This window comes from Chelmon rostratus, chromosome 17 (assembly GCF_017976325.1).
Source record: "Chelmon rostratus isolate fCheRos1 chromosome 17, fCheRos1.pri, whole genome shotgun sequence".
Classification (NCBI taxonomy): Eukaryota; Metazoa; Chordata; class Actinopteri; order Chaetodontiformes; family Chaetodontidae; genus Chelmon; species Chelmon rostratus.
The window spans coordinates 24,186,214-24,308,109 of record NC_055674.1 but is presented as its reverse complement, the minus strand read 5'-3'; the positions used below and the strand labels follow the sequence as shown (position 1 = coordinate 24,308,109).

The 121,896-nt window shown below is 41.0% G+C and overlaps 2 protein-coding genes across 4 annotated transcripts; one reads left to right on the top strand and one right to left on the bottom strand.

The window, feature by feature from the left end:
* Positions 1 to 10,072: 10,072 nt before the first annotated feature.
* On the top strand, positions 10,073 to 25,955 carry fbxl16 (F-box and leucine-rich repeat protein 16). The gene is made up of 6 exons (XM_041957922.1): positions 10,073 to 10,780; positions 14,278 to 14,520; positions 15,156 to 15,421; positions 18,092 to 18,176; positions 19,027 to 19,090; positions 25,807 to 25,955. Exons 1-6 carry the CDS (start codon positions 10,073 to 10,075, stop codon positions 25,953 to 25,955), a joined length of 1,515 nt encoding a protein of 504 aa, XP_041813856.1.
* Positions 25,956 to 34,211: 8,256 nt separating this feature from the next.
* Positions 34,212 to 96,654, bottom strand: sept12 (septin 12). 3 transcript variants are annotated; one of them, XM_041956230.1, is made up of 11 exons: positions 96,516 to 96,654; positions 80,553 to 82,100; positions 51,228 to 51,632; positions 49,454 to 49,582; positions 45,118 to 45,199; positions 43,577 to 43,714; positions 43,025 to 43,142; positions 42,683 to 42,778; positions 41,331 to 41,427; positions 39,372 to 39,423; positions 34,212 to 38,348 (listed from the first exon to the last, which is right to left on the bottom strand). In XM_041956230.1, the coding sequence occupies exons 1-11, from the start codon at positions 96,568 to 96,570 to the stop codon at positions 38,183 to 38,185; spliced, it is 2,886 nt and encodes a 961-aa protein (XP_041812164.1). In that variant the 5' UTR covers positions 96,571 to 96,654; the 3' UTR covers positions 34,212 to 38,182. The 3 variants fall into 3 exon arrangements, with proteins under 3 accessions (XP_041812164.1, XP_041812165.1, XP_041812166.1); XM_041956231.1 differs by lacking the exons at positions 80,553 to 82,100; positions 96,516 to 96,654 and adding an exon at positions 61,032 to 61,085; XM_041956232.1 differs by lacking the exons at positions 80,553 to 82,100; positions 96,516 to 96,654 and adding an exon at positions 56,983 to 57,127.
* Positions 96,655 to 121,896: the final 25,242 nt, after the last annotated feature.

Here is a 121,896-nt window from a genome sequence, read left to right as displayed (position 1 = left end):
TTTGTCTTCTTCTTGTTCTTGTTCTCCTTTTTGTTTTATTGGCAGTGGCCAATGAATGTTACAGCTACTTACTGCCACATGCTGAACTGGAGAACAATGTGAACACATCAAACATCCAGTTATGCCTCCTGTCAATGCTACAATCAACCTTTTTTTCTTAGAAAGGTGCAATATACAGTAGTTTTATGGAAAAATATTTAAACAGGAGGACAGTGGGAGAAACGGGTGAAATATGGGAGAATCCCAGGAAAAACGGGAGGCTTGACAGGTCTGTCTGACTGAGCTTAAATTTGATTCAGTTTTGATACTTAGTGATTTTATTATTCATACTTGTTGTCCTAGAGATTCTCTCTTTTGATTTAATCAATCAGTTAAAGGGTTTGCACCCTCAAAAGAACTCACCCTGGACCTTGTTCTGTCACTTGGTATTTGTACAAGTAATTAACTATGTATCAAGTAATTATGGATCTGATCACCAAACCATCAACAGCAGACTGTAATGCTCCTGAGTTTTTAATTCAAATTCTGCAAGTCAGAGTCTTTTCTAGTGCTACTAACTCCAATGACGTAGTTAGTCTGGAATACTTTGCTTGCATCCTGGATTCTATTGCACTTGTTAAACCTAAGAAACACAAACTAAACTCTCACACCATAAGAAGATACTGTTGTAAAGCAGAGTTGTAAATGGAGATCTGATGAACAACTGTCATCTTTTGACAGTTCTAAAAATCTAATGTATGCCTAATCAGGTAGCTGTTAAGGGAGCAAATTTAGCTCCAGACCAGCACTAAGCCACCTGTTTTCTCATTTCCAAAGAAAAAACAGTCTCAATGGTACTTACTACCCTGCATAATTGCTTAACTAAAATCAGAGTGACTGCATCAAAACTACTTAGCTAAACAATAACAAAAAAGGCATATTACTAATTACCTTTTTTATTTTTTTAAAAAGGAAAACTTACAGGCCCTTTGCTTTGCTTAAGAAACTTTTAAGCCTCTTCAAAGCCCTCCTCCCTACTCCAAGCATTTTTTTTGAATAGCTTTTATCTTTACCTGGATCTGGTCTCAGAAAACATCATAATTCTAAGAATTTTCTTAGAATTTAGTCACTCAGAGTAAGATTCTGTGTGAATACGCCCCTGGAGAAGGATTCGGCTTCTCTCAGTGTCTCTGTGAGAATTAGACACTTGCCCGTGTGTCTGTGTAAAAGTGTCCAATTTGTATATAAACTGCATGACAACCAAGAGCATAATTTGGTCAATATCCAGAGACTACTGAATTGTCGTGAGCAATAATTTTGATCAAACAATTGTATAACCTTTGAATCTGTTAATGCAAACGTAGTTATCCCACAGACACACACACTCACACTATGTGGGCATAGCACACACAGATAGACACACATAGACTAGTTACTCATAGAGTACGCTATTAGTAACACTGCTGCCAACAGCAACGTTTCAGACCCTCTATACTAGACCCGCTATATTGTAATTGATGCCGCTGCGTGCTTCTCAGAGTAGCCTGATCTCAGTCAGTGGCTCCTCCGGCAGCAGCACAAGGTCTGTGTCTCCTCCCTCCCGCCATGCACACACAGGCAGGAAGAAGACTGAGTTACAGTGTGTAGTTGTGTCTCAGTTCAGGGGCCACATCCTTTGAAGGACGCGGCCTATAAGGGCGTGGCATTCATATACCGCTGAACTGAGCTTTGTTAGATAAGAGGGTCTGGCCTTACTCTTGTTTATCGCCGACAAACCTTTTATGATGAATATGAGATGGTAATCATCTCACATACTTCTTGCAGCTTGTGTGTTGCAGTAGCTATCCTGTGGTGTTCAGAGTGTGAGGTCAGACTACATTCATGTTTAAATAAGCTATTCAAATTTTTTGTCAAGGTCTGATGATGGACTGATGGAGGCTGGTATCTTTACGGCTTGTCCTGTAACATTTAGATATAGCTTGAAACACTGCATTGCTGGTCTTAAATCTGGTGTCAGTCATGACATTGAATTCAGGCTGGCAGCACTGTAGTCTCCTGGACTGCACAGCGACATAAAAGGTCTTATGCAGAGCATCAGCAGCGCAGTATTCAAGTCCATTTGTTGTTGTTCAAGGAAGTTTCTCAGTGTAGTTTTGTTCTTTTTTATGTGTGTGTTTGCAGATCTCATCTTTTTCTTCTTCTATTTGATTTGACTTGATTTTCTCTCTGTGTAAACTCTGTGCTGTTTTACCCTTTTCTCTTCAGTTTTTCTCTCTTCAGCTGTATCCCAGTCAAGTTGTAATATTCTCAAAATAGCTTAAAAGAAATGTTGACATTACTCATTGTTTTAATTAGCTGCTAGCTTGCTAACGCGTTGCAATAAATTGTAAACAGAAGCTTTTATTGCATCCCTTTTGCTGTGGTTACTCATGTCGATACAGACAGCACGTTCATTTGGAAAAATTCATGGATAGTTTCACTGAAACACTTTGTACAGTAGGAGTCCATGGTCAGGAATTAGTTAACACCCTACAGTCAATCTGAATCGAGTATTCACGCAGACCATGGTATGAAACAGTAATAACAGGTGGGCCTGGTCCCCTGGGCCCCCCCATAACATGATAGGTGAAGTAATGGGAGATAATGTAGATATAACATTATAAGCAAAAAATCAGTTCTGGTTTTGGTTTAACTTCTATTCGATTTGAAGAGGGAAAGGGGACAGCTAGTGGATTTTTGTTTTTTCGAACAAAATATAATTAATTAATTAAAAATATTTTATACTTGTTTATCCTGTTGTCAAACAAGTTAAACACAGCTTTGGATGGAAGGTACAGCTCCCCATGCCACACACTCCATAAACCTTTGACTCATGATTGGCTCTAACCTTACTTTTGAAGAGCAGGTCAAGAGAGTCATGGAGACGGACATACATGGAAGATATTTAAGGGGCACTAAAAAAGAGAGTACATTACACCTGTCCCAGTATCATTGCACTGGTTTCTTCTACATTTTAGAATTGATTATAGAATTGTATTATTTGCTTCTTAAGTGCTAGTTGGACTGGGCCAACAGACTTCTTAAAGGATAACTTTCGTTTTTTACAACCTGGACCTACTACAACCTAGCATTAAATACGACCATTTACTCACCCAGACAACTTTGGTGGCATTTGGAGTCGTTTTGAAGAAATTAGCCCCAGAAGAGCGGCGCGTATATCCGTATAATGCGAGTAATCGGGGCATCCATGCGCAGCCTCTATAAACACATAATCTGCGGCAAAACTTGTTCATATTCCAATATTTTGATATGATATGCTGGTGCTATTCCCCTCTGAGCCCGTGGTGGTATGTTATCAATATCTTGCTTCTCTAGACAACTACCTCTGACGTGGATGATGTCATTACCAATCGCTGCGTGCTGCGAGCAGCCAGCCACAACACGGCTGACTCTGGGACGGTCGGCTACGAATACGCAATAACGAACCATAGCTGTGCCAAACTACAGCTAAACTAGCCGACCGCCGGCTCAGAGGGGAATAGCACCATCATATCATAACAAAATATTGGAATATGAACGAGTTTCGCCGCAGATTATGCGCATATAGAGGCTGCGCATGGATGCCCCGATTACTCGCATTATACGGATATACGCGCCGCTCCTCTGGGGCTAATTTCTTCAAAACGACTCCAAATGCCACCAAAGTTGTCTGGGTGAGTAAATGGTCGTATTTAATGCTACAAATGAGGTCCAGGTTGTAAAAAATGAAAGTTATCCTTTAACATCCTATGAGCCTGAACATGGTTATAGATAATCTAATCACATAGTTCTTGGTGTTCCTCAGTCTAATTTTAAGACGAGACAGGATCAGACTTTTGATGTGCAGGCCCCAAAACTCTGGAATGGACTTCCAGTAGACATTAGATCATTGACAACTTTCACTTTCAAAGAAAAAACATTTTTCTTTTAGAATGGCATTTTTATATTGTGTCATGTTATATATCTGCACATGCGTGTATATGTGCAAATGTGTGCATATGGGTGTGTTATGAGCATGTGTATTGTTTATTGTATTGTTGTAAGGTATTGCTACTATTATTAACATTACTGTTTCCATGTTGTTTTTGTAGTAACCTTTGTCCACAGCGAATCATCTGAACAACGTGAAAATGGCTAAATCTCTTCTTCTTTGTCCTCTTTTCAGTTGGCAAGCAACAAAACTGCGCATCACAGCCAACATCTGGTGAAGGAGTGGGACATACAGCCCGGCTGACCAAATCCTTATTTCATGATCACAACATCGTCTGACAAAATCAGCAGAAATACAGGTTAATTACAACTGTGTTGTATCACTGGCTGTATCAATGTTTAAAATGCATGATTACAGAAAAAGTTGGATGATAGAAAGTGCTCCTCTTCTTGGCTGCTACACGGCTGTCTGTGACAGGACAGCTGCACACAGCTGGTTACTCTGTTCCACCTCCATCAAGTCTGCTTTGAATTCACAATATAGTTGTTCTTATTTACTGTACGTATTCTTATATTTTTGTTGTCAGACAACCGAAGGAGTATGAAACAGCTGCAATGACTGATAAAATCATTATTTCACAAATGCAGGTTAATCACAGCAGGTCTGTTGTGTCTTCAGCTACACTGAACTGAAATGAGCAATCAGAGAGAAAGTTAGAGGTGGCTAAAGGCTCTCTTCTTAACTTCATTGCGACACACTCCTGACCCTCAATGGACAGCTTATGTCATTGTTTTGGAGAAGCTCTGTTTACCTCGAACACACTCTCACTATACACACTATACAAGCTCAGTTTTTGGGAAAGAAGAAAAAAGTAGTTTTAGTCTGAATGGGGGCTGAAATGAAGAGAAAAGGATGCATTTACAAGTTTAGCATGGACAGTGGACATGCTCTAAATCACATAATCCAGCCCTGGTGTTGCTCAATTAACTTACTCATTAGCTTAAGGAGTTGGTGGTTGGATCTAGAAGCGTCCTTGGGCAAGATGCTGAACCCCAAAGTGTTTTTAAACTATGTCAGTTGCGTTAAACACGAACCCGCCCCCCCACCCCCCCCACCCCAAATATATGTGTCTAACTTGCACACAAGCTCTCTTTGGAGACACAAAGGTTGGTTGTGTAGGTGATAAATTCAGCTTTACCAGCAGTTCTGTAAACCAGTAGACATAAGGAAAGTAGAACTGAGTGATTTGTGTTGTTCAGTTTAAAGCATGTGAGGCCTTTAGCTGTGGCTCAGGAGGTAGAGCAGTCGTCCACTGATCAGAAGATTGGTGATCCCATCCTTGGCCTTGGCAGTCTGCGTGTCGAAGTATTCTTGGGCAGGCACTGAACCCCAAATTGCTTCCAATGCTTGTAAGTCATCATTGTGTGGATGGAGAAAAACACTAAATAAATACAGGGTACATAACAGAGGTCTTTCACAATCAAAATATTCCAACAGTATTTAAAAACTTTGTTCGAGGGACACATGTTTTGGTCATCTTTAACCTCAGGCTCTGTGCAATAAACAAAGTGACACTGCTCTTATTTTCAACTCAATTTGTTTCGCCTTACAAGAGGTTCAGCAGGGCAGACTCACTTTTACAGAAGAGACAGGACTGTTTGCTTCAAGATGTACTCAGTTTAATTACAAATGCTACAAGGGTATTCCCATAAATCAATATACTGTCTGTTACGTGTGAGTGAATGTGAATGATCAGAAAATGGTTAAATATGTATGATAGGCCTACATTATGACACATACTGTATCTACAAAAGCCAACCATAATGGAGAATGGAGAATCTAATAAATGCATTAAAAATTAATACATGCATTTCAAAAATGGCACATTTTTGAGTAAATGATGAATGAATGTATGTATATAGCACGATTCTAGTCTGCTGACCACTCAAAGCGCTTCACAACATGAGCCTGCATTGACCCATTCACACATGGCAGCTAGGCCACCTGCTCATTATGAGCATTAACACACTCACACACCGATGCTAGACTGCCGAGGCCAGGGATCAAACCAAATGACTTTGAGAGGCTGATGGCGAGAGAGACAGTTGGTAGGAGAAGGAGAGGGAGCATGTTTGGGTGTGCCTATGATTGACAGATTTGTCCCTTTTCCCTCAATGTGACACACAGAAATACATGTGGCATATTTTACAAAAAGCATTACTATTACTGACATTGCTGTATGGGTAGGCCACCACCCATTTGGTTAGATGCTTCTTATTCTTCTTGTTTTATTGGCTGGTACCATCTGAATGAATGACTCTAGTGTTCTACATACTGTCACCTGCTGTACTGGAGGGACACATAGCAAACACATCAAATAGGCAGTTATGCCTCAACCTTATAGCCAATGTTTTTATTAAGAATATTAAAGGTTGAAAATATGAGAGATACAAGGGAAAATTTTTAAGCAGAAGAACATAAAATGCAGGAGAATCAACAGGAAGACAGAAGGGTTGACTGGTCTGCACTAACATTTTATTATTATTATGTTGTTTGCTAAATTTACAAGAGGGGACAAGTAATAAAAAATTTGTTGTAGACATCGTTTCACAATGTTTCTACTTCACAAGGTTCCACAAAGTCAACAACTCACAAAACTGTTTAATTTTTTTTTTTTTTTTTTAGTCAGTCTAGGGCCGATTTGCTGGCACTTCAAATTACTTGCGCAGGTTTTGCCCTGGAGGAAAGACAGCTGATCTCAGTCAGGATAACGACAATGAGAACACATTAAAAATACCAGGTGTAAGCGCAAAGGCAAAATCAAATGTGTTACCAGATTCACCTCCCATTTTAATTTACCAGGTGTAAGTGGGGTGAAATGCTGGCATTCCTCATGCATTTCTGTTGGATAATGCATCTTTTGGTGCTTTCATGGCACAAAGTGGACATATAATGTCTCTAAAATCTCTAAACAGCCTATATCTATATTAGCTAAAAACAAATATCTGTGTCAGTGTTATGTTGTATATGAATTCCAGCATGTTGTATGGATTGCATTTGCACCTCGGCCTTACAGTGGGAAGTTCTCTCTCAAAGAAGTATCATTGAACACTGTGTGGCTGATGGAAGGCCTGTAAGGACAGAGAACAAATTAGAAGGTGTATAAAAATAAATAAAGCAGGTATAATTTGACACTGGCCAAAAATAAATGTTTTTTTTATGTTGTTATTTTAACAGAAAAAACATGGCGTTAAATAGCAAGTTGTTTGAATTAACACACATTTAAAATCTAATTTTCTTATACTGTGTATTCAGACCACAATTAGTGCTGATTCACTACAGTAAATGAGGTCTGTGGTCAGTAAGAAGACAAAGAGTCTGGGAGTGTTGTTGAAATACATAGCTTCTACTTTATTACATTTTCTGTTGTTGTGTTGTTAATTGTGACAAGAGAGAAGATCACATGACTCGTTTGAGAGACATGCTTATACTACCTATAAGAAGGCACATAAAATAAAAGCTTCCATAATGTAACTCTCTTTACCTTAGAAAAACAATGGAATCAATAAAATTAAAATCAGCGTAAATATAGTTACAATTATGAAAACGCTTTTTCAGCTTAATCAAATTTTACATTAATAAGGACAATTTTATGTTTTTTGTTTTACAATGTAGTCAGTTTAAATTTGTGGACACAAAGGTTTTATTGTGAAGAGCCGGAAGTCCTGTTATTGTTGCCTGTGGTGGATCAGAGGGAGCAGAGCCTCCCTGCCTGACAGAGACGCCACAGCCGCATGACATAACAGACGGAGGAATGGTAAATATAGATTTTGCTGTAGCTGTGCATTCATTACCTTATGATGAACCTCATTTTGCTTTAGCCCAGCCTGTGACATGTGACTGAATATTTTCTTCATCTCTTCCCTGATGGGTTAGTCTGACATTGTGAAACATGACAGCTTTTTTGAAACGTTTCACAGTGCTTGCTGTAGCCAGTCTAGTTGACGACATTGCTGAATTATGTAATGGATGAACCTCGGTGATGCTACAGTGGAGGCAGAGCCAGTCTCCATCTGCTAAGGGACCAACAACAAATGCTTTAAAGTGATAGAACACAAAATGCTGCCAAAAGTGATCATATTGAAAAATGCTCTTGATAACTTACAGACAGCATGCACGCGTAAATGCACATGTAATGGATGTAGCAGGTGTTAGCAGCACAACTGGTTCTGTCAGTGGATTGGGGCAGAGAAATGTTGCTTTGTGTGAAGCCCTAGAGTCAGCGTATTACATAACTGAGCGGTTTGAGCCTGTGAGCTGTCCTCCTGCTGCTGATACAGTGAGATCACAGAGAACAGGCTAGGTGAGGCCATGGGCCACAGCATTCATTTACACCATGATGTGTTTTCACTTGGATACAGCGTCCAGCTCTGTTGAATGCAAAGAACAAAAGAGAGGCAGCCTATTCAAACACGATACTGATGATGGTTACAGCAGTTTTACTCAGCTCAACGTCAGCACAAGAACAAACATCCAAGGGGCAACGTAGTCATGAACAGTGAAAGTGAAACAACTCAACAAAACAACAAAATGAGAAAAAAATCACAAACAATAGTATACAATAGTGTCTTCCTGTCACTTTCCTTTTAATCTGAATGAAGATAAAAGAGGATATCACTTGGGTACAAGGACGTTTTACATTGACTGAAATGTTTTGCTCAGAACACACATGTGGCAACACATCAAATTCACAGCACAACACAAACAAAAATATTAAAAGCATTGACATGCTTTTATACAAGTGAGGGGGCACAGTAAATGAAACGGGGGGCCACTGCCCCCCTGGTGCTCATGGAGCCGACGCTGACTCAGCTGACTGTAAACTGGTTTTTAGTCTAATAACAAATATGCCCCTGCTACTTTTCTTTGTTTTAATTCATAAATGGAATACTGTTTTCAGTGATGTCAAGCCAAAACAAAACAGATCATTTGAAATAGTGGAAAGTTATATATGTCAAACCTTCTATCGTTATACACAATTTTATGTCATTATTTTGATACTGTGCATTTTCTGAAGTATCAGTTGACAAACATGAGGATTTAAGTTCTCTCACAACCTATTATTAATTTGAGGAAATAATCTTAACTGAATGTCCACTTACAAGCTTTTTTGGAGAGCTTAGTTATTAGTGGATGGAGTTTGCTCAGTTGACATGGAGCTGGTATAATTATAGAATTTACCCACTTGACAGGCCACTATGGAAAGTCTACCATGCTCCTTTAAGTTGGATAGCAGCTGTAGTCAGTTTGGATTCACAACAACTGAAATGGATTCCAATTGCAAAAATGTTTTAAATAAAATTAAGAAATCATCAAAGCATCGAGAGAAACTTTCACAGTCCCGAAGCATAATACATTTCTCTACTGCTAATGTCTGCAAAAGCTTGATATTCACCAGCTGGACTTGTATTTAAAATCAGTAGCTCCTAAAGATATCACCAGCTCTAGTTATACCAGTTCCACCAGTTTCACCACAGTCCTGTATGGATATCTGGGGTGAGCAGAACACACATCCAGAGAAGGGTCGGTTGTGCTGTTCACCACTTACCACTCTGCTCATCAATTTCATGGAGGAATGTTGGTCCACATGTTGTTTGGCTCAGCACTGTTATAACCCACAAAGCTCTTTTAAATCCAAGTAGAGATCCCAAACGAACCATGTGTATGCTAGTGTACTGACGCTCGGGGAAATGTGCATAAAATGATCCTCAAATGATTTGGTCACCCACTCAAAGAAAATGCTTTTAAAGTGCCTGAAACTGTGTGTGAGTGTTAAAGTGTGTGCTGTAATATTTGTGTCCAGGCAACTGAAGTTTGTCTTTGACAATACGTACAGTTCTCATCAAATTTCAGTGAAACAGAGGGATTGTGTGCTTACTTACTTACTAGTTATTGGACCAACATTAGTTGTAAGCAAAATGGTTGCTTGTATCAACAATCATGACATAGTTCCAAAGGAGTTTAAATAAGTCTTTAAACACACCCTGCGCCTTTATATATGAGGCTTTGCAAACAAGTTTTCTATAGCACACTATGTGTCTTTTGTCTCTTGCCAGGTTCCCGATGTTGAACATGTCGACCCCTAGTGAGCTGAAGTCTCCCTGCGTGACTCGCAATGGCATGGTCAAGCTGCCCCCCAGCCAGCCCAACGGTCTGGGCAGTGCGAGCATCACCAAGGGGACACCTGCTGCCAAGAACCGCCTGTGCCAGTCCTCCTCAGTACCCTCCATCCTGCCCCCTCCGCCATCATCCCTTCCTTACCACCACCACCACCATCTGGACGGCCCTGGAATGCCCAAATCCGCAGCCTCTCTTTTGGGCTCTGACCTAGAGCCTGGAATGCCTCTGGTGGGCTTGAAGCCATCCCTTCGTCAGCTTCCCCCTCTCACTCTACCCAAACCTATGCTGCTGGAGCGCCAGCTTGTCCTGGATGAGAAGCTACTCAACCGATTGCTCTGGTACTTCACCACAGCTGAAAAATGTGTCTTGGCACAGGTATGCAAGACGTGGCGCAAGGTGCTGTACCAACCCAAGTTCTGGGAGGGTGTGACACCCATCTTGCATGCAAAGGAGTTGTACACCCTGCTGCCCAGTGGGGAGAAGGAGTTTGTCAGTCTGCAGGCCTTCGCCCTACGTGGTTTCCAGTCTTTCTGCTTAGTAGGTGTGTCAGACCTGGACATTTGTGAGTTCATCGACAACTACCCGCTGTCCAAGAAAGGTGTTCGCTCAGTCAGCCTCAAGAGGTCCACTATCACAGATGCTGGTTTGGAGGTGAGTCAGGATGGGTTTGGAAAAGATGGGAATTTATTGGATGAGAATTTTTTCTACTCTTTGAGATTTTACTATTTCCCCCCTGTTCTACATCACATTTGACCTTATTTTAGTAAGAAGTCTTCTGCTGTGTTCATGTCTTAATTTACTGTTGCTACAACCTCAACGCTTCCTCCATGTTTACATGTTGTACTGATCACACTCACACTCCATCAATTCCATTAGTACATTCATTGCTTCCAGTTTGCCTTTTTTGCTTTCAGTGGTAAAGTACTATTACTGGAACTCAGCATGTCCTGCACTGATACTTCTGCTGCATCACTCAGTTCTGTTTGTCACATGCAATCATACATGGTGCAATCACAGTGAAATGCAATACTGGAAATATTACATAGACATTGCAGGAATACAAGAATAATATATAGTAATAAGTAATAAATACAGGAAGTGTTGAGTGTCATTAATCATAGCTAAAAATTTGGAAAAGAGAAGTGACTGGAAATTAGAGAATGAAACAGTTTAAAGAGAAAGTAAGACCAGCAGAGTGGTAAGTATGACATGACTCTGCAGTGATGTGGGTAAATTCACCTTATAAGCCATTGAGGTATAATTAATTTCCCCCCTCCTCAATATTTTGTAATTATTATCCTTATTAGCAACCAGACCCTTATTTGAGACTCATTATTGAATTCTGGCTTTTATCTACAGTACTCCAGGTCAGTGCCATCAGTAGTGGGATAAAAGCTGAAGACGTCATTGGGACACTCAGGAGAGGGCCTGCTAAAACTACAGTTTAATAAGCTACCTTTTCATCTGTTTTTGGTTATGAGTCTGTATAGAAGTGGATATGGGACATTGGGTCACCTCGATCCTAGCTGTTTGTGTTATGGTAATGTCATGACATGAGCATGTTAAACAGGAGTGCAGTCATATTCCATTGCTAGGAAGGACAGAGGAATAATGCTTCCAGAGTGTTTCTCAGATGGCTGTTCATACCTGCTAGGCAAGGGTGCTATTCTGGGATGAGCGGATGGTTGCTATGGAGAAAACTGGAATTGCTGGCTACATATGGCCTTTCCTCTTGTGGGTGCTGATTTGTGCTTTACCATTTTGTTGCACCTCAAAATAGAGAATTCCAAAAGCAAAGGTTTTAGTTTACAGCACATTGTCGGTGCTCTGAGAGTTTGGAGACCCACAGTGTTTAATATAAATGTTTAAAATGAATGAAATAATCCAGATTTAGCTCTGCATTTTGAAATGCGTCATCTTGTTTTTTCACAATAACATAGTTTGTTGTGGCCCATTTTTATTCAATTTCATCAGTTTTTTTTTTTCATGATGCTCTCATTTCTTTGAAAAGTCTTTGTCTGTCCATGGAAAAAAAATAGGCGAGAGATACATTAGACACATGATTGACTGTTACTTTGGTCTGAATGAATGACTGGAACTTGTTTGCATGATAAATGACAGTATAAAAACAGATATTTTGGAAATAGGGGTGAAGGAAAAATCCTAGTGCCTTCAGGTGTTTTGACACTGCTGTCTAGCATGCTCTGATACCATAAGACAAACAAGTGGCATTTGTGCTGCTTTATGTCCAAAGACTCTATATACATTATTGCACCACGTCCTCATACTCATATCCACTGAGTAGGTCCACCGCCAGCAACTCCCAAAATTACATATGTGACCGTTGTCAAAGCAACATTTTTGGCCGTTGGAGAATGATCAAGTACCAGCGACAGGCAAAGGCCTACAGCACCTTCACTGTACTGGACCATCATCAGACCGGACCTTCATAATACTGGACATTCGTCAGCATGTGATTAACGTGGTGAAATGGTCACTGTTTGCTTAGGTTTAGGCACCAAAACTACTTAGTCATGTCATACTCAAAGCTCTGCTCTCACTGTATGTTCTCCAATAGAAACACTAATTTAATGATTTCCAAATTACAGCTTCAATTCCAAAAAGGTTGGAACACTGTGCAAAATGTTAACAAATCAAAATACAATAATTTGCAAAGATTTTCTGGCCTGTATTCAGTTGAATACATTACAAAGACAAGATAGTGAATGTTCAAACTGATAAACTTAATTGTTTTTTGTGAATATACAGTCAATTCTGAATTTGATGCCAGTAAGACATGTATTGGTAACAGGTGATGGAGCGAGGTTCACCACTTTGTGAACAGCTGCATGGGCAAAGAGTCCAACAGTTTAAGAACTTTTCTCAACACACAATTGCAAGGCATTCAGGGCTTTCACCATCTCCAATTCATAATGTAAAAAATTCAGAGGACCCAGAGAAATCGGGGCAAGGCCTAATACCAACATTGAATGCCAGTGATCTTCAGTCCCTCGGGTGGCACTACAGTAAAATGTGACATGATCGTGTAAAGGTATTACTACAACTGGCTCGGGAACACTTTGGAAAACCATTGTTTGTTGCTGCATCTAAAAATGCAAGCTAAGACTGTGAAATGCAAAGGGAAAGACATATAAACAACATCCAGCCACCCATCTCCCCAGGCCAGAGCTCATCTGAGATAGACTGACACATAGTGGAAAAGTGTGCTGTGGCCTGATGAGTCCACATTTCAAACTGTGATTGCATGGGGGTGTGTTAGTGCCAAAGGCATGGGTAGCATGCACATTAATCCTGAAAGGTACATACAGGTTTTGGAGCCACACGTGCTGTTCATCCAGAAGACGGGCCACCTGACTGGCCTGCCTGCAGTCCAGACCCATCTCCCACTGAAAATCTGTGGTGAAGGATTTCACTTTCGAAAGTTTAATAGTTGGTGTCATCAGTTCTCAGTGTGATATAGGTCGATAAGGATTTGCAAATCATTACATCCTGTTTTTAATTACATAATAGATAACTTCACTATTTTTTGAACCAAGGTTGTATTTCCATTGTTTGATTGATGTTAACCTACCATGAACTCAACACTTAGTGTTTTTATTTCATATTTAAGGCTTACCAGAAAAGGGAGGGATTAACACCGACCACATAAACTGAACAAAAGAAACATAACAAAATCTGCAATAAACATTCTTACTGTGAAAAGAAGGATGATTATATAACATTTAATAATACTGATAACGGATAATACATGTCTAATATATTTTTCATAATGTCTCATTTGTTTGATATTGAACACATTTGATCTTTTCAATTAGATAGTGCCTGTAGCTGATGTGTCTATAGCTTATTATCCCCAGTGTGGCATTTAGTAAACCTTCAAAGTAGTTAATTTCACTAGAAATTAGGAATGTATGGGCCGGCCCTTAGTGACAGCCCATGCTTGAGAGCTGGCCAGATTGTATTTGGCAACTGCAATCTTTGTATTCCTTCAAATTGGGGTGTCCTCAAATCCAGAATTCTTGCTGAATGCTTTTCGGATGAGGCAGGTACTGTGTATATTCTCTTTATGTCTCTGTACATTTCACCAGCTCCATCAGTGAGTCAAACTGCTGGCCTTTTTGTTGCAGGTCATGTTGGAACAAATGCAAGGCCTGATGCACCTTGAACTGTCAGGCTGCAATGACTTCACAGAGGCTGGCCTGTGGTCCAGTCTGAATGCCCGGCTAACTTCCCTCAGCGTCAGTGACTGCATCAATGTGGCGGATGACGCCATTGCTGCTATCTCACAGCTCCTTCCCAACCTATCAGAGTTGAGCCTGCAGGCCTACCATGTCACTGACACAGCTATGGCCTATTTCACAGCCAAACAGGTAGGATGTCAAAACAAGAGAAACCAGCTTGGTACTTTACAGTCTACATTCACACACCTTAATTCAATTGTGATTCTCAAATATTCTGTTTTTAACTTGATACTCATTATAACAACATGTTTGTATTACAAAACAAACTAACTAATTAATTTGGTTAAAAATGCAAGCTGCTCTAGTCAGTGCTTTTACGGTATATTAGCAATTAATAAATGACTGATCAATGATAAATGAAATAAATGTGTGTAATGTGATAAGGGGCAACTTCTAGTTACAGTGTCACAGAGAATAAAAATTAATTAATCTGGAGATCAGTTGGTTTGATGCAAGAGTAAGTTTTTAAACTTGTCAGGTGGCAGGTTTAATGAAGATGCTGATGGTGGAAGTTTTCTGATTTCAGTATTGAGTCTGTATCCAAGAAAAGTTTTTAACAAATATATTTTGAGGTTTTACGAAACTAAGGTATGAAAGTAGCTGGTTTCTAAATAAAAGAGAACAACACTGTCTGCAAAGTGATTAAGACACCCTCCCCTCTCCAAAGACTGTACCGTACACTGTTTTGTCCTTCATATAGCTATGTGACTGGTTACATTGTGAACAGTGGTACATGCATATTAACACTTACCTTCCACCCACAGGGCTACACCACCCACACTCTAAGACTTCACTCCTGCTGGGAGATCACCAATCATGGCGTGGTCAACATGGTGCACAGCCTTCCCAACCTGACTGCCCTCAGCCTCTCTGGCTGCTCCAAGATCACTGACGATGGTGTGGAGCTTGTTGCTGAGAACCTGCGTAAGCTCCGCAGCCTGGACTTGTCCTGGTGCCCTCGGATCACTGACATGGCCCTCGAGTACATTGCCTGTGACCTGCATAAACTGGAAGAGCTGGTGCTGGACAGGTCAGTGTGTTTTTAATCCTGTGCTCCTTCGGAAAAGCAGTTTTCAGACTCATATGTGCAGAGGAGGGTAGAGTGCTATGACTGTACTCAAGCCAACAGAAACACAAGTAAAAATAGTTTTCAAAATGATTATTAAGAAGAAGAAGTTCTGGTGAAAATAGTAATTGTGTATCTACATGAGGGGCCAAGTAAGCCATTATTTATTCTGGGCATTCTACACTCGGATTCATACAAATTTCAATAAGCTATTCATCAGCCGTGGAGCTAGTGAATTTGGATATATGACCATCTGTGAGTTTGATCCAGAATGGAAGCTGCTACTGAAACCGAACCAAAAAAAAGTTTAATGTAGCAAGCAGGATAAGATAATAATAAGTTCACTATAAGAAAATGCTACTTTGAAGCAGCGTAACACAACTTAAAGAAGCAGAGTGCATGCATGTGCAAGTTTGAGAGAGACTCTCTGATTCTGGAAGAAATTTCTGTGCTACTGAAAGTCAAGTATACCGAAAAAAGAGATTCACCAGAGCATTCAGGTCATCGGTAGTGATGTGTAGTCCTGGACTGCATGATATAGAGTTTCTAATATTCTTATACCTCTCATTAAAATGAAGTCAGCACACCACCTTCAACAATGATCTCATTGATAATCATGTATTTGAATTTACACATTTCTGACAATGTTTCCAAAAACTGAACATTTTGAGTTTTGTAACGAGAGATGATGTGGTAGAACTGTTGTATTGGACTGCATTAGTTTATACAGATGTACCTAATAATAGGGCTGCTCAGTGTGTGAATGAGACAGCACAGTGTGTATGTATGTGTTTGAAAGTAGCGTTTATATACATAGATATTTATGTATGTGTGAGAGGAAAAAAGCAGAAGAAATCTTGGGCCTCTCACATGCCACTCTTGCATGCTTGCATGACTCTTACACACACACACACACACACACACACACATATATGTACACATGTATAATACATGCACACACATGCATGTATTGGACATAGCACATATTGCTGCCGATGGGAAGTCTAGCAGAGCTCTGTTGGTACTCCTGCTGAGCTCAGTTTAAAACAGTGCAATGCTCATTAATTGTACTTGCAAATGTTGCCTTCTTTAGCAATAAGGCTGCAGGGCGGGAATGGGCTCATATGTGCTGATTATGGCTCATCAGACAATGCCTACTTGCCTAGTTCTGGGTAGGACTCCCCATATGCCCCCAGAGCTGCCTGAATTCAACAAGGTACAAGGAATAGTAATGCCATGAATTTGGTGTCAGACAGCATCCCAAAGGTGCTCTTTTACTTTCCCAAATTGAAATTACAAAGAACTAGACAAAGACAGCAACATAGAACAGACAAGTCATAAAATTACCATTTTTTCAAAGAAATCAGATAAAAAAAACGATTTAGTGTAAAAAACAAATCGTGCAGGAAAAGGTATGAAAGCCGGGCGGTATGGCAAAACATTTTATCCACATCATTTTTCCATATCACTAGATGTCAATATTTTATGATATTAATAGATACAGGTTAGTATTTCTGTGGCTTTTTAGATTTGCTTAAACTTAAAATTCTGTTGTTGTAGATTCAGATCACTGACCAAGTGTTTGAGAGGCAAACAGATAACTTGTTCAAATAGATAGATTGCATAAAAACAAACAGAATGAACCCTGCTGTGTTACATGATGGAAAAATCAGATAACATGCTCCATAGAGGGGTATTTCTCTGAGAGCCTTGCTGCTTGTTTTATTTGAGGGGTCTAATGTTTGTAAGGCCTCCGTCTCTGCATGCTTCATTGGTTCGAGATGTTTCACGTGATGAAGTTTTCGTTGGATTTCCCATCTTGTCAGAGCAGGTTTTTGTCAGAGTTAACAATGTACATTAGAGTGTTTACTGTAGCTACACACAATTGTTTCACGAACTTTTTTTTTTCAGTTTAAGGTTGCTGTGGCAGTTGAGTTTCACTTCCTGTACAGTCTGCCATTTGAACAATGCTCAGTCAGGATTAAGGGGCCTAATGTGTGAAAATATTCCCCCCACCATCAACACCAGATGGCCACGATGGATCAGTGAATTCATGTTGGTTACAAAACATTCTGACCCTATCATATGATGTAGCCCGTCCAATGCAACAACTGAAGTCTGTGCATACAGAGATGCTCTTCTGCACACCACAGCTATAACACTGACTGGTTGTTTGAGTATTTCTCATCCTTCTGTCCATTCTGTCCATTCTTCTCTGAACTAAGCCACTCAGTGAAAGGTTTTCTCAACAAGCTTACCTTCAGAGAACCAACAGTTATGCTATGATCACATATATGTAGGTCACTGGAATCACATTATTTGGTCTGAACACAGATGATCTGAATCTGATGACCATGTCAGAATGCTTTTATCCATTGGGTTGCTGCATTGGCTGATTCATGTGATTCATGCAAGGTTTATAGGTACAGAGTAGATAATAAAATTAGCCGGTGAGTGTACAATGACATTGTCATATATGTTAGCAACCATGCAAGTAGAAATTACAGTACATAAATGGAAGTATTAAACGAGTTGTACGAATGCTTTATTTCCATCAGCGTCTCATTGCACCAGTCAACAAAGAAAAGTCATGATTTCCTCAGGTGTATTGTTGTGTATTGTGTCTACTTTCAGGTGTGTGCGGATCACAGACACTGGTTTGGGCTACTTGTCCACCATGTCATCACTAAGGAGCCTCTATCTGCGCTGGTGCTGTCAGGTAACACAACACACACACACACACACACACACACACACACACACACACACACACACACACACACAAACAATCATGCACACAAAGATGTAATAAAGCATGAGTCGAGTTCACCATTTTGTAAAAGCCCACAGTGGGGTTTCATGATGCACTTTAGATCAGCAGGTGTTCCATTATTATGTACCAAGACGACTCCAGCCGATTCCAGCCAACAAAAGACTGGGAAAGTTATGGAATGTTCTAGACTCGGTCACGTGATTGTATAAAGGATATGACTACATCGGCTCAGGAACTCTTTGGAAACTGCTCTTGGTAAACACAGCTTGCTTTCAAATGACTGCATTCTGTTGTGTTTATGGTTTACACAGTGTCCCAACTTGGGATGGGTTGTATTACCTGTCAATTCTGAAATGTCTTAAAGGTTATACATTTTTGCTCACCACTGTAGTTTCTGACTTTTGGACGTTTTCTATATTCTGGCCAGCTATTGGGATGTATTTATGTCTATGGTATGACAATCCATTAGCGCACTCTAGTAACTTGCTTATGTCCTGTAATGCACCAGTAAAGATCCAGGACTGTGGAGTGGTAATGCAGTATGAACTGCATTATCTCGCTGCAATAATGCAGACTTGATGTTCATTATGAGAGACTATGAGAGAGTCTGCCACTTGATTTTACAACCTGCAAGCATTTGTTTGATTGTTTTGAAGATTATGATTACAAGAAAACAGCCTGAAATTTAATGTGTTAGTGATTTATTGATATAACACATGGTGACAACGTGAATGAATGATACAGAGGTCTTTGATTAGAATACTGTGTGTGTGTGTGTGTGTGTGTGTGATTGCAGGTGCAAGATTTTGGACTGCAGCATTTGTTTGGAATGCGGAGTCTTCGGCTACTGTCTCTTGCAGGTATAAATGATCACTATATCTTTCCCAACAGAAACACACATTCTGTCTGTTTGTGTGTGTGTGTGTGTGTATAAAATCATAAAATCATAAAAAATATGTATATATGTGTATATGTATGTATGTATGTATGTATGTACATACACACACACGTATATGTGTGTGTGTATTTTTTGATTCATCCACACAGACATGCATGCTTTAAATAATAATATTAATTAATAATAATATTTTCCACCCCCTACCCGAACAAGGGTCTGTATCCAATCCCTACTTTCATCTTTTGACTCTACCTCTTTATTTTCTATCCCCTACCCGAACCAGGGTTTGTATTCCCACCCCGCTTTTTCTTGGTGCAGTTGGTGAGAGGCAGGGGTAGATGATGGTAGTGTGGCAATCGGCAGTTACATGTGGCATCTAGGCCTGTGGTAGCATTGTAGCAGCTAACAATAGCTAAAGCGGTGAGAGTATGATAGTATCTTAGCAGTTAGTATTGGTAGCTAGCAATTAACATTAACAGTATAGGTGAATCTAGCGTTATTGTCTTCTTCTGTTCCTCTTAGCAGGTAGCGGTTAGCACATAACATTAGCTAAATGGTAGCATCGGAACTGTATTGTCTTCTTCTGTTCTTCCTAGCGGTTAGCAGTAGCATTAGCAATAGTTAAATGGTAGCATCGGTACTGGCCACTACCTGGAGCATCTCTGGGTCAGTTGAACGTGGCGGTGCTGTTTGGATTGTGTAGGAGCAGTGTGAACTGGCACTAGGGGGGGTGACTCTGGGACGCCGGAGTTCACTGCCTAACCTCCTGGAGGTGTAGTGGGACTAAGTAGGCGAAACACTGTTGAAGGGAGGTTTCCACCTGATGACCCCCAGAGACGTGTTAGGAATCACTGCTCTTTGGCAGGCATAGAGGCAGATTAGAGCTCCAAGGTTCTTCACTGAGAATGAATCCTCTTTTTGAGCACAAGTATCTTGTGTTTAAATTAACTCACAACTAGCTTGGCTAGTGACTGTTGTGAATAGAGCAGCTGACAACATGGGAAAGACCATGTGACTGCTTGGAAAGACAGCTGACAGGAGGGAAAAGACCCCACAGGTGCTGGTATGGGCTAGCAACCCATGGCAGCAGTGGCAAGCCTTAACCTTGCTACAACCAGACTTAGCTACAACCAATATAAGGAAAATACCCCAAGAGTCAGCGAGAGCAGGGGTGGAAGATGACTCACAGGTGGATTGCATGGTAACGAACAGGATAACGGATATGACTATGCCTTGGATACATGACTCAGTGAGGGATGGGGGCACGGACCCATCTCTTAGGGCCAGAGGTAGCAGTACTCAGGTGACAGGGAAGGCAACTAAGGAGAGCAAAAGTTGTGCAGCAGAGGATAAGAAGCTTCAAGTTTGCCCATGTGGCTGGCAGAAAATAACATCAATCCGAGGCCTTAGAGCTCATCAGGGAAGGAGGAAGTGTTTAGCGGTGGAAGGGCAGAGTGGCCGCATCGACCAGTATTTCTTGAGAAGTCAGTCGAATCAGTCGGATGAAGTCCAGCGACAGGTAGAAAACCACAGTTCGCAGGATATCAGTAACACTATCCCTGGAGAGGAGGAGGTACGGAGAGGGGATGCAGTTGGTGTTGAGGGCAACAGGCCAGCCAAGGAGAGAAGCATGGAGCAGAAAGCTAGAGTTAAGTGGCCGAGGGCTAATGATAGCAAAGAGTGGGAGGCAGTTGATAGAGATTTATCAGTCATATTAAGCAGGCTTAGAGGAGATGTAGTGGAGAAATTGGATAAAATTGGAGATGTGATCTACTCCTATGGTCGAGAGAGATTTGGGGTGCTTGTCAAAAGGAAAGGCGAGAGGGTGCAGGTCGGCAAGTCTAGGCGGCAAAGAGAAATAGAGAAGTTAGTAAAGGAAAGGAGGCAGTTAAGAAAGCAGTGGAGGAAGGCGACAGAAGAAGAAAGGGAGGGAATTAAGGTGTTGCAGGAGGAACTGAGAAGCAGGTTAGCAGTACTCAGAAGGGCAGAACACCTTAGGGAGAAGAGAAAGAAGAAGGAACGTGCAAGGTCAGCATTTTTTAGGAACCCCTTTAATTTTGTGAAAGGCTTGTTTAATCAAAAAAAAGGAGGGCAACTTAAGGCAACGAAATCAGAGATTGAACAGTATTTGAAGTCGATGTATTCAGATTCAAAGGAGAATAGGAACATAGGTCTTCCACCTGACATGCCACCATTAGGGGAAGTGGAGCAGGAGATGGATGTGAGCCCACCTAGGTGGAGAGAAGTGGTGGAGGTGGTTAGGCGTGCAAAGGCTTCTTCGGCCCCAGGGCCTAATGGAGTCCCCTACCGTGTCTATAAGAGTGCACCTGGCATCTTAAGGACACTATGGAGATACCTGAGAATAGTTTGGGAGAAACAAAGTATTCCAAGAGCATGGCGCAGGGCAGGAGGTGTCTTCATCCCTAAGGAGAAGGAGTCATCGGACCTTAGCCAGTTTCGGATGATTTCTCTCCTAAATGTTGAGGGAAAGATTTTCTTTAGTATCGTAGCACAGAGGCTGGCTAAATACTTAGAAAGGAATGGTATGATAGATACGACAGTGCAAAAAGCAGGGATACCAGGATTTGCGGGATGCTTAGAGCATACTAGCATGATTTGGCATCAGATTCAGACAGCTAAGAGGGAGAAAAGAGACTTGAATGTTGTATTTTTAGATCTGGCTAATGCGTTTGGGTCAGTGCCACATAACCTTATTTGGAGTTCCTTTGACTACTTTAAAGTGCCGGAGATAGTTGTTAACTTGGTGAAAGCATATTTCCAAGACATCAGACTGTGTGCAAGTATCGCAGAGCTCACAACAGGCTGGCAAAGATTGGAGGTTGGTATTATGGCAGGATGTACAGTGTCCCCGCTAGCTTTCACAATGGCTATGGAGGTAATTATTAGGGCTTCCAAGTGGGTCGTAGGTGGAGAGAGACGGCAGAATGGAATGCGTCTTCCACCAATTAGGGCTTATATGGATGATATGACACTGCTAACTTCAACAGTGCCATGTACAAGGAGGTTGTTAGATAAAGTCAATCAGAATCTCAAGTGGGCTAGTATGAAGATTAAGCCTAGTAAGTCAAGGAGTATTTCAATATACAGAGGGAAAGTAAGTGATAGAAAGTTTGCTATAGATGGTGAGGAAATCCCAACAATTAGGGAGAAATCAGTTAAGAGTCTAGGACGGTGGTACAATGTGGACCTGAATGATGTTGAACAGGTTGTGCAATTTAGAAAGGATGTTGCAGAAGGGCTGGAGAGAATAGATAAATCAGGGCTCCCAGGAAAACTGAGGTTGTGGTGCTTGCAGTTTGGCTTGTATCCTAGGTTAATGTGGCCAATGTCAGTATATGAAGTCCCATTATCTGTAGCAGAGAGAATGGAAAGGCTAGTTAGCTCTTATATTAGAAAATGGTTGGGTGCTCCCAGGTGCTTAAGCAATGTAGCTTTGTATGGGAAAGGAATGCTTCAGCTGCCAGTATCCAGTCTAACAGAGGAGTTTAAATGCACTAAGGTTAGGACAGAACTTTTATTATCTGGGAGTAAGGACATGTTAGTTAGCAATGTGGTTCCGAATCCTTCTGGGGGGAGGAAATGGAACCCAAGGGCAGCAGTGCAGGAGGCAGAGGCAGCTCTTAGGCATGCAGAAATAGTAGGAAATGTTCAATTTGGCCGGGGAGGCTTGGGGCTTGGCCCAGGCAAACCAGTGTGGAATAAAGCAGGTCTAAAGGAGAAAAGAAAGCTTGTAGTGGAACAGGTGCGTAGGCAGGAGGAGTTGTTAAGAGGGGCAAAAGCAGTTGGTCAAGCCAAACAGGGACAATGGTTGAATTGGGAAGGTGTTGAGAAGAGGAAACTTAGTTGGAGGGACCTGTGGAATATGGAGGAAGGCCGTATTAAATTTCTGATAGGGGCGACATACGATGTGTTGCCAACCCCGCAGAACCTAAGTCTCTGGGTACAGGGCGATCAATCGTGCCCACTCTGCTCAGGTACAGCAAGTTTAAAGCACATTTTGTCAGGTTGTAGAATTAGCTTATCACAAGGCCGGTATACATGGCGGCATAATCAGGTGCTGAGAAGCTTAGCCGCAGGCATTGAGGAGAGAAGGAAGCAGGTGAATTCTGGAAGTTCTAGAAAGGAGAGGTTAGATGTGCAGTTTGTTCGAGAGGGGGAGAAAAATAAAGCTGCTAAGTCAGGGAGAAAGCAGGGAGGTGGCTGCCTGGTAGGGGCTGATGATTGGCAAATGCAGGTCGACTTGGGAGGACAGCTAGTTGTGCCCCAGGAAATAGTTTATAGTAATCTGAGGCCAGACATTGTCTTATGGTCCATGAGTAAAAAGACTGTGTATTTTATTGAGTTAACAGTCCCTTGGGAAAATTCAGTGGAGGCAGCTTATGAAAGGAAGAAGACTAAGTATGCAGATTTAAAGACAGAATCTGAGCAGAGGGGATGGAAGACCAGGGTCTGTCCGGTTGAAGTGGGGTGTAGAGGTTTTGTTGCAGGGTCAGCTGTTTCACTGTTGAGGGAGCTGGGAGTGCATGGGCAAAATTTAAGAAAGACAGTGAGGGAGATGTCAGATGAGGCTGCTAGGTCTAGTCAGTGGATATGGATCAGGAGAAATAATAGTAGTTGGGGGGTGAAATAGGGACAGTGGGGGGGCAGGCAGAGGACATGCATGCCTAACCCGGCAAGAGAAGAGGTTAAAGTCTGAACAAGACACCTCTCCTCTGCTCTGCTTTCCCCGCCCCATCTTCTCGCTCTGCCAATAGGAAGAGAACCAGGAAGTTTAGATAAGGTGGGGGTGTGGCCAGCTAGAGTCTCTCTTTGGGACCATGCGGCCTGTTCAGGTGAGTTTGCGTGGTAAGACACAGAGTTGGCTTGTTTTTTGATCTTTTTGGTTGTTTTCCTGTTTTGTCTGCTTCTTGAAGGAAATGTTAGGGTTTGTTTTCCTGCTCTGTTTGCTTTTTGAAGGAAATGGTAGGGTTTGCTGCTTCTTGAAGGAAATGTTAGAAGAGGCTGTTAAATCTAGTCTGTGGTTTAGGCCTCCACCTTCAGCACCTTCTAAATTTTCCACCCCCTACCCGAACAAGGGTCTGTATCCAATCCCTACTTTCATCTTTTGACTCTACCTCTTTATTTTCTATCCCCTACCCGAACCAGGGTTTGTATTCCCACCCCGCTTTTTCTTGGTGCAGTTGGTGAGAGGCAGGGGTAGATGATGGTAGTGTGGCAATCGGCAGTTACATGTGGCATCTAGGCCTGTGGTAGCATTGTAGCAGCTAACAATAGCTAAAGCGGTGAGAGTATGATAGTATCTTAGCATTTAGTATTGGTAGCTAGCAATTAACATTAACAGTATAGGTGAATCTAGCGTTATTGTCTTCTTCTGTTCCTCTTAGCAGGTAGCGGTTAGCACATAACATTAGCTAAATGGTAGCATCGGAACTGTATTGTCTTCTTCTGTTCTTCCTAGCGGTTAGCAGTAGCATTAGCAATAGTTAAATGGTAGCATCGGTACTGGCCACTACCTGGAGCATCTCTGGGTCAGTTGAACGTGGCGGTGCTGTTTGGATTGTGTAGGAGCAGTGTGAACTGGCACTAGGGGGGGTGACTCTGGGACGCCGGAGTTCACTGCCTAACCTCCTGGAGGTGTAGTGGGACTAAGTAGGCGAAACACTGTTGAAGGGAGGTTTCCACCTGATGACCCCCAGAGACGTGTTAGGAATCACTGCTCTTTGGCAGGTATAGAGGCAGATTAGAGCTCCAAGGTTCTTCACTGAGAATGAATCCTCTTTTTGAGCACAAGTATCTTGTGTTTAAATTAACTTAATATTTAAAATAGAAATACCTATGTTGTTCTTGCATGCATTTCTCAATGACTAACACACAGTCGGTAAAAGCAAGAACATATATATGGTGAAGAGAAACCAACCTCACAGCAAAGGTACCATTTTACAGAAAATGTGGCAGCATGCAAACATCTAAAATTAACTAAATTAACTAGGTTTTATGAATCACCAATAAGTCCACTTCTTTTTATTTATTTATTTTGTTGTTGGTCAAATTTACAACATTGTGGCTAGCGGATATACAATTCAACCAACTGAACCCTGAAACAGTGTGATGTTGCTCACCTGTGTGACCTGTTCTGGAGCCCCATAGTGCCATCTAGTGTCTGCCCCACTGGTTTAGAAATACAGGGCCTAAATAACGAAAAGCCACTTGTGACGACTTTGCACAGAAGACATCTTATCATCTTATTGTTAAATTGCGATGGAATTTGGTAAATGAACCCCTTTGATGTTCGTAACACAGGGGTAGGGGAAGAAAGGTGTTTCCTAATTCCACCATCTATATTGTGGATTTTCTGCTTTTGTTCTTCTCATGTGATTGAAAACGAATTGTCTTTAGGTTTAGGCTATTGATGAAACAAAATAGGACATATGATGATGTTGGTAAAATTGTGATAGATATTTTCACAATTCACTGATCTTTTACAGACCAAATATCAATTGATTAGTGGAGAAAACAATGGTAATTGAATTAATCGACTAATTAGTTGTTACTTGTAGCTGAGGCACTGCAGATAAACTTTTTTTGCTAGATTAGTACACCTCTTATTTATTACCCAGCCCACAGCTGAATATTGTCCCACCTGCTGTGTCCCCCCAGGCTGCCCCCTGCTGACCACCACTGGTCTGTCAGGCCTCATCCAGCTACAGGAGCTGGAGGAGCTGGAGCTCACCAACTGCCCCGGAGCCACTGCAGAGCTCTTCAAATACTACTCCCAGCACCTGCCCCACTGCATGGTCATCGAGTAAGACCACTGAACCAACCAACCAACTGATCGCCATACTTCTACCTTCCTCCTCCTTATTCTTCCTCACTCTTTTATCAAATGCGAGCCAGGAGACTGAACTGCTCCTACTGTACCACACCATTCCTCATAACCTGCTCCCCTAACCTGCCCCTCTAACTCGCCCGTCTTCCTCTGCATCCCATTGAGTAGACTGACCCGCAGGTGGACAGAGAGGCAGGAAGGCAGATGATGGTAGATGCCAGACCCAGAAGATGATGGGATGGTGTTTGAGCTTCGTTTAAGACGATACTGGAGTGAAGAGCTTGGTGTGACGTCTTGTCTGACAGCAAGTTTCTTTTTCAGGATCAACAAAAGGCTTTTGTTTACAGAGGAGAGCTTCTCTAAAGACATTGATTTTTTTTTTTTTTTGGAGCTGAATGGATTCTGAAGGGAGTGACATGCTCATTTCCAGATTCAGCGTAGAGGAATTAGGAAAAGGGAAATGAAGGCTTTTGTGTTTGAGCTAATATGATGGAACTCACACATGTGCTCATACACTGTAAACACACTCACACACATTCTGCATATGGTAAGTGAAACACATGTAAGTCCCCCAGACCATGAGTACTGATGTTTCTATTTCCATCATTCTGTGTAATATGACTTCTGTTATTCTTTTTCTCAGAAGATATCAAAGGTTAAGTTCTCTCTTGTTTAGAGAGAGACACCATATGCCAGCTGGAGAAACAGGAATCAGAGAGAATTAAAGATGCAGTTCAGGAAGTGAATGATGGGGATGGAACTTCTTTCTCTCGCTATTTTTCTCCCTTCCTCTGTTTGTGAAGTGTGTGTCATGGACTCACAGGTTCTCATCTTTTTGGGATAACCTTTTTCCATTTCTGTGTCTTAAAAAATGAAAAACAACAGTTTGCAGTGTTGGGAGTTGATTGGCTCATTGTTTTCCATTTTCCCCCTTCTCTTCTTTATTTTTTGGTTATTTAATTTACAGATCTGGAGGATAAGCTGTTGTTAACTGTGAATGTTGTGTTTTAAAAGGGAAGTGTATGGCTGAGGCAGTGCAACATGAACAAGTGGGTCAAATGAAAAGCAGAGTGTGCAGAAAGTACTTGACTTTAATCCTTGAGAGTTTCTGGTGGGATCTTCTCTCAAATGAGGAATCGAGTAGAATCATGAATAGACAATGAGGTGACTGTGGGGCTTAAACTGATGAATAACTTTCAGAATAATAACAGAGGGAGCTTTGCAAGCGATCTTTCTGTTGTCTGTTTTGTCCAAATTGGGCGGAGGCATGTGGTTCTCAAATTAAAATCTTCTCTTCTTTCCATCTTTTAAATGCAATAGAAACACTTTCAATTTGAGCTTATGTGGTCCCGAAGCTACAAATGCATCATGTGACCCCCTTGGCTAAGGTGAGGTTACCTCAAAGGTAAAAATGGAGACCAGGGGATTTCAGTATTTATTATTAGAGCAATTGTTACAGTGTGCTCTACAGGCCAGGGTCAGAAATGAACAGGAGCTCAAGGCCTTTGTAACATGGCAGTTTTTAGTTTGTGGCAATTTTACTAATTTTCCTACAGCGAGAGTCAGAGAAACTTATAAATGGCCTTTTTATGTTTATGCTTAAAATCATGTTAAGTCAAGCCTATCTCAAATGATTGATTGGATCATATGACAGTTAGTCCAAATCCTGAGCCCCTGCAATCAATGGCTGAACTAACTGCACTAAATGCTTCAATGTAAGTGACACAATTTCATTTACATTATAGTGTTCCTAATATTACAGGCTTAAATCCACAAATTGCCTTTTAAAGGCAAACCAGGCTGTGGAAGTTCATAAAAATAATGATAAGCCAAAGAAGCTGCCATTGTTGAGGAGAATGCTTGTGTTGGTTTTTAACCACTTCACATTTTATTTGTTGACTCGTCAGATGGAATATGTTTGATAAAACAACATTTGTCTTGTTGAATGTTTTCACTGTATAGTGAAGAGCATTTTGTAGTAGCCTTTAAGATGTGTTTATTCTCCTTTTGTAGGACGAGTGGGAGGGAAACCTGCATTCTAGGGTTAAAAGCAAGCACTGATGTACTTGACTACCAATTTGTACAGATGTACAGAAACACTTCAGTGCTCCAAACAGCAGTTTCACATGTTTATGACACTGAGACTAATGCAGCATACAATCTCTAATCTAAACAACTGTTTAAATAGGTGCAGTCTGTTGTTGGGGGCACACAGACGTACGTACACCTTAGATTCCCATACACATCCATAAACTGAGCTAAGCTAGGCTAAGCTTTGCATTTAACTTAAGTTTGTACTGCTAAACAGATAGAAAAAGGCATCTGAAAGTGTTTCTGACTATGGGTAAGAAGAAAAAATAGTAAATTTTCCCGTAAAGAAAAGTATTTATTTTACATCGACATAAGTTACTGTTGTCACAAAGGAAAAACAAATAACTTTAAAGCCAGTAGTTGTGTTTCTTTCCCACAATCATCTGATATAGAAAGGAAATGAAGGAGCCAAACAGCGTGACACTGTGCTGCTTTTTGCCTCTTGTATGTCCTCAGATGTGCTGACTGCCAACTGACGGGGTTGATCGGTGTCAGCCAGTATTAGGTTGTGCCAAATGCATTTGCAGCAGCGCATAAAATGTGGCTGGTTACCTCTAGCTGACCACTGACTACACTGAAATGGACGGGGTGTGTACTGTAGGGACATGGCAGACCATGCATGTTTTTAGTTGGTCTGCTTTTTTGTTTTGAGAAGGCTGATTTTAGAGGTTGTTCTGAATCTCTTCGTTGTACATAAGTATATTTATTTATTTATTTATTTATTTATTTATTTGTTGAAATTTGTGTCTTACTTACATGGTTTATTTATTGAAGAGACATTTTTCAAAGGATTTTGTTTTATGAAACTTGCTTCAAGTTTGGGCCTGAATTAGCTCATGCGTTGATCACTGGCTTTGTTTTGTTTTATTTTTTATGGTTTTCTGACAATTCAAACCCCTTACTGAAATCATCTGCCTATTACACATTTAACATCCACTCTTTTTGACACCAGTGACCATTAACATCATTAAGACTGACTTAAAGTTTTTAAATCTTAATAATGTGCAAGAGTATATTTTCCTTTGTGCAAATGTCTATCAACTTTGTATTGCTGTTGGGTCCATCATGAAGAATAAGGGGATAAACAATGGTGACAAGTTATATTTACTGTCACTGTCCTAAATGTGGAAATACAGAGTATGACAAACATACTGTAAAAGCATTTGAAATGTGAGATTGACCTCTGTCATGGCTAAGCAATGTTTACACTGTCTACTAAAATGAAAAAGAGCAAGATCTCTGATTTGATGATACGGAAGAAAAGGATTCTGTGGAAGCTTATTATTGACAAAACTACTGAAAAGAAAAAAGAAAGCCAAAACATTAAAACAAGTTTTCAGCATGATCCACCAAACTACCTTCAGTACTAGCTCTGTGCTAATTTACTCATTTTGTTATTGCTGTAACTGTCCATTCAAGTGGAATACGTGGGAAGAATTGGAATTATCATTAATCGGCTGCATCTAATAAAATTGTTCTAAGGTTTTGGTGGTACATGTAAAGGTAAAAGTGACAGAAAAATGATGACAATTATTTCTTTAAATGTATAATTTTGTTAATAATAAATTATTATTATTATAGTATTATAATATTGTTGTTAATTGTCATTATAATTAATAACTAAATGAAATTGTGTTCATTACAAAACCTCATTTTAAATGACAGTATTGCAGAATTGTCAATAATGAATTGAATGAAGTCGATAATTAGTCCCAGTCCAACTCCATCACCACACACACAGCTCTGTTCCTGCACTCTCAAGCCAGGAGGAACAACTTGATTACTGATCAACATAACTGTGTTTTCTGCTCTTTCTCTAATTTTGCTTTTAATGAGCTTCTGAAGGATTCAAATGTAAGTTTACATATCATGAACTCTGACATGCACAGTCATGCATTTCTCAGCTACAAACAACTAACAACAAACCTTTCTAAGGTACATTTTCTAAGGGAAATAATTCCTATCACTTCTTTTACTGTCTACAGTTTTTGGTCTACATCTGTCACAATTTTGTTACAACCCTTGTACAGCACAACTTTAAGTAAGCAGTAAAATAAATACTGACATTTTACTGATAATGTTAATTTGCCAGAATGTGTGTGCTCTTTTAGTTTCCCTTTGTTTAGCCTACCTGTGCCTGTACTGAACTGACTGAAGATCATCTTTGCACTGATGATGAGCGCTTTTTGTGCTTTGGTACCTACAGATGTTCTAGTCCATTTGAACAAGCGTTATCACACCAACATGTCTTTTTACAACAACGTCCAGAGCCAGATGTGATCTGCAAGTTGCGACTTGTGGTAACCATGGAAAGAAGTGATTGTGTGGAAAGCCGTGCTGTTCACACATTCATTATGTCAGTATGTTTATTAGTCATTATTATTAGTTTTCCTGCACCTCTTAAGCAAATAAAATGTAATGTTGGAAAGTACAGTACATGGTGGACTAAATAACGAACACCACATTAGTTACACATCTACTGACAATATGCATCATTTGACAATATATTTTTAAGCCAAGGTCCACTTACTGTACAAGCTTTTTCTGGAGCTCTCAGTCACATAATCTTGCTAAAGTGGTATCACAAGACCTCAGTATGCAACTAGACACAGTGAACAGGAAGAAGATGGTAAGTGTTTGTATGAAGGCTGACAGAAGCATAAAGACCACAGAACTTCCATTCACAGGCCAAAATCTCACAGCATCAAAGATCAGTGATCAGGACCCTCCTACACAGAGCACAACTGTCACTGAGGAAGAGGAGAGAGAGAGCGGGAAGGGAACTCCAGGCCGACAGAAACAAGATTTCTGAGGTTTGTTAAATAGTTTATTTAGGTTAACAAGTAGGAAAATGTTCTCAAACAGTCAAGGAAAACTTAATCCTTCAGTTTATCACAAACACTCAAATTCAACACATTTGGAGATTCTCAATGATCCAGGGCACCATTGAGATACATTGGGTATGAAGAGTATGGAAAATTGGAACCTAAAAGTAACTAAGGTTAACTAAAGCTAAAGATAAATGTAGTAGAATAAAAAGTGCAATCATTGCCTCTGAGATGCAGTGAAGTATAAAGTTGCATAAAATACAAATACTGAGGTACAAGTTCCTCAATCTGAAATGAAGAAATTAGTACAGTACTTGAGTAAATATACTGACCACACTGACCCCAGACATTTCAACACTTGAGACCCCCTAAAGACAGGATCTCCCTAACAGGAGACATCCAACCCAATCACCAGACAAGAATGTTATAAGAGGACAATTCTACACAACTGGAGAAAACTTTCAGTGACCGTGTTTTCTTTTGCATTCAGTGTCAACATTTCTACAGTATCTCTGCATTTGAAACAAAAGTTACCTTTAAATTTCTTTAACCGCAACATACCTTTAATCTTTCGATTATGGTTGCTGCAGTTAAACTGTGGTTAAGGTGTGGTTAGTGTGAGGCAACTAAAACAAGGTTGGTCAAGGGACGATTGTGTTACAGTTAACAAAAAGGTCACTGTGTTTTTAAGGTAACACAAAGAGAAAGTTGAGTGAGCAATAATTTTTACTAAAACTGCATTATTCAAGATGCCAGAAGGAAATCAGACAGACATGAAATACACATGAAACAAACGTCATGTTTGTGTCCACCTGATGAATATAAATCCAGTATTCACTGTCCTTTTATTTCTGATCTGGAGTCCAGCAGGCTCTTTATTTGCTAGATGCTGGACTATATTCCCAGCTACCATTAACATCTGTTTGGAGCTAGTCAGGTAGAGTTCAATAGGGTTAACAGACCTGTTTGCTGGAGATGGTTGGAAACCATACAGGAACAAAGCAAAGGAACAAAATACCAAACCAGTGATATAAAAGAGGCTAAACTAGTTCTGTTACAATTAATTGGATAATGATTCTCTGAAATTTCAACGATAACCTATGAGCGATGTTTCATGCTTCATGTTTCATATTAGGAGTGGTGGAATGTAGCTCAGTATATTTAATCAGGAACTGTACTTAAGTACAAATTTGAGGTACCAATACTTTACCTGAGTATTTCAAGTAAAATATTGGTACCTCCAAATTTGAATTCTCTCTTTTTTTGTCATTTTCTTTTATTTCTTTTTTTTTTCTTTTTTTACAATTTTCCCCATTTGGTGATTTTGAATTTGAATGCTTCAGAAAAAATGGACTCCTTAAACTAAATAAACAAATAAACATACAAGCAAACAAACAGCAGGAAAATGTCACAAACTGCAAACAAGGCTGTTTTCTGAGCTGATGAAATGTTGAAATTTTAGAGATGCATGGCCCTCACAGGACACAGACACTATAAACACATGATGAACTTACATTGGCATAGGAAGAGGGGGTGCTGAAGGTGCACCCCCAGCTTTTTCTGTATTGCTTAATTATGCTTAGCTGGGAATTAAAAAGCCCAATCTTGCACGTGTAAATTAACAGATTACAGATGTCACACTAAACTGCTCATTTAACTCAAATCACACTTACGTTACATAAAAAAACTCTAACCATTAACATATCCAAGATACTTACGGGTGCATCTCTCAGTATTTTAAACCTTATTTAACCAGTCGTCTTAGCAATTCAGTTGCACACATATGATAAGTAATGTATGTTTAACTAGCGTGCTAACCATTAGCAAGTTAAACTTGCAGTTTAAATCATCACAACAATAAAGTTGACTTAAGTTATTATTATTAATATTATTATTTTTCTAAGAAAGACCACACCAGTAAGATTCAGATTTACAATGCTTTCAACAATATTATGGATGGAGGAGAGCTGAGATGGTGAAGGAGGGATGATAAATGGTCTATGATGGGTGAAGGGTAGAGGGACAAGGGTAGAGGGATGAAGGGGTAAGAGTGAAGAACGGTGAGGAATGAAGGGATGAGGGGGTTACGGGTGAGAGATGGAGGGATGAAAATAGAGGGATGCAAGAGGAAGGGGGTGAAAGATGACGGGATGAAGGGAGTTGGTTGAGTGGTCCATCGACTCCCACCAACAGGCCGCAGTAAGTGAGGCTTCCTGACTGTGTGTCTGATGTGGTCGTTTGCAGCGTGGGGGCTCCACAGGATACTGCTCTCTCATTCCCTCTTCACCCTCTACACATTGGACTTATACAACACAGACAGCTGTCACATCCAGAAGTTCTCCGATGATACAGCCAACGGACGTGTATCACAGGGGAAGGAACTGGAATACAGGGACGTCATCACCAACTTTGTCAACTGGTGTGGACTAAACCACCTGTTTCATACAATCAGTCATCAGCAGTCAAGCATGTTTCACAAAGTGCTAAATCTCACCCCATCTTTGCTTGTGAATGACTGAGAAATTCAAGGATGTCCGTTTCATACCTCACATACCTCAACACTTACTATATATGTTTACATTAGTACACTCATTATACATTTACTATTACCTGCTACCAATTAATTAATTACTAACAGTGTTCCAAACAGGTGTTTATTTGAGCATTAATCTCTCCTCGCTCCACCCCTCCCACCTACTGACAAATGCACAAGATCTGCAGAGAAACACAGAGAGAGACATTCTCTAGTATTACATCCATCCTGTGAATACACTCATTGTGGTGTGACCTCTTCTGTTTTCTGTTTTAAACTTGTGCTTTGTAAAAGCTCATAAGTGGTGCCAATACTGCATCATTAACAGCAAGCTTCCTCCATACCTGGCTCACCTGTGTTGGCCATATGTCTATATGTATGCTGCTTTAATGCATCACGCTGGTGATTTGCAGGTGGGATTGGCTGCAGGTGTTGATTAACATATTTTTTGTTGGTCAGGCAGGTGGTTTGGCTTTCATGATGGGTCTGGTGAATGTATGTGTGTGAGGGCCCGTCATACTAGCCTGCACTGGGGGCCATTATTACTGACTTACGCTACTGGAGGAAGGTCTTTGATAAAACGGTCCAAAGCCAATTCAATATCCACAATTTCAGATCTAAGATGAATATCACTATGATAGAAATAATTTAAAAAGGCTTTTTCTGTTATGTTTAGTACCAGGTTTTAATAGGACTCCAACGCCAAGTTCAGTGGTAGTGTAGTGGGAAAAGGCCATAGGCTGACCTAAAGCACATGCATTACAATGACTTCACACTAGACTGATAATGTGACAAGTATTTAATTGTAAATCAACAGTGTTAACATGTGTAATCATTAATACTTTAAAAAAACAATAATCATACATGAACTGTTAGTACATGCTGAGCATAAGACACAAAGGTTGGAGGCTGACACGGAGGTTCAGGATATGGAGCAGGGCTGAGAGGAAAGAGGACAGTAACACTGAACGTCACACATCCTGTACTTAATCCAAAACTTGGGTTGCATCAGAGGGACTCTGATATTTTGGATGCCACTTACTTTGAAAAAAAGGAAAATGTATTTTCTTTTCTTTAGGAACACAGTAAAAATGCAGCGACAAAATCAGATGAGTTGAGACCAACAATAAACCCAATAACTGTTAAATGTTTTTGAGCACTGCATGGTTCCAGTATTACTCCACAATGTGTATGTTAATGTATTAACATGGAGCTTACTCTCACACAAGATCATGTGTACTTACATAAAGGAGTCTACTCATATTCAGCTTCTCTAAAAATATATTTTAATCTTCATTATTCCACGGAAAGACAGCTGAGCATGCTTTGCCATCTTAACATTAACAACCATTTTAACATTTCATGAGCCGTCATGTAAAATTTAGATCCTACAGCAGTAATCATGCCACATGAGTCTTTTTCACATGTCACAGGAGAAAAAGCACAGGTGTAAAGAGTAAAATGAATGATGAGCGAATTCCAGTTTGCTGCTCAGCTTCAGGGTTCTGGTATTGTGCATGCTGACCCACTGTCACGACAGGGACACTTGAATAGATCGACTTTGATAATGTTATTAATAATGTCCGTGCTTTTCCTACTATGAGAAGTCAAAATGTGTAATTAGTCAGATTGTTGTAATGATGTAACACACATAACGATGAGCCTCATAAAACTGCAAACAAATAATAAACGGTTATGTACGTTAAATCAAACACATCTCAAACAGACTAAAATCTGTTTTCACTTTCAAATGATTTAGATCACAAATGTGGAACCATTTTGGCACAACAAGCCATTTTTATATTGACAACATTGTTGCAAAAGGTGGGGGTGGAGCTAGCTAGTGAAAAGTTTTTGTATGGCCCTTTCTGCAGTTTTTTAAGACAGCCATTATTGACCCATCATTCATTTGTTATTTCAAGAGAACTACACCCAGGCTGAAAATCCTGCTTGTGCTGCCATCTAGCAGTTGCTGTGTTCACACCCTGCACACCCCTGCACACACAGCGCTTCACAGTGCAGCTACAGACACAGTTTGGTGTGATCATAAGTAAAATGTATCACACCAGGCCTGTTCAGAAATGCAACAGAAATGAATTTATGGATCCAATAAGGTCAGTAAAGTGTTGTATCTCCTCTAAACAGTATGGCATGTTGAGCGCCACTTTAATACTTTGATAGTTGAAAGAAACAGAAATACATGTTAATGAGTAATACTTAAGTAGACAGAAGGAAGCTTTACTGTGCTGAGTGAGTGGAGGAATTGGTCTTTTTTGTGGATATAGTCTAACCATCCAACTAAAATCCTTATCAGATGATTTTTGTCATTTGTCAAATGTCATTGAACAACAACTTAACAACAGCTGTGTCACTGCACAATGACACCACTGTTAGGTATGGTTACAGGTGCAAAAGAGCACATCTCTGACCACAGCCAGCAAAAACTGCCCCCCATTTCACACTCCTTCAACTCCAAAAATTTTCTTCCAGAAGGAAAAATGACACTGATTATTCATTATCAAGTCCACTGCAATGTACGGTGCACCATGCCAAAAGTCATTGTGAGTACTGAGGAACGTTTTAACTGGCCGCTGTTGATTGATGTGCCATGCATGCAAGGTGCAGCTGGTCCTGAGGAGATTCCACACCTGTCGTTGCATCATGTTGCTGAGTGTGCTGCAGCAACCCCATCCCCAGGTTGTTAAGATTTATTCTTGTAGTTATTATTTTTACTGTTTGATCACATCCCACTCTCCTGGTCCCCGTCACCCACAATATCCTTTTTTTAAAAAAAAAAAAAAAAACTGTGAGCAGCACAGGCTGTCCAGATGGTTTCTTATACTTTCTACAGTATCTTGTAGTAATTTGCCTGCAGGTTTATTGATCTGTTGTGACAAGAAGGCTTGGACCAGATTCAGACCGCCTCTCTAGCATGAACAAAATAAATTTCAAATCCAGCTTACAACCAACAGTAGCACTTACAAAGGGTATTTTTTTATGAGTGATGACTCTGTGCTGTTGGTCTCCTTTTGCCTTCTTAACTATGCCTTTTTTATACTGTTCTATTGCTTTAAATAAGTGATGAACACGAAAAGTATAAGGTATTGGATAAAAGTCGCTTGTTATCTCATTTATTATTTTCCATCAAACTGAAAAAATAATAAATGGAAACCACTAATTACAAAAATAAAGGTTAGAATTCCTACATTAACTATCCTATTCAAAACCTGCTCTGGATGATTAAAATTTGAAAATGACACAGGATTATGATCTTGCAAAGTCAATGAACACACCTTCAGCATCTGCTTTCATACTGAGCATGTAACTTAGTAACTACTGCTACTAATGACTTAGCCTAGTTGTTTCCCTTGTTGACACAAACATCTGCTCCGTCAGCTCATTTTATCCACTGGGTGGAGTACTGAGCAAGATTTTCAAATAAATACATTCACTAGTGCATTATGTGCTCAACTGATGACTTAATGACTAGATGTATTCTGTCTGTGTCAAGTGATAAATAGAAGTCAATTATTCCAAAACATGTTTGGGTGTAGTTACTCTTCAAAAGAATAAATGTACAAATTAAGCATTTCTCTGTTGTTTTGGCACTTAAATGTGGACTGCAGCATACTGAAAAAGTACTACTTGTGTGTGCTAAAAACAACACACAAAGAGCATCTTCAGTTTTATCGATACACTTGTGGACATGGAGATCTGAATGAAAAAAAAGGGTTGAAACTCAGCAAGGAAAATGGTATAATACAGCATGTCCTCCAAAACCCTACAGTTTAATCATCATTTACAGTAGTTTGTATTTCCTACAGTCAGTTATATCTGCCATTAAATTAGGTCAGAAGTATAAAAGGCAGCCATCTTTTCAAAACTTACCTTAAAACCCTTAAACTAAACCTGCACATCATCCACCTCCCCACAGCATGTTGGCTGACTTGATCCTTAGAACATTTGAGGACAACAGTGCTGTTGGAAACAAATACCGTCAAAATCAACAGGGCAGGACTTTGCACTGCAGCAGGTTCACATTTTATATTAGAGGTTTTTTGAAGAGGGGTTCATTTACCTGCTTTATTTTTGTGTTGCTGCTTGATGTTCATTGTTGTTTCTATGATGAAGTTAATTACTCAAGCAACAGCAACATGTCTCTCCTATGATGGCATTTAAACACATTCGACCTACACGGCATTGCCATACATTTGAGGACACCTGTACAAAGTATGAGAGCGCGGGAACATTCCACTCATGTGACATGCTCCATTGCTCCTACCCAGCCACCATGCATTAGTGAGGTCCAACTCTGATGATGGGTGATAAGGCCTAGACTAACCACATACTTTTGAGCGTATAATGTACATTATATATAGCAGATGCCACGATGCTTCGATAAAAGTGGGAGACTTATGTTTATGCGCGCTGTCATTGCGCCACGTTCTTCTGCCTGCTCTCACCTGCCATGTATACTGTATGTCACCATCCTTCCAGAAAACATATATGAACTCCCATTAAAAAATATATCCATACTTGATGCATTCCTTATGTCTTAATGTAAAAGCTCAAATATATTTTTTTCATTTAAAAACAATCCACTAGTCTGTCCCATAATGCAAAGGAAAAAAAAATCTCCATCTAATTTTTTAAGTAGGGGAAAAAAGCTCTCTTTTTCCCATCTCTCAATCTGATTGGATGAGTAGTATTAGCATTCCTCTGGCATTTACAGGAAGAAGACGGCTGATGGAGGGATCAGAGATGGCTCTCTGATTCACATTTGTCAGCAGTTCCATTGTCCAGCAGCCAGGTGGGCTGGCCCAGTTCACCGAAGTTCATGTTGCTCTCATTGAGCCGTCGTACACGATAGGTCTCATAGTGGATATTGTGTGTCACGTCTTTCAGGTCCTGCAGGTGAGACCTTTGCAGAAAACAAAGACAGAAAGATTCCAAACTGACTATTAATTTTGCTACTCTCTGTCTGATAAATCAGATTCAAACCAGTGTGCAATTCATGAAGCTCCCGCTGGCTAGGCACCCCTTCTTTAGGAAGTGAACCATTATACATTTCTGATATGTCAGTTCCCCAGAAATTGCTGAATCTAGCGATCATAGACCCCCCGATGCTTATACTTTTTACAACATTGATTGTGTGTTGGGTGACCTCAACACCACGCTTGAATGCATTGTGTGCAGAGCTGCATAGAGGTTAAGAATACTAGAAAGGAGCTTCGTTGATTGACAGAAGAAGCCAGCAAAACCATGTCATCTGCAAAAAACAGAGATTCTGTCCCCATCCTGGACATTTTCCACAACTTGGCTGAAGATTCTGTCCATGAACCACAGAAACCAGCCCAAAGGCTGCAGGGAATTGAGAATGTAGACACAGCTCACACTCCGGTTATATAGGCAACATACTTCTGCAGTGCACCCCCCCAAGAAAAATGGTCACATGATTTACACTAGAAAAGGACTGGTTGGTACGATGATTTCAGACAGTCTCTCCTAAACAACATTGATAGTGTTGCACACTCGTTCATGTAAAAAATAAGAAATAGCCGAAAAATGTAAAAAGAGAGCTAGAGAGAGAAGAACAAACGGTGGCTCCTCTCACCTGTACACAGTTGACCCACCATGGCAGTGGAAGTGGGTGTGAATGTTGGATTGTCAGTTGCGGAAAGTTACAGAAGTAGTTGAACACAGCTCCCCCTAATATGATGGCTGAACGGTGCGGGGAATAGGTTTCTGACCTCTGGACAAATGGTTCTGACTAAGTATACTGGCCCCTTAAACGGCTGGTCCACTGTCTGACAACCAGGACAGGATCTACTTTACTCCTCCTCAATCTGAGGTTTGATTAAGGTTATTAGTGTGTGTCCGTTCACACACACATGAACATCACCTCTTTTTGATCAATCAAGTGTGTCAGCACAGTCAAACTCACCTGATGAGGAGATCTCTCAAGCAGGCAAACTCACAATGCCCCACATTTTCAACTGTGGAAAGAAAAAAAGAAAAAAGAAAATCTTTGGCTTTCAAAAACATCTGTTAACATTGATATAAACTGATTTGAATAATAATAGGACCTTGTGTTGGACTAATCAGTGTGCAGATACAATGGAGACTTATATCTATGTTTTATTGATTTCATTATATCAGTGTCCACATGACCCAATTTGGGAAAAATTAAAATGCAGATTGAAATGTTTTCATAAGCAATGCAAGTTATTTATTTGTAGCCCCATATCGTTCTAAGAATCGTAGTACTGGAATACTGTTCCTGTCTTATTGTGCTGTTTTCTTTTTTTTAATTAATTGGATTATTTTTCTTTTTCTTTTAACTAATTGTTATCAATTATTGTTTTTACTGCTACAGCAAGTGATAGTGTTTTCGTTCTGCTTATGTAAATGTCCCATACAGTATAAAAATGACTAAACCGAACTCGTTAATTAATTGTTAAACTGCAACAATAAAATCCAGGTGTAAGTAAGATTCCAACTTTCCAATTATAATAAACACTCTTCAAAAAATAAGTATTTTCATTTGGCAGAATGACGGACGGGTTAATGTAGATGTAGTAGCAGTGTGTGTGTGTGTGTGTGTGTGTGTGTGTGTGTGTGTGTGTTACGGCCCCTGCCGTATTTTGATTGTTTTTCTGTGACAGAGTGAGACCTCTTCTTTTCTGTCCTATCTTTGTGTTTGTGAGCAGGAGCATCCCTTGGAAGACTTGGAGGCTGATGATTGGCTGTACCATCAAGCCTGGCAGTACTTAAACCCATTCTTCCTGCCGGCCTGCGACTGGAGTCCACTTTGTGTCGGCCAAACTCAGCTGTACCTGAAAGCGTCACTGTGTAGTTGCTGAATGTATTGAGTGTAAATCGTTTTGAAATTTGTAGACCATAGAGATTTGGAGTTAGCTTAGTGAGAGTTGGTTTGTTTGTTTGTAATTCGGATTAGATTGTGTAAATATTGTAAGTATTTTTGTTTTCTTTAGAAGCAGTAGGGGTGGTCTGGCATTTTTGTTACTGACTATTTTCTCCTGTTTTACTTAGCCTAGGGAGGTAGGCTTAGTAAATGTTTTTTTGTTTATTTATGTTCCTACCAGGGTTTAGTTACTTTTTGGGGTTTTCAGATAACTTGTTTTGTTTGTTGTTTTGGCCATTAGTCCACCCTGAAGCCAGGCTTCTTTTGATAGTCCATTTGGTTTGTGAATTTATCTGTAAATTATAAAAAGTACGATTTTTGTTGGCAATAAACTGCCTGTTATCTATAGTCATTTCTCCTCCGCCTTTCTTTGTGTTGTGCCTCTGCACCCCTAGACCAGGGGCATAACAGTGTATGTGTGTATTTGTGTGTGTATGTGTGTGTGTGTGTGTGTGTGTGTGTGGGGGGGGGGGGGTACTGTATGATACATACAGTATCATTGGAGGAAAATATCACTTTTGATTAGTTAGAGGCACTGCCACACATAGAAATGTCATTTCTTGTTTGGAATCATCATTGCTACTGAAGCAGGACATTACATGATGGCAGGTAAACATTACAGCTGCCATAGCTGCTGTTTACACAAGGATGAATCTCGCCCCCGTGGCTGTGGAGAAACCAGATGTCTGCTTCAGTAAGAAGAAGTGAGGGTGCTGTCTTGTGAGAAATGGAAGTTAAAGAAATAGTCCAGCACATACAGATGTGTATTCCAGAGGCAGAAAATGAACCCTCTTGTGGAAAAAAAAGTAGTTTCAGGTTGCGCTGGAGCAGCTGCTATAGTTGTTGACCCCTTTGCTGCACCTACTCATCTGCCCTGCCAAGAGTGAGATCACAATCTGTACACAGTGGGAACTGTGATAAGTAAATGATAATACCAGGTGTGAATGAGGTTCCACTGATGTTTAACAGATGCTTTACCTTCAATGATTCCCCACTTTGTTTTACGGCCCAGCACCTTGTTTCCATTCACCTGGTGCTCCTTGTCTGTTCCCACCACAGCAAAGGGAATGTTTTCCTGGGCACACAATATAAGCATGTCTCAGTCAGGCTCGCTGGAGGGTCATTCATTCATTATAACATATGAGATCTACAATGTCAGTATCACTGAATGTTTTCAAGTATTACTTATTTTTTCTATGCTCTCCATCCTTTTTTAATTCTAAGGGATGTATCTTGGTAATATTCCACAACTATATACTTAATCAGGCTGACCCAGATGAAGGTAAATATGTTAATAATAATAGGACGATTTCGAACAATTTATTTCACAATTTTGGCTTTGGTGATATTGGTGTTTCTGACCTGTTGGGAGCTGGAGTCAAAATTTCTGACACTGTAGCCAGCTAGGAGTTTGTAAGATTTTTCCCTTTTTTCTCCAAAAATATCTTGTTCATATTTTGGCTCATTGCAGCCAAAGAGTTTTGTTTTAACTTGGACATGTTTCCAAAATGCATCAGGCTTGTTGAGATGTTCCTTTGCAAATGTCAGACACTGATTTTTGTGGTGAGACCTAAGTAAGGTTTTCTTCTGATGACTCTTCCATAAAGTTCAAATTTTTGCAGGTGTCGGTGCACAGTAGAACAGTGACTGCTTCAGTATCTGCTAAATCCTCCTGAAGGTCTTTTGCATTAAAATGGGAGTTCTGATTTGCCTTTCTAGCAATCCTATGATTTGTCTTCCAGGCCTCAAGTTGACCTCCACTGCTCCTGTTAACTGCAATTTACATTACAAACTAAGGAAACGGCAAACTGACAACATTATTTTTTAGCCTTCTCCTGCTTTGTGGCCATCAATTATTTAAATCCTGGGTCGCTGCTTAGAGGAGGCCATGACTGCTGACTGTTGGGACAAGGACAGAATATTTATAGGTTTGAAATTTGCATCACCTGGCCTTCTTTAACGATGACTGTGATTAACCCATAGCCCTAACCAGCTGATTAAGGTCTGAGACCTTGGTAAAAGTCGTGACACCTCAAACCTCTTGGGGTGCCCAAACTTTTGAATGGTCTCCTTTCCTTTTTTCACTCTAAAATTGTACAAAACAAAAAGACCGGTCTATGAGCTTTAGTGCCTAGAGGATCCTGGGTGTACTAATCCAGCCATGCTTCCCATGAGGAACAGTGCACTCACAAACTCCACAGGAGTCTAAACAAACAACAATTTTTCATTTCATGATGAACTTTCACACAATCTATATAGAGCGTAATGAATAGTAATAGTAGCCAGTGTCAGTTCTTGGTGTGAATAAATGACAGGAGTGGAGACTTTACCCTGATCCTGTCATTGAGGATGCGTTCCTCTGGATCCTCATCATACTCTTTCTGAGGGTAAACACAAATCCCATTGGCTGACAAGTCTTGCCTTATCTGTCAAAGAGTCAGATGAAGTCAGGTTAAACACAGGAATTGACTACTACTTACATTGAATAGAAATGTACATGCATGGTGCCAAGTGGCATGGTGAAAATTTACTGAGAAACCAGATTTTGTTCATGTTGCATAATCTTAACATCGTCTGGAGGAAAAGAAAGTAATTTAACGACAATAAACTTTGTTGTTGTGTTTGTGTGTGTGTGTGTGTGTGTGCGTGTGTGTGTGTGTGTGTTCCATCACCCTCTCTTTGAACTCCTTTCTTTCCTCAATGGTGAGTGTGTCTGCTTTGGCAATAACTGGTACAATGCTCACTATCTTCCCCAGTCTCTTCATGAATTCAACATCGATGGCACGCAACCTGGAAGCAAAGACAATGCAGGTCAGTGGCATAGCCTCTGTATATATAGACACTTCACTTCATTCATTGGTTTTTGGCTTTGGTCTTTTCTTGGGATTCGGTGGCAACAATTTAACATAAAATACATTTTAGTTAACATTTTGGTGCACTGATAAAAGAGAACACCAAGTGATTCCTAACACTTTCCATCACAGTGCATGCATGCCTGTAATTTGGTCTTTGACCATTAGATTCTGTTGTTGACAATAAGAATCTATTTTTGACCATCCTCTTGGATGAATGCATTAAGTGGGTACCATAATCGCCAAAAGCTGAAACCAAAGCAAAACAAATTCACCTCGCTAGCAACTATAAATCCACCTTTGTCTTATTTCTACGTGAAATAACAATCACAGTAGAAGTGTGATGCTGAACAGCAACAAACGAATACTGACCTGTGTCCAGTGGCAGGGAGGAAGTAGATGCAGCAGTGGATCCTGCTGTCAGGTATTCTTCTCTTGCGGTTGACGTGCAGCTCCTCTCTCAGGTATTTCTCATACTGCTCGTTGACGTACTTGACTATTGGCTCCCAGCTGGAGAAGAGCAGCAGAAGTGTCAGTGGGTGACTGGAAATTTCTCTATTTTTCTTATTCATGACCAGAAGAAAACCAAAGATGCTTTAATCTGTTTATCACTAATTTCAGACTTCTCTAATCTGTCTGTGGTCCTGTGGTCTGTGGTCCAACACCATGTGTACAAAAACAAGATGAAGTTTTTAAAAAACAGTAATAGAAATAGAACTTGTTGAATTTTGACTGTATCAGCACCAAAAAGGGTACACGAGTAAGTATTAATCAAAATCTGAAGTGCCATATTGATTGGTGCAAGTGGGTAAGGCCTATAACATATTTACTCATAATTAAAGATGCCTTTAAGAAATCCTGATTAAAGTCACTGGAGTCATCTCAGAGTAGCTCTTGAACATGCACACTAGCTTTCATTCAAATCTGATGAAGGGTGTCAAATGATAGAACTTCATGTGCACAGTTACTGAAATGCTGCAGGCTTTGTGATGAGGAAACAAGTGTGTGATTGGTCTCACTACTTGCTCACTTATGTGAAATCTGAAACCCATCCGTTGTTGCTTCAGCTTTAATTTTGGCCCATTGAGCTGCTTTTTTCTGCTGAGCGCAGAAGGGTTTGAACCTGGAATGCCACTTGCGGTTATATTTCTTTGTATTTGTTGTATCTGCAGAGCAGACAAAACAGCCAATGCCCAGCATCAAATATGATGACTGGTTTGGGTCTCTGGACTACAGAGCAAACAGAACATGTCTCAATCTTTCACAATTCTTGAAAGTGTTTTTGAAAATTAACAAAAAATTAAAGGGTAAATCAAGAGGAAAATCTAAATCTGAAGAGGTTTATAAAGAGAGAGCAGTATTATATACTGCATTTTGATTTTTTGCCTATTATAATGTGTTACGCCAACATACTCAAAAACTAATTAGCTTTACGGAAATTAGACTGTCTGAGTAGCAAGAAGTGAATTTTGCACATAAAAAACCTGCCAGACTCTGCTGTATCTGCATTTGCTGTCAAATTTACTGTGATTACTTGGTGCAGTATAACTACAAAGATCATTAATGTGTCTTCTATAATCTACTAAAGACTTCATTTCTCATTAACCCTGCTGCTTTCTGTCTTGGATTATAAATGAATGAATGATATCAGTTATTAATCAGTTAGTATGTTATGCCTGGTTGGCACTGCATGTTTGGCATCATTGATTCAGTATGATTTTAATGTCTGTGTTGATGTGTCAGTATAGTGCCCAGGAAGACTAGCGACCACTCTGTGGATGCTACTGGGGTTCAATAAAGAATGAGGAATAAAGCTATTTGCAAGTACTATTGTAGCCAGCTCTGAAAAATGCCATCTTCTTCTCTATGTCTATCCATCTGTCTTTTCTTGTCTCCACCCTCCTGTCACTCACCAGTTCTCATTGTTGATCTGGTCTCCAAATCCTGGAGTGTCGATCACTGTCAGCTTCATCTTCACCCCTTTCTCCTCAATCACTAGACAGAGAAGGACAGAGGGACATGGGGTTACATGTGCAGTGGAAAGGCCTCTGCCATGGCTGAATGCTTTTATGGTTACCAGACAATCCAGCAAATCCTCTTTCTGAAGTGTCAAATCTGCAGCCAACATGCAACCACAGTAGAAAAAGAATCTCAAACTGGACTGGAAAAATGCACTTTATGTCAAAACAATGACAAAGCAATATGAGGAAGGGGAAAGTAAAAGGGAATTCAAAATAAAGACTACAGGCTTCCATAAAAAACCCAGACGCTATGCAACACACACATATTTTAAAGAAAGCTGGTGTAAAATGTCTCTTTCATTTAATGATGTGCTAGAGCCCAACATCAATCACATAACAGCTGAGTTGAGTTTGGTAAGCAATAACCACAGTGTGGAACCACAGAGTCATGGTTTAAAATCCATTCTATGATCCCTGTGTGTCAAGTGATTAAAGTTAGCATTAGCTGGCTTCAGGGTAGAGGCTAGTTGAAAATGAGGTTGTGGCTAAAGGGATGCAATAACAACAGTACTAGGCTTAGTTTGGTGTAAAGATGAGGGGTAGGATTGGCCATGGTGGTATTTCTGTGATGATGATGATGATGATTGAGCTGTTACCTGTAATGCGTACACTCACGTGTAGATGTGTGAATGTTTGAGGAGAGTCGAGCAACAGCGTAAAGACTGTCATTTGACTCCGTTCATTCTTGAGTAAGAACACAGGAATCTCCTTTGAGCGGAAGCATGAGAGCAAACATCTGGAACCTGATCATTTAGATTTTCACAAACCTGCAATAAGGTAACACTTTGTGGCTGCTTCGACCAGTCAGCCAGTCAGCCAGTCACCAGTACAGCATCTGGTTTCACTGGTTCACAAACCCTCAACCAGAGAGGAAGAACTAACTACAAAAGCATTTCCTGTAGAAAATACACGAGTGATGAAATGCTGGTTCCATGAGATAACTCATGAACTGTTTATGTCATAATCAACTTATGCAGGCTTTGTTAATAACATCCCAAAGCTCTGGAACACGTTACCTACAGATATCAGGGAAGCCAGCTCACTAGACATTTTTAAAAGAAAGCAAAAAACCTAGATCTGTAATTTAGCTTTTAACTAGCTATGACGTTCCTGACAACAGGCCTGAAACTTTTGCCTCCCATGACTGATCAGTGTGCAGTTGAAACCTTGTGAAACCATTGGCAGGAATCAGTATTGCATCATAAATAATACAAAACTGGGGCTGCACATATAAATTGCTGCATGGTGCTACTAGAAGTCAGAAACTCCACAGGGAACTTTAAGTGATGGACAAACAGACTCAGAGTCTGCCAGTAAAACCTCCTGTCTGTCCACCCTTCTCCCTTCCACTCGGGTTTCCAGTGGAGGTGTGTGACTGAACCAACAGAAGATGCTCCTGTTTTGTTTGTTAAAGCAAATTATTGTACAGAGTTCACAAAGGTCTCAGTATGCTTCAAACTGTTTGGCTTTTTCTCTGTTAAAGTCACGGCTTTTGTCTTACATACATTCATGACAGGAAAATTCTGGCAAGAGTGGGATATTCATGTGATATTTGGCACCTGATGCACATGTGAGAGTACAGCAGTGATGTACAGACGTGTTGTAAATACTAAACAACAAATCTGGGAGTTGAGAGAAGCACTGCCTTGAAATTAGACTAGACTGCCTAAACCTAAACCCTGACCTTACTTTATCTAATACTACCCAGCTAGGCTGGGACAGCTACAGATAACATTTGATAGCCTAGCACGAGCTAACGTTAACTGTCTAAATATAAAGCTCACATTCATAACAAACGTTATCTGGAATTGCACATGATAATTGGTTTGGGCATGCCCTGACGTGACTGTTATTTGACCGTTAATTTTGCTGAAGTTGTCAAGAGAGTTGGTTAGTTAGTTAGCTAGCTACCCAAGATGAAGCTAGCTTGATACCTAACCTGCAGAAACGGGTGATAATTCCACCGGTGTCTTCATCATTTCTTCACTTACTGGCTCTGCTACGAGAACTGCTGCTGGAGGACTTTCAGCAACCCGTTCACTGGACAATAAAGACAGGTCCACCATACCATTTATCACAGTGGCCTTTATTTATTTATTTTTATCAATATAGTCTATCAATATAGAAACATTCTTAAAGTGCATGGGAATGATTGAAACATCTTTTTTTCCAGGGGCACTTGAAGAGATACACTGATTTGCCCCATGTTGGAGAAAGTCAGATTTCCATCTACTCGCATTATACGGATATACGCGCCGCTCCTCTGGGGCTAATTTCTTCAAAACGACTCCAAATGCCACCAAAGTTGTCTGGGTGAGTAAATGGTCGTATGTAATGCTAGAAATGAGGTCCAGGTTGTAAAAAACCTTTAAGGTTAGGGTAAGACGAGGTTTAACTTAGGGTTAGGGTAAGATTAGGTTTAGGTTAAGGTTAGGGTAAGAGCTAAGGTTAGGCAAGTAGTGGTTATAGTTAGGGTAAGTCTCCAGAAAATTAATGTAAGTCTATGCAATGTTCCCCAAAATGCATGTGTTGCTTTAAAAGAAAACCTTAGGGCAAAGACATGAAATGTAATTTATCTTCTGAAGGCACGCACACGCACACTTTGGATGACTGCCTGCTTGGACCTGACACTTTTAATTTGTGGAATGCTCTTTCTCATTTGTCACTCCAAGAATGTGAAGCTGAAGATGTCTGCTAATGCACTCTCACATGTATCTTCTAAAGTGTAACGGCCTGACACATTTAGCCTTTGCACACTCCAGAAAGCATGAAAAAACTGCTCAAGAAAACTCTTTTCTGGTATATATATCCATACATGTTGCTGAAGGGGACAGCATTGCAGTAAAAAGCCCAAATATGGTGATGAAGCAAAGTACAAATTTCTTCAAATCACATCCTCCATGTTCTTTTTACAGTCCAAAAGATTAGTGAGAGTGACAGGATGATATGTTTCTTGCGTCTTTACTATTCTTAAAGGGTGTATAGAGTATGCATACAAACCAATGCAATTAGAGGATGATGAAGGCTAGTTTATTTACCGACATACCTGCATTTGCATTTACCAGCACAATAATCTGATTTTTGTGGAATGTCCCTCTTTTGAGCTGTCGTACCTCCCTCTTCTCTGTGTCAACTGCATAGCCAATGTGAATATCCACTACATTCCATGGCAAGAAAGTGCTGAACAGAACAAATAACACATTGATCTTGCACTTCTTAGAGCATGATCAGAGCCAGAGGGTCGCAATGTGATTAAAATCAAATAAAATCATTCTCTGGGGAGCAGATGTGCATTAGCTGTGATATTTTACACTGTACAGGATAAAGTTGTGACTTCATGGTGAAGATAACTGAAGGGTTAAGTCTATTGTGTTCAGGGAACATGCTCATGAAATCAAGTTGGTGTGATGAGGAAGTGAGGCTCGCCTCCACGTGACAGGACTATCAGAATGAAACTGGATCACAGATCTGCCCCCTGTAAATGTGTGATTCCAAGTGAGCCGAGCTGTGTTACTGACTTCAGTTACTTTGTACAGTGTACGGTTATTATGGTTAATTTGTGAATAAAGACTATTATTTGGTACCATAGTTCCCTTCATGCTTCTCTGTGACACCTCTCACTCAGACTGTCACAGTTATGCAAAACAGAGGGTTGAACCCAACTGCAGGACACCAAGGAGGCAGGTGTAAGAAACAAAAGCAAGCTTTATAAGATAAAGCTGAAACCAGTCCACAAAAACATGCAACAGAACCTGAGGGAGCAGGCTAAGGTAAATCAAGGAACGAGGTGAACAGTGACCTTCAAAATAAAACAGGAAACAGACTAAACAAACCCTCCAAAACCACAAGACAGACCTTTAAAGAAAGTCTCTACATTCACCACCACTGCTTGAGAGAGAGTCTCATCGCCTCTGGCTACCAGCTCGTCTCCTTATAGTGGAAACTTCCCAGAAGCTAGATATCATCAGTTACTCACACCTGAGCAAGTACAGTGTGATGCCTCAGGCCATACTATCTGAGGCCTCACTGCCCAGAAATCCAGGAGAATTTGGGAAGTGAAAAGCAGTAGCACAACTGTGACCCTCCAGCAACTGTAAAATACATAAGAAGCTGAGTAGAAAGTGTGTGTGTGTGTGTGTGTGTGTGTGTGTGTGTGTGTGTGTGTGTGTGTGTGTGTGTGTGTGTGTGTGTATGTGTGTTTGTGTGTGTGGTGGGGGAGGCCACTAACCATGGCTGACTGTGTGCAGTTTGACTGTTTTGGAGATCTTCTCTTCGTAGTTGGGGGTGCAGGACTTCCGGCTGACTTTGGACTTGAACAGAGTGTTGACCAGTGTGGACTTCCCCAAACCACTCTGACCTACAGACACATAAAACCAGTGCTTTTAACCATTTTCTGAAGTGTGTGTAAGATTTTGTGGTATATATTTCTGCCACATCTCCTTATCTGAAGAAGACAGTAAAAGCTCTCAGTCTCTGTCAAGGCTGCTGCTCAATCCAAACATGGCGTTAGTGCTGGACTGGGACCTTTATAACCTCTGATGAAATGACCTTGTGACCAGAGGGTCACCAGTTCAGAAATGACACTGTATGTAGGTATTCTTTGTTAATAGTGTGTGAAGTGTTAAGCAAGAGTGTGTGTACAGGCAAAAAAACACTGACACTGAAAGGCAACACAATCACACATCTATAAAATCTCATTGACCTTATTTGTACTGGTTATTGTAAACACAGAGTAAACAATTAGCAAACTTGAGTTTTGAATGATTATCAAGGGGAAACTTCCTGTTTTCAGTCAAAAAGGAGGGGAAGTGTGTGTCTCACAACCTTCTCAAAACCACTTCCTCCTCACAGAACCGTACTTCCTCTTAAAATAGAAATGCAAAGTAAAACATATCAGTGAGGAAGAGACCAAGCAACCCCCAAACATCTTCATCACACACACACACGTGCACATGCGCACACACACAGAGACACACACAAACCTGTTTCCAACACTTGTGGAGACTTTCCATAGACTTAATTTCCTGAAGACTTATCCCGACCCTATCCCTAACCACTACTTACCTAATCCTAACCATAAACACTATCCTCAGCTTCATCCTCACCCTACTCCTAACCTTAACCACTGACCCAAAATCAGCTGTTTTCCAATAACTGTGACACAAATATATATATTTATCTACCCTATTTTTATTGATGCTGCCTGTAATGCCTAATTTCCCCAGCTGGTGATTAATAAACTTGATCTCATCTTGTCTTATCTTAACACTTCACATTTGCCTTTCATATCATTTAAATACACATAAGATAAATTCATTGCCTAAATATCAATATCCCAAGTATCTCCTAATATATTTGCAGTTGCTTTACTGACATATGACTTATCATGACAGGCTGTCATCTATCATTGTCTTTGCACACCACACCCTACACTACAATCACAACTACACGACACACAAAACAGCATCTACCAGTCTAGCAAAATAGTTTCTACTTTTTTGTCACAGAGTGCTCAAATTGTATACTGAGCTGATGAAACTGTGGGGAAAACCAACAATATATATGCTATCACAAAACACAAGGTAAACAGGGTAGTACCTATCACTGGGAAGCAGTGTGGGCACTTAATACTGGGCCGAGAGTTGAATTCATCCTAATTTACTTTGTGACAATTAGTCAGAACATTTCACGAAGATATTTTCCTCACATGGCTCAGTCCTGTTGGTGACTACTTCCAGGAGTTTTACCTACACCAGAAAGCCACTGGTTTACGTTCTTTTCACCACCCCATGAAAATAAAGTGGCAGAAATAGGAAACATCACACTCATTACATGATCATCTCAAAGTGCATATTCATTAGACTGTAGTATTAGCAAATGATGGTGTAACTTTCATAATGAAGCAGACAGTGTGTAACACTGCTGCAACAACTAAATGCAATAATAATAATAAATAATAATTTGTCACTGTCTATGTGTGTGTTCATGTGTGTGAGACTCACCAACCACCATGATGTTGAACTCAAAGCCGGCCTTCATGGTTTTGCTCCTCATCTGGTCCAGCACTGCCTCGATGCCCACGTAGCCAAACAGGTCAGTGCCCCGGATGAAGCTCACCTGCAGGCCTGGCACAGACTGGCACTCCACCTTCACCTCTGCCTCCAGCTCCATCTCTTTCTTCATCTCTCCTTCTTCCATCCCCTTCTCCTTCCCCTTCTCCTCCATCTCTGTTTGACCCCCCACACAGTTCTCCTCTTTGTCTGTTATGGAATTGTGGGTATCCATGGTGGCTGGTTGTTCTTGACTCTTGCCCTCATCTTCTTGCACTTGTCCCATGATGCCTCTGTCCTTCTCCTGTCTCTCCTCCATTGAGGCGAGTAGGTCCGTCTCCAGCTCTCCAGCAGTTTCTGCAGTTTCAACAATCATTATCAATCATTATTGTATTTTAATTGAAAAGCAAACTTGTCAGTGATGTCTATGCTGAAACTATGTAATGAAATTACCTCAATTTGTACAATGTTTTTGGAGGAGTTTTGTGCTTTGGGTATACTGGGTCTGTGGTTGGTCTGTCCCTAAACTGAAGACACTTTGCCTCTAATCCAAGATGCTTCTGACTGACTGCTGGGAGGTCTCAGGCATCATGTGTCATGGTGTTAATGACTCATGTGACCCTAACGATTGACATGATAGCTGGGCGGGTCAATGATCCCGCAAGAGGATAAATGTCTGAGACTTCCCAACAGAGAGGCGAAATGTCTTCTAGAACCACAAGCAGGTCCAGTTGCCTTGGGAAGCACGTCTGCAAAGTGTAGTTCAGTAGTGATTGAACACAGTTCTCCAAACTGAGACTAGTATTCTGTTCTGGTGGACAGGTTTTCTGTCAATTGTACACACATGCTCATCCACAAGTGACAACAAACTACATAATTCTTTCTCAGAGGCTTAAACAGACAAGCAGAACGTAGCTGGTGTATGTGTAACTGAAGTCTGTCGCTTCTCTGATCTGTGAGAGTGTGTCTGTGACGTCTGGTCTGTGCTGTAAGAGGATTGGATGGTAGTGGCAATCCCCCAGAGAACCTGAGGCTGTGTGTGTGTGTGTGTGTGTGTGTGTGTGTGTGTCTGTGTGTTTGGACTTACAAATGCTGTCAAATACACTGACAATCACCTGAAACCAGTGTAACTGAAGAATGTCTGTGTGTGTTTGTTAATGTGTTTCTGAATGACTCAACAAGCTGTACCATTTTACAAGGCCTTACTCTCATAACACACACAGACGCACACACACACACACACACACACACACACACACACACACACACAGAGGCTATTAGTGTTAGCCCACATAATTTAATGAGCTATAAATATCCAACTGTACAACCGTTTGAGCAGAACTAATCCTCATGAGTCAGGACAGAGAAGGACAGAGTGAGAGGCACACACACTGGGTGTTTTAAGCATCTTTATATTTTGCACTCTACTGAACTCTGCTGAAGCAGGAGGTTACTATTAAAAGAATGTGAAGAAAACACATATTGAAATGTATTTGTTTGCTTGTTTAAAACTTCTTAATTTTTTTTTTTTTTTTTTTTTTTTACCAGGGAGGGGGGTCTAACAAAAATATGATGTTGCATTCTGTAGGATTCGGGGTTTTTGGAGTGTGACTCACACTAGGGATTAGGATATCTAAGCCTCTGCAAAAAATATTTTGGCCGCTGTTTTATTAATGTGTCTCTTGTGAGTCCCCCACATTAATGCAGGTGCAATACTATATCACTGGAGAGCCCCTTTACACGGACGTGTATCACACAATTTCAGATTAACTTGGAGAATTGTAGTAAGAGGACTGACATTTTCAGAGACAGGGCTTTTTCATCAGAGGAATACCTTGATGATAAAGGTATGTGGCATCAACTATAACTTACTGCAGTCTATGCTGTAAATATTAAAAATGCACACAGAAAAGTTATACAGTCGTTGTTGCAGAACTATTCTAGACAAATTCTATGTTTGTACATTTAAATAGAGCATTTTAAATAGTAATATTAATTTCCTCAATCATTTGTGTTTTGGTATATTTTTTATTCAAAGTAAGTAGTCACACTAAATGCCATTACAAACATCATGCCACGTAGCTCAATATGTAGCTATAGAGACAAGTAACAATTCAAATAACCAGGAGACACAGACACTGACTAGAGATGCTTGTGAAAAGCAAACAGTGTGTCCAATCACAGGAGAAAGGCCCCATCAACAATGCATCAAGACCTGACAGTCCACAGCTGGACTCAAACTGGGGTCCTTGCAGCTATGTGATCAGATATCAGGACACATCCCAGCATCCCAAGGCAACTGCCACCATGAACACTGAGGCCTATGGGCCTGGTGGTTTTGCTATAAGCCAACTGGCTTGTATGACATGTTTTCCAAAAGTGGAAGAAAAGGCTGTCTTGGAAAGGGGGAATACGAGATTGTCATTTAAATATGGAGATGTGGTGCACATTTACAAAGAGTCTCTACTCTAAGGCATTCATAGTGCTGCACTTGGATGTAAAGAATAAAAAAAGAGGGCCTGAGAAAGAAGCTTAAACCCTGATTACTTTATCATCTCCACACACCTGGCCAATCACTGCATGACATAGGTGAGAATGTTGGATTGATAGTTTCAGAGTGTCAGAGATGGCAGAATGCAGCCCCCCCGGTCCCAGTATGAGAAAGGTGTGGGGTGAGGAGGTATCCAAAGCCATGAAAACATATGACAAGCACTTCAGATGAAGTACAGCAGTGCCTCAAGTCTTATTCCATGTCTCTCCTCGCTGTTTCGTCTAACATGTGCAATTCCAATTATCCAATTTCCTTACAGGTGTCAAAGACATTTATTATGAATTAAAAGTTTTTCCAGTGATGCACACAGAGCTTTAGTGAAAACAGGAAACTTTAAAAATAAAAATCCCATCTCATGCTAACACTATTTTTTATTATTATGAATCTGAAGACAGCATACTTTTTTCCACGGTTATTGCGGCAATGCAAATTTTTTATATATTTCTTCTACATTTTTTTATATTGTCAAAATTTATGCTTATATTGTCAAAATTTGTGCTTGTGTAATGTAAAATGTGTGCATTTACCAAATGGTGTGAAGGAACAACTGTATGACATTTATTATCACACCACACTGGGGTGAGATCAGTTCATCCAGGGCGTTTGTGATTAATACTGTTAGTTTTATGATTTTACCTGAGAATTATTTAACTTGACCGTTATATTCATGTCTTATCCCCATCAAGAAATTCCTTTGACTCAGATAAAGTATTTCTATTAAAAAGTATGATTTAAAGACTTACTGATATCGCTAAAAAAACCATCAGGAGTGATGAGTAACACAGCAGAGGAGCAGCTGTGTAACTCTGTTCCCCCCATTACATTAGGAGGCGGTAGAGCATTTAACAAAAAAATTAAAGGGATGACAGTTTGGATACTCTTAAGTGGACAGATTTAATGACACAGAACAGCCGAGTACTGAGCCGGTGGAAGCTTGCACTTAAATGTAAACTAAAACTTGAACTAAAGTATGAAGCATGGACCTGCAGCGCATGGCCACAGGTACTGAGGGTCATGGCTTCCGTTAAAGTTGTCTGGAGTCTGGCCTCTCACTGTAGCTCAGTGTGTGTGTGTGTTGATACACGCTACTCTACAACAAATGGACTGTTGTTTTCTGACATTACTACCGCAGTAGCTCAGTTACTGTTGCACATTTATTTCTCGAGTACGGAATAGCTTGCAGTCTTTTTTTAACACAGTATTTGTGTTAGAGTTGTTAGGTTTTTGTGTTTTAGAAACTGCTTTAGTACAACTCTGTGCTTCTGTTTCTGTGGCAATCAAAATAAGCATGAGGGCTCTCAGCTTTGCCCTGTAGTGCTGCTGTGCACCTTTTAAATCTCTGTAGCTCATGACAGAGCTGTCCGAGCTTTTGACTCTGTACGTACGCCGGCTTTGCCTTTTAACAGCGAACCAAACAACGGCGGCATGTTGCCCCAGTGTGCGATTTTAGTTAGCATGCTGGTGTTTCGGAAGCAAAAGAGGCATGACACTGGGTGCAGTGTGTCATGTCAATTTTCGGGCAAGCAGAAGCATGGCTATTCACACCAGAATCTGTGTTTCTATGTTTGATGCAGAACAGTGACGTGGAATAATGGCACAATATTTCTGCTTTTCAGAGGTGTAAAAGGTGCTTGTGAGAGCTACCCAGTAGAGTCCACAGGTTCATTCAAACTCAGCTGTATCACTATGCTGCAGCTCTGCAGTCCAGTATCATTTCTAAGGCAATGCTGTTATAGTTCTTAAAGGCACCAGGGTTTGCCTACTACAGACTTCCTCTTGCATATGAGTAGGAAGTAACTACGCACACAGTTTTCCATTGCACAACGCAAACTGTCATTGTGCTGAATGTCCCATTGACTTAAAAAGCTTACAGTTCTCATAATAGACATCTACAGTTAATGAAGAGGGACAAATAAAAGCGGGAAAAGAAGGCATAGAAAATGACAAGGATTCACAAACATAAAACAATGAAGAACACAGATTCATGGAAGAGTATTGGCTGATAGTACTGTAAATCACATGAGTGTCTCAGAATCATTGTCTTTCATGTAAACACTGTTCAGAATTTTGCAGTGATAACATGCAAGTCACAGAAATACATATGGACAGTGGAAACCAGATAAGTCAACTTATCTCTTATCTTTGGTTTGACACTATTCTCTTCATAGTATATCTAGTTTGATATTAGTTTGTGGTCTCTGCTTTTGTAGAGCTTTTTTTTTTTTTTTTTTTTTGCTGTACTTTCAGTTATGATGCTGTATTGTTGGACTATCACCATCTTCCAGTATTGATCTGAGAAGATGGTGACATTCCAACTAAGCATGACAAGACATCAAGCACCAGCAGTCAGATGATCAAACAGGTTGTAAACAATAACGCTTTTATCCAGATTATGTACACCACTTTATTTGGAGTTCAACCTCATTACACAGGAAAAGAGTAAACCATCTTCAGTAGGTGCAGTGGCTCAGAGTCTAAGCAGAGGGTATGTAAATTCAGATGGATATTTATAAGAATTTTACTGTTCACCTTATTTTTCTATTTTGAATACACTGGGCTAAACAGAAAGTTTCTTTGCAACCCAATTGTTCTCGATCCATGCTTTTACCCATGTCTAACATGAGAGTACACTGAATATCTTTTGGTTTTTAAAGTGTTGGTTGGACAAAACAGTACATCTGATGACATCACTTTAGGAAAATGTGATGGTTACTTTCCCAGTTGTTTTATATATCACATGATCATATGTGCGAATGAATCAATACTGAATGTTGGTTGTTGCAGCCTTCTAACGTGTCATGCTACAAAGACGGGTCTGTGGATAAGTGAGTGAAGCACAGAACTGAAAATGTGCTTGGTAATCCAGAGGGTATGTCGCTTTTTGAGTCTTGAAAGCCACTGAGCACTTTTCAAACAAGTTCACGCAACAGCACTGACTTTAAGGATCTTTGATCCAACAGTTTATAGTAAACCAGTCGAGTCTGGTTTTCCAAAGTACAGAGACTCCCTACTCAAGCCCCCCTGCGCCCCCCGCCAAAAACCACCCTCCTGACCGCCAAAGTGGACCAGTCCTGTCAGCTTTCATTGTTAGCCCAGGAGACTGAGCATACCCCACCGATAACCACGGGGGATCAGAGAAACAAAAAAAATTCCTACCTTCCTTGTGTGACTCCCTGGTTGACAACGAAGGGCTCTCTGAAAATACCAGGATGGAAGAACTGTCTGTGCTTTCTAAACTGCTCTTTCTACAGGAGTTGTCCGCCGCAACAGTGATGGCCGTGCACTCTCTCTCAGTATCTCTCTCCCTCTCCCGGTTCTCCCTCATGTCAGGAAGAGTGTGAGTAGTGGAGAAAGGGTGAGGGACAAAAAAGAGAGAGGGAGAGGGATGTTGGTGGAGGGGGATGTTGGTGGCTAAAAGCAGCTAAAGGATCCATTCACATGCAAATTGCCAAGGAGCCTCAGCTAATCCCTGAGAGGACAAGGACTACGCCTTCCCTCTTCTCCCCCCACTCCCCATCCTCCTCCTCCCCCGTCAGAATCATTTACCCAGCAGTGGCTGAGCTTTCAGTCAGGTCCTGCGTATACCTGGCACTAAGATGCGTCTTGGGTGATCCGATCACAAGCGGACAGCCCCAAGTACGCAAGTTCACACATTACAATGTGTCTCCACATGTACGTCACAACCTGGTTCAAGGCTGGACAAAGATGGCGGGGGGGGGGCACGCAACTTTATTTTACATAACTAAAAAGGAAATTAAGACATACAAAATCAAACAAAACCAAACAGGGTGGGAGCCAGGGGAGACAGCAGCTGGCTGACTGCCACCAGATTGTCTCTTGTAGTCAGACCAGGGGAGCTGCATCTGCCTGATGACCTGACTCCACCCACCAGGCTCCTGGAGGCCTGCTCAAAAGGTCGTCACTCCCCACCAACTCCACCAGAACCAATCGGCAACCAGGGAAATGCTCCTAAGACATTGGTTGTATCATAAACTGCCTACTATACTAGCAGTGCTACTGGTTAAGCCAAAATGTAGCATGTGGTACGCAGTTTGCCAGCAAAAGTAAAATTTGCAGTATGCCAAAAATCCCTGCTGATTCAGCAAAAATCTCCAGTATGCATTGGAGCAGTCTATCTCGCCTGCTGTGGCCCACAATGCAATGTGCTGGAAGAGTCACAACAACCAGCTATAAGATATCTAAGATGAGATATTTAAAATTTTTGTACCAGTTTTTATTATTGAAATTGTGCAGCTATTACCAAGGAAATATACTTAATATGAACAGAATGGACATTCATGGGATCAAAAATACCATTTTATGAAAATGCACCCAGTTTGATTGAAGCAAGAACAACAGAGAAACATTATGCCTCTAAAGCAACAGAAATACTGGCAGGATTTGCCCTTCTAACTAGTTATTGTTAACGTTTCTCCTAACACAACATCTCAGAAACTGGGCAATTTTTAAGCGAGTCTGTGGATTTTCTCCGTGGGTAACGAAGAAATAGCCTTTATTGGTTCCTGATTTTTTGTATTTGCAAAATTTGACATAAATAAAATGTTTTCCTCTTTCATAAACATAGTATTAATGGTGAAATCAGTGCACTTAAACATCTGCTAAATGTTGGTAGGGTAATACTCACAGAGAAGGAGTAGCTGCCAGGCTGGTACAGCAATGGGACAACAAACTGATACGATGTTTATACAAGGAAAGAAACAACTGAATGTGTTAAATATAATGCCAAATTTACAAGAAGGCACAAATGATTAGAACCGTTTCACAAGGTGTATTAACTGGCTCCTCACTCAACAACTCTCCAGGCTGCACAGCTTTTTTTGAGGGAGTCTGGATATTGCAGTTTCTAGTTGAATGGTGAAATCACCTGAAATACTGTGTTCACAAACATCTACTGTTATCTTGGCAGGTAAGAGAACCCAAACATGTAATTTGCATGACAGTGAACCAAATGGAAATGAGTGTGTTTTGTTTGTAGCCTACTTAAGCAGGGGGTGCCATTTGAATAGGCGGTGCTTTCATGTGGCCCAAGCCACATTCATTTACACACTGCTGAAAGAATGTGGCCAGACCCAGACCACCTCTGTAAGTGATCTGAGTGATCAGATCTCAGTCCTCAACACATCTTGGGTGCATTCACACCTGTACTTAGAGCTGTCCATTTGTGATCGGATCAGCCCTGACTCATGTTGATTCCAACAGGGTCTCAGTGTGAGACAGAGATCCAGGAGAAACTGCACTTCCAAGTTGCTCTGTAACTGACCTAGAAAACAATTAACTGAATTCAGCTGTGATTACTTAAAGCAGCTCGTCATTAGACTGCTTTCTCTACCTTTGCTGTTTTATCACTTTCTTCTCTCTCTTTAGCGCTACATTTTCAAAAATCTCTTTTTGAACAACTTACTAAAATCACTCTAATCCTCCAACTATCAAGCTCAGAGTTGATAAATGTGCCACTAAGCTCAGTCTGGGTGAATTTCAGTTAGTAAGTATTTGGGGACCTTTTCCGCCGGGTTTGAGTTCTCGTTCAACATAGAGGTTGTTGTAACTATCTGATCTGATTTGATTTGATCTGGCGGAGATTGCAGATCAGACATGGGTAAAAGCATGGATCGAGAACAATTGGGTTGCAAAGAAACTTTCTGTTTAGCCCAGTGTATTCAAAATAGAAAAATAAGGTGAACAGTAAAATTCTGACCCAAATTCTTATAATCTGCATGCAGCCTGACAAGAAGACCTGAAGGCATACTGCAACCTGTTTTGCATGTTTTTGCAGAACAAATAATTTACATTTTACATTTTATCTACATTTTGATAACACACTAAACGTATAACTGCAATAGTCTCCTTAAAGAAAATGCTAAATTTGAAAATCAACCTACATTATTTATCATAATATACTTATTTCTATATATTTACCTTTTTTAACAATTGCGATTATAATGGAAAACACAATAACCAATTTCATACCAATTTGTTTTTCAAGTTGATATGTAACATGAACCTGCAACAGAACTGTTCGATATGCAAATGTAGCTTCCTGTTCAGTCAACAGCGTTTTCAGCTTCCTGTCTTATGACACATATAACTGTGTGACAGTAGGTTTCACAAAGTTTAATTAATACATTAATACAATTTTATAGGTGTTGCCAAACGCTTTCTCAATGACACATGGTTGATTCTAAGTCACTATGATTTTTAACTTGACGGTCTCAAACTATCACCTTCATTTACAGTAAAGTGATTCATATTCCCAGCTGATCTCACCAGTCCCATAGAAAAGAAACTGATCTGCCATCTGATTACTCAGAATTAGGTGTTAACAGTCACTCAGTCACTCAACCTTTACTGCTCTCTATAACACACACAGTATCTATCCTTAGCTGTTACCGGTATCCTTTTCACAATTTGTCTGACAGACAGTAAGTGCTTTAACATGAGCAGCATATATCCTCCATTACAAAAAGGACAAAGAATTCAAAATCTGATCTTAAGTTCAAGGGCGGTCAAAGGTCACTCTGACCTCACAAAACACATTTTTGGCCATAACTGAAGAGGTCATATGCTAAACATGACAAATGTCTCATTGGATAAGTTATATTAAGTTCTACATGGATTTGGAGTACCACTGACAGCATAGGGAAGTGTGTGGTTTTGATCCTTTAATGGGGTTTGTTGACCATCACCATAATTCTACACAATAACACACTTTCCACCAGGCTGTGTAACTCTGTGACAGTACTGACACACTGGGAGGTGTAATGTTACAAGACCAATGTACCCACTAACAGACAAACACAAAGAACCAGAAAACACAACACAAACAAGTATCATGTTCCAATCACAATACTGGATTAAAGTTGTGGAAAATCCTTTCTATCACACATTCATTACCCTTATTTCAAATAACCATTTCATTTCAGTTCCCAGCATAGTTAAAATATTGTCAATGCACTCTGTGCTAAGATGCCAACGTGCTCACTGCTGACGAGCGTGCAAACTAGTTTTCACATGTTCAGATCTGAAGTGCCAACCCTGAAACACTTTCACCACAGAACAACAAAGTGCCCCACCGCGAGCGTAAAGCATCACATGAAAAGAACCCGCCTCGTGAACACAAAGGACTGTGGTCCAGTCAAAAGCTGATTAAAGGGACAGAAAACAGGAAGGAGAGAGCTGTTCTTTACCTGGTGTGGAGACACAGCAGTCAGCAGTGGCACACAGCTGTCCAACTAGGCAGGATGTCATATCACTGCCTGTGTGTGTGGAGGGGCGTGGAACTGTGCGTGTGTGTGTGTGTGTGTGTGTGTGTGTGTGTGTGTGTGTGTGTGTGTGTGTAAGAGGATGATGCGTTTCCTGGCATGTGGGGGAAACTGTTTCCTGGTTCCTTTACTCACATTTCTGTCAGATCTGCCATTGTGCATCGTGTAAAATGAAAAAAAAACAACAACACATTGTTCATTTTTCAAGTGTAATGGACTTTTTGTCAGCAAACAGATAGTAGCTCAGCACTCTCACTGTCTCTTTGCCTTGCTTTCCTCAGTGTGCTGCCTCTGCTGCAGTGATGAATTTAAACATATATCCAGTGTTCAGTCTGTTGTTCCTTTTTCTTCCTGTAAATGACATAGACCTGACTGGATGACTTTGCTAACTGAACACTAGGAGGTGGCACCATTCCTACATCACCCACATTAAACGATTCTCAGACACATCACATTCCTGTCCCACTCCTTCATCCCACTACAAACTTCCCCTGCATGATCACATGACATTTCCAAAATCCACTGAATATTCTGTTTGGATAATAAGGATAGTTAGCGATATCAATAAGTGTATCAATATCAATAATATTGTTAATTAGAATGAATAATGCCGGGGCACCACCCTGAGATCAGGGACCAATAATCAAACCATGGATGCAATCTCACAAAAGGGCTGTTCACTAAAAAATGGCAATGTTTAAAGTGACATTGTACATTTATCAGGTGAAGGGTTGAATGCGAGCACTGAACCTCAACCAGCTGTTACCATAACACATATGCACAAATAATCACAGACAGTTGCTCTTTAACAAGCAAGCAATGTCATCTTTTATCTTAAAGTGGGCTGATAAAAACTAATCAACCTTGTTTTGGATCTAAAAAAATGTTGAAGGAAAAGGAACTGGTAACTAATATTGTAAAATAATAAGAATTTATTACGATGCAGTTAGCTGACTGTACAACTTTCATTGAGCAGGCTGACATTTTGGGAAATCTCTTTTTTTGCTAAGAATAGATGGTTAGATTGATACCACTCACAGCTAGTTGTGGTGTGTGGTGGCACCCAAGAAATAGTCCAGCACATAGCAAACACACATTGGCACACTAACAAAAAAGTGGCACCATTGTGGCTAAATAACCTCGACAACAAACAGAGAATCAAGACACAAACTATCCATAAATTACTTTTTTTAACACCGAAATATCATAATTATCCTTACGCCTTCTCCTTGACCCTTTTGCAGCATCTTAATACCAATCGTGAGGTGTGTGTGGCTAAACCTGTACCAAATCCTCACAGTTCTGACCTTTGGCCTGAGTTAGTGAAATATGGTCATTACGATTATGTAGCCATTGTCTTCAATGATTGTACAGCCCCAAAAAATCATTCATAAACTATAGTGACTACCAATGAAACTGATTATATTCACAATTAATCATTTATTATATACATCTATGAATATCAAACTACTGTGAAAACATCACAACTTTCAAGCAGTAGTAATCAGCAGATTAATCAGTCATGAAAATAATCTTTAGTTGCAATTCAAACATAGAAGTAGGGCTCGGGGTTTCTGCATAGGAAATATTTTGTAGTGTGATAACGCTGGACACGTTGACACTGTTATGCATATTGTGCATATTTGCAATATTTTGTATCATCACTAATGTAATAGTGTATGAGCTGCATTTTTTTTATACACGGTCGAGGTGGGGCTAATTTCCAAAGCCACCCTAAAAGGCCTCGCTATGCTTCAAATGAAGTGCCTCTCAGGTTGCTTAACAGGAAATTTTCTGACTTCAGAAAAGGAGGGAGAGAGACAATCAGTGTATGCAGATATGACTTTCTGTAATATTGGGCTATCTTCAATACCTGTTCTTTTAATTGCTTTAAATAATTTGAATGATTAACAAAATAGCAGATGAGAGACATTTGCTGTAGTACTGTGTGTCACTTGGTTGCACATCTTTCTGTTTAATGGGATGCAGTAATGTGCGCTGCTCTCTGACAGTCTCTGGCATTAACTCTCCTGGGAAGGGTTTCAGTCACTCTTTCTGTTAATAACATGCTTGCCTTCAGTAATTAATCTGACAACAGAATTTTGTAACATAAAAACATGACACAAATGTGTCATCACGACACAATTCTACTGAAAGCTGATAAATGCTATTATCTAATTATCGCACAGCCCTTACAAAGACACACACACAGACAAACACAGGTTTGCTGACATCCACAGGTCTGTACTGGAATGTGGTGTCTGTGCCTCCTAGCAAGTGTCAACGTGTCATGCAACACAAACGAACAGGGGATGCACTGATTCCTTCTCTCCATCTATCCATCCATACAGTCCTCCCAGGCTTCTGCTGTACATGAACACAACCAGCATACTCCTTTGAAGCACAGAAGCTAAAAATTGTTGTTCGTTTGGTCCAACAAATGCTTCACAACCTAACTTCTAAGTTTTCTGATTGCAATTTCTTTTACCATTTTTGTTTGCAAAATGTTACCATTCTTCCCACTCATTTCATTATTTTCAGCATTGTGTTCGGGTTATCCCCCCAGAGATGATTTCTTGTTGGATGATACATACGGTTTCTGCTACTGATTTCCATTTTCTTGTTGTGGCCTGTTTGGCAGCAAATTTTAGATGACACATGCACACGTCTCCAAGTGATCACCTCCTTTGATGCATATCGCCTGTAGATGGAGCAATGACAACGTGCTGACTGCAGCTCAGTGGTCACGAATCTGACTCATTTGAAATTCTGAACAGTTAAATTCCGATATAAAACCTGAACATTCCTCCTAATGGGCTGGCTCAGGTAAGTGTGGTCCCTTCCACGAAGAAGTTCCCCAGAGAGGATTCCCAGGGAGGATTTAGGATTTCTCTGAAAACCCTGCACTTGTTTTAGCGCTGTGTATTTTGATGAAGAACCCAATTGAGATGCAGATTAAAAACTATTTCATATTTTTCTATATTTTCCTTAAAAAAATGGCTTCAGTGTGAATTGCAGCTTTGAGAGTGGCATAGGCTCTCTGAGTGCTTTGTAGTTTCAAGTCTTGTGCAAGTACTGGCCATTGTTACTGCTGTTTTGTAGTAATAAATAGGTAAAAATAAAGAGATATATGGCAGTAATAAAGGTTGCTATTTTTAAATATACTTGCACCGTGAAGTATGTGTTGCATGTTAGTAAGGGTTTAATTTGCCAAATGTATTTCTCACACCAAGGTTCTCCTGCAGTCAATTACAGTGGAGTGCCTCTGCTAACAGAAAAAATAATGTAGTACTGAGTTTGTGGAAAATGAGCAGCAGTGCTACATCACAGAGTAAAGGTCATATTTTATGAGTAAAGTGGTTGGTTTAATCAATATTGACTACTACATTGATCATGAGACATGGTATGTCAGGATCCATTTGATTTGTCTTCGAAGGTGATTGATTGATCTGTCACAGTGTATGTTTCAGCAGTCAATCAGAGCAACACATCACTACCACACGAAAAAAATTACTACAAATTGTAAAAGCAGCTTAATCTGTCAAAATCAGGTAACGCAGCGGTCAGTTAGTTTGACAGTAACCAGATGGCCACATTTTACCCAATACAGACAGCATCAAGTGGAAGTTAGTTCACAGTTGGATTTTAACAAGCTGAACTGACATTTCAACGTCAGTTTGTCTGTAGTGTTGTGTCAGTGACACTGATCAAAGGTTTAAGACCTGAAAATAACTTCTGGTGTGAACTTGCTATTGAACAACATTCAGTTTACTTCATATGTAGGAAAGTTAGCTATGAAACTAGAGTTATGGATTACAACTGAGAGCCCAGCTTTAAGAGCTACTGTTCCACAGGAGGATGGTGAATTTCACAAGCATTCAGTGCTTCCCCCTAGTGGTGAAAAAGTACACCTGCATGATCGCTCTCTCTGTCCAACACACACACACACACACACACACACACACACACACACACACACACGCGCGCGCGCGCACACGCACAGACACACACACACACAACACACACACACACACAAACAAAGAAAGAGATTGTAGGTGAGATATACTGCAGTGAATGAAAGGTGATGAGTTTGTGGTATTTATCTAAACTTAGTGTAAAATGTCTGTGAAGCAAAACTAAACTATCTCACGCATCAACAATGAAAACATCAACAGATAAGAATCTCCTCTTGGAGGAATGTACAGCCCCAGTCCTTACTCCTTACATGTTCTTGCTATGCTTTAGGAAGAAGATTTGCTAGTCTTCTCTGGCGTAATAGAGCATATCTATGAGAATATGTAAGAAATACATGCATTATGTTATCTGAAGGTCATTGACAAACACATTCAAAATAATGCAGTTGCTGGATGAACATATTCGACTTTAGGGTGCTGTCAGTCAGTCTGTCCATCCAACATGTTGTCCCAATGAAAGGTATCTTGACAGCTGCTGCACTTGGAACAACAGAGTGGTAAAAAATCTGCAACATTTTGCTGCATATATCGAACTGCATTGCACCTGAGCTTATTTAAGAAATATAGTCTACTCTGTAGACACACCCCACAACTGTAGAGTCTGGCCTTTCCTCCAACACCACAGTCACATACATTCTTTTCCATGACAAGGAATTTTGAAAATGTATGACTTGGTTTCCATGAAATTTGCTGTGAAAGTTCATGTTCATGGCTATGAAAAGTCGTGCATACAATTGTACTGAGCTCAAAGTCACAAGGAGGCTGACGCATATGCTAGCATGCTTTGGGTTAATTTGAGGAAAGTCCACTGCAGGGATAAACCAAAGAAGCGTAAAAAAGCTATAAAAAAAAACCCTTTCAGAGCCATAGCCCACACAGACTAGTGAATGTTTAATGACAAAAGACAGATTTTAGTATTCATTTTATTTCACCACCAGACTGCAATCGGTGCTGCTTAGTTCCCTCACCCTTGGAGTAACAAGAAAAGTGGAATTTGATTGGACCATGACAGAAAAACAAGACGCATGAGGATGGTGGTCAGATTCAGGAAACGCAATGAACGACACAGTGTTCACTTGGCTTTGAACAAGTTATTGAACACCTGTTAAACTTTGTGATCACATACACCCTCTCGAAATCACAATGGAGGCATAATGTGTAGTTGATGTGTACAGATCCTTCAAGTAGTACATATAAACTAAGTGCAGGTATCTGATTTTGACCACATAACTGTTGTCACTTAATGCAGGAAATAGCTGATCCAATTCTTGTTGCTCTAATATTGTAAAGCAAGTGGTGCCTCGTTGTGATTTTAGGATTTTAGTGTGTCGCCTTGTCTAAATGTAATGAGGCATTTACTGCATATTCTACACTTTGAAATGTGAGCCGAATAGTAGAGATGTAACAATATGATCAAAATATGCCTCGATGCCATTGTGGCGCTATGAGGCTATCTACTGTGACGCTACATGGTTATCTGTCTTTGTCGAAAATTTTATTGTTTTTGCTTGAACAACAGGGAGCGCAATCACAGTAGTCAAGAAGACAGACTCCCATCATCCTTTGCATGCAAGCCAAACGCTGCTAAAAATAAACCCAATGAGAAAATGATGGACAAAAAAGAGATTAAAGATGCTTCATTGACTTTTAGAACTGATGTGTGGCAGCAATTCAGGTTTCCTGTTTCAAGGAAAATGACAAGGGGAACACACTTAAATACACTACAGGAAACACATCAAATATGAGAAGTTATTTGGTACATTGCCACCCAGAACAGACTGTGAGAGAAGGCTTCAGCCAGACCAAAGGAGACTGATGCATCTATGAATATACAGTCAAAGACTGTGATCCATCTAGAGGAGTCTGGATTTGTTCAGGGGCCTTTATCATCCAGCAACATGAGAGGACTGTACTGCATTATCTATAAGGCTCTCTCTGTGGCCCAGCTGGATCTGTGTCATTGGATGCAGAAAAAGCTTTTGACAGGATACAATGGCCCATCCTGTTCTTCGCGAAGGTTTGGCTTTGTTCCAAATATTTTAAAACGATCAAATTATTATGTAATGGTGGCATATTTTCTGTAAAAACTAATGGTATCTTGTCTGAAACACCTTTTTCTGACACACTCCACACACCAGGGTTGTTCAGTCTCACTGTTGCTCTTTGTTTTAGCGTTGGAACCTCTGACATGTGGCACAGGTAGCAACCAAAAAATAGAGGGCATTAAAATAGCAGGTTTAAATCTGGTTTAGATTATATTTTATTAACATTAAGCACACATATGCAGTCTATTCTATCGGTGCTAAGGCTTATCAATATATGCAGTACTTTTTATGGATTAAAAACAAAGCAAATGTTTGTCATGTCAAATTTATTCTAGCTAATGTTCTAGCTATTGATATTAGCTAATTTAATAGCAAAGTATCTTTGGCTTCTATGTGTTTTTTTTCCCCAAATCCTTCTGCAGAACTCCAATAATCCAATTATTAATTTGTCTTGCAGTATTGTTAAATTAGTCCATAAAAGGCTAAAAATTACAGGATTCTCTCTCCCATTTTGCCAACTTCGGAATAATCACTTCTGATGAAGTACCCTGGCACCTTAAAAGCACTTTATATTCAGTCCATTTTCCAAAGACATAAACCTGAAAACCTCTTGAACCACGATGCAAACTCCTCATGTTCAGTCTGCTATCTGTGTGGACTGCAGCCTATTTAACATTTACCACGAAGAGTTTCTGAAGTCATGAGCCTTAGCTGCTGAGGCGTGAGGGTCAGGGAGTTGGTGTGGCTTTGGAGGAAAGCACAAACACTGCAAACAGACAGAAACACCCAGGACTCTGCTGATACAGAGGAGTATGTACACATGACAAGCACATATACACACTTGGGTATTTTCTCATAGTCAGGAGGAGGTTTATGACCTGCTGATAGGCTGGGAGGAACACAGGCAACCATTTCTCCATCAATCTTTCTGCCTCACTATTATTTTCTGTTTCTCTCTTTGCTCATCCGCTCATTTTCTTTCCTGCTGAAGCATAAACACCATAAAAAACTGGGAGAGTGTGTCTGCATGTACATGCCTGTAGGACCGAGTCTGCTGAAACTGTCCCAGTTCTCAATTGACCATAGTCTGCAGTGTGCTGGATGGGCTGGATAAAGTTGTGTAAACTTGTGTGAGACAAATTTGAAAAAAACAAGAGTGGTCCTGGATTTGGAGGTAGTGATATCCTGACTTTTATATACGTCAAGTTCCAAACACTGTTTTCTGCTCAGGACTGAATGCAAGAGAATGAATGATGAATGAATGCATGAGTGGCAGCTAGTTACAGCAGCTCTGACCGCTTTTCTTTGTTTTAATGTTTTCTTGCGTGTTTCTCGTCTTTTCTCCTTCACTAGTTTCGGTCGATCGTACGGACCTACGGATGTACATCTGGTGAGACTAGTGATTTGCTTTTTACTGTTTTCTGGACTTTTAAAAACAACTTTGGGTGATCCATTCAGCCACGGTTCCATTGTTTACACTGGGGACCAGCTGTGCAACACCAGCCTACTCCCAGCGGTAAGACCGGAGAAGGGGATGCAGAGCTGGAGTAAGTGCCGGGACAAACGATGATATAAAGCATCTATGCCGTCTCTTATTATGGGGAATGTGAGATCTCTCCCTATTAAGGGAGCCCAACCACTTCAGGCCTGTAGCCTTAACTTCCCACCTGATGAAGACTCTGGAGAGGATTATACTCAACCATTTTTGACACCTGGTGGGCAGCGAGCTGGACCCCCTACAGTTCACATATCGACCAGGCATTGGTGTGAAAGACGCTATCTTTTACCTGCTCCATCGCTCTCTTTCCCACCTGGAGAGAACTGGTAGCACAGTGAGGGTCATGTTTTTTCACTTCTCCACCATGATCCAGTTATCACTGCTGAGGGGGGAGCTTTTTTTTCTCCACATTTTTCTTTTATATAGTCACTTGTATAATATGTACATATATATATAGTCAGCTTTTCTTTTGTATTTTGTTTTTTGAATTTCTCTATTTCTGTTGCTATTTTCTTTTCCAACTTCTATTACCTGCTGCTGTAATACCCAAATTTCCCCGGCTGGGGATTAATGAATCTTATCTTATGTTAACTTATCTTATCTTATCGTTAGTATCCCTACATTATACCCTCCCTACCAGATGAAATCCTATGCCTTACACCCTGCCTACACAGGCTCCATCTACACAGGATAAGTTCAAGCCCAGTATTGAGTGTTGGTCACCTGCATAGAAGCAGCACTAAGAACCTCAACACAATCTTTGTAGTTACGAGCATAAAACAGAAGGCAATACACCTGAAGCATAAAAACAGGATTCAGGCTAGTCTGTGTAGACAGCTGCATTAATCAATATAGAAGCATATCTGTTCTGTCAGATAAATGTGAGACAGATAACTGAGAAACGCTGCTGAAACGCCTCCTGTGCAGACAAGCCAGTCCAAATTCCAAACCTTCAGTTTGCAATGCTGCCTTTATGTTATACATTAAACCCAAGTTGAGATCATCAGTGTTATTTTGTCATTCATGACAAAGCTCCTCAAGAATCACAGAAGACTATCAAAGTGTTTGGGCTAGCAGTAGTCTTCATGACTAGTGAAGTAAGTGTACAATGTGTGGCGTGGCCCTTTTCTAACTCCAGGCCATGTTTCTGAAGGGTTAACTCTGCTGTGGGTGTCCTGTAAATGCATCCATACAGTTTGAACTCAGAAGCAACAATTATTATACCAAAGAGGTTGTCTCCCAAACAAGTGTCTGTGCCTCAACACAACACAACACAACACACACACACACACACACACGCACGCACACACGCACACACACACACACACACACACACGCACACACACACACACACACACACACACACACACACACACACACACACGCACACACACACACACACATTAAAGAGAATGAACACACTTACTTCCTAGGACACAGGGGTCTATTAAAGATGAGTCAGACTCTAAAGCTTTGCTTGGAGTGGTACTTGAAGCTTTACAGTTTCCTGTTGATGTGAAGTTAAGTTAAGTACTGTGTGGCCCTGGGCCCACAACAAAACCTTACATCAAAACACACACACACACACACACACACACACACACACACACACACACACACACACACGCACACGTACACACACACACACACACACACAGACAGGGTCCCAATGAGGTAACAAACACACACACACACATACATGCGTGTACACACACACACACACAGAAAACACTCTGCCAAGGTTGCACAATCCCTTGAATTTGTTATGAAGCATCTAGATGTGAACACGCAGCCACAGAAAGCCATGGTGAACAAATGTACAAAGAATGAACTGTGTAAAATTTAAAGTGAGTCAGACCCATGACACTGAGTTATGATCACTTACATATAGGCTTCTGGAGAGCCTATTTTTGGCAAAATACCATAAATTTTGCAGAAATGTTTGGACTTGAATGTGCCATTGATCACCAAACTGATTGCAAGTGCCTCTGGTCAACAGACTGAACTGCAAATGAAGTATGCCATCATTTGTAGGAATACAAATACAATATATTTTTGTAATAATAACAATAATAATGACCATAATTATGTGAAATTCCTCTACAGAGAAGCTCCATTTTATCTTCATTCATTAATAATTTGGAATTGGTAGTTTATGCATCACATATGTTGTATTTCATGCTACCTTGTAGAGAAATGTCACATTTGCACATGTCCAGCACCATTGTGGTGGTCACGCTCATAAACACTGCAGCAGCAGCTGCTGATGTTACCTTTCTGGGTATTAAAGTTTATATTTCAATGTATTATCAAAACCTGTTTGCTACTACTCGCAGCCACTGGTGTGTAATAAGTGCTGATTTAAGAGGGGAACATTCCTACCCCAAAAAAGGTACTGGGTCAAACAGGTTTCAGATACAATTTATGATGTTATAAAAGCAATTAGTCATGGCCGGACAGGTTGTTGATATTCCCTATAGCCCATTATGTGGGTGTCACTGATTGAATTACACCGGGGAAGATAAAAATCATCAGGTTTTCCACTCTATACTAAATCACACTCACAGCGGCTATGAAGGGGTGAAGATGGTTATGACAGAGTCAAGTATACTTGCCAACTGCTAACAGAACATTACTACCCTTTGGCACAAGAGGAAGGAATTTAATAACTGTCTTTCTCAGAATTTATTTCATTCTTTCACAAAATCTTGCCTTCCTCCCCGTTTCTCCTCCTCTGCTCTGTCTATCTTTCTTCTTCACCCTTGCTCTCTCTTCTCCCTTCCACTTTACCGCTCTGCCTGTCTTACATTAGATTAGAAGTTATTGCTGGCCCGTGATGCCAAGGACCACATTACAAGGACAAATGCACATCATGGGAATTCTCTAGAGTGAATCTCATTTAGGAATCCCACCTTGATACTATCATGAAACTTGGGCACCATTCGATATGTATTGTGATTCTTGAATATTGCATTAATTAATATTGGATATATACACCAAAGCAGGAGTAGTAATAGTTTTGAAGCATGACATACTGTGTAAATGAATTATTAATCACATTAACATTGACACAGCAGACACACTTACTGCTCTCTGTCAGATTATAGTCAGTCCAGTTCTCTGATGTACTGACTGACTGCACTGTTAACTCATCTGCAAACATTAGCAGCTAGCTCTGTTTGAAAGTCTAACTCCTGCTGTAGCCTCAGCTATTACACTGCTTTGAAAAAGTCATGTGGAGGCATGGCTGCAGTCGGACAACAGAGCACCAGCAGACCTGGGGCCAGCTGACCATCTGCCTCAAAATGGAGTGTGCATGAATGTATAAAATGATTATTGAAAAAAGTAGCGCAAATGTACAGTAAAAATAATTACTTTTCTCTAAAAACCCAGTTAAGTAAAGGTAAAAAGTAAGCTGCATTAAAACTAAGCCTATTACAATGTACGATAAAAATTGACTTCAGAACATGTGATGGAGTAAACGCACCTCTTTATTACCCATGTCTGATGACAGCTGATGACACTAAAACATAGAATGACTCCATATAGTTACTCCTGTCAGTGCTCAGAGAGAATCAGCCAATCAAAACCAAGGAATTAGGCCCAAATTTCCCCCATTGATAACTTTTGTTCATTAAGTGACTCATCTGACCAAATGATCCTTTTCCAAAAGTCTCATTCCATCACGTCACGTCCTCATGTGATTGCTTGTTTGGTCTGAAACCAGTTGGACAGTCAATCACATCACAGACTTTGAAAAAAAGAAAAAGAGAAATGAAAACAGCTGGAATGAAATAAAACTATAATTACCACCCTGCAGTTATATGCTTCCACCATCTCATCAAGTTGCAGTTTGCATTCATGTCTGTTAAGGATGTAGTGAAGGCTTGGAAGGACTTTTTATTTATTTTATTTTTTTGTATTATTTATTTATTATTATTTTTTTGACAAATTTAAAGTCATTGTATTGACATGTATGATTCCAGTGAATAATTTCCAGTGAGATATGCTGTCTGCACTTAGAGTACAGAGGACTGATAGAGAGCTTCATCACATGGTGATGACTTTTTTAAATTGACACTGCATCATATACAGTGACCACGTAATATGAATAAACATTCTATGCAAATAAGAAATAGACTCTGTCATGTTTTATATGGATATTTGGTGAAACTTGAAACCAGTCAGCCCTCATAACCCTGACCTGGCCACTCTTAAGTGTGCACTCAGTAGGTGTGAGGAGCACACAGGATTGTTTCCACAGCTCTTGCTTTTCATTGCACAAGCCAAAGGGCAGCCGTGTCAGGACAACTAAACAGACTGGAAACAAATCCAAGCCAAGCCCAGCTGCAGGTGCTTCTTCACCTAACACACACACACACACGCACGCACGCACACACGCACGCACGCACGCACGCACACAGAGTGACTGGTCTGTGCCTGCCGAACAGAAATCCCCTCTTCCTTTACACATGGCTGCAATGAGTGAATGAGACACATCGATGACAAGGGCTGTATTTTTTTGACCCTTCAGAACATTCCCTGCTGAAAGGCTGGAGCGGGACATGTACTAACCAGCCTCTAACCACTCTAACCACCAAACAGTAACACAGATCCCGCAACAGTTTTGCAATATAGCACTCTAAAAACAGGAGAGGAAGGCGGACAAGGGAGAAGGATTTCCTCTGGACTCACTGCTGACTCTCCCCCACCACTCCGTCAGTCCCCTCCTCCCTCTCCTCTTCCAATAATGTTCACCCTGAACGGTGCGCTGTTGTCGCTCAGTTTTAATACTTCTTGTAAACACTATCACTGCTTTGAAGAGAGGGATGGGAACATTCAAATGCAACAGTGTGACACATTTACCAAAGCTGGTTAGGATATCCCAAACAGCTACAAATGCGATGTCATGAACAGCGGCACCTTTCCATAATCATACGGTCATTTACACTCCTATCATGCTTGTAAAACTCGTATTGTGTTGTCAGTGAGATACGCAGTGAATTGAAATGATGCAAAAGGCAACAGGCCAGACATGAACTGTCTTTCTAATTGTTCCAACTCATCAACTAGACTGGTTAAAGTGTCTTGGTGAATTACATACAGAGAACGTCACCATTCAGCAAAATGTGACAGAAAAGCATTTCTTAAAGGGGATCGATTATGCTCCCCCTTGTTTTCTGTCATATTCTATATATATAATATAACAATGTTGGACGTTCATGTTAAACGAGGGCAAAGTTTCAAATAACGAGGTAAAGGACTGTATGTAAAAGTAATCCCAGTGAGCACAAAGCTTCCAACTGCTCTGAATACTCGGTTTACAATGTTTTTTCTACTTTTACAACCAGCTGTCGTTAACTCGTTGTCAGCTCATTTATTGGTCATCTGCTCCAGGCACAGCACACCTACACGGCACAGGGATACGCCCACCAACCCGCTGAGTGTATTTATTCATACCAATGTCATCTACAGCATTTTATGGTGAAAATATTTTCTATTTTCCCTCTGATGTCCACCAGCTGCTCTGCCTGAACTCTGAGATTTACAGTGTTCTGATGGACAGATAGTTTTACTTCCTGCAAAAGTAAAGGCCATCAAATACAACAAGAGGATGAAGCACTGCTAACATCACTGGGCTCTGTCGCTCGGTAAGCTTCTGGAAATTAGCCAAACAGGAGTTAAAACTGCTTGTTTCAGACAGAGGATGATGCAAAGTGTTTTAAAAATGTATTCTTTCTAGTGGCCAGCAGGGGGTGATTGCACTGGTTCCAAAAATAATTCTTATGTGCTTTGAGAAAATGATGCTACTCCTTCCTTGATTCATTACATCAGTAAATATATTCCTAAAGAAACCACTGGTTTCAAGTATTCAATACAGCATTGTTCATTTTTGGAATTATGGTCCCATTTAGAGTAAAATAAACAATAAAGCAGGGTATGCTATAGAGCATGGCTGTATAAAATAAACAAGGACGTTTCTCAACTGTGAATCACACAAAGCTACTCTAGTGGAGTACCACAATAAAAATAGCTTGAAAAATAGACATGGAAATGAGGATAACAGGTCCCTTTTAATGAGTTTTCATCATCTTTCTAAAAAGCCGTGTTTCCCTGGACAAACCAGCCATCAGTGTACCCATATGCCAATGTTACAGCATGTACTTGGATATGAACAGATAATACCCTCTGGACAAATGTGAACAGCATTAGAGTTTGTGCAGTTTTAACAGTTTACCTGTCACTCATCTGCCTCAAACTCACACCACTTCTTCACAGAGTCAGTGTACTCAGTCAAATATGAACAAAAAGACGCATACATCATACACATGCTGCAGCAATTTCTGAAGCATATTCTCTGTAGTGATAGCTGTGTCAGCGTGCTCTGTCTGTTTTTCATTGTGCTTCATTCATTGTGTGTCAGTCACTGTGTTCTCCTCGTGCTTTTGGATTTTTGCTTGGTGTTCCTGGACCTCGCCTGTTTTTGGATTTTTGATTTGCGTGTTCTCCCAGTTGGATTTGTTTGCCTGTTGCACTTCCGTGTCTGGTTTTGACTCTTTCCTGCCTCACCCCGTAAGCCTTTGTACCTTTTGGCCTGTGCATTAAAATCACTGACCTGCTCCAGCCATGCCTCAAGCATCTGCAATTGGATCCTTCCTCTTATCTCTTCAAACAAATACAGTTATTTTTGAGAAACCACCACATGCAGAAACTAATGCATAACAGCTCTGCATTACAGCCCTTGTCAGTATCCAACATCTCACTCTGTGCCTTCATTTGTTTCATTTTTTGTTTATTTCTCAAAAATTGGAGCACATCATTTCTTCTAACAGAAAAACTGTGTGTATTGTTACTCCATCGTGACACGTGCGCACACACTCACCATCCAACGTGACTCATCACCAAAGCAGTGTTTTCAAGATGTTCTACTCTCTAAAGGCCTCTAATCCACCATCTGTTGACTTATGGTGCTTTGATTCACTCTAAGTCTTACCTTCACATCTCACTGCTTCACATGACACATTCCCCCTGCTTTCTCACACCTTTCAACCACGAGCCTCACTCAGTCTCCTTTGAAGACCCTTTTACAGTCAGGTCATTTTCAAGTCTATTCATGTTTGTCTTTCAGCCCACCTTTGTCAGTGTCTTCTTTACTGTCTACCCCGGTTTGTGTGTTCATATTAAAAACAAAACAGCCAGGGTGAGCAAATCTTATCTGGTGCAGGAAACACATTTCAGGGCCTTGACCCAAACAACTGGACAGGAAATGGGCTTCTAATCTGAGCTGATGGGAAGGACAGCCTAGCTGAAACACCAACAAACAGCAGCAGAGAGGAGGCTCCCTCGTGAAAAACTCTGATTGGCTGTTTCTTACATTTATTTGTATGTGCCCTATAACCTGGCCTACAGACAAGGCCACAAAACTGTACATGACAAACACTTAACTTTCCTTCTGCTGCATAGAAAGTTGGTGCATCAAAAGGTGGATTCTGAAAAAAAACGTCCATAAGCACTAAGATGTTCTTGATCTTTGTCCTGCCATCCACTGACTTATGGTGGGTGCCCTGTGACCTCTTCCACGACCCTTGACCTCTTGAGCTGCTGTGGCTGGTGTTCACAGACTGATGTTGTCTGTTTCTGGTGTTCATTCAGTCCCTTGTCCAGGGTCCTCACTGTTTCACTGATGTAGACTCTTGCCAAAGACTGCAAGTAAGAGATCACTGAACTTTTTAAGATCTCTGCTGCTACACCCTAAAGGCAGGGCTCCCAAAAGAACAACACCGGAGTGTTGTATGACATCATCATGTCATTACATGTGACAGCTGTGAATAAAACATCTGAGAAGAAGCAAGGAGTCTGGATGGTTGGAGAAAGAGCATTCACATCCATGGCAAAGACCATCCTTGAATAGATCTGAACAGATCATTTTCCCCACACATAACACAACTTGTGAAGTGATGGAAATTCCACAATTGGTTGTATGATGACAACTAAGCCTAAGCCAACTCCATCTGCTGATGAAGACCACGAGATGCAGGTGAAATAGGATTATTTTGTTAAACTACTATTTCTGAGGTCATGAATGAAATTTCAGTTTCAAGGAAGTACTGCACAATGTTGCCTTGGAGACAGTCAGTTAGGTCTGCACTACACCAGATTTTTCACCTAAATGTTTTACATTTTACTGAATCTACTGCATGAAAAAAAATCCAGCTTAGTTGCAAGCATTTCCTGGAGATTGAAATATATAGACTGCAATCATTAATATACAGACGACAATTACTTAATCACATTGATACTGAAGAAAATGTCTGAAAAATAATGATTATGAGACCAGAGATTATGAGACTATTTGTAAATTATTTCCAAATACATTTATTGAGGTTTATTCTTGATGTCTTGACAAAGCCAATTCCAACATATTGTGTATGTGACATCTTTGCATTCTGGTTTGACTAAGTCATGAATCTGAGGAGAAGGGGTGTCGTTTCTCTTCTCTTCTTTCTGACAAATAATAATATAATATCAGTCTATAGGTGCTTTCTATTCACCTAATCATGTTTCCTCTCATCCACACTAATCTGCCTTGTGAGCCTGGAATTGATCAAGGTCCACCATCATTAAGGATATTCTAATTTCTTTAATGCATCTAGGAGCAGACGAGGTGGGAGAAGAAAGCAGCCTTCAATGAAGACGAGGACAGAGGAACCCTCAGGGGAGACAAGTGGTGAGAAAAAAGGAGGCTTCCAGAGGGGGTTGGAGTGAGGAGCTTTTTACTGTACGGCAACAGCCCTTCAAACAAATCTTTTTAAATAGTCAGCTGATCTGATGGGACATTAAAGAAAGAACTGTTCTTCAAGCATTCGCAAAATGGAGTGCACTCTCCTGTTTGTGACAGAGAGCAACTACAGTGAGGGGAGTAAAACAGCTCGCTGGCGTAGACATCTGCAGAGGAATTTATTCCCTAAATCACTGTCATTAAAGCTTGAATCAGAAAGAGAGAGGGATTGGGGTGGGGAGTCTAGGCAAGCCTGGACATGATAGCTAAAGAGAGAGGGGTCTTTGGCCACTACATATTTATCATGGTGGCTGTTGGAGAGTCATGTCTATAGAATAACTGCTCACTTGACATAGAGATGCAGCAGAAAGAATGAGGGACAGACACAGGAATGCAGTGGTGATGAAGCAAAGAGGCGTGGAAAATTGAAGGAGAGATAAGAATGCTTTCTCAAGGTGGGGGAGATGTGGAGAGAGATATGAACAGGGATTAATCTATTGGGTGAGAGGAACACAGAGAACAATACAGAGCTGTATGCAGTACATAACAATATACAGTACTGACTGCATTAGAATATGGGCTGGATTCCTACAGTTTGGTTACTGGCTGATAAGAACCCATTTCTGTACTTCAGAACACTTATTCTTTTTCGTTCACACTTTCTCTGTGCTGCTTTCTTCTGTCTGTCTTTTCCTGTGTATGTATTTTAAGAGCAGAGGAAGGGAGTAGAGGAAAATGCCCGGGGCCCCTTCTTGTTTTCATGCTTTTTATGGGAAACAAATGATCTGAGTAAAGCACTGGATAGAGCAAAACAATCATTTCACTGTGAACACCCATTATTGCACATTAGCCTGTTATTTGCAAGGTGAAAACAGAGACAGCAGCAACAATTGCATGTGCCCTCATGAAACTGGTGACTAAAGCTACACTCTGAACAGAGAGGAGTGTCCCATCCTCCACCTACAGGTTCAATGAATAAATTGTGTCGCAAGTAAATTTTATCACTTGCAGGAGTTTGTCCCTGTGCCGTTCCCAAGCTGATCTTGCCAACAACAGCTGCACAAATTCACCTCCCCCATCAGACACTGACATTAAGATGTGTAGCATATTGGTCCGAATATTAAATATTAAATATAGTACCTTAAATTGTGGAGCATTTGCAACAGCAGTGGCTCTTTTCGAATTAAGTGAAGACGTGTTCCTGAATGGCAGAGCGATTTAGGACAATGCAGTATAGGTTGTTTACATATCCCTTTTCCTCAATCCTTTTAATGTTGCGAGTTGTTTTCATGTCTGCAGCATACCGCTAACTCTTGCAGATGGCAGTTAAAAGGACTAAGGAGAAATCTTGCTCATAATTCACACAAGGTATCATGTGGCTAGGAAAGAGGTGGCTATCGGGGCATTTCTTTGAGTTCTGTCTTTCCTCCCCCCTAGTGGTCAAAGATCACTAAACTACATCCTTCAAAATCTGAAAATATGAAATAGTTATTTCCATTTGCCACTTCAAGTGCTACATGCTAATTGATTTTGACATGCCCCCCCAACAAACCTATATGCATTTGACATGGTTATTGCCCAGATATAAACAAATATGTCCTGAAAAAGTCAACTTCTCTTAGGGGTCAGCATGTTAACAAGGGTTTTTGCAGGGAACAAACTACATATCATACAAAATGCACAGTCACTCGTATAGTTTATCTCTCTTGTGTGAGCCTTCAGGAGAATCAGAGTTAAGATCTGAATGTGAACAAATCTAAAGTACAGTTGGATCCTTCTCTTATATCTCTTTCATCTCAAAGGAACTGAGGTAATTCTCTGATGAGATTGGAGGAGACAAGGGGAAAATCCCCACAGGCGCCTTAAAACAGATGCCTCCTGTTTGTTAAACAGCTCAGGTGAGTTTTTGCACTGGACGTGGTTCTCACATAAACACCCAGGCGTCTCATCAGATTAAATCCAAGAGGGACTAGGACAAAGCAGCCATTTATTCATCTAACTGACATGTCCTAGACTCGCAAATAGTTTGTATGGATGAAATTAAGGCACTATATGTTTTAAATGCATTAAATAACAGGCATTTGGGGGAAAAATTTGGGGTGCAGTATCTTGGCCGAGGACACAGCAAAATGTGGCCAGGACGAGCTGGGGACTGTCTAAGAATACTCTTAGGGCAGCTATGGCTCAGGTAGCCATAGCTGCCCTCATTTTGCACTGGATTTAATATGAAAATTGAATGAAAAAAGTGCAACTTTTGTGAGCTTAAACTCCAGTTTCATCAGAATTACGCATTATACACTTTGCATTATAAAAAATAACCTATTACACTTAATGACATAAATTCTTAATCATAAACCAACAAGCTATAGTTTAGTTTGTGCACTGAGTCTATCTTTCTGGACATATAATGATGTGTAATGATTACCCTCTGACATCTCTCCCATCACTGCCAAGTAGAAATTGTCCAAAAAACAGGTATGCTAAAGAACAGTGCCAGATTTTGATTTTCAAATATCTTGGTTTTCAAGATTGATATAGTGCTATTTATTTAACATGTTTTCTGTAAATATGATGCAGAGACACAAAAAAGTTGACCTTGTTATTAGAGGAGGAGCCAGAAGCCATCTGGTAGGAAATGGACAAAAAGTAGCTTTAAATCCTCTTACAAATGACAAACTTTAAACATAAAGATACACAACCTGAGCATATGTATGCATTAATAAATGTCCGTTCTGCATGAGGAGGAGAAGTGAAAATAGACAACCTGCTGATGTGTTGGTGTAAGCCAAAAAGACCATTTAAAAACAGAAAAAAGTGTGTGGGTTATGTATTACTGTGTGTGTGTATGGTTGTGTATGTAAATCTAGACACCATTGAGGACTTAGGCAAAAGGAGGATGCTAGCCATAGTAACATTAGTGTAAATACAATAAATATTGGAGAATCACCGCAGAGATGATGGTCGGCGTCTACCATCCTCTGCCCTACATAGTCATCTTTTTGTGGTCTCTTTGTCGTGGTCTTGTCATGTCAGACACACACACACACACACAAACAAACACACATGCCTTTTGTCTCATGTGCCACATGCAATGATTTATGGTTAAGAAAGACTGTTTTTAGCACTTAAAAATCACTCAAATCATCTTACCTTCCTGTTTCTTCATCCCCTGGTTCCATCTGGGCGTGGTCTCAGTAGGACACCCAAATGTAGATGACAAGCCACCATTGCTTTGGACTGTAGGGGGCTGGGTCTCTATTGTTGGGACGGTGTCAACATGTTGGGAGAAGGAAGCAATCCTCTGTAAGATTGAGCCTACGCTATCCCTGGCATCACCTATGCTATCCTCCAAAGACCGGATGCCTCTGGCACTGGAGGGGCTGCAAGGGCTAGGCAGATTGGAGACCACCTGGACAACTTGGGGCTCTGAGGGAATCTCAAACTGGGGACTCTGGGCTGTAGAAATCGCCATTGGGGAGTAACTCATCTCTGAGACAGGGATGGAGCCCTGTGAGGGAGTTGGAGAACATGGGGAGAAAGGCAAAAAGGGGTGGTGGTGGGGAGGGGTGTCAGAGGAACTGTCCAGGCTGCTGAGAGAGACTGAAGGGCTGGCTGAGGTGGATGGTGGGCTATACCGGTGTTGGTAGTCTCCTGTGCTCCTTGGAGGAGGCTTGGGGGGGTTGGGGCTCATGGATCGTCCTGAAGCCTTGATGAGAGAAGTGGTTGAGGTGCTGTTTACTAAGCTGTCTAGGTCCAAGGGAAACTTGTTGAGACGTGGAGTCTCTTTGGCCTTGGGCTGAGGAGCCTTGAGAATGTGGGGCCCTTGCTGCTGGGAGTGGTTTTTGGGCCCACAGTAGCCATCCTCCCCAAAGGAATTGGCATTATGAAGACGACCATTCCAGTTGGGATTAGCATTTGCATACCTCAGCCCTGGAGACATCCTGGCTCCACCTCCACCCCTTTGCAAACTCATCATTCCCCCACCTCCATCACGAATTTGGAGGTCTAGGCAGGGCATGGAGCCGTGGTTCATGCCCCCAGACTCTGGAAAACCCATCATTCCTGGCCCCTGGTCCATCTCAGAGTGGAAAACACTCCCATGGGAAGAGAACTTCTTTAGGTTGGGGTTTGTTTCCATGTTGGCACCTCCCTCTAGGTGCTGTTGTGGGAACTGGGGCTGGGTTCGATTGTAGTCCCCTTGAGGTGAAGAGCTGGGATATGACCCTAGTTTAGTAACAGTGAGGGCACCCCCACCACCTCCAGAGTACTCCAGGCTGGATGTGGAGCTGTGAAGGCTATCGTTGTCACTGCCTGGCCCAGTCAACATGGAGTAACCTTTGGGGTTTAACCTACTCTGGAAGGATGCAGCTCTGGTCACGGAGGAGCCATTGTTGTGGATGGCCGGCTTGTTCATGGTTCCTCGGTTGAAGGACAGGCTGCTGACTACAGCACGAGACTTGAGCACTGGGCTGGGATTGGAACTCAGGCTGATGCGGGAGTGATGAGCTGTAGAACTCATGCTGTTGTTGTTGAAGGTTAGTGAAGGGGACTGGCCACCTCCTCCCTGCCCCTCGCTGATTTTGTTGTGGTTGAGGAAGATATGGGGCGAGGAAGGAGAAATGGGGATGGAGACGGGGGAAGCTGTGGAGAAGGATGGTATGTCGTCCTCATCTTCAATGTCAAAGGATCTCTTCAGTGCTGCAAATGGAGAGAAATATTATATGAGCCATTGTTAAGACGTCCCAATTCATAACACCTAGCATAAATGTTCTGTCAGACGGACAAGTGATGGGCATACAAAATGCCCCACCATCTACCCCATATGACATTAACATATACCCTAATGGACTGCAGCTAGTTTTTCCTGCTCCCACTGAATATACAGCATGTTACCTCTCACATTACATGAACAGTCCTTTCTTTAAATCTGGTCTTGAGGAAGATAGTGGTCAAACTGACATGTTCCACCCTGTGAGTGGACATGGTCTGTATAATGTGATGGATGTTTACAGTGAACAACTTGTGTAAGTCTCTTCTTCTCTGCCAAATAATTTTATTGTACCTGGGGGTTTGGTAACAACCTGTCTGATCATCTGACTGATCATGTCCCGGGATCTCGGCATTCATTTGTACAGTATAGCGTCATTATGACTGAAAGAATTGAAGGCTAGAGCTAATTAAACATTAGATGAAATCAACTGTTACTTTCATTTGATTGTTTTTGCTACTGCAAGGGTTGCGGATTGTGAGATTGTGAGTCTGGTCAACCAATATTCATGTAAGCTCATTTCAAAAATATCTACAATCACACAGAAAATTAAATGAAAACATAAAATCACACTGAGATAACTGTTGGTCTGGTCTGGTTAACAGTTGCAACAGTTATGGAAGTAAAGCTAGGAATAACACGTGTGACACAGTGTGGTTAATGCTGTGTGTGTGGACATATACACTCTGCAGTATGTGAATGTGCCCTTGTCTCTGCTCAGGAGATCATATTCCAGAATGATTTTAGACACTTGTCTTTGTATGGAAACAGTGTCTCCATGCTCTGTTGAACACACACACACACACACACACACACACACACACACACACACACACACACACATACACACATTTTCTTCAAGCTGCACACACAAAGGGTGAATTGAGGTCAAAGCTGGAGTCAGGGCATTCAGTGGGGTTTTGCGTTACAAAAACCTGGGACTGCAACGTGACACACCATAAGGAGTGAGTGGGTGGGTCACAGGAGGAGGGGCATATAATTACAGTTCCACAGGGAAAGCTGAGATCTCATCCCGAGTCGTCCACACAACTGCTACTTGCATCATTTCATGAAATTTACATCTCAATATCTCTCTGATACCAATCATAGACTGTATAAAAGAAGCAGATGAAGGCATTGTGACACCACCCCGTTGTCGGTGGATCATCTGAAAGTCTCAATTTTGGCATTTGTGCCATCACCAGTGATCATATGAACATATTTGGACAAAAGGGTGCAGCTAAGTCATCAGCTAATGCTAGCGCCAGCTAGCTAGCTTGGTTAGCAAGGTGCAACTGTAATTTGCATTCACTGTAATATTAATTATGATGCTAACTTTGACTTGCAAAAAAACAGACATAAAACAAAATCAACTTACCAAAAAAAAAAAAAAAAAAAGAACGGGTGGCTTAGAGTGGCTTTTAGTACAACGAACAGTGAACAAGACATTTTTAGGCAAACAAAATGTTACAATTAACTTCCATGAGGGTCAAAGTTCAAAAAGGAAAACACAAACAACACCCAAAAACAAGTTCATTGCGATTTAAATGTACATAGCACCATATGATATGCATTGGTATGCCTCTATCCTGTCTGACATGTCGCCGGGTCGAGACTTGTCACTGACATGGTAGCTACCCCTAAAGTTTACCCTGATTTATCATCTATTTTACTCATAGTCATAATTTGCAGACATAAAGTCATGAGGAAAATGTTTACTGAGTTAATAAATGAAATGATAAGAAGGGTCATTTTCTCATAGACTTCTATACATTCTGACATCTCTTTGCAACCAGCGGAGTCATCCCCAACTGGCCCTTAGAGAGAAAGCAGGTTTGTCTGCATTTGCTTTTCATTTTTTGTTTTTCAGACCCAGAGGTTAGATTAACTTCTTTTATACAATTCATCACGATTTGCAAAGCATTGTAATGTAAAACTGTTTTCAGATATTTGGTTTTATTATCATATCATCTTTTACATGCTTATTATATTCATCACATAACACTTAGAATACTAATTCCAGTTTTTTCAGGCCAAATTTCTCAAGCACAAATTAGGGCTGCAAAACCAAATTTAAATCACAACAATTTCACTAAATTGTGAGATCACAATTATTTATCTCCATTGTTTATCCGACTGTGGGACACTACAATGGGCAGTATTACAGCTGGCCTACAACCTGTTTAACTGTCTGTGTTTTATACCTTGTTGGACATATTTTTAGTGATGTTGCTGCATTACAAGGACTCCACTTTACTTGATGAGTACAATGTTATGTTACCAAGAGAAGTGAAGGCCAGAACTACAAAGATTAGACATTAAGATAAAAGCTTTCCTTTGCATACTTCCTTAAAAGTGAAAAGTTCTTCAACACATACACAGCAGGGTATTTATACTTGTTTAGATGAGGCTAGAGATAGTGTAACCATCGAAGCAGCTCAACTTGCAGGACTCCTCTCATGTAATTAAGACTCAACGACAGTCTTTATGTGTTGTATGACCAGTGACCTCTTCGTGACACACACACACACACACACACACACACACACACACACACACACACACACACACACACACACACACACACCATTATTCACTGAGGCTAAGTGCGATCACTAATGCTGGTCACACGATGCTTCTGGAGTGTCTCTGCTTACAGAGGTGCATCCCTTCCTGTTTGTTAATATTACAGATTAGTGAATGGATTCGATAAACTTCACTGTTTAGAAATGAGTGAAAGTTAAGTTATGAACAGAGAAAACAGAAACACAGGACGGGCTCATTTTCCATCATAAACAACCAAAATGGTATATCATTTGATAGTTAAATGGCATAAACTAGTTGATCACTTTTCATATACAGTATATTATCATATAGATGCAGGGCATGTTGAATTTAATAGTTAGTAGTTTAACAATACCAAAAAAAGCCAGAGCAGCTAGAATTTTCACAATAAGAAGGTCTCAAATGACAAGTGATGTGAAAGGAGTCGCTCATGGTGAAGAACCTATGGAGAATTATTAGCTGAACCTGCAGCTCCTCTTCGCAGAGTTTTAGCTCATTGTTTAGTTGTCTGGCCTGCAACTTAGTGTTTTTGCTCACTTTCACCACTCGCTCAGTGTGGTGAAACTGTACACTACAAAACAGAAGACAGACACAGTGAGATACAAGCTGTTTACAGAGACTAGCTGGTGACATGACTCTGTTGTCAGCCTGAAAGAATTAGTGCTGTCAAAATGTATATTATACTGAATTTATCAAGTGAGATACTATAATACAGGAATTCTGTCTGTAGACTGTATTACAGTAAACGGACTCTCATAAAATTTGGTAGCTGCTGTTTGCTCTGGGGCTCAATTTAAAACACTGTTCATGAATGTGTGATCTGGCACAATATAAATAAAAATGAATTGAATTGAAGTTAAGATGGGCATTTGCTGGCAAACCGTCTGCTCAAACCTGTCAATGAACAACACCTTGTTGAGAGAGTTGTTATACGCTGGCCATCACAGCAGTTTAAAATAGTCACCAACAACACACCCATAAACTGATTAACTGGTAATTTGTGCTAAGTGGCTGTACAATTTCCAGTAGTGCTGAAACAGAGACCAATAATTTAGGTTATTGGTTTCTGTTTTATATCATGCACTTTCTTTTTTTTTTTTGGATTGTTGGTTGGATTGAAACCTTGGCTTCTGGGAAACTGTTATGGCCATTTTTTGACAGTTGATGGACTAATGTACAAATTAATTATTATAAAAAACAACTTGTGTGAGGTGTGTGTACCTGAGCAGCTACTGGCTAACTGCCTTGTAGGCTCCAGGGAGGCCGGGGAGGGGTAGACAATGTGTGTGTGTGTAAAAGAGAGAGAAAGAGAGAGAGAGGGGGAGACAGAGAGAGAACCTGAACTGTGTGGACTCGGCTGGGTTCGTTGAGTCTACAAGTGTGAACCTGCCCTCAATACAAAAGATAAGGAGTCCTGGTATCAGGTAATTGCCGGCACCCTGTCAAATGCTGGGGAAATAATTACGGTGGCAGTGGTGCAACCCGTCTCCACTCTGTTCTGTGTGTCTGCGTCTACGTGTGTGTGTGTGTGTGTGTGTGTGTGTGTGTGTTGTCTACGTTTGGCTCCACTCCCTCCATTCTCACTGTTGTGCAGACCCTAATCCTCTCTTCTTACACAACATCTCCTCAGTCTGATAAAGAGAGATGCTTAAACTCTTCCTCTCTCTCGCTCTCACACACACACACACACACACACTCACACACACAAACAATGTGTGTCACTGCATGTAATGGTAGCTTGCTTCCTGTATAAACAGCCATTGCATGTAGCCATTCTCCTACTTTGTGTTGCATGCTGCATTTGTGCATTTGTTTGTGCAAAGCTAAGCTGGTTAAACATCAACATAAAGCACAATATAATTTCTAGGTTTATGATCAAGGAAACAATCAATTAAACTGCTGCATAATAATACATAACATGGTATATAACAATGGTTCTATGCAGATATGCAGAGATCCCTTTCCTGTGGTATGCCTTTCCATTATATGTATGCAATCTCCTAACACTGGTAAAGACATTAACAGTGAAGAGCACTGACTTTTAATACTAACCATTTCTGCACTCTGATGTATTAAAATGTAGATTGGAAGAGAGAGTAAAGTTCAGGCCATGACATCATCAGTGCATAGTGACCAGTCTACAGCTTACAAAGCCCTTTTCTCACATGGAATATGCAACTTTGCTGGCTTCATCTGTTCAAGTGATGCCTTTTTGCCATTCAGACAAAGGTCTCTGTTCAGACCTGTGTCTGAACAGCAGTGGCTTAAAAACCTATGTCATAGCTCTTTGAAGCCCTACTTAATGACCTTCATGAGCACAAGGGACTTTTTGCCTCTCACAGTGAACGTTGAAATAAATCTCCTCATTAATTTTATTATCAAAATACCAGTTACTGAGGTAATTGATAAAACAGTGTTCTTTGCTTCCCCACATTTCCTCTATAGAATTTGATATAGCCGCCTGAGCAGCTGGACGAACACACAGAACCTGAGAAGGACAACATGGAACAACGGGCCTTCGGTTCAACTGGCCAGGTTGCTGGTGACATTCCCTGCAAGAGGAAATTACTGATGTGTGTATGCGCACGTGTGTGTGTGCATGCCTATGTTCATGTTACTCTGTCTTTATGAACACCAAATGCTCTTACTAAATTTGAGAAGATAAGGGATAGTTTGACACAAATACATATGGGATAATAAAACTACAAGCAATTGCTTTTGCATCCTACTTTACATGATACTAAAACACAGCAGTGATTATTCTATGTTACAGTGACAACACAAAACTCTCATATATATATTATTTTAAGATTATTTTTCTTTGCGCCCAACAACTCTTGTATATGAAGAGTATTTTCTACCACATTATGAACAGATGTGATCATGTTATAACATTTTGCAAGTGATCACAGTACATGCAAGATAATCGATGCTGAAATTGACTGAACAAGTTATTTGAGGTGATAAATCATCAGATTTACAGTCATTTTTTTTAAAAAGGACTAAGACATCAAAGGTTTTTGTAAAAAACTGAAACTGTTCCTTTACTATCCATATTCTTGTTAAGATAAATTAGCATCTATAGACCATTAATTTGATTGATAGCATACAAGGGGTGTAACGACACCAAATACTCAAACAATACCTCAATATAAAGGAAAATTAGTTGAAAAAACGGCATTTATTAGTAAATGATTGCATACAGCATTTTCTACTCATATAATATTTGTTTTTAACTTAAACTGCTTTGGTTCATAAAACTAGAACTAACTAGAGCTAAGCACGTGGCATGAATTGTCTTTGGCAACGAATGAGTGAGCTATGTACAAATTCAAAGCAAAATCAATGCAGTAGCAGTCTTTTTATAAAATAATCAAACAGCTGTTCCACCAGGTGACCACATCCTGAACAGTTTATGTACTGGCAGGTTTAACACTCTGTTTGGTGGTCAGCCCAGCTGTGGCAGAACGCTGCTACACACCTCATTTGACCAAGCAGGTGACTGGAGTGACTTGGGTTCAAACCTGCTTGTGAAGCAAATGTGTGCAAAACACTTTATGTGTGAGGACAATCTGGCCTCTGTCACCACTACATTTATATTTCCTGCACTGTCTGTGGCGACAGCAATGCGGTGATGATCAGGAAAAAAACATTCATTTCCCGTTCCCCTCTCATAACATGACTGTGACTGTGATAGCTCTGAGTAGCTTGTGAAGTCCACCCAGCTGTGGTTATTGAGATGCTGCTTCTTTGAGGCTCTGTGTCACTTTGGTTTTTACCTCTTGGTACAGAGTTGCTTTCACTGCGTGACTTGTGTGGCCTTGATTGAATTGTCCACTTTTGGCTCCAGCTTGTTTACGAACATCTGAAAAGCCAGCCTCTAGTCTTTTTCTTCAGCTTTTGGACTGTTATGCGGAAGCAGGGCTCTGAATGCTTCATTCGGGCTCCTTTGGCCCGGCTGAAGCTTTGTTGTTGTTGTAACAGGTAGGATTAGGACCCAAATGCAGTCTCATCAGAACACAGAGATAGTCTTTACCAGCTTTAATAGCAGACTTTGCAAACACAGAGAAGCAGCCACCCAGTTCAAAGTTCAGAATAAAGGACACTGTGACAGTTGTGATTTGAGCTTTTCTGTGTGGTGACGTGCCAAATGGCTTCTCATGTTTGATGTGTTTCCAGTACTGTAGTTGACTGTCCTTTAGTTGTTGAACATTGTACAATAGGGGCTAAAATCAAAGAAAATTCTTAGAATGAAGACCGTTAACACCAGATCCTGATAAAAGTTACTCACAAAGCGTCTTAGCCTTTAAGTGAGCTCCTAAGGTGAAAATAGTTAGGAGTAGGGAGAAGGACTTTGTAGAGGCTTGACAGTTTAGTGAAGTTTAGTCAAAGCAACAACCTTCAACTGTGAGCAGCTCTTTTCAAAACTGACTCTTGCAAGGACTTAGTTCTGCTCAAGACTGACTGACCCAAACCTGGAAAACCAGCTGCGAGTATCATCATCACCATCCCCTCTCCTCTCTCCTCCACCACCACCGAGGCCTGCGTCATCATTTTCACCACCAGCAGCTTCCTCAGAACTGAAGGGAAGCTGTGCATCTGTTAGTCCTTCTCCCAATCCTCATCTTGGAGAACTGAGTGGAATTCCAGATGGCCTCTGGAAAACCCCAAAAAGGTACTCCTGGCTGGTTTTCCAGTTAGGTTCTTCTTGTATTGTTTCCCATGTAGAGAGTTTAGGGCTCATGCATCATCAGAGCTAATGTTTAAAGTTAAAGGCTGAAAGAACTCTTTTTTCCACTTTAAAAAACATTTTCACTGAGCACCAAAGAAGCGTCTCACACCCCTGGAGAGCTCATTTAATTCAACTTGCTTTTAAGAAGGACCTGACAAAGAAATACAAGACAGAGTGGAAAGACAGTTTTCTGAAGAGATTCCATTCATCTGGGAAACGCTGGTTGCAGCTTTGTTAGGTCCAGCCTGAGCAACCAGAGTGTAGTAAGTAGGCCACAGTAATATTAGTCTTATCATTTTTGTGCAGGTTGTTTTTCTGAATTGTCCTGTCACCGATGTCACAATAAAAATATTGTGTCTTTTTAGTGTGTGTTTGAGTGTATGTTGAGTAAAAGATATGTGAGAGAGTAGGCTAAAATGTCTCCTAAGCTGTAAACTGTCACAGTCCTGCTTGTTTGATGCGTCGTGCTGTCCATGGTGCTGATGCAACCATCACAATGTCGCTGTTTTGGTGACTTTGTTTTGTACTAATAACTGTCTGAGGCCTCGGACTGTTTGTGTGTAAATTAACATACTTATCCATTCTTGTAAATAACAGGTTGCACTGTCGGGTCACAATTATTTCATATCAATTGAAATGAAGTGTCATAATTAAAATAGATCTTTTTAACGTATAAAACTACAAAGACAATCAGTTGTTTCATTTTTAGTAATGTGATTTAGAATGAAGTTGTCACGTCTTCTCTCTACTGGGGTGGGGGCTGAAATCTCAACCATCTCAAACCTAAGCAAATAAAAGCCAAAATAACTGCATGGCTAGATACTATCTTACTATCTTAGCTTCTTAGGAGGAAGCTGTTTTTCTTTTTTGTGAACTGACAAAAGTGATGCACTTGCATCAGCCAATCAGAATGAAATTCTTTTTGAGATCAGTGAGGGAGAACATTGTAGTATATGGAAAACATGGCTGGGGGGACGAATAGATGACACACTAAGGGGCACATTCTCTCTGTCCTTCACAACATAAACCCTCCATTGAGTTGATTTTTTTGAACCAGTAGGCACTGGGAGGATGGGAGGCTGTCATGTGGACACACTGCCAGTAGATTCTGAGTCTGGGCATGTCCACGTCTAACCCCTCCCCCCACTGCACATTCCATCCAGGTAGAATGCTCTGACAGAGAAGACAGCATGTGCAGTGAACACACACACACACACACACACACACACACACACACACACACACACACACACACAAATGAACAAAGACATTAAAACAACTTCCACTTACTAAAAGCACATCTGGAAGACACATTCCAAGCAGCCATTTGCAATGTTGTAACACTGAAAATAACACAGTGCCCGAGGGCTCATAAACATGGACACACACACACACACACACACACACACACACACACACAGTCATGTTTCCATTATCTTTGGAGACTTTTGTAGACAAGTCTTCATCCTAGAATTGAATGATTTCCCTGATGTGGACTTAAAAGATGAGACCCCACAATTTGACTGCGTAAACTGATTTATGTTCCCATGTTATCAGAACACATCCACACACATGCACACACATTCACAGAGATGTCTGGCTACTATTTGCCTCAAAAGCACCTGTTACCTGAAAACTATTAAAAAGAAGCTGGAGTCTATTAAAGGGACAGTGTGTCCAAAGTTTGACTGCCTGTGTGTCGTGCCTGTTTAGAGAAGGGAAGAACAACACAGCAGTTACAGGCAGATGTATTACTCATCACAATTACCCCCAGTGGTATCCAGACTTTTAATGTGAAACTCCACCTCCACACCAATATAGTGAACATGAATTCCATTTTCTTTGTTGTGCACAAAGCAGCAAAAGTCAGTTACAACAACAACTCATCCTACTGTCAGCCTATTAACACAAAAGATACTGAAAGTAGCATTAACATTACCTCCATATCCCCAGTCTTTGATGTTAGGTTAACATTGGCATTATTTTTAAATGTCAGCACGCCTCTAACATCTAACAGATGTTTTCATGGTTGGCTCCACCTGTGTCTTTGCAGCTACTTGTCTATTTTTCACTGGGATTGTAGATGAATTTCATCCACAAATATTTTTTACCTTCCAAGAACCCGTAGCACTAGCTAATTTGCTGAACAGAAGATGCTGCGCATTTGTGCAGCAGGTTAAGCAGCTATATCAACTTCTAAAGGAAAGATGTTTTGAGGACACCGTGTCACCTGTTAGCACCATAACTGGTGTGCAAATATTCAACTCAATCACATTTTCAAATTTGCCACCAATCACCTAGCAGCTATTTTTCTTAAGTACCAGCAAATGGGTATACTAGGTGAATATTTGAAATCATACATGTCTGCAATAGTATGATGTGGTACAGGTGTGGTCAGAGGAAATTACAAACTTAGATCATGATACTGAACTTGAACTGTTTTTTTCTGATACATTCAGTTCATTTGAGATGACTGCCTTCAGACTAGAGTCTGCATACTTTCCCTGCAGTAATGGTTTTGTCTCCGCTCTCTTATTGGTTCATTAGAACTGATCCAGTGTGTCTTAGGGGCCTGACAACTCCAGACACGTCTGACTACAAGGCTCTCTGCTCTGATGTTTTGCCAAATCCTAATCCATCATAGAAGAATGGCTTGGCAGCAAGCCACATCTAGTGCTACCTGTGTGTGTGCGTGTGTTTGTGTGTCTGTCTGTCTGTCTGTCTGTCTGTCTCTGATCATGGGCTCAGGACAGAGAGGGATTTAGGTGGAAAAACTAGTTTATGAGATCAGGGGAAAGTGTGTGTGTAACTTGGAAGTGTTCATTACAATCTTATAGCTGTGCTTCATTTTGTAGAAAACTCTGATGACTACCACTGGATAGAAAACACACACTGGCTGGTGTTTCCTGGGCTGTTGTGCTCCACTGCGTTAATGCAGGCTGGAATGTCAAAGGGGGACATCTACTTTGTTTTTGATATAGTACCACTTGTTATGAGCAAAGACAATGTGTGTGTGTGTATGTGTGTGTGTGTGTGTGTGTGTGTGTGTGTGTGTGTGTGGTCACTGGGTCAGTAAGTCATGGGACCCTCTCTGATCCTCTGATCTTTGCAGGGATCGCACCCTGTTGGAGAGCAGTACCAGGATGTGACAGGGCTGGGAGGGGCAGCTCTTAGCCCCTCTGACCTCCTCTAATCTCCCATGTCACCCAAAGGCCCTACCATCCTGCTGTCTCTCCCTCCAATCAAGTGTGCACCTTCCTTTGCCTTCACTGTGCTGATTCACACAAGTGACTGAAATGTTTATCCTCACCTCTAAAGATGGAATCACAAATTGACTTCAGACTATGAAAGAATGAACCTTTACCTTCCCAAATACCATAAATGTTATTTTCAGAAGACGTTTGACAACTCAGAAATGCCATCATTTGCTGGCGGGAATGTTCTAGGACTTTTTTTTTTTCAGAATTATGTCCACAGGTTTTGAACATTCATTGCTCATTTATTTCATACACATACCATACAGGCAGAAGAAGTCATGCTGTGTATAAGGGTAATACTTGTCTGCTGTCTCCTCAAATCTATTGGAAGTTTTGAATGCCAGCATTATTAAATCATTCACTTTTATACTGTGGAACAAATCTTCCTCTCTGTCCTCAGTGTGAAGATTCATTGCCTTTAGATCAATGATGGATAACTGGTGACCAAATTGCACAATTGCTTCCCCTCCGGCCCGGAGAATATTACTGAATTCAGAAAAAAGACATCTAATATTTCTGACCAGTGGAAGAGGTCCAGTCCATCCCAAGGGTAATCAATGATTCGCTAAGTTCACGCATTCTGTAGGAATGGATTATTGTCCAACCCCATCCTCTCCACTCCATGGATCTACCATCAAACCGCCCGACTCCCAGGCTGACCATTCCCTGAAGCCGACAGCGGTGCACTGGCAAAACTACGGGAGGTAACTCCAGAGTTATCGGAGAATCATTAAGCTTGTTTTTTTAAACGCAAGTCACTTGTTGTTTGTTAGTTTTCGTATTGAGCACTGACTACCACCTTGGCGAGGGTCTGAGAGCATTGTCTAGTTATTTCCCAGTATCTAGCTAGAATTACAGATTTTTCATGTTTTTAGGAGTCTGTAAGGCTAATGAAATAACATTAATTTTGTAAGAAAGTGAAAGTATTTCATAACAATAGGCTAATTAAGCCTAAACAAATTTAGTTTTGTTGTATTCAAAAATCTGACCCTGCTTAGAAAATTCTAGCCGTTGGACAAGCATAGTTGAGGACCCCGATTTAGAAAGTAGCTCTTATCAATCTTCAAGCAGAAGATTAGGCACCATCTTTCACCAAGCATTCCACAGCAGGTTGCCCACAATTGCTCCCTGTTTTCTAATCAAATTTAGATCCATCACATCTGATGATCACCACTGGAGCTCTAGCCCCCAACCAAGCTGCTGGGGGAACCGGGTTTACTGCCTCCAACACAGGATCATTTTTTAAGAGAGGATAACTCTGGGAGATAATCACCATGCCAGACACAGATAAGCACAGAGCCTCTGTGATTGTTAAGCATGGAGTGACCTGTGTCTATGGGACAGAAGATCAAAAAACTGTCAGGTGGTTTGAAGTGTTAATAGGCAACAGTTGTGCAAAAGAAGCTACAGTACAGTTTCCAGTCTGTGGCCAAAGGCTACACTAATTTGTTCAGAGGCACAGATCAACACTTGTCTAAACAGAAGAATGTAGAAAAAAACGTAAGAATGAAAGGAGAGAGGGCAGCTTTTGTTTAAGTGTCCCTGCAGGGTCCTGGGACATGATGGATCGCTGAGAGAAAGAACAAAGTCTATTTATTCTGACATTCTCTCCCACTCTCACTGTTCTCACACTGAAGATACTCAGTTATTAAAAGGCCCTCTTCATTTGTTATTTTTTAATACTTTTTTCACAATCTTTGCCTGATTTACAGTGTTTCAAGAGGTCTACAAAAAACATCACCGACAGCAGCTGTATCCTGTGATGGATTATACTGAAATTCCAAAGAGGTGATGACTGAGACACAGGCGACAGGAAGCTTGCTCCAGAACAGTGCCGGCTAGCAGAAGGACACTGGAAGTTGTGAAATGTTCACACACTGTATCACAAAATGTATCACTTGACAATCTGATCATTTGTCATGTGTGTCATGTATTTTCCATGTCCACATGTAACATAAGACCAGCCTTTTAAGGTACAGCAGTCACTTTGGAGAGGATTTCTGGTATTTCTGGGCAACTACAGTGTCAGAAAAGTGTTGTTTCTGGATTGCAATATATTATGACGTAGAGGTGTTTCTAATATTTTTGCTTAATGCATATGTTAACGAGATGGAGTAGACAAATTACTACTTACAATAACAAATATGACAATGAGTAGAGGGCCAAAACTAAATTAGACATTTTTAGTGCACTAAGATGTGGTGCTGGAAAATGTGGGCTGAGTTAATCCACTGGGTCTCCACTTCCTACGATAGTGTGACTGGAGTCAGCATCACAGAGAGGAAAACAGAAGTTACTGGGTGTAACTCCAGTTCTATGAGAATGTGCGTAGCCCTCTACCTGCATGTTATCGCAGCCACAGTAGAGCACATTTTTTTTTAATATGCTAAAATATTTAATATGGTGATAGCGCTGAGGTGATGAAACCAGTATACCACCCACCCCTACCAGAATGCAACGACAGGCCTATCTTTTGTACAAATGTCCAGTTCACTTCATATCTCATTATCTTTAATAACCATACTGAAAGTATCCTTATCACAAATGTTTTTAATATATGATTGACTGATGGTTGGAGGATTTTTTTTTAACACTACAATGCTGATGCTGGTACTGGCTTCAAAAATCCAGTATCAGCCACTTCAAATGACACAGTAATGGGCCTCATTGATTGGAACCAATAGGAAAGTCTTTTTGACTCTCTTTTGTTTAAGTAAGTCTTTTTGACTCTCTTTTGTTTAAGTAATATTTGCTACACTCATTCCTTTAAACATGAAACTGCATACAGTTTTCCCCTGTTTGGGGTTATATTGACGTTGCCGGGGGTTTTTTGAAGCACAACCAGTTCATTCACAGAGCTGAATATCCTGCCTCTAAAAGCTACTATTGTCTGCTGATATGACACACACACACACACACACACACACACACACACACACACACACACACACAACACACACGCAGGAGGCCCAGTGTGCACACACATAAAGCTTGTCAAGGCTTTGCTTACACTCTGTTATTAGTGCTCCTCTCTTACCTGTCCAGGCTGTTTTACATCGGACTCCAGTAATTATACTGTGAGTCTCACTCAAAGGCACATACAATCAAACATTTTCAAGTGATTCCAATATTTCCTTGCTATTGAAATAAAATCAAATGCTCATGCAGCATGGAATTAGGGAAGTTAAAAACAAGGTGAGAATATCTTAAACCACTTCACCTGTACCATAGTTTACATGATGTGTGATAAGTTGCCTAATAATGATGTTCAATCCAGTATTGTAGCTACACACTGACTGGTAACAAACTTATGACTGGTGGAGGGTTGCCACGATCACCACGATATTGATTCTAGATACATCTAGCCACTGTTTTTGGTTTAAATCAATTATTCTACAAATGCAGTCTATAAAATATCAGGAAATAGTGGGAAAGGTCTTTTTCCAGAGCCAAGGTCACGTCTTCACATTGCTTTATCCCCAAACCACTACAGTTTACCTACCATATAAGACTAAGAATATTCACAATCCAATTTCTTACTATTTACTTTTGATCAACTAATCTATTAACAATCGTTTATGTTCTGGCATTTCTATTGGCTGTGTGGGTGTTTGCTCCTGGAATATTTTAGTTTGCAGGCTAGTTGCTGCACAGAAAGAAAAGCCATTTCAGGCCACTGTTTTGAGCCCTGATGCACACACCACTTCTCTTTCTTCGGAGGTAAAAGGTCTGCAGCTGCAGCCACACACCCGCTTCAGCAGTAAAGTAATCCAATATTACAGTCCACATACCTTCAAAGTCTGATAAAATCCCTTCAAGGTGGTCATTGACGGAGAGTTCCGACATTGTGCGTGCAGAAGGCTCCAGGTCAGATAAGAAGAAAAGTTAGCTCTGCGAAAAGCGCGTATTTCCTGGACAGAAGAACTACACGCGTCCCCTCTGCGGTGGTCTGGGCGGCTGCGAGCCGTGCCGTGCGCGTCCTCACTGTCCGAGCGAGCTCCAGCAGCCCTGCCCCCCCCGCTCCAATACCGGCACGGCAGCCTGGACCCGAGGGGACGGGGGCGGAGGACGGCTGGAGGGCGGAGCTGAATGCAACACCTGGAAAAAAAAAAACCCTCAGTCGAATTTCTCTTTTCTTTTGCTTTCTTTACTCCCCCCACCTCCCCTCTGGCTAAAGGCGTCACATGGCAGAGACTGTTCTGTCTGTTCAGAGCATCACCTGGCTGGAGCACAGCAGCCCAAATAAACCACCACTGCACTCTGATTATAAACCAGTTTCTGAAGAAGAGATACTCACACAATTCAGCGCACACACATCGACGAACAGAGAGCTATTAAGTATAAATAATCAGAAGTGGAAAGGCAGGAACAGAAGATGGAGAAGGCAAAAATTCAGCCTCAAGCTCAGTTTAAAACTTTGAGGGTTTCCACACTGATCAATCTTTTTCACTGTAAAACATCATACAGGAATTTAGTGAAAGTAACTCATCTAGCATCATTAATTCCATGTAAACATATACTGCCAAAGTTTTGTTCATTTCAAAATTATATAAGAAAAACATTTATTATTTTCAGACACATTTCAGAATGTAGAAAGTTCCTCTGACTCGTAAACAGAGTCTGGAGCGGTAGCTTCCATCTGTTGTTAAGTGCACATATAATCTGTCTGATTCTTTGACCTGATTTTCTAAAGAGAAATGATTAGCAGAGACTTTCCAGCAGAGAACAGATGGGAAGAAGAAAGCTTCCATGTGACACAACAGTTATATTGATATCTTTTTTTATTAAACTTTTTCTCTCAAGTTCAATAAATTTAACTCAGGTGGTTTCTTGTTATGGCAAATTGTTTGAATTTAGTTGGGTAAACTGACAATTATGCAGCAATATAATTATGTTTTTATGTTGACCAATATCCAATATGGATATTATGAATTTGTACATTATTTTAAGTGTCTGTGTCATCATCAAGTGAAACTTTGTGCAGATTGGATTTAAATTATCTGTGCATCTTCATATTCCACAGATGTTGAACTTTTGCCATTTTGGACTGCAGGTGGAAATGAGTTGTGGAATTAAAAGTATAGTGCTTTTAAGCTCTTTTCAGAGGTAACTGATTTATGATATGATACAACTGAAATGATAATGATAGTATGGTGCACTGGCAAAAGTGTGTTTCTTCCCCTGAGAAGAGCCAAACTGGAAAACCATCCAGGTGTAGTGTCTACGTAGTGCCTCTGGTCATCTGGAATGACACTGCTTAATTCTCCAAGATGAGGGTTGGGTGAAGGGCTGCGAACAGATGCACTGCTAATTTGTTCTGAGGAAGCTGCCGGTGACAAAAACAGTGAGCCAGGCCCCAATATTTGTGGTGGCGGGGAGGGAAGAGGAGATGGCGTGGTGGTGGTTGCTCTTTTCCCGACTGTGAGTGCTAGCTTTCATGTCTGGAATCTACAAAACTGCTAATCGTAGTTAATTCCTGCTGAGTGACCATCCTCATTGCACAAGCTTTTTTGTCGGCAGACCACTTCATCATGCCCATTTCCACACAGAAATATGGTTGCTTAAACCAAGCTGATAGGTGCTGGCTGAAGTGGAGCATCACTATGACTTTATAAAAAAAAATATTCAAAACATGTAAAACATCAACATCACTCCTACTGTTACACACAACTCAAATCCAGTGCAGCAGATCACCAGCAGAGGGGGCACTTGGACCATAGTAATTATTTTAATCCAACAAAAACTCTATTAATAAATAGACACACACACACATATATACTTTTTTTCCCGGGACAGCCAAATTCCTGGCCCCCAAGGGCCTGCCCATAATGCTGGGTCTGCACACACACACACACACACACACACCAGCCTCTGTGCAGATCATGAAAAGCCACAGTGACATTAATCCTCCCTGGTTCAGAGCCACAGGGCTAATGAGGGCCCTTCAACCCGAGTCCTAACAAGAGCATGCGTTGGTTTGAGTGTGTGATAGACAAAAAACAGGAAAAAAAAAACTTCAAAACTGAATAGAATTTTTAAAATTTCAAAAACATAAGGAGTACCTTTCCTGGAATTATTCAGGAATCAAATTTATTTTTGCATATGTATTACGGAGTGCAGGTAAACATGGCTTTGTCTCAATGTGAGTGTATGTGCACACATGTGCATGTGTGTTTTGCAGTAGCCATGGGAATCTAGTCACATGGGTTTGGCTCTTCTCTATGTCTCTCTCTCCCTCTCTCTCCCTGCAGCTACTTAATTGGCGCGTTTCCTGTGATTTACTGTATAATTCCAGACGATGCATCTGTGTGAATATGCATGTGTGAGTGTTGCTACACGTGTGTGTGTGTGTGTGTGTGTGTGTGTGTGTGTGTTTGCTCATGCTTCAATCTTTTTGCACAATGCTTGACATTTACTGTGAATTGCCAAGGCCAATAATGAATTAACAAAAAAGTTAATAAACACAAATCAACATGAAAACAGCAGCAGCAAGAGACAGACCAGATAACAAAAACAACACAAAAAATAAAGTCTCAGAATTGAGATCTATAAAAAAGCATAATATAAAAATGTTTTTAGAAGCCACTTGAAGCAGTCCAAAGATTCAGCAAATCTGATAGATGGTGGAAGATGATTCTACCAACAGCAAAGGCATGATCGACTTTTGTTTTGCAGTTGGAATCGGGGTGGATAAAAGGCTGAGATTAGAGGATGGGGTGGTTCGAGAAGTAGGATATGGGACCAGAAGATCAGAAATGTAACTTGGGACAAGGTCATGCAGAGTCTTACAATTACTCAACAGGATCTTGTTGTTTACTTATTTTGAATTATACATGAAGCCAAGGGAGGGAAACAAAAACAAGGCTAGTTCTAGTTGATAGACTAGCAGCTGCTAGTGATCAGAGATGATACCAAGATTCCAAGCAGTAGAGCTGATATTTGAGTGAAATGGACCAATAAACTGATCAAACCTAAGAGGAAAAGTTATCAGGACCAATTAAAAGAATTTCTGTTTTGTCAGGGTTTCGGTGGAGGAACTTAAGAGACATTCATTCATTGGTGGCAGCTAAGCAGGCATGAAGGGAGGACAGTTGATTAAGGTTTTTGGGTTTAGCTGGAATAGATTTGTGTAACATCAGCCTAACAGCTATATGAACCATCTTGAGAGCAGATGAAGAACTTACCCAGTGGAGCTAAATAATGCCTCTGGGAAAATAAAGTTAATAGTCAGCAGCTCAGTCATTGGTGAGTAGAAACTCTTCCTTCTTGTGGACCTCTTTTGTGATTTAAGCTGATTAGACAGCTGGATTCCGACATAAACATCTTACCTGGAGAACCTTTACAGTGCATTAACAGCTGCCCTGGAGCCTTGTAAAAGATAATAATAAATTCCGAACCTCACACACACTGCACACATGCTGTATACGTCTTGGATGCCTTGGATGAATGTATTCAAACCACCTTTGTGATATTGGGCTATAACAAACTTTAACTTGACTTAACTTGACTTGACTTGTCTTGATCTTGTAAACCTACTCTCTACATTTGACTACACATTTGCATTACGGTCTGTGCAATCACTATATCCGCTCTCCCCCAAGCTTGTGGTGTGCATGTCCACCCTTGTGTGCATACCAGTCCAGTCAAGTACATTGTAGTGCTGGGAAGAGGCCCTCCACATGGGGATAAACCTCTGGAAGACTGGAATTTAACATTTGTTAAACTAAATGTCTCATATGACTGTCAGAAAGCCTCAGAATGGAATGGAAGCATTTTAAAGAAATACTATTCATCAATAATAAAGGATATATAGTATATATGTGTGTGTGTGTGTGTGTGTGCTCTAGTTAGACTTCAGTCATAAATTTGATGACTTTTAAATTAAATTGATGCTACAGTCCCAAGTTTACAGCGAGACTGCATAACTTTTGCTGAATAGTGGTGACCGCAGCTACCAGAGGTATTAATGACAAGACGCTGGCACATTCCATTCTGTTGATATCGGACTGGTGAAGGGTACCATGTTGTTATGGAGGGAAACACTATATAAAGGGGAACAGACTTCAACACAAGTAAGGTAAAAAAAGACCATACTTTTTATTTTACTGTTGTGCATAGGGCTCATGTGAGTAACCCACCAAAAGCCCACTGACTGATTGACGAGCAACAGAGAAGGTTAGTGTCATGTTCTGTGAGAATTTTGTACAGTAATCCCTCGCTATATCGCGCTTCACTTATCGCGGCTTCGCTGCTTCGCGGATTTTTTTTACAGTGTTTTTTTTTACAGCGCTTTTTTTTTACAGTGCATTGTGCTCTGAATCCTATTTGGCTCAGTGGCTTCACTGTTTAGAAGTGAAAAGTTGATATTTTTATGACAGTTTTCGTTTCTGCACATTCTGCCAAATTTGTTTGCAATTTTTCTCCTTGACAAAACCCACAATGTCGAAGAAGCGTTCTGCGCCGACAAAGGGGCCTCCAGACGCACCGAAGAGGCCGAGGAAGATGCTCACTATTACAGAAAAAGTTAAACTTTTGGACATGCTGAAGGACGGTAAAAGCTATGCGGCTGTCGGGCGTCATTACGGAATACAGTATATCTACTTAGCGGATTTCACTTATCGCGGGTTATTTTTGGAACGTAACCCCCGCGATAAACGAGGGATTACTGTATGTATATTTAGTGTTTTCTTCCCCCGGGTGCCCCTGGTGGTCATTGAGGAGTAATTCAATTTTCCTTTTTTCTTTTTTTTTTTTGCTTCCCGTACTTCCGGTGTACTTCCTTGCTATTGTTTTTATTGGTTGTTGTACTCGTATGACACAGCCAGGTCATAGTTCGGAGATTGCAGAGATCAGGAAATGTTTAAGTTAAGTATGTTACATGTGGCAGGCTTGCAGCTCCAGCTCCCTGAAGGGAGCTTTGGAGGAAAACAATTCATGCTATTTTGGATGACCAGAACAACAGGTCCAGGGCCAGGTCCATCCTTGCCTGGTCCGTCTTTGACCTCTTCCATATTAGAGGGTCAGACTCGCCATACACTCTCCGCAAGAGCAACAGGGTTTATGGCGGAGTCACTAGATGGAACAACAAGCGTGGTGCTCCCCACACGTATCGAGTGCAATCACATGCTAGATGACCTGTCAGAGATTCCAACTCCAATGGCTGCACAGCACCACCCTCCAGTCTAAGTCCATTGTTCACAGAATACGACACCTAGATCCACCATGTGCTTGAGACTGGACATCCACCTCTCTTCACTCCATGCCCCAATCATCTCCAAGTCAAGGTTCAGTACCAAAGTACAGCACCATGCCTCTCTTCTTGACCCTGCACATGACCCCCTCAGTCAACAATGATTACAGCCTTGGCAGCACAATCTGCCAAAGATGATGACAAAGTAGGCCTCTCCATTGAAGATAGGCTTTTCCTCCGGCTCATGGATAAAGAAATGCTTTTGGACGACACCAACAGCTGGGTGACACCCCTTCCATTTCAATCCCCTCAGCGACAACTCCCAAACAATTGGGTGCCTGCAGCCTAACTAACTAGCATGACATGGCTTACAGGACCACCATTTCTGTCCGTTCCTGAAGGACTGCCCACTTCATCTCTGGTGCGAGCCATAACATCCTTGACGCACATCATTCAGTCCCAGAAAAGTGCAGCTATAGTAAAGCATGAGGTCTGCATAGGCTGGAACCATTGCAAAATGGACTACATACATCAATTATCAAATGAAGTATCCTCCACAAATGTGTTGTGTGAAAGAAACTTTGTGTGAAAACTGCTGAACAGAAGATGGCAGACCTACCTTCCGAGTGTCTGAGTACCAAGTCGCTCTTTACCTACTTGGGACTCGACGTGTTCGGCCCTTGGGCTGTCACCACAAAATGAACCCTTGGGGGTCAGGCTAACAGCAAAAGGTGGGCTGTACTCTTCAAGTGCATGAGCCACATGCCATGTATATAGAACAGATCAAGACTGTTGTTACTCTGACTTTCTCTTGAAGCTTGTTAGCTATCTGTCAATTTGTGTAAAGACACACACATTGGGGATAGAATAGTTAGTGACTTAGCTACAATGTCAATATATGTCCCGCTAATGCTACAGTCTACATCATCTTCACAACCAAAGGCCTCATAAATGGATAACAACTTTTGACAATATGAATGATTATGATTCATTATGACAAAAATAATCCTGGGTATGATAGGCAAAATAGTATAACTTTTGTAACCTAGTTGTGAGGGACCAAGCAGGCAAGCATAAGGAGACATAGGTAGATTGCCAAATAAATTTGATTTATTTACAATAAAGTCAATACATAAAATTTTGGGCCCATAAAAGAGGTCAACTGAACAGAACTTAACTGTATGGAACTGAACAGACCAAACTAACATAATAAAGACAAAAATAGACCTAACTGACCAAACTAACACAAGAATAGACCTAACGAACTGCACACAAAGGGGAGCATATATAGTGGCTGATCAGACCATTGTGAAACGAAGGGGATAACAAGAAACAAACATTACCAACTAGACTACGAATAAAACACAACAGGACAACTTGTCTGTCAGTAAGGCTAAGGCTATTTTGATAATTAATCTAAACAAAAACACCAAAGGCTCTGCTATATTTTAAAGAAACAAAGAAAATCCTAAACTAAACATTCGAAATGGCACACGGATGCTGCAGGCACTTGGTGTGGCCCAATTGGCCACTTCCTGCATTTAGCTCTGCTCCAGCAGTCACACCTTTTGCTCAGGTCTGGCCAGATGTCCCTCCAGCAGCAGCGAGACCCTCAACACTGGTAACTCAAAAAAATAAAATAAAATAAAATAAACCTTTGGAACTTAAGACAAACTAAATAGATGAACTGCAATGTGACTGTACAGTAGCGAACTAAATGTGTGCGCTACAAATAGAAACTAATGTACTGTCAACTTATGCTAAATAAATATGTATGTGTTGTATGAAACCAAAAGGTATGTGTAATCCTTAATGTATTTGCTGTATATATGTCGGCATATGCAATGTGGATGTCATGAGGTCAAAAAGGTAAACTAAATGAATAATTAAATGGAAAGAAAACTAAGGTGAGAGTAGGATGGTTACTGACATTTATACCAGCTGTGTTGCAGCAGTTGCAGCCATCACGCTAGTGAATATGCTTCAGCTAAATACCTGACTCAACTAATAACTAACTAAATTAACTAAAATGTGAGTTTACTTTTCAAAAGTCACCCTCCTAACATTAGGATACTGAATCCTGCCAACAACAGGAATATATAAGCCACACACAAAACTGTCACTTCAGCATGGCACAAGGCTTAGCAGTAACCAATGTTTGAAGTAACATTACTCGTTATTTAGAACAAGGCTCTCATAAATACTCAATTCTGATTGGTCAGTCAGAATGAATAGATGTCTATGTCATCCTGTCAGTGTTTCTTTCTCCATAGGAACCTGCTAACTATACATTATCCCTTATGTAACAGAAGCCATCTACATCCCAACCCAGCTGTTACTTAACATATTTCCATTGTCCTTTTGCTGGATCTTCTTTTACTTGTTTTACATATTTGTCCATGTCTTTTTTGGCTAGCTAAACCTCTTCATATCACTTCCAATTCCTATTCTTTACCACTTTTTCTGCTAAATAACAAAATCCTGTACAAGGTGCTGCCATATTGTTTTTATTGTGAAATGTGCTTGTTTGACTGTACTTGTTTGATTGAACAGTGGGTAATCTCAAACTAACAGGCAGATTTTCATATGTGAGTTCATATGTACACTATGTGTGCACCTGTGTTGAATGCCATGTGCCGTCATTTGGGTCATTTGTGTATTCACAGTTCAGCCAGTCAGGATATCTGGGCTTGTTTTGTTTGTGTGTGCTACCAGGTGTTTTGTGCTTTGCCTTCTTCTCAGGTGGCGGTTAGAGGTGATAACACCACATACCTGTCCCTACAGTCTCTCCAGGCTGAACCCACAGGCAGCTGAGGGCAGAGGTCAAAGGTCACCTCATGTCCAACTAACCTGATGTAAACTGATGGACAGTGGAGGTTAAGTATCTACTTCTGGGTTAAATTGAGAATTAGTTGTGGATTGCATATGGTTAAAGGTCAGGAAATGAATGTAGTCCACTGTATGTGTGTCTACTCTGAGTTGTAAACCAACATTTACCACAGGAAAGCAGCCACAAGCAGCACCAGTAGAATTTTTATGAACAATTTTACAGACTGTGCTATTCATTTGTCACGGCAGTAAAGATCATTTTATAAGACTATAAAACAGAGCCAAATCACTGTAGCTTTAGGGGTCTGTAAAAAGAGGCCTTTCTTGCGCAAATATTGAGTTCTGTTACATTAAAATGCCAATTTTTGAAGAGCAAAAATGTTTAGAGACAAGGGGCTTCAGCTGATGGTTAGGTGGCCCACATCATCTACTGTTTCCAAGGCCAATAAAGAACCTTCAAGCCACAAAAATAATAAATTAACATTTAAAAAGTAAGAAAATGTGGTCTATTAAAATCATCATTCAGTTGTGAATGATGGAGTGAAAAAAAGACTTCAGTATGGTCTGAATATGTGATCTTTGCAAGTGTTAAGTAGTATTTAGATGTCTTTCCTCTACATCTGTAAAACTTCTAATAGAGTTACACAGATAATTGTAATTGTGGGGAGTGTATGCTCCTGTCTTCCTTCTCCAGGTTAGTTACACAGTAGTGAGCAAAGAGTAAAGCAGTGCTGCCCTCCAGTGGACAGCAGCACACTCACTTATCTCCTGTATATGTTAAATGATTGCAAGGGTTATGGGAGGTCTGCCTGACTTCCTTTTCACTCTTGACCTGTTTGGAATAATATCCCATGTTAATGGAGATCTGCTGTAGGAAAAAAAAAACAGGAAACATGCAAGAACATTCTGATGTGACTGCATACTATCACTGTACATAAGTAGAACGCTTATATGTGCTGAATTCTCAACTTGTCCACAGTCACTAGATTATGAACAAGTTACATCCACATGAAAAATAAATTAATTAGTATATAAATAAATTCACATAACTTTACTGCACAAATTTTGAAAAACGAAGTGTATTGTTTGTCCTACCCACCATCTACGTATAAAGGTGCTTTAAAGTTTCTGCCAAGGTGAAATTAAGGCTTTAAAACAGCAGTCAAAAAAGTTACATGAATTCCTATTAATTTTGAGGGGTTCACGAATAAATATAGAATAAGAACAGCAATTTCTATTGAAACTTTGAAAATCTCCTCAAATTTTTGGCACTATTTTTTTATGGCAAAATTTTTTATAGTTATTTTGTGGCAATATATTTTTATATTCTTTATAATTCTTTGTACAAAATGTTCTTATATATATAGTCAACTTTTATTTTGTTTTTTCTACTCTGTTGTTATTTTTCCATCCGATTATTGCCTGGTGCCTGGAACACTCAAATTTCCCTGGCTGGGTAAGCTAACCCTAACCCTATATGTGGGAAATGTAACCATGGCTGTAACAAAATGAACTGCAGACCAGGTCAAATTGTATTGGCCTGCATGCTGGAAAGGCAGTCTCGCCTTGGAGTGACCTTCAATGCAGTCAGGTCCTTAATCCACATCTTCATTGATGATGGAGCTGGAAGTACTGGTTATGTTCAGGTGGATGGTGCAACACAGCCAATATGCTTCCTCCTACCTTCTGTTTTTAGACTCGCCGGTTCTTTCTATTCCCTCAAAGGTCAGCACTGTCAGGATGGTTTGCAATGGACCCTATCGATTTTTCTGGCTGAAATGACGACTGTTGATGTCTTAAATATGTATAAATATATAGGCTACATGCATTATAATGCTAAAACATTGATGCTAAAGCTGCATGTGTGGCAGAAAAAAAAGTAATTAAATAGTGTGTTTCCATAATTGTAATAATAATAATGCAAATAAATACATGATGCAATAGCAATTTACTTAAAATAATAATAATATAAGAATACAGTAGTATGACAATAATACCATTGTCATTATAATCATTAGATACATATTAATAACCATTCTGATAGTTAACATTACATTTATACAGAAATGAGGAGTGAGGCCAGACCAAAATCAAACAAAGTATCTCATACGGGACTTAGTTGAATGACATGTATGAAACTGACACAAATGATTTCAGTATTTGAACTCCTCCTGACCCATCACAAGAGAAACAAAACATAGACCAGAGGAGATGGGCAGCAAAGAGATGACATAGCACGCATTATGAACCGTCTTCTCAAAAAACAAAAACAGATATTTATTATGTTATCATTCTTTCTATACTGATCAAGAGTCCTTCTTTTGAGACCATTTTGATGATATTCAGTTTTTCCACTTTATTGGTCATTCGTCCTTCAGAGGAGTCCAGATAAGCAGAGAGCAGAAGGATACAGCATGCACTGTGAAGCCTCTCATTTAAAAAAGGGAAATATACTTTTTTTTATACTATTTCATGCTGTAATCACAGTTCAGATATTGATGAATACTCCATTTGTTGGGTTGACAAGGTTTGTAACTGTTAGTCACCTCATCTGTCTTTATCCATCTCCAGACGTCCCCCTCATCCACTGCAGCAGGACCATCAAAGACAGTTTACTGTCCTGAATGATCAGTGTTACACAGGACATTTACAGGATGTTTAAAAAAAAAAAACTGATTCCACACTAAACATTTCAACCAGGGTGTTGGTTTTGGTGTGTTATGTAAAACAAGGCATTAGGATATCCACAGTAACTGCACATGACAAGAAAAGGGTTCATGACACAAGTAATTTAAAATGCCATGATAGCAGTAAGGTAAAGCATACTTTTATTTATATGACACTGTTTCAGGGAAATACAGGATCAGATGAATAATAATCTCTTTGCATCAGTGCAATGTGTGAATGATTCAGTGGGTATGAACAGCAGGAGTCTGGCATCATCACAAACGTATTTAATCTTACAGAATTCAGTATTGTGGTTGGTTTCAGGGAAATGTATCTGTTTCAAAAGAGATGTGATATAGGACAAGTTCTCTGAACCCCCACATTTCAAAACTTTAAGATTTTCCAGTTTTTTTCTTTTTTTCTTCAACAAGTATGAAAATGCCAAAATAAAACACCTTTTCTAAAGAGCTCCATCTGGTGGAGTTTTGAAGCAACTGAGAAACAGCTCACTCACTGCAAATGCTCCAAAGCACATTTGCACCAGTTTTTTTACTCAAAGCATATGTTTAATAACTAATGATTTAATTTCTTTCAATAAATCTGGGCACATACAATTTCAATCCTCTACTGGAGAAAGAGACAGTAACTCTTTCATCATGGTAACGGTAAAGGTTTTTTGTCATTATACCATCAGATTGCACAATGAAATGCAATTATTGCTCCATCCATACGACACATGCAGCTCTGGCTCAGGAGATGGCTGCAGCTCTAGTTTAGGAGATGGCTACAGCACAGGAACTAGACACAGCTGCAGCTCTGGCTTGGGAGATCGCTGCAGCACAGGAATTAGACACAGCTACAGCTTTGGCTTAGGAGATGGGTGAACCACTGGCTCAGGTGATGATGAGTGCAGCTCAGGTTTAGGAGATGGTTGCAGGTCTTGGTCATGGCATGGCTTCAGCAAAGGAACTTGAAAAAGCTGCAGCTCTGGTGTAGGAGATAGCTGTAGCACAGGAACTGGAAAAGTTACAGCTCTGGCTTTAGAGATAGCTGCAACACTGGCTGAGAAGATGGCTGCAAGCCTGGCTCAGGAGGGCACTACAACACAGGCATGAGTGTTGACCAGACCACTGTCGGGGGATCAGGAGCAGGTGTTGGCTGGGCTGCCGTCTAGGAACCAAGGACAGATGGTGGCTAGCCAGCCATTGGAGGCAGCTGCAGCTCTGGTTAAAGAAAGAGATCGCTTCAGCACAAGAACTGGAGAGAGCTACAGCTCTGGCTTAGGAGATGGCTGCAGCTCTGGTTTAGGAAATCGCAACAGCTCTGGCTAAGGAGGTGGCTGCCACATGGGAACTGGAGACAACTGCAGCTCTGGTTTAGGAGATTGCTTCAGCACATGAACTGGAGACAGCTGTAGCTCTGGCTCAAAGGATGGCCGCAGCAAAGGAACTGAAGACAGCTGTAGCTCTGGTTTAGGAGATAGTGGCACTTCTGGGTCAGGAGATGGCTGCAGTACATGAACTTGAGACAGCTACAGCTCTGATGTAGTAGATTGCTGAACCTCTGGTGTCAAAGACGGCCTCATCCCTGGCTCAGGGGATTGCTGCAGCACAGGAGCAGGAGACAGCTGCAGCAATGGCACAGGAGACATCTGCAGTTCTGTCTTAGTCGATTGCTTTAGCTCGGGCTCAGGAGATGGCTGCAGCACTGGCTCAGGAGATGGCTGCAGCTGTGGCTCAGTAGATGTCTGCAGCTTGGCTTATGAGATGGCTGCAGCTCTGGCTCCGGGGATGGCTACAGCTCTTGCAAAGGAGATGGCTGCAGCTCTGGCTCAGGAGATGGCTGCAGCTCTGGCTCAGAGGATGGCTGTAGCTCTGGCTCAGGAGCTGGCTGCACCTCTGGCTTAGGAGATGGCTATAGTTCTGGTTTCAGAGATGGCTGCAGCTCTGGCTGAGAGGATGGCTGCAATTCTGGCAAAAGAGATGACTGCAGCTCTGGCTGTAACTCCGGCACAGGAGATGGCTGCAGCTCTGACTCTGGAGATGGCTGCAGCTCTGGCTCAGGAGATGGCTACAGCACAGGAGCCGGAGACAGCTGCAGCAATGGCACAGGAGACATCTACAGCTCTGTCTTAGTCGAATGCTTTAGCTCGGGCTCAGGAGATGGCTGCGGCACTGGCTCAGAGGATGGCTGCAGCTCTGGCTCAGGAGATGGCTGCCGTTCTGGCTCAACAGATCGCTGTAGCACAGGAACTGCACAGCTGCAGCTCTGGCACAGGAGACATCTGCAGCTCTGTCTTAGTCAATTGCTTAAGCTCGGGCTCAGGAGATGGCTGCAGCTTGGCTCAGAAGATGGCTGCAGCACTGGCTCAGAGGATGGCTGTAGCTGTGGCTCAGTAGATGTCAGCAGCTTGGCTTATGAGATGGCTGCAGCTCTGGCTCCGGGGATGGCTACAGCTCTGGCAAAGGAGATGGCGGCAGCTCTGGCTTAGGACATTGCTGCAGAACAGGAACTGATAGCTGCAGCTCTGACTCAGGAGATAGCTGCAGTTCTGGCTCAGGTGATCACTGCAGCACAGGAACTGGTAACAGCTGCAGCTCTGGCACAAGAGACATCTGCAGCTCTGTCTTAGTAGACTGCTTTAGCTTGGGCTCAGGAGATGGCTGCAGCACTGGCTCAGGAGATGTCTGCAGCTCTGGCTCAGGAGATTGCTGCAGCACAGGAACTGATGGCTGCAGCTCTGGCTCTGGAGATGGCTGCAGCACAGGAGCAGGAGACAGCTGCAGCTCTGGCACAGGAGACATCTGCAGCTCCTTCTTAGTAGATTGCTTTAGCTCGGGCTCAGGAAATGGCTGCAGCACAGGAACTGGTAACAGCTGCAGCTCTGGGCCAGACGATGGCTCAAGCTCTGTCACAGGAGATGGCTGCAGTTCTGGCTCAGGAGATGGCTGCAGTTCTGGTTGAAGAGATGACTGCAGCTCTGGCTCCGGAGATGGCTGCAGCTCTGGCTTAGGAGATGGCTGCAGTTCTGGTTTCAGAGATGGTTGCAGCACAGGAACTGGAGACAGCAGCAGCTCTGGCTTAGGAGATTTCTGCAGCTCTGGCTCAGGAGATGGCTGTAAATCTGGCTCAGGAGATTGCTGCAGCACAGGAACTGATGGCTGCAGTTCTGGCTCAGGAGATTGCTGCAGCACTGGAACTGATGGCTGCAGCTCTGGGTCACAACATGGCTGCAGCACAGGAACTAGAAACAGCTGTAGCTCTGTCTTAGTACATTGCTTTCGCTAGGGCTCAGGAAATGGCTGCAGCAGTGGCTCAGAGGATAGCTGCAGCTCTAACGTAGGAGATTACTGCAGCTCTGGTTCATGAGATGGCCGTAGTTCTTGCTGAGATGATGCTGTTCAGGCTCCGGAGATGGCTGCAAATCTGGCTCAGGAGATGGCTGCTGCTCTGGCACAAGAGATGGCAGCAGCTCTGGCTCAGGAGAATGTTGCAGTTCTGGCTTAAGAGATGGCTACAGCTCTGGCTCAGGAGATTGCTGCAGCACAGGAACTGAACTGATGGCCACAGCTCTGGTTGTTCTGGCTTAAGAGATGGCTGCAGCTCCTGCTGAGGACATGTCTGCAGTGCAGGAACTGATGGCTGCAGCTCTGGGTCACAACATGGCTGCTGCACAGGAACTGGAGACAGCTGCAGCTCTGTCTCATGAGATGGCTGCAGCTCTGCCTCAGAAGATTGCTGCAGCACAGGAACTGATGGCGGCAGCTCTGGCTCACAAGATGGCTGCAGCTCTGGTTCAGGAGATGGCTGCAGTTCTGGTTCAAGAGATGGCTGCAGCTCTTGCTCAAATGAGGGCTACAGCTCAAGCGTAGGAGATGACTGTTGCTCTGGCTCACGAGATGGCTGCAGCTCTGGCACAAGAGATGTTTGCAGTTCTGGCTTAGAAGATGGCTGCAGTTCTGGTTTAAGAGATGGCTGCAACTCTGGCTCAGAGGAGGGCTACAGCTCTAGCGATGGAGATGACATCAGCTTTGGCACAGGAGTTTTCTGCAGCACAGGAACTGATGGCTGCAGTTCTGGCTGAGGAGATTGCTGCAGCACAGGAACTGGAAACAGCTGCAGCTCTGGCACAGGAGACATCTGCAGCTCTGTCTTAGTATATTGCTTTCGCTCGGGCTCAGGAAATCTGTTCTGGCTCTGGAGATGGCTGCACCTCTGGCTTAGAAGATGGCTGCAGTTCTGGTTCAAGAGATGGCTGCACCTCTGGTTGAGGACATGGCTGCAGCTCTGGTTGTAGACATGGCTGCTGCACAGGAATCGGAGAAAGCTGCAGCTCTGTCTCATGAGATGGCTGCACCTCTGGTTCAGGAGATGGCTGCAGTTCCAGCTTCAGAGATGGCTCCAGCTCTGGCTGAGGACATGGCTGCAGTTCTGGTTGAAGACATGCCTACAGCTCTGGCTCAGAGGAGGGCTACAGCTTAAGCGTAGGAGATGACTGCAGCTCTGGCTCACGAGATGGCTGCAGCTCTTGCGCAAGAGATGGCTGCAGCTCTTGCGCAAGAGATGGCTGCAGCTCTTGCACAAGAGATGGCTTCAACACGGGAACTGGAGACAGTTGCACTTCTGTCTCAGGAGACTGTTTCAGATATTGCATAGGAGAGATCGCTGCAGCTCTGGCTGAGATGACTGCAGCTCTGGCTCAGGAGATGGCTGCAGTTCTGGTTATGGAGAAGGCTGCAGCTGTGGGTCAGGACATGGCTGCAGCACAGGAACTGGAGACAGCTGCAGCTCTGCTTTAGAAGACTGTTGGACCTCTGGGTGAGGAGATAGCTGAAGCTCTGTCATCGGAGATTGCTTCAACTCTGCCTTGGGAAAGATGGCTGTAGCTCTTACTGAGATGATGACTGCAGTTCAGGCTCCGGAGATGGCTGCAAATCTGGCTCAGGAGATGGTTGCTGCTCTGGCACAAGAGATAGCTGCAGTTCTGGCTCAGGAGAACGTTGCAGCACGGGAACTGGAAACAGCTGCACCTCTGGCTTAGAAGTTGGCTGCAGTTCTGGTTTAAGATATGGCTGCAGCTCCGGCTGACGACATGGAGATCGCTGCAGCACAGGAACTGGAAACAGCTGCAGCTCTGGCACAGGAGACATCTGCAGCTCTGTCTTAGTATATTGCTTTCGCTCGGGCTCAGGAAATGGCTGCAGCACTGGGTCAGAGGATAGCTCCAGCTCTGGCTCAGGAGATTGCTGCAGCACAGGACCTGATGGCTGCAGCTCTGGCTCAGGAGATTGCTGCAGCACTGGCTCAGGAGATTGCTGCAGCACAGGAACTGATGGCTGCAGGTCTCGGTCACAACACGGCTCTAGCCTTGCTTATGAGATACGTAGCTGCAGCTCTGGCTCTGGAGATGGCTGCACCTCTGGCTGAGGACATGGCTGCAGTTCTGGTTGAAGACATGGCTGCAGCTCTGGCTCAGAGGAGGGCTACTGCTCTAGCGTAGGTGGTGACTGCAGCTCTGGCTAACGAGATGCCTATCGCTCTGGCTCCGGAGATGGTTGCAGCTCTGGCTGAGGACATGGCTGCAGTTCTGGTTGAAGACACGGCTGCAACTCTGGCTCAGGAGATTGCTGCAGCACAGGAACTGATGGCTGCAATCCTGGCTCAGGAGATGGATGTAGCTCTGGTTTAGGAGAACACTGCAGCACAGGTGTGAGTATTGTCTGGACTCCCCTTTTCTGAAGGGCAAATGACAGATAAGGTGCAAAAACTGTTAATATTTTCATCAAAATGGGGTCAAAAGAATAACTATTGATCAGTATAGAAATGCTCATAATAATAAAACAAATATATATATTTACCTATTCTAAGAAGAGGGTTCACAGTGCATGCTTTGTCATCTTTTTGCTGCTTGCCTCCTCTGGTCTTTGTCTCGTTTTGCTCTACATGTTATTTCATTTCCTCTCTTCTCTCACAATGTATGCTGTCTCCTTTCCTGGTCACATTGGGACTCCTCTGCTTTTTCTAAAAGAAGAGTTGCAAAGAGGGGAGGATAACAGTCAATACATTTGGTACCTTTGTTTTCGTCTTTGATGTTGCTTCGTTATTGGATTGCATTGCAGCTTACATGTTTTCATTCACTCTCATTAATTACCAACTCATGGCCTTATTGTTCCATACTGTCGTATTTAGAAGGGGCTACTTAACCAGAAACACTTTTAGATTGATTGTAAAGAATGACTTACCACTTTGTTCACTTTTGATGATGTTTCCAAGCCACCCAAGTCCACCTTCATTTAAATCTTTGAACAGCCAAGTCTTCTCCTCTCTGTCCACTGCTGGCTGGTGTGGTTAGCTGTGAGAGAAGTTCAGGAGGGGTTCAGGTCTTCACTGCCCTCTATCTTGCTGTTATTGTCTTGTCTAGATTGTTCTATCGGCTTCTTTTTTCTTGCTCACCTGCCGGTCTTTTGTGGATCAGCACATTGTCGGGTCTGACGCTGTTCCTCCAACTCCTCATTTCTTGCAAGCACTGACATCTGAAGTTTTTGATGCTAGCGCTGAGTCCCAGTTATGAAATCAAGTTGCATGTATTTCTAGCTCAAGAAAATACATTCAACATAATTCAGAAGAAATCCATCTTGACAGCTGATGCTGTTTCAGGCTGCTTGTGCATGTCCCAACACACAGGGGGTAGTTGGTGTGGTAAACCCTGGGCAACAGGGCACAGAGAGTTCACAGTTCATATTTCATCTTGTATGAGAAAAAAAAAAGTCTTCTGCCACTATGTCGGACACACAGGCCAGCACAAAGAAATAAAGAAAGGTGTACGACGCACCGGTGCAAGACGCACAAAAACCACTGACCTGTGGACCATAACAAACTATTTACAAACTATATAAAAATGTACAGTATTAACCCCTCAGCCAACCATATTCTTCGTATGGGGCAGTATACACACTGCAGAGCTCCACTGTGTCAAAGTCAACAGTCATTTGTGTGACATTTGTTCCACTCAACAATCACTATGAGTATATGGAATTGCATTCAATTTGAGATCATTTTTAATCCAGTGGAATTCAATGTACAATGTGTTGAGGACAGTAAAAGCAAGTGCTTACCTGGTTACAGGAGCCTTCCGTTTTTTCCTGAGGCACGGTGACCCTCTTCCTTTTCCTGCAGGGGGTCCTCTTCTCCGAGCCAATTGGCACGCAGCACTGCAACAATACATACACATGTATACCCAGGTCAAAAAGTGCTATACTATAGTGGATTAGAAATATAGCTGAAGTATAGAAAAGTCATGATAAGTACACTTTTACTTTTTGTGCTTCATTTAAAATGTGTTTGACACATACTTTTAAAAAGTGTACTTTTAACTACATGTCATTAAATTCCACCAAAATGAATTGTATTTTTTTTAATCTCTGTAATTACAAATATGTTTAATAGTAATGAGGTGTACTTATGAAAAGTACACTTATTTTCAAGTCCTTTGTAACACACTATTAGCAGCTTAATTGAAGTCTACTTTAATTTCACTTAATTTAATTTCTACTTTAAGTTGAATATATTTTTCACCTGGTTACACATCAGTACCACTGAGGCAAAGGGTGAATTTAATCCACTATTTCATGCAAAGCATATTGTGTTTTGTCCCGAACTGCATAAAAATGTCACATGTGTAATATGCATCTTCTACAAATAACTAAGAGCAACTACTTAAGAATTGCCATTAAATTTCAGGAGCAATTAGTTTGTGGTATCTTCATTCATTTCAAATGAGTTAAGAAGAACTGAAGAACAGTTTAAAGTGAAATGGCCTCACACTTGCACATGATCTTAAGGCACCATTTAGTAGAGGGTCCCTGAGTTAAAAGCATTTTTTATGGCTTCAATATCTCTGTTTAGATTGTGCGTTACACTTACAATACCTCTGTACTCAATCAAGTTAACACAAACATTAATAACTAACACATCCACAATGTGCAGACAGGGGTTAATGGGGGCCAGTGATTTTAGTCCTGGGCCCTCTGATGGGTTAATCTGGCCCCTGGTGTGAACAAAACAAGCATTACATCAACTGAATATTATATATCTGACTGTATTTCTTTTGAGCAAATCTTAACAGCAAGACAGTTATCCATGTTATATGGTGAAAAGGCTCAAATGAATGGGAGTCATATTGTTCATCTCTATCATACAGCTCAGATGTTGAGCTGTGGGGCGGCTGGGTCTCTGCACACCCTGTGCACAGTTGATGGTTTCACAGGGGCCAGTTTGGTCAAGCAGCTACTTTAATGGGACACCAGCAGCGTGCTGTGAGGCCTGTGGCAGTCTCAATGGCAAATTACCAAAGTTGGAAAAAGCCATCAAATCTTACATTTTCCATGCTGGAAGTGGTTTGGGTGAAGTCGGAAGACGAACTTTAGTAGAAATCTGGTGAATAGTTGTGACTGGATGTCACTTTCTTTTCAACAAGTCGTGTAAAAACGCTGGAAATGAGGCTGTAAAATGGCTGACCGACACTTTCCGTTTGAATGTGGAATGTTTTGGAATGATGCTCCTGGAGACAGAGCATAGCAACGTGGAACCTGTTGGAATGATGCACCTGGAGACGGAGCATAGCAACGTGGAACCTGTCAGGTCCACTTCAAGGACCTCCTGCTGCAGCCGGAGAAAAAGAAAATATTGATGTTAGACAGGAGGATCCAGATATGCATGTATACTGTTAGTAATGTGGTGTGTGTTAATAAACTAATAAACATCATTTTATTTTGAAATATGTCTTGTGAATGCTTTTTTAAAAAAAAAAACTGAAAAAAACAAAGGCTCTAAAACTTGATTGTAACTCCTCTACAAGACGAGGCCTCGACATCAGGAAATAATGCAGGTGTCACCTTAAAGAAAAGATGATATAAAAAGGTTGAGATTAACAGTGGATTATATGTGTACTAATGTGAAAGGTCTCCCTCTCAAGGCTTTATACACACTACCTTCACAACACCAAACAGCAGATAGACAAAGTCAACAACCAGCTGAGTTGGCAGAGAACAACAATATTGGACTTCCATTCATCATTTATTTCTCTTTATTATTATATCGTGCTATACAGCTTTGTCAATAATTAGCTGTGAGAGATGTAAATTATCTCTGTGTTCATGCAGTTCCCCTGCTTTTCCTGACAAAAAGCCACCATCGATAAGTTAACCAAGATAACAAACCATAAGATTCCACAGGTACCTAATCATTCATGAGTGGACAGGCATCATGGAGCACACATCCTCCAGACGTGTCTCCATTCACCCTCGATCAGTGAGTTCATATTAGACCAGACGACACCCAGTCAGGTGAATGAATGCTGGTGTTGTCCGCCCAGCAAAATGAATGTGCCTGACGCTCACTGAGAGATTACCTGGCACAGCGTCAGCAGATCAGGAAGGTGGGACTTTACTCTGAGATTGTAATGTGTAAGCTCATTGGGGTTTGAGAAACACTTCACTTCCTTCCTCATTTACTGTAAGATGGGGCTTTTTCTGGTTTTGTTGCCAACAATGAACAAAAAAAAAACACAACTTCCACTGAATAAAAATACTTACCCTTTCACTGAACGGGTGACTTGTTAACACACATGCAGGAGAAAGAGAGAGGGCGAGTGAGACAGAGAGAGGGAGAAGAGAAGAGGAAGATGAGGGCTGATCCATCTTGACATTGGGTTTTGAAGTTATGTGTTCAATAATGCTGATGTCACTTTGTATTTGATGAGGATGTTTGACACTTCTGGCTGAGCGTTGGTCACAGATGTATAAAAAACTAATTTGGCAGGCAGACGGGCTGCTGATGAGGCCGGCGCTCAGGATCTGTACCGTGGAGAAGACCGGAGCCACGTGTTCACACTCAATGAGCAAATGAGCCCTCACTAAAAGACTGAGGAACATTTCCTTTCCTGGGTGGTCAGAGAGAACGTGAAACCATTTAGACTTCGGCTGACATTTCAACATGTGAACCTTTGTCAGATCAGTTGTTTTACATGGACTCATATTCATGTTTTTGCAGTTCAAAAGGAATCATCCTTTGTGCATAACAAGGAAAAAATAATCACTAATGTGCAATTCTATTCAAATGACCATCAGTGTGAACAAATGATTCTTAAGCAATATTTATATTCACTATTTAGGAAGACAATGAACATGTGTAATACATGAAGTGTACAGGAAGGTACCTGGAGAGCAATTTTCCACAAAACAAATAATTAGCCTGAAAGATTATTGAGTGAAATCTACATTTTTATTTTTATTTGACTTGTCTGTTGGAGACTGCATTAGCTAGTAAAGAGGTAGGCTGTGTGGCAGCAGATGATAGTAACACCTGCAGGCTGCAACTGGGCCTGCACTGGTAGTCAGGTATAAAAACAAATGCATTTTACTGATTTTGAACAATTTCAAAACATTCTTTGTACAGTCTAATTCACTTTTACTTCACAAGTTCACAAATGTAATCCACACGCTTGTTGAAAACACTTTACAATTACTTTCTTGCTTGTCATTAAACAGAAATAAACAACAAACATTCAGGCATTTCTTCGCAAACAGAGGATTTGGGGCAAAAGGTGCTGTGGTATGTTTTGCAACTGCAAAAAATGAAATGCGAAAAAAAATCATGAGCACATCAATGTCCATTTGAATTAATGATAATATTCAGCATGAAGAGTTTGAGTTTGCAGACTCTTTATCTAGCTCTTCATTTTTAGACGCTGCCAAAACACTTAGCTCCCTTCCCACTGAGCCTTAGACGTCTATTAGACATCTTGTCTAAGTTCAGACCGAAATTCACCCGTCAATGATTTTATTTTAGCCCGAATCTAGACAATGCAATTTAATCCATTAATTATTAAATATTAAAAAAAAAACAACAACTGTAAGTTGTATAAATGATGGCCAAAAGTTGGATTAAAACATTTTTAACAGTCACTGATCAATGTACAGTGTAGTTTAGATTTAGACTTGATTTTGACATCTAAATCAAGACCTCATATCAGCATCTCTTTTTAGACCAAATCTAGATGATTGAATTAAATACAACAAAGAGTGCATATTGATCAAAAAAATAAATGTAAGTTGCACAACTGGTGTCCAATTTTTGGACTTAACTAGTTTGAATGGCCATTGATCAATACACAGTAAAGTTTAGATTTAGCTTTGATTTAGATGTTTAATCACCGTCTCGATTTAGACCAGGTTTAAACTACTCAGTAATTTTTAGTTTTAGACATAAGATTATGCCAACCATGTTTAGAAATAATTAGATATTATTATTAACCTATAGCTAAATAAAGGCAATTTGCTATTCACTAAATCCTGTCTTCCCATGATGGTGTCTTGTTTTACTCCCAGTGTCTCCTGAACAACAAAATAAAGATAATGTAGAGACTCATATCGTAAAACCTCCTCAGATTAAAAAAAACCCAATTACCGATTACCAGAGGTGACCGAAAATGTTTGTTTTTTTATTCAATTAATACTTTGAATCAATAGGTGCAGTCCATTGAAATTCAGGTGATATTCCTTGAAGCGGTTTATTTATCCATTTTGAGATTTATTGTCAGAAGATATCAAAGACAAACAAGAGGCTCCCTACAAGGGTTGTTATGTCCATCCATCCATCCATTATCTACACACCGCTTAATCCTCTGCAGGGTCACGGGGGGGCTGGAGCCTATCCCAGCCGTCTCGGCCGAAGGCAGGGGACAACCTGGACAGGTCGCCAGCCTATCACAGGGCTACACATAGAGACAGACAACCAAGCATGGGCAGTTATGTGTGCCAGTTAAATAGTTTAGTCCTGATCGTCTCCTCCTCTGTCAGGTCTGTCTGGAGAGGATGTGTCTGTCCTCCGAGGAGAGATGTGACGGCCAAGTTCACTGCTCAGATTGCAGCAACGAGCCCATAACCTGCGGTAGGTTTGAGACACGTTACAATAATGGCAGTCGCTGCAACAAACTACTGGACACTTGACCGCAACTTAATCTCCAAATAACGTGATGCAGTGAAATGCTTCTGGTGAATGTACCGCTGTGACCTGCAGGTCGCATCTGCTCGATGAACAACGGTGGCTGCAGCCATGTGTGTGTGGATGAAGCCTGGGAAGCTCTGTGTGCCTGTCCTGTTGGATATAAGCTCTCTCCCAATGGAGCGGTCTGTGAAGGTTTGTCGGGGATGAATTTTCAGTTTGATTGAGGGGTGAACAGCCTTTATAGTGTAGCCCAGGCTTGAATATGATGAAATCTAAAACCATACCTCTTAGCATCATAATCATCCCTTAGATAATTTATTTTATTATTAAATATACAGATAAGTTGATAGAAAATTATTAAAACCGCTGATTTGGGATTAATTCATTAAAATGAATAACTTATTGAAATAAATCATAGATATATACATCTGTTTAAAGTTGCTTTTGAAGGTCTGTTTAAAATGTATAAAGTCATTTCCACAAAAAGGGAAGAATTACCATGCCAAAAGCATTGTGTATTATGGAAGGGGTTAAGTCACATGCTCCACAACCAGCCAATCAGAATATTCAGTGAATGTCATGTGACAGGTTCATTTCCTGTATCACTTCCTGTTTTACAAATAGATCGTCCTGGCGTGCTTGTGTGCTGATCGATAAAATCAAAAGTAATTCCATGATCATCCTCTGGGTAAGAGTTGAAAATGACCTTCTAAATGAAGTTATTAATTCTTGAGATCGTTAAATAGTTAGTTTGTTTGATTATTGTATTGTTACGTTAAACCTTGTAGAAAAGTGCGACTGGACAAGTGCAGGTCTATGAAGTGAGGCGCTGTAGAGCTACATTGACTCAGCAGTGAGTGAAACACTGTGAAGTCCGTTGGGTTAGTGATATTACTATATTTTGTTGTTACTATGTTGAACCTATTAATGGCGCTAACAATTCGGCGCTATCGTGAAGCTAAGATGCCGCTGGGTTGCTAATAGCCTATTAGTTTGGGCCTAGTTTGTAGCCACAGCACTGTTGCCGATGTTTGCGCAACTGTGCGCATTGCGCGCAGTGTTTCAGCACTGATCTGTGTTGGTGGCTGAATATGAACAAGTACAGTGCAATTTTCAAGCACTTGTAGTCAGTTGTGTTCACAGTCAGCTCATATTCTGACTATAAAAATGTGAATTTTATGGCTTTTATATGAAGTCTATAATCTGGATTTTGAACACTGAAACGTTTTTTTCTTTTGGAGGAGTTTGGAATAAGTGGAGTCAAGGATCGAAATATCAGTCAGCAAGCAAACACAGTTTAATGTCAAACTGTTGAATATTAGATCTCTGTGTGTTAAGGTATGAAATGAGTGGCCTTTCCATTAAAATTAAGACCTGAGCAGGTTTCGTTTTACATTTGGAGTGTCCTGCTTAATTGTCATGTATTATGATTTTGAAGCTGGTGGTAAAAAAGCTGAAATCCACCGACTCAAAATGTAAACAAACGCACCTGTGGAGTGAGACCAGCGTTCAGGTGGAGAGGAAACAGTTTACAGTGTTGAGGACATGTCTGTAGAAAATCTCTCTGGTCCTCTGAGTTCTTTAAATGAAGCAATAGGAGAAGATGTTGAGTCCCAAAAAATCAGTTTTATTCTAACATCAATAGAATGTGCATTATAGAATAATAAAATAGAATGTGAAAGGTTACAGAGCTCTGGGTCTCGACTTAACCTTTCCCTGATCCACAACAGAGTTGGGTCAGTTCATGAAGTCTGACACACTACCTCTCCCTGACCAGTATTTTATAGACAGAACATGAGGAAATGCTGAAACAGTCATTGACTCCTCCTCGTTGCCATCGGGCGCTCTCTCTCCTCTGCTTGGTCATCTTCAACCTGTTTGCCAACCTGTTCTATCTTAAGTCGAGGGCCCCAAGATGTCTCCCATGCCAGGCCTCTATCTCAAAACCTCCTGTTCTAGGTCACATTGGCCTTAGATATGTTTTGCACACAAAGAATTACTCCTCGTCTAAATCACTTCTGTGAATAATAAAGGAAAAACGTGAGAAGTAGAATTTCTGTTGATTATTCAGTCACACAATCCATCAGCAGAAAATATGAATAAGATCAACATATCAGGATCCAACTATCATTAACGTAAGCATATGCATGTAATCTAACTATTAACAGAATATATGTGTGTAATCAGACTTATCAAAGTATAGGAATATGACCCAAATATCCATCAATGTTTAATCACCGTCTAGATTTAGACCAGGTATAAACTACTCAGTTATTTTTAGTTTTAGACATAAGATTATGCCAACTATGTTTAGAAATAATTAGATATCACTATTAACCTATAGCTCAATAAAGGCAGTTTGCAATAAAGCTTATTGGGCAGTAAAGCAAATAATTCCTTCGAAATAAAAAATTAGTCGTGAAGAGTAAAATAAAATGGCAGTTCGCACTAATGGTGATCGGGGACAGCCTAAAGCTAAA

What these genes read in the sequence shown, in the direction of transcription:
- fbxl16 (XM_041957922.1), top strand. Translation starts at nt 10,073, where the DNA reads ATGTTGAACATGTCGACCCCTAGTGAGCTGAAGTCTCCCTGCGTGACT. An exon ending in TCACAGATGCTGGTTTGGAG is followed by an intron (nt 10,781 to 14,277) that starts GTGAGTCAGGAT and finishes TTTTTGTTGCAG; the next exon opens with GTCATGTTGGAACAAATGCA. An exon ending in ATCTGCGCTGGTGCTGTCAG is followed by an intron (nt 18,177 to 19,026) that starts GTAACACAACAC and finishes GTGTGATTGCAG; the next exon opens with GTGCAAGATTTTGGACTGCA.
- sept12 (XM_041956230.1), bottom strand. Translation starts at nt 96,570, where the DNA reads ATGTCGGAACTCTCCGTCAATGACCACCTTGAAGGGATTTTATCAGAC. An exon ending in GGGGATGAAGAAACAGGAAG is followed by an intron (nt 51,633 to 80,552) that starts GTAAGATGATTT and finishes TTGAAACTGCAG; the next exon opens with AAACTGCTGGAGAGCTGGAG. An exon ending in TCCTCAATGACAGGATCAGG is followed by an intron (nt 41,428 to 42,682) that starts GTAAAGTCTCCA and finishes TTGTGTGCCCAG; the next exon opens with GAAAACATTCCCTTTGCTGT.